We start from the raw sequence: 144,179 nt of genomic DNA, 5'->3' as shown, positions 1-144,179 counted from the left end.
GTTTTGAACTTTTTATATAATTCATTATATAATATCACGCCTGCTCCTGAAAGAAACAAATTTCCAATCACCAAGAATCACTACAAAAATCAAATTCAGGCAATCATTATTACATAACATTTTGGTCAGCTGCTCGTATATGACGTCACAAACTAAAACTTCAAATTCGAATGACTTTTTATTAAAAAAAAACAGAAAAAGATATATATATAATGGATTTTCTTCAAGCCTTCACCGATCTTTTTTGTTATTCTTTCTTATTTTGCCAACAAACTTTTCGTCATTGTGAACTTCTAATTTGGATCAAATTTTCTCATTTCCCCCCCATTTTCTCCACTTTTTTAGTAGGCCTTCTCAGGGGCGGATCCAGGAATTTCGAAAGGGAGGGGGGGGGGGGGGGGGGAGACACGTGTGCATGAGCAACATATTTACAATGAAAATATTGACTATGACTCACAAAATGGGGGGGGGGGGACGGACCCCTGGATCCTCCACTTGGCCTACTTGAAATAAAGAAACCCCACATTTATCAAATCTCCCCCCCCCCCATTATCTGCTTGAACTTAAAATTAAGAAAAAGAGTTAAATTTCGACCGAGGTTTTTTTGGGGGGCGGGTGCAGGGGGTAAGCTTTAATGCTTTGAGCTTGATCTTTACAAAGAAGGATATGTATCTTATTAAGCCTAGATAATGTGAGCTTGAAGCTGAAATTTGTTTAGAAATTGTCCAGAAAATTGGCACTGTTTGAAGAATGAGCATTCATGCATTTTTGTCACCACATTACAATCGGCCAGCACAACCTCGTGATGCATACTCGATCGATCCAGAATCTGGAATCAGAGCATGCGCCCCCTTTTCTGTAGCTGTCGCGGGAGCCGGAGTTGTCTGTCTCGGCCGCGCCGATCGTAGGACAGGCAAGAAGAGTAAGACGGTTTTTCTGTACTAATGGTGGTGATCAATCCCGACCATGAACTCGATCTTCCATCCTAATCTAGTTTGGTAGATATCCTGGACTGTCTTATGGGGAAACGGTTTACATGGTTTTACTGGTCAAAGTGGACACAGAGGCCCGTTGAAGAGAGAGCAGGCTAGATCTACTGTGGTGTGGAGGAATACCCTTGTTTAGTGCGAGTTGGCCGGTGTCTTTTCATGGACCGAGCATTATCGTGGCATGATTAGTATGTAAATAAAATTATAAGTTAAAATCCTTTACTATTGAAAGTATAATAATTCCTGATTCCATTTTCGATGTAGGCCTAATTGACCTATATATAGTTTGAGCCGCATACCAAGTGGGCCAAATGACACAATGTCATTTTTAATGTTAATATTAATTCACAAATAATGTGTTTTGTGTGATGGCCTTTTTCTGGGCCTGGTGGTGATTCCTCGTCTGTCTGATGAGTGGTGATGAGGATGTATTGAAAGGGTTGCATGAGTGTGCATTGTGCAGTACCGTTTATTACACATTTTTAAGCTTTTAAATGTTTTTTTTTCTGGTGATAGGCTACACTGGTGTAGAGAGCTGCATCTGTCAATACAAGCAATGAAAGATTAATGGTGGTGGTGGTGATGATGATAATGAGGATGATGAATTATATTGTTGATGGTGGTGATGATTAATATGATGATGATGGTGATGGTGGTGTTCATAATGATGAGCGTTATGATGATTAATATGACGACGATTGAAAATGCATGATGATGATGACGATGATGGACCAGTGTTGATGATCTTGATGAAGATTTATGGTGTTGAGTGATGTTGAATTGTTGATGAAAAGGATGTTGGTGTTGACTGAAAGTGATGTTGATGTTGATGAAGATCTGGATGATAGTGGTGATGATGATGATGATGAAGAGGAAGATATGCTACATAAAATCTAATTAATCCATTTCAGATCAATGTTATAAAACATTTTTTCTTTCCCGTTCATCTTGCCATCATTTCTTTGTGAGTAGGCCTAAAAGTATTAATGCAATACTTCACTTTAATATGTTTAATTTTCTTTGTTTTACTATTGGCCTCTGTTTCCTCTCAAGAGCTAGAAAATAAACCAGAAGTAGTAATTTTAGCAATTTGGGAATGCCATTTTCTATTGTAACTGGGAAAATAAAACTCTTTGACAGCTAGCACTTGACAGAAAGTCAGAAACAAACATGAAGTATGAGTCCCAGTTTCTAAATAAGTGAAAATTTAAGTAAGTACGTAAACAATAAGGGAATTTTTTTTCTGAAACAAGCGTTGAATGGGATTTATATGCCAATGGACCCAAACACTTGACTTGAGTGTGGTATTGATTACATCTGATTTTATTTTTTTATTTATAACCAATATATCTTGGTCCCTGAAATAGATTTAGCCAGACCTAGCCTTTGGAGACCACCATGTAAAGGGGGCCAACAAAAGACACAGATGCTGATTAACTTTTTTGTCATCGTAGATGTTCTGGGAGATTCTCACTCTTTCCGTTGACAGAGCGGAGACTTCTTGAATTACTGTCTTGGCTTGTGTTACAATACCTTTCAAGGTGTAGGCCTAGACCCTGCTTGTTTTTGTGGCCATGTACATGCAGGCCTACCTTTGTGGATGATGAGGAGAAGATGATGATGATGATGATGATGATACCACCGCCACCACCATCATCTTCCTCATCATCATGGTGGTGATAATTATGATGAGATGATGATGACGATGATGATGATGAGGATGGTGATAATGAGGATAATGATAATGGGGATGATGAGGATGGTGATGATAATGAGGATGATGATAATGAGGACAATGGTGATGATGATGATGCTGCTGCTGATGATGTAGACTACACCATTAATTGTATCACTTTAGTAGCGACTTTTTGATCATTTTTTACCATCAAATTATATCATTAGAAAAAAGCTTTGTCACTGCATGAGTAGGTCCATTGTCATTTAGATCAAAGGGCTAAATCAACCCAATTTACAATAATTCCAACTTCAAACTCAAATTTGCCTGAATCAAAATACCCTCCAAAGCGGCATGTAGGGTTCAAGCCCTTGAAATTAGATAGACCACATGCCATAAATGTACATACATGTACATTTATGTAGATTAATTTTTTAGGCCATTTTATTGATCAGGATTATTGCAGTGATGGTTCTTGAAACCGAAACATGATCTTGTTTAAAAATTGTGCTACAAGATGTGTGAGTACATGTATGAAATGTCTTGTGTGTGGTCAATGGGTCAACAGACATTATTGTCTTTGCAGCCTTGTGTTATAATATAGGAATAGAGTTCTGTTTGCTAGTGGAGGACCCATCATAAAAAAGTGATAAAAGGCTGGTCATGTGAGAAGTTTATAGTTGGTGATATCTGCCAGACAGGTGCAGGGTTATTTGTAGAAGATTTATACTATCCCTGGTTTGTATTTGGCACATTACTGACACATTGACAGTCATTCAGTGCAGCTGAGAAGCCCAATAGAGCTAGCTGTTTGATAATACCCTAGTCTAATACCCCTTTCATAAACCCATCCTCCAATTAGCCGCCTAAGAGTAATGCGGATAATTCAATAAAAATTGCGTTCACAAACTCCGAAAATAATCCGCACTATTTTTACGAGCGCCCGTCCCGAAAAAGGCGGATAATCGTCATGACAACTGCACACGCCCCCTCCGATGTGGTTGTGTTGGAAAAGGGTGACCTTGTGACCGCACCATGGCAATTATCCGCATTATTTGGAAATGCGTTCATAAAGTCAAAATCTGGTCCCGATGCCGCTAGAATGCGGATAATTGCAGCATCAAAATAATGCGGATAACTCTGGTCCTCCTCCGATTTTACGACCAAATTATGCTGCTATTAGCCGCATAATTGGGTTTATGAAAGGGGTATCAAGTTATTCCTTGATTTCAGATGCCAGATCAAATGTCAGAATAAAACATACAGGCCTCAGCCCTACATGTACATATACTACATATATATGAATATTTATTTGATTTTTGTCGCTGGGAGCATTTTTTTTAATTAAAAAAAGTATGTCAGTTCAGAGGGATTGGTCCCGTTTGTCACAAGGAAGCCTGGTGTGTTTTCAAGACCATTCTTTTTCAAAGGGTAAAATGGGAGGAATTTAATTTTGTGCCTTTTTTTTTACTTTTAATTTATTTTTATTTGATTAGATTTGTTTTCTTCTGCATTCATGTCTTTCATATAATGCATTTTCCATTATGATAATAGCATGATAGGCTAACTGTTTTTGGCATTAATCATAGAGATTAGAATGGATTAAAAGGATACGATGAGGGGGGGGGGTATGTGTAAAGCAGTTAGAGACGTCGTTTCGATGTATAATTGCTATATAAAAGAATATTATTATTAATGATAAAAATTGGATCAGGACACAGGTTCACTGAATGCAATCAGTTCAAGACAATAAATAAAAAGAAATGCAATGATGTCTGTACCTGGTCCTAACTGCTGTCGACCTGAGTTGAACTTTAGGCAGTGCATTGACTCTCCAATACAATACACAATGCAAGCACTTCTATTTTGTGTTATTACCCCATTCTGGTCCTAAGTTATAATTATTTCACAGCTTATGAAATCATTTTAGCTCTTAAGAACTGTGTATACAAAAGGGCAATTATCTCCAATTTGTCCAGTAATCCCCTCACAGAGTTCCTATATTTTTCCAGATTATTATCAGGGGCAATGCAATTCACTCCAGTACTCCACTACAATTCAGGCCGTTGAGGCTTTGCAGATTTTGCCTGTGGCTATTTTACAAGTTTTTCAAATTGTTTATTGTAGGAAAGAAGTTTGATTTTATGTTTTATTCCCACTTTGAGTCATCATAAACACTTTAATTTTCTTTACCATTAGAGGTGTTCTGTTGGAAGCCTCATACTACACGGGCTTTGGCAGAGTAGGCCTACATTAGTGGTAACCAAAGAGCTTTGTACAAGGGCTCACGGGCCTAATTCATTTCCCATAGACTCGTGTGTTAAAGTGGCACTTAAAAAGAATTCATAAAAAATAAGGAGGAAATTCGAGGGTTGAATGTTTACTACCAGTGGATAGGATAAATGTCTGACATTCCATATCTGACCAGAAAAGGGTACCTCGACCGGCTCATTTTAAAAATAAATCCACATTTATGAAGACTACACCTGCCGGGACAAAATTCATCACTTGAGAGAGTAAAATGACCCTAATTCTTCCGCCAGTAAAAATATAGTTCCATAATGGTGATATATCTTTCCAATTTGGAAAAAGTAAGTTCAGTAGGTACCCTCCCTGGAATCAGTGTTAGATTGTCAGTCATATTCATTCATTTTTGTCAATCAGCAATATCAAATTTAAAAATTGAGCAATAGGTGGTTTCAAACCGCCTTGATCACAAGAATCCCCGTTAAATTACGAGAACTTTTTTAGGCTGAAAAATACCCATTAACACACCGCCCTGAAACATACCCTTCGGGATAAGTTCCTGAAGTTACGAGCATGCGCAGTATGGTCTGATAAGCAGCAAGGCGCGAAATTCAAAATCACTAGCCCAGCAGCTGCAACCCATGCACGGCGCCGCACCCAACGACACGCTGGGCTAAAAGTTCCCGTAATTTGCTTTCAGACCGCCAAAATACCCACGACCTTGGAAAAATCCCCGCGAAAGTTCTCGTAATTTCGCCAAGTACCTACTATTTATCGGGTATTTTCTTTCGGGGATATTACGCGTAGTTTGCTTTCAGACCGCCAAAATACCTGGTATTTTCTGATCGGGGTAAATTTCCCGATCAGAGAATACCTGGAACTGGCGAACTTCGAGGCGGTCTGAAACCACCTAATGGGTTGGCTCGAATGAATTTCTATGGCCTGCCAGTTGTGATTAGGCCCGTGCGACCACAAGATTGTTATCAGTGGGTTATGAGTTTGGTTGAAATCAACAGAATTTATTGAATTTTCTTTATTTTTTTATTTAATACATGTATGTAGTTAATTCTTATAACCTGAAAATAAAATAAAGAATAGAAAGAAAACATGCACTACGCAATTTACACATTTACAGTGTACCTTTACATAGCCATATCATTACCCACCCCTTTTCAAGGAAACAAGGCTTTAATTGTATTTAAAATTTATTTGGAGGAAATACTTCTGCCTTTTTAATAAGCAGCATATACTTGTGAATAGATGTTCATTAACCAAAATCAACCAATAAAAAGCAGCACAACCAAAAGGTAAACAGAAGAGTGTAAACAATACCACATAGACTTTGGTCATAGTTTTGTTTCTGTAGTCTTGTTTATAAAAAAAATGTAAACAAAATTTTAGAAACATTCTTTGAAGATGAGAATGCATTCTTTAGATTTAATTTTACAAATAAATTAGGAAAATAAGTCAGTGATTGAAGGATATTATGCCTGCTCTATGATTTATACTTTCTCAATGTTGTTTGTTGCATTGCCAATGGGAGGATCCCCATAGCATTAGTGATCGCAATATTGAAATGCTCATAACTTTCACGTTATTGGTCTGATTTTTCTCAAACTTTCATTGATTTGTTTCTTTTATTTTTCTGTTTCCACAAAAGCCCACTTGTTCCAAAGGTTTCATTTCCCTTTTAAGGACATTTTTTTAAGGAAAATCTTTGGAAAATTTCAACATGATGTGAAAATACATGGAACTCTTCTTTTTTATGGATTTATATACAATAACTGATGAATAGAATTTGAAAAATACACAGCTATAATTGTAATATTTGAAAACAAATTGAAAGCAGTTGGCTAAACATCAAAATAAAGGCCAATAACCAGCTCTTCCATATCAGAAACTACATGTACAGTATTTGTGACAGTTATCAAAAACTTCCTTTGTTTATACCACAGCTCTCTTAAATCTTAAAAATGTTTTTATACCTGGCCTGTACATACACTTAATGTATATTTTTATAAGTTTTTGTCCCACTGCATTGTACTTCTAGCCCAGGTGAGGAGTTTTCTGAAAGGCCTTGTTATGAAGGCCATTTGGCCTGCTCAATGCCCATAGTCCAGTTTGATTGTGACCATGGCCATTGACCAGTCAACATTGCCTCCTGAAATTATTTCATCAAATTAAAATTGAGTTCACAAAGGGTCAGTCCATTGGAGATTAAAGGCTCTCAAACCTGGCCATTCAATACAGCGTCTGGTTCTTTTACCCCCCCAATCCGCCATTCAGAAATCCCCAGAAATGAAAACGTTTTCTTCTCCTGTATAAACCAATCTTGTTTTGCCATCAGGCAAAATCCTGCTTTCAACAGCTGCCAGACAACAAACTTCCTTCGCCGATGGTATAAGAAACAAATTTGTGAATTATATTTACAGGAAAAGGTTTTGATTCAAGACCCGGTTCCTGATGGTTATTTTAATATTTTGAATCTTGGGGCGGTATTTTTCTAATGATGTGGGTAGAAAGGTGGGGACAGAGCCGCTGTATTTTATAATCCATGTTTTGTGATGATGAATTCGTCTTCGTAAGACCCCAGGCCGGAGGAAGTTTGAGTAGATTTCTTTGAAAAAGTGCCCAAGGAAAAGATTGAAAGATAAGTCAATAGTTACGATTGTAATTAAAATGTTTGGGATTGAACTTTACTCCATGTTCTAACAAGTTTATGGTGTCTTTAAAAGGTGTAGTGAAGGAATTATTATTATGCCAATGATCCATGGAAAGGAGGGATGGAGATCCACAGAGAAAGTTCATGTTTATTTGATACATACTCATAACAAAGTTTTGGGAAAAGAATGTTTTAAAAGCATGTAGAAGATTGGGTTTTTTTTTTTTTTTGGGGGGGGGGGGGGGTTTAATAGTGATCTAGGCTAGTTTCAAGTATCAAAATTTATTGATCGAAATCTACACATATTGGATCATTTTCAATTTTACAAAACAAGGCCATGATAGTGGAAAATCAGATAGTTGTGATCAAAGGTTAGTGAACCCCACTCACAAATGCACTCCTTCATACTGAGTGCTGATGCTGAACATCACTGCAATGTTCAGAGAGCCCAGAGAAACAAACTTTATTGAATGTAATATTTTATCACCTGACTTCAACATGGCAGAACTTGAACACTATTCTGGTGGGGTTCACATTTTAGCACCACTGTACATGCCTGCATACATATAGATATATTTTTTCAGTGTTGCCCCCTATCAACTTGGCTAAAAAGAACCATGTTTGCAGTAATGTTTACTTTTTTATCTTTAACGTTTGGTCAACATGTGTATTACCATCTTACAGGGCATGGGTTTTCTTGTGTAAGTAAATATTGGCCAAATTGGTATCATTTCAAGTGTTTGTTCAGCCAATAAGTCAAACAGGACACTCCAAACATTACATGAGGTGGTTTCAGACCGCCTCGAAGTTCGCCAGTTCCAGGTATTCTCTGATTGGGAAATTTACCCCGATCAGAAAATACCAGGTATTTTGGCGGTGTGAAAGCAAACTACGCGTAATATCCCCGAAAGAAAATACCCGATAAATAGTAGGTACTTGGCGAAATTACGAGAACTTTCGCGGGGATTTTTCCAAGGTCGTGGGTATTTTGGCGGTCTGAAAGCAAATGACGGGAACTTTTAGCCCAGCGTGTCGTTGGGTGCGGCGCCGTGCATGGGTTGCTGCTGGGCTAGTGATTTTGAATTTCGCGCCTTGCTGCTTTATCAGACCATACTGCGCATGCTCGTAACTTCAGGAACTTATCCCGAAGGGTATGTTTCAGGGCGGTGTGAATGCAGGAATAATTAATGGGTATTTTTCAGCCTAAAAAAGTTCTCGTAATTTAACGGGGATTCTTGTGATCGAGGCGGTTTGAAACCACCTATGGTATCCTGAAACAGTACAGTAGTGATTACAGGAGTATGGCTTACAGCTTTCTGGGAGGGAGATTTAAAGAGCGTCGTCGAGTGGACCAGTGGATTTATAGTCTCTGGACTTTGAATTGAAATAGAGTCGTGGGTTCGAATCCCAGCCATGCCTTGGTGTAATTTTCTTCAGCAGGCAATTGATCCACATTCCGGAATGTGCTGCACTTTATTCAGCTGATGGAAGGCCTACACTTTTCAGCATTTTGAGGTTTAATTTAGCCTAAATAATTGTTTCTTTTGCATTTGCCTACACCTTGCCTATTCACTCAGTTAAAAAATGCTTTTCGTCACACTTTTGCTGTATCTTCTCTACTGTATTTAGTAGTATTAGAAAGCTGTTTACTTTCATGCGACTTCTTTATGGGGGCATCGTGGTCTAGTGGTTACAACTCTCGTCTTTCAATCTGAGGGACGCAGGTTCGATTCCAAGCCATGGCGTGTTTTCCTTCAGCAAGAAATTTACCCACATTGTGCTGCACTCAACCCAGGTGAGGTAAATGGGTACTGGCAGGAAGTACATGTAATTCCTCAAAAAGCTGTGCACACCGGAGTCGGTAGACTAGCTTAGCGGGGGTGATATAGGAGCGCCTTGAGCACCTAGCAAGGTGGATACGTGCACTATACAAATCCTATATTATTTATTATTTTATTATTTTACTTAAAAGTTTACACTGCATGCATCCATTATGGTCCATCTTGATAGACTAACATCCATGTTGATCTATTTACATTTGGATGTTTAAACCAGTGTAATTAGCCTTCAGAACAGATAGGTGACAGATAAGAGTCAAACATCACTACTGTAAATTAAAGGTAATCATTCTCATTTTGGTATTCCTTTAAGTTTAAGTTTAAGTTTAAGGCTGCAGGTATTTTTTACAAATGACAGAAAGAAAGTTGATTCTCTTAAATGTTAATCTTGATAAAAAAATTTAATACCAAGTATTTGATTTGATAAATTATGAATGCATGCATGTGTCATATAAAATTTACAATGTGCATAATTCAGTTTGGTTTTTACTATTGAGTATAAACATGTGGAACATAGATTCTGGTATTCAGGCCATATTAGAATGAAAAATAAAGAATTCAAATTTATAAAAGGTAGGAGTTCTGTCAGAAATTATTCCTCAAAATTAGCAAATGTTGAGTAAAGATTCTGACATCCATGCCTAATAATACATACAGTAGGGACATGTTGGAACAAAAATAAATAGTTGGACAGGAGTTCTGTTAGAAATTCATTTATTCTCAATTTTTAAAGAAATTTCACTCTTTATTCCAGATGATTCATATCCTTTTTCAACAAAACGTTGCAAGTTTCATTAAAGAAATCTCAGAATAATGTTCTTCATTACCTTAGATAACAGGTTGTTTGAAAAACATGCTGATAAATGATGAAGGGAAAAGTAGATGACTAAGAAATATTACAGACTTTTTTTTTTAATTGCTAATCAATCTGCTTTTGCCAGTTGCATTTAAGTTGAGATCAATCATTCCATTTTACAAGCAATAAAATGCACACACCCAGAGCAATAGTTATGAATGAATTCATATTTTAAAAGACTCATTATCAAAACAGGTCATCAAAATGCAAAGTGACATGGGTCTTGGATTTTATAGGATAATAAATTTTTGATGATTTGCGTTCGCTATTACACATAATTTCGATTGTATTGTTTGCTGTTGATCAATGCACTGGGGGAGGGGGGGGGGGTGCTCCTTACAATCTCCTTGGCATATTGCCATTGTCTATATGCAATGATTTGAAACAATCAGTTCATTAGAATGTGCAGGACCACCCATATTTTTTTTTTTTTTTTTTTTTGGGGGGGGTTAATACTGCTTAAAATCTGTAAAACAGCTGACAGATGTTGGCCTATAGATGTAGATTCTATCTTTGTCCATTTTGATGATCCAAATCCATCGGATTCAGGAATGTCAATCAAAAACAATTTGTTAGGTTATTTATGTTTTTTCTCTCGGTGTTTTTGTTCTATAATCCCCCTATTTCTCCCCTCTCACACCTGAGATCCTCCATCAAACTTCTACAATTGTATTTTATTATTATTTTTTTTTATTTAATTTTTTTATTTATTTATTTATTTTTATTTATTTATTTATTTATTCAGCACTTCAAACATTCACTTTACTATTAATATCAGAATCAATAGCATTGAATGAAATTACAAAGACTATCAAAAGTACAAGTTTTACTGTAGAAATATCAAAGCAAAGTTGTTTTAAATGTTATCATTCTGTTTTGTTTAGGAATCATCTTTTTCTTCTTTTGAGGTATATTTTAGTGACTTTTCAGGGTGTGTTTATATAGAGCCTAGCGACTGATCTTGGAACCAATCTCTGTGATTTATTGCTTTGATTATTGTGTCTATGATCAATCAACCCTGGCCTGAAAATATATCAAATAAAGCAAGATAATTTGCTGTTTGTTTGCTTTGATTAGTTTAATGTCAGGATAACATTGATATGTTTCTCTTTTTGTTTTACACTGACACCTCCAAATCTCTCTCCAACTTTTAATAAGAAAGTCCTTATGTACATGTATGGCTTTGGGCTAAAAGAAGATGAAATATGATCCTCAATACTGGCACAACATGTATGTTTTGAATACAACAGTATTTTTGTATCAGTGCGATCCCAGGCTAGCTACCCCTATGGTACAGAGTGAGATATAAACTTTTAATTGAATTAATACCTTTCCATTTTCCCCTCTCCTTACATCTGCCCTGTTTCTCCATACAGGTATTCCCTCCCTTCCTCGTCAGGTCAGAACTGTGTGTCCCAGATGAACTTGTACTTCCACAACTTTTAGAAAAGGGGAAAAAAATATTAAATCTATCTCAACTCCTCTCAATCTAAACCCACCTCCCCCAAATCAATAAATGCATTGTGTTTCTGTTTGAGAGGATTGTGGCGAAGAAGTCAAGCCTGACGTATTATTGTGTCCGTTTATCTGTCGGGGCTAGAGTCCACATCGTTGTCTTGTTTGCCTTCCTCCGTGGTGCACGCTAGCGCTGGAGTGTCCTATTGTGCTGTGCGTCTGGTTGGCTGTTTGGGTTTTGAAAGCCATTGTACTTTGGTGCTTATCTTCATGTAGCTCTGGCTAATAGTACATTGTTGAACACAGGAGGGATAGTATGATTGCAGCGGTGCTATTGTGATGGTCGGAGTCATTTTCTTGTTCCTTCCGCAAATGGACATCAATTTGGAGGACTTCATTAAAGAGGAATAAATTGATTTCAATTGCATGAGGATTTTTGGTTCCAAAGTATTATAGACCTATGGATCAAATTGAGCTTCATCTTAGGTAATTATAACTGACATATGATGAATTTGTCCATTTGTCCATTTGTTGAATGTAATTCAAGTTACACTCCACAATTATTTTGTTCTAATTTTACAAGCTCACATCCCGTTTACTATATAGGCCTGAATGTGCAGTGCTGTACAAATAAATGTTTCAAAAAATTAAAAGAGGATGAATGATTCACTTGTTCTGCGCTGAAATTATTCTGTATTTTTGCTACAATTTGCACCTGTTCAGAGAACAGCATTACAGAAAGTGAAATTAAAGTTAACATAATGATAATGATCTAATTTGCATGTTGATGTCTCATAGGCCTACACATTCACAAAACGACATTTGCCACATAGGCCTAGACATTTTGGCTAGACTGTACTGGAAACCATTTTCTTGTTGAACTATACTATGTGTTGGTGACACTTCTTGCATAGCTCCATGCTTCTTGCATGTATTCACCATAAAGAGGGTATCACCAAGGAGATTAAAGAGAAATTCCAGTAGTTGCAGTAAACACTGATTTCATGAGAAAGTCTGTAAAACCAGGCTTATATAATTGTCAGTATATCATCGAGGATCTAGATCTGGTACAGTTACATAAACTGAACTTCGTGAAATCTAGAAATCTACGCTGAAAAATGTTCAGACTGAACTTCCCCAACACAGATAAGCGCACGTGGGACAGTGTATAATTATTGCTTTGAGCGTCGGGCCCGACGCTCTACCCGAATCCTGTGCTTATTTGCTGATTTCTTCCAGAATCCTTTGGCACATGCGTTTTATTTATACAAACAGACACTTTGGTGGTCATTTCATTGGATTCTGTACGAACTAATTTTGATATCGTTACCAAAACTAGCATTTACCTTTAAAATAGATTGGTATCACTTGCATGAGTTCAGTGATTGCCAGGATTGTTTGTGTATTTTAGATCTGCATTTTGGGTGTGATAATTCTTGTCCTGTCTCCATTTTGACAAGTGCATTGATAAGTTTTCTCCTGGAACTGACAGTATGAATGAGATGAATAGGGTATGTTACTACCAGGATACTTTACCAGATTTCTACTAGTATTGTATGAATAGCAATTAAATTGCAAGGTAATTCCTGTTTCCATCTTAAAAAAAGGTTCAGATGAAGCCTGCAAAAACCACATGTTTTATATGGAGTAAAATACATGTAGTTAGGCCTACTTTAAAAGTGAAGAAGCCACTAAATCCTACCCTAGAATAAAGTGTGCAGACTAATTATATACATGTAGGCTACTACAGGTACATGGCAACATTAATACAGATCACCAGTTATTCCACCCTGTTTATATTAGTGTAAAAAATTTAAACAGTTATTTCTTTAAAGCAAAATGGGAAATAAGAGAACAATTATCCTGATGGTTATGATATCTGTGATTTGGTTTATTTGAAAATTTTATGATATCTGTTGTCTGTTGACTCTTTTTTATGTGATGAAAAATAACCAATGATAATGATTAAATACCTACTTGTATGTTTTGATAATTACAAGTACATACAAAATAATGCCATTCTATAAATCTGACCATATCATTCTTAAATATTAATCATGAATATCACTATTTTTTTTTCTTGAAATGGGAACAGAGCCTTAGAAGAACTCCTTAAGATTATACTTTTCAGCAAAAGTATCTGATGAAAACCAATTTTGATTAAAAGTGCATATCATTGTAAAAATAAAAAATAAAATAAGATGTGAATTGAACTCTGTATCTTGTATAATTTTCTTCTTGTCAGATGTCTTTGATATCCATAACATTGAGTAAATAAAAGAGCAAAATGAAATTATGATAATCATCCCATTGCCCTTGAATTTAATTCATTCCATTTTCAAAACACAATGAAAATTAATAACTGGAATGATGACCAATTGTTTCCCTTCATTAACTTCAATATTTCTACCACTTCTAATCGTGAAGTCACCCTTGAAAGAAATTGCAATGACTGAAATTCAATTTGAATGATAATGGGACGTGCCGAAAGTACACAAAACAAATATGGCAGTGGTTTTATAAATTGCCTTTGGATTTGAAAGGGTAGGAAGTATTTCAGGGTTGACAGTGATGAATGGCGGAATGACTACTATTAGCTGATTTTGTGATTTTGCCTAACCACAGAGGAATGTGGCTTTGGACATGACTTCATGGCAGTGAAGCAATAGGTGAATTATGGAAATTGTTTGGTATAACTTTGGTTATAATTATAAACCAATTACATGGAAATACTGTTGATGATGAATATTAACAAGAGATTATAGAAGTTTACAATTTACAATTACAATTTACAATTTACAATTCAATTTATTTACACTCTCAATAAAAAATGAAAAACATACATAAGGTACATAAGTAAAACATTGTGACAACATACAAAAAAACATATTTATGAGAATGAGGGGCCAACAAAAAAGAGCAGATAGCCTTATTGAGCGTTGACCCAACAACTATAAGACAAAATCAATAAATATTACAAAAAAGATATAAATGAAGTTAATGGTCATGTTGAAATGAATATCATTTTATTGATGATTTTGTAACAAAAGCAACAGCAGCAAATTTGGTCACTGTTAACAATCTGTCAAAATATTGTATTTGACATAATGATTATTTTTCAGTTTTCATTTTGGACTTTTGGAGATTGTATAGTGATCCTGATGAGATGAGGAATTGTTCATATCATGGACCTTCTAGTACATCCATGTTCAAATCGACCATTTCTTGACAATATGGATCAAGCAACTTCATAGTGATAATATTATTAAGAACAAACTACCACAAATATGAATAAAATTATTTGGAACTTGTCTTTCATATTTTTAATATTGTATGCTTTAAAGCAGATACGAACCAATAGGGCCATCTCGAGTCCTCAACTACTCATATTGGCCACGTTTCCTGACCCATAGCGCTAGTGTAGTCTAGTATTAATATAGACCCACTCATGATAACATGCTAAGTAACTACTCAATACATTTTACCACAATAATTATGTTACTACTTTTCCTCTCGAATAATTTTAGTTTCTCTATACAAATACAATTATAGGTCAATTTATTCTCTGTAGTATTATTTCAAGACTATGTATTTATAACAGACAGTCAATTGGAGACCACACACAGTTTACTCCCCCTTTAAAAGCATTATCAAGTATACCTGCTCATTAATGTAGGCCTACATGTACCTGTCTTCCTCTTCACATCTACTTGCTATATATAAAGCAGATGCATAAATAACATCCCTGTCATGTAGGGAGACATCTATATCTTGTCATGCTCGCATGATGCATAGAGCAGCAGTAGCATGGATGGATGCAAACTCCCCTAGAGGAATGCATCACTTCAGATGTTGCCATAGCGATGGCTTAAAGAAGATGTTGGGTACTGATTCTGCAGGTGATACCTGTACATGAAATATCAGAATAAGTTTAGTGTAGGTGTTTGTTGAAAGAAATCTGTGTTATTTCATTTCCATGGTTATTCTCAGATCAGCCTTATAGTTTGTCCTAATTTGCAAATCACTGTAAATGCTTCTTTTTTGTTAGTCTGCAGGCACAGACCCTGATTGTACACAAGGCATGAGTAGGCTGCAATTCAGACCCTTTACTCAAGTGAAGGGTTTGCAACTTTGCGCAGCAGACTTGTTTTTTGTTGCATTAATGCCCATTTGCCATTGTATGATAAATTCTATTCATATCCGAGACCTATTGTTCACTATTCCTGTGTATATAAAAACCTAATTGATGTACAGTATTATTATGCCATACCAATGTTATTCAAAGTCTTCCAAATTGCTGTCTCAGGCAGTGTAGCTTGAAGAAGAATTGTGAATGGGATTTTAGAAAGTTGCTATGCACTGCACACTTTACTTCTTATAAAGAAGTATGAGATGAGTTCAAGAAAAAAATTATGTATAGGAGATGGTCACCTTTCCACATTCACTATTGCCTCCCAGTTATTCTAAAGTGATAGTAATTATATACATACCAGAGTTACAAACTATGTACTTGTACATGTTTCTGTTTCCTTTTTTTCTATGGGATTATATTGTAAGGGAATATAATCTTGTTAAAATGTGAGGTAAGTGTCTAATTCTTTTCTTTTATTATATTTCTTGTGTAGGTTGTAGCCAATCCTTAGAGAACCAGTCAGAACAATAGAAGGAGACACGCTTTCATGCTCTGTCGGGTGCAGTATTGTAGTCGGGGGTATGTACGCCGGATATAACCAGGCACTTAATTATTTGGGAAGAGTGAGCTGGTTTTCAGCAAGGATAACAGCAATTGATTTAGGTAGGTGATATGGATGGATGGTCCGTGAATATAATTATTTGTTACGTCTTATGAATTTCATTATTTTATTGATGACCTATGAATATTATTGTTTGATATCCCTAACCAAGACCTCCACACCCCCTATTTCATAATTGTTTCCATTCAACCACACCCACTTCTCTCAAAACCCCAGTCATCCAACACCCATCCCTACACAGGCCCACGATCCTTTGAGTGGAAACCACTTGTAGAATAGATTACTTGTAGTTTGAATCAGTAATACAACACTCACAATAACAGTCTAGGGGTGCGTTTATCCGCCACTTTTTTACCCTATAATCATGATTCCAATCATGATTCAAATCACGATTGCGTTTAGTCGAAATTGAATATAATCATGATTAGAATCACAAACATGAACTACGAAAAAAAGGGCGTTTGGAAAGACGTTTCTGCAGAATCACGTACGAAAATGTTCGGATAAACGATATCGTGATTTGAATCATGATTATATGACGTCATTGTGTCGAGCTATTTCCGGTTCTTGCCAAGGCGCGCGCCCCACGTTGTCACATCACATGTACGTCGCCGACCTCCAATTAAGTGTCCAACGTTGACCTATACTTCCTGGGTCAAACTGCGCACTGTGATGCGCACTGGATCGGTCCGAATCCGAGGAGAAACAGCGTTGGAACGAAGGTCGTCTAAACCCTGATTCTGTAGTAATTGTGATTCATGTTTGTGATTTGAATCATGATTCCAATCATGATTCAAATCACGATTCTGGCTTGAGGTCGGATAAACGCAGCCTAGTACCAATAAAGGAACGCAACAAAGACCCAATCTACAGACCACAGGGGTCCAAACGTGATGGTGATCTGATTTTCTTCTCCCTGGGTGCTGGTTATTTGATTTTTTTTTAATGGCTATTTTTACACTACAAGCATAAACCAGTTTCCTGTATACATTTTGGCATAAACCATATAGTTTTACTTATATTTTAGATGTTATGTAAATGTTGTTTAACTAATAGCTAACTAGAGGGGAAGCGGTTACCCAAAATCATGTGAAAAGTGTGCCTTGAAGCATGGACCTACAGAGTAGTAGTGTGCCCTGTGTCAGAGTAGTAGTGTCTCCCTTTCTTTTTTTTTTCCATTTTGTGCTAAATATAAAAATGTGCTCAGTGGGAAAGTGGTGTTATTAAAAATAAAAAATTAGGCTAGATCCTTCTTTCAATTCATGTTGATTCAACAATATATTTTTATTTCGTTCAAAACAATATAGGCCTAATGTGAAAGAGGCATTTCTTGGTGCAACTGTTTTGTAAATTGAGTAGTCTCCATAAACATGCGTATGTATGGATGAGGATACCAGATTGGTACATGTACAGTATAGCAGCTTGGTGGTGTATAGTCACTCTTGTGTTCAAATTCACCGTCTCAAGTTGCAAGGACTTGTAAACATTGCTGAAAATCAAGAAATTTGAACTTGTCGTTGGGTTCAGATGAAAAAATCAGAAAATAAATTGACAAAAGTTATTGTTCATTTGCTCTGTAAGTTTGGATTGTGGACCTACAATCAAGAATTAAATGAAGTCATTGCATTCTTTATATTTTTTCTTCAAATTTTTGAAAAGTTTGAAGTGGGTTTCGATTTTTAAGAATTTAATTTAAAAAAAAGCCCTGAAAAATATAAAAATTGCAATGACTTTATTGAATTCTTGATTTGAACCGTTCCATGATCAATCCATGGCTCTGTTACGAAGTCTATTAACTGATCATATTGTATGACATTCCACTGAATGATTGTGCTTAGTGGGCAATGCAATCAAATTGAAAAAAAATGTTTTACAGAGACATGGATTTGATAAGCATCACAGAATGATTCAAATCGAGAATTCAATGAAGGCGTTGGCAATCTTTATTTTTCTCTTCAAAGTTTTTAAATATTTGAAGTGGGTTTCAATATTTATCAAACCATATCATTGTAAAACTGCTTTTGTTTAGTAGTGGAAAAAAAGGAAAGAACATAGTGGGTAAGTGAAAAAGTAATAAAAACTCAAAGTCTGAAACAGGACTTTCTATTTCATTTTGAAAATAGTACGATATCATATCAATTCATGAATTTACTTTTATGGAACAAACCACATTGAACAACATGCACTCATTACATTCTAATCATTGTATTTGGTTTCTGTTCTTATTCACAGGAATCGCTAATGTTTACTGGATTATATGATCATCGTCATAATCCAATCTGGAATCTCCTCTTTTGAACTTGGACCTTGTACATGTACACTGGAAAAGCCAATCATCCTATCATTGTGCAAATAAGTGACTTTCTTTTTGTTACTTCCAAAGTTGGACTCGAGTCGGATTTATTCAATAGACTCCTGGCGTCTACCATAATTTACAAAATCATCCCGTTGTTTGGATCCTTGGACTGGGACCGTTCTATTGGTGAGTACAAAAGAGCGCCTGCAGACCGGTTCGCTAGCAGTTCATCTATTAGTTATAATGCTCATATTCTTTGACCTAATTTTCCTTGCGGTATTTTTGGAGGTGCAGTGAAGCGTGTTTGATGTACGTATGCTAGCCTTGTTAGGTCTATATAGTGGTTGATGGATATTTTATGTGTTTGATTGAATAGGCCAGCTATCAATCATATTTTAGAGGCAATTCATTGGGGTCATTTGCTTTATGCCTGGGATTAAGATCGCGTGAAAAATTGATGAGGTGTTCTATTTCTTTTGAGAGGTGATTTGTGGGGGTTTGACCAGGCTTTTATTCATAGGATTGACTCCATTTGCTTCCATTAATAAAATTCTATAAGAGAAAATATGACGCAGAGATAAATATCTAATTTGTGATTAATACACGACATAGGATGTCATTTCCTTGTATCTTTATTGTAAACTTAGCAATATTACATCATGGAGCTATTATAGCTCCATGATTACATACAGGCCTAGGCCTTTATACGCACAGGCTCAATGCAGAAGCTCTAATATATAATCTGATTACTGTTGTCTCAGTTAAATGGATCAGTATTTTGTGTTAATGGGTTTTATGGTTTAACTGTAAGACCAATCAATGACCAAAAGACTCAGCTTTTAATCTCTTTTGAAAAATTGGTTTCAAGGATTAGTATAGACTGTATTTGAGTTATGGATGTTAAATGTAAGATTAAAGCAGGAGAGGTAGGATTAAGTTCTTTCTTTAATTTTGTGTTGGTGTTTCTATCAGGGCATAGTCTCTTCTTTATGTTAGTAACAGCTCTGGGATTTCAGCCAGGAAATAGAATACTCTGCTTGACTTGGCTATTGATTTTTTACATACCATTTTGGTTTCAACCCAGGAGAATGATTCTATTATTGATGCAGATGATGAAAAAAATTGCAGTCTGTGTTGTGGAAACTAAACATGATGGCTCAAAATTATGTAGGCCAAGGAGTTGCTAGATATGCGTTTCAAGTTGGGGTTGCCTGTTGAGAAGTGTAAACATATTTCTGGGATATTGTTTTTAAAATTATTTTGTTAACAGCTTATTATTTTCAACATTTAAATTAACTTTGATCATATTTCTAATGAAAAATATTGTTTGACACATGGCTACTTGAAAAGTTTTACTTGCAGCTTTGAAGGATATCTTCACACCTCAGATCAGTTTAGGGCTGTCTGCACCAACACCGCTCTACGAGATGCATAGGCCTAGTTTGATGTATTATCAGATGATACAGCTGTTTTTGTAGTTGAGAAAAGGCACTTTGGATGTACATACCAGGTGATTTTGGTGAACTGGAAATTTCCAGGAAATTCCCCTTGGCAAAGACATTCAATGTGTTGCAGGTTCAGGGGCAAAGTATTAATTCCAGTACTTTTACCAAATTTGGTGAAGAAACATGCTAAATATATTTTATGGCCGGTGTCTGGTGATAATGTGCGGTATAATTGATGTTTACTAACTATTAAAGTCACTTTTCATGACTTTGACTATCAGTGATTTTCCTTTATTCAAATTATGATCAATGAACTTGTTAAATTTCTATAAATGTAGTACATGAAAAAAAGAAATATTAGCTTGTTGAAATAGTTTCACATATTTTTAAATACTTTTTTTTTAATTGAATAAAAGTATTGTCGGGCTTTTATTAGCACATACATGTGCATGTGTGTAGCTTTGTGCGGGGGAAAAAATTACCCAGGGACTTGGGGGCGATTTATGATTATCCCCTGAAAATGCTCAAATGAGTCCTGGTAATTGGACTCCCCCTCAGAAAATCTCATTCACTTCAGTAGGCGGTGCTGCACCATCCCGAGTTTGCTCAATCTCGAGATTTTAGCCCGATCGGCCCACTTCGCGATTAATCTCGAGATTCAAGAAACCCCGTCTGCACCATCGCAAGAAGAGCATTCCTGCTCGAGCGAGGCAACAAGCCCGATATTACGAGCATGCGCACTTTCGGATCTTGGAGTTTCAACGGCCCGCGCTTTTGAATAACTTCCCGCGATGTGCAAGCAATGTACTCCTTTCACTAGCACTTTCGCCGAATTCAACCGGTGTTATGCAACAATCCTCTCAGCTCAGCGAGTGAAGAAGTGATGTATTCTTCGTTAAATATGATGGCGGAGTAGGAGGCAACGACAGAGAGAGAGAGAGAGGGAGAGAAGGAGGAAAGAAATGCTATTTGCTCACATTTTGCGAAGGAATAAGACAACACTGCTGTCAGTGTTGTTATTGAATATGACCATCGTCGATGATGAGCGCCTCCCCCTTTGGTCTGGTCTCTCCCAAAATCCATTCACTGGTGGGACACCATCGTTGCTTATGAACGCTATTCGCATGTATAAAGTTGACTTTCGCACGTGTTTATGTTTTGACCAAGGCGGAAGTGGAACGCGAATTGCATTATGGACTGACGTCATGAATAAATTACCCCGAGTCCAATCTCGAGTGCGTCTGCACCGACGAATTAGCGGGATAATTCGTAAAATAGCGCGCTATTTTGCAAATAAACCCGAGTTGACTTGGGATTGCAATCTCGAGATTAATCCTACGAACTAGCGCGATAATTGCGTCTGCACCGCCAACTATCTCGAGATTTTTCAGATCAGGATAATTTGCCGGATCAGAAATAGCGCGCTAATTTGAAAACTCGGGATGGTGCAGACGGCCCTAGTGAAGCTTTTCTAAAGTTGCAGATCTAATTATTGTGAAACAATGAAAAGTAGCACCCCCACCCTAGTCTGCAGGCACAGACCCTGTTTGGAACTTTGATCAACAAGTATGCCTCCACGCACAGACTAGCACATACAAAACTTGCTGTTGAGAGGGCCTTCAGTACACAAGGCATGAGTAGGCTGCACATTCAGACCCTTAACTCGAGTGAAGGGTTTGCCCAACAGCAGACTACCCCCACCCCAGAATTAAAATAATTTTGGCCTGCCTTGAGATGCCCCATCCCTGTATTGAACAATAATGAACATGTTACAGAATAGGGCCCTGTACTGTGTGAACTGGGTTTAGGGTGGAAATAATTATTGATTGGAAAGAGGGGTGAGGAAGACAAAGCAATAGGTTGGATGTTGAGACAGTATTCAATAAATGTTTGTTAAAGATATCACTTGCTTTTGATTGTATTGTAAAAGAGAAATCAATAGGTGGGAAAGTATGACACTTGAATTGTGGTCGATCGAAGACTGCGATATCATAGGGTGAAGAAAATGAGGGAGCATGACTTCAGCCCTGTGCAGTTCGAAGAAAGCAGGATGAATTGATTATTTCAGAAAGGATACAGTATGTAACATGAAATGTGTCAGACCTGTTTGTCATGGATCTTGCCTGCTATACAGTGCATGTAGTTCCCAAACATGATAAAGTTTAAAATCTTTATTAATATCATGGGGCCGTTTCATAAAGCTGTTCGTATTAAAGTTAAGAGCGACTTTAGAACGACTGGTGAACCTTTCGTATGCGTTAATACGATTTATCACAAGAAAGGATCACCAGTCGTATAGTTGCTCTTAACTTACGAACAGCTTTATGAAACACCCACCAGAGCTGGAGAGAATAGATATCTGCGTAGGCGTATAAAAAGTGAGAGGGGGATAACATCCTAAGCTGGAAGAGAGGGAGGGGATGGGAAGGGCAAAGAGTGTGAATATAAAACAAGAGGAACAACTCGAGAGAAAGATTTTGAGCATGTTGGGAGAAGGAAGTTCGTTCAGGGGAATGAGAAAATCCACATGTATTTATTCAAAGTCCAGACAGACCAAAACGGAATTTTTGTAAATTTGAATCTTGTTGAAATTTACCAGCAGGAGACTTGTAATATTGTTTTCGTCTAATTGGAAACAGACGCATTGTAAAAATGGAACTGTCTGCTACCGAAGGACCCAACCAGCAGGGTACGGTAGACCAGCCAAGTTTCTTCGGTGTTCTTTCATATGTTTTGCCATACATGAATTTTTAAATTTTCCACCGTCCTAGTTTACTGGAAACTTGAGTGGAAACTAGTTTGACATGTAATGAGAACGGGCGAAGCGGTTTTGGAAGCGATCTTCCAAACTGGTTCAGAAAACCAACTTGCGATAGTATAGTTTTGAAGATCGCTTTGCCTCGTTAAACTGGTTTTAGCGTAAGTGAGGACACAATCGTTTTTCAGGAAGCAATCTTCACACATTTCAGCAGCTATTTCATCCCATTCAGTATTGAGTTTGAATTTTCAAATCATGACCACCCCCTCAATTCTAATTTTGTTTGATTTGATATTCTATCAATGTATGATAAAAGGAGGATGGTATAGACGGGGAACTCGTGGTATAGAGGTGGGGCCTTCAAGATTGTCACAATGCAGGTATGCTTACAGGGAAAGTGGTGAGTGAGTGGGCACTGGATAGGCATCCACTGGGGTCAGAGCAGAGAGAAAGTGACACAAGGATTTAGAAGAGGATGAGAACAAGTTGATCTCGAGAAGGATTTAGCCGTGAGGACTGGATTAAAAGTGACATTTTGGGACGTGGATCATTGTATCAAACTCAGATTACCTTCTGATGACAGAACTTTTCCAACTGAAATATTTGGAGGTATTGGTTTTGGGTCAAGGTCCCAGCCTCTGAGCTCCTTGAAGACTTTTCCAAAAGAATCTGCAGATATTCTTCTTGAAGCTTTTCGAGTTTGTACTACCAGATAAGCCACCATGAAAGGCTGTATTTGTAAAACGGGGGGGGGGGGGGGGGGGGTCCTATGGCATATTTTTTTCATTACTCATCTTATATGTTCCCAGCTAATGTAAATTGTAAATACTTCAGGTTTGGATGTGAGATGGCATCGTTTTGATCACCTCATTCGAGTCCTCCCTATTACCTCAAGGTAAAATGTGAAGCAAATTTGGTACCACATTTGGCCTTTTGTGCATTTTCTTCTACTGTAAACTGGGTCTAAATCATACATAACTTTTTTTTCTGGAGTTGACAAATGGAAGATGACAGCATTCCCAGCTATAGAGTTGAGCCTGAAATCCCTTTAAAGCTTACGGTAGATTGGAAGATGAAATCAATGAAATCTTTGTCTGAAGTACCTATGAAGTACGCTGACCTATCCTACTCACAGCCGATTGAACGATAGACATTTGAATAGTGAGGATAGTACAGGTGCAATTATACATGTGTTCATAATGACTGCATTCATGTTGAGATATATCTCTCTGGCTCTTCCTGAAGTGGAGGGTACATCCAGAATTGATGGCTGCATTGGAGACATTCTCGGCTCTCCTGAAGTAAAAGCAGATGTAGATGCAACCAATATTATATTTTCATTTTTATGGCATGTGATTACATTTTACAAAACAATTTTCTTTAGGCATTGAAGTCAAAGAAAAGATACAGCCTATAGGCCTATTAATAGTGGATGCAACCATGTCATTTCTGCAGTAAATTATAAACTGTACATACTAATTATTTTTCAGGCATTGGAATAATTTTTTAGACGTATTTAACTATAAAGAGCATAGCGGATGGACGTTGTGATCAGCAAATTTAATACTTTTCTACGCATTGAGCCGAACTGGTAATAAAATAATTTAGGAATATGCCTCCTCATTGACACAGGGAGGCCTACTCAGTGAGCCGGAGTGGGTTCAAACTTCAAAGAATAAGGTCTTTTGCTTTCCTGCCACTCAAGTTCACTTTATGATATTGATCAGAAAGGTCTTTGATTTCCAAATATTAAGATTGAAGATGACATTATTTTACTCTGGCCAGTGTGAAAGACATAGTCTTTATTTGTCCTACCTGTATTCATTCATTGACCGTACAGTGGATAGTTATTCACACTTAGAGTGGATGCTATCTCACCTCTTGCTTAATTATTCATACCTGAAGCAGAAAGGTGTGAATCATATGCTGCCACACATCGTCCTCGGTTCAGATGACCCTATTTCTATTCAGGTATTCAACACGGGGCCGGGATTTCATCTTCTGTCATTTGCCTGCTGGTTCTCTTTGATCCGGTTGCAATTGTCACAGGTACTCTTCTGCTTTTAAGAAGTTAGGTGATGTCCATCTCTATGTTAGTTGAATGGCTGCATACATGTGCTGATTGACAGACTCATTCTTATTTCATCATCTGATCAATAATGTGCTTATCTAGAAAGAAACGTGATGTAAAGGTGTAAGAGTATTAGGGATTTGAGGGGATTATAGGGAATTGACAGTGTTTATTAATTCTTTTCAAAAGTTAGAGAACTGTCTCAAGGATGGCATGAAGTGTTGCGCATTTCTTGGTGCGGATGTAAGAAAAGAGTGATTCAATTGCCCGTGGTTGTTTTGAAAGCTTTGCTCTGGTGGGACAGTGTGACAGCTTTGCAACTTGTTAAAGGTCAAGTCCACCCCAGGAAAATGCTGACTTGAATAAATAGAGAAAAATCAAACTAGCATAGTGCTGAAAATTTCATCAAAATCGGATGTAAAATAAGAAAGTTATGACATTTTAAAGTTTCGCTTATTTTTCACAAAACAGTGATATGCACAACTAGTTGAGTCAGTTGATGATGTCCATCACTCACTATTTCTTTTGTTTTTTATTGTTTGAATTATACAATATTTCATTTTTTATAGATTTGACAATAAGTACCGACTTGACTGAACCATATAGTGTTAAACAATGCTAATTCCACATGTTCAGGGAGGAATTAATCGTTTTTCACTTGACAATGAGGACATAATTAGAATATTTCATATTTCATACAATAAAATACAAAAGAAATAGTGAGTGGATGACGTCATAGTCTCCTCATTTGCATACCAGCCAGGATGTGCATATAACTGTTTTGTGAAATTAAGCGAAACTTGTTATAACTTTCTTATTTTACATCCGATTTTGATGAAATTTTCAGTGTTATGCTTGTTGGATTTTTCTCTTTTTATTCAAATCAACTTTTTGTTGCGGTGGACTTGTCCTTTAATGATTATTAGAAGGGGTCTCTCATGGTATTTGCACTGGCAACAGTTATACCAAAGTAAAAAAAAAAAATGAATTTCCATCAGGTATCTTATATTTAAAGGAATAACCTGGTTCATGCAGGCAATTAAAGTGGAAAATTATCATCTGACTGGACATGAAATTTGGCCTATAGATACTGTATCTTTTTCCCTGTAAATATCATCAATAGTACCTTGAAGCCTTATAAGTTGTTATTCAAAAACACAAATGATAATCAAGGTTGTCCTACACTGCCTGAAGCTGGAAAGAAAACCAAAGCCAAGGTAAGAAGAATTAATCTGTCCATGGCCTACAACATGCACTCATTCTCATCATAACTCATTGAGATGGAATGATGCAGAAAGATGCCCTCCTCCTCATCCTAGTGAATTAATCTTGTTTACAATGATTTAGGGCTCTCTCTCTCTCTGAATGACGGGTTAACTACAGCATGAGAATCACTGTCTGTATACATTGCTATTATGAGGCCGATGCAGCCTTCAGTAACATTGCTCAGTGGACTCCCATGAATGTTGATATTCCATCAAGTTTTTAATCATGCTTTTTAGTTGAGAATGAAAATGCAAAATCAAATATTTGAATTACAGGTATGAGGACAGATCAGTGGATATTTTGATTCTGAGGGTAGACACTGCAGGCAACTAATATGAAGAGCTGAATTGGTTATGGGAAGTTATAGAGAGGGTGGTAGAAGCAGTCTTCCAGAGACAGAAAGAAAAGAAAATTAAAAGGATGAGGTATTGATCCAAGTTAAAACAAATTAAATCAATTCAAAGACAACAATTTGAATTTTCTTTCAAATTCATAATTAATCCTAGTACATTTGTACCATGAAAAAACAAATTGCCCTTTTCAATTGAAGGATGGGCAACAGCATTTGCTATGAAGGAAAGAAATCAAAAGATATCAATTTTAAAGCTCAAAGGATATTATAAGAGAGAGACTGATGGATGGGGTAGTACTGAAATTCTAGAAATAGAATAAATATGATGTAGATAGAGATTGGAGCTTCATTTGTGTGATTGGATTATCAAGGGGGGGGGGGGTGTTGGACAGACACTCGATAGAAAATGAAAAATGATTATATTTCTTGCATGGTTCTGTAGTTCTTATTCTGCATGTTTCCACCGCTTCTCATATCCAATTATACAAATCTAGAAATATACATCCTCAGGAATCTAAGGAGACACTGGATGCATATACCCAAAGGGTACAGGCAATGGATCAATGGAGAAGATTCACCACAGAAACACTTGGAAGATGTGATGAAATGTGTTTTCACACGAGATAACAAAAATTCTTATCACGATGATCAATACCCGGTAGTATAAATTTATCTGTGCCTTTTACCAATTATTTTCATCATCATTAGTTCATTACTATTCAAACAATAAAGAAAACTTGCATAATACAGTGAAAAAGCACAATTAAAACTGGGGAAGAGAAAGAGACCTTTTGAACTTTAAGTCTCTCTGATCCTCTTCCAATCATGTGACTTCATTAATAAATGGAAAGAAATAATGAGGTGAGATGATTTATTATAACTCTGTATTACCCTTATGCCAATTTAGTAAAAACAAGAATTAGAATATTTCAAGAATGGGAATAAATTTCCAATTTTCCAAATCTGCAAACCGAAAATCAACATTTTTTCTAGAGGTCAACACATCCTAGCAATTATATGGTACTCCGTCATGATTGTCATGATTGCAGAGACTTAAGAGTCATCATCAGAGCAATGGTTGGATTCAATTTGCAAATTCAATTCAATTCAGTTTATTCATTCAACCATCATCAGATACAAACAATTACACAAGATATCCTAATCTGTTTATTAACAGGACATGATACTTAATTATTAATTTTGTTTTATATGAAACCAAGGAGTTAATCCTTGATAAAACTAAATGATCACCGTGATTGCATTTTGCTCGTGTGAAAACCCTTTGGTTTGTCATAAAAACATCCAATATTGTGCTAGATAAAAAGTCCAAATTACGTTTACTTCTTCTTTTATGAATACTTTGTCTTTGGTTTATAGCCTGGAGGAAATTAATTTCTACCGGAGAAGGAAATTAATCTTCAGTCCGTTATGAGATGAACTCCCGGGTTTGTCAGGGTATTGTCAATTGATTTCTTGTAAGAATATTCTTTTTTTTTAGTGTATCTCAGATTCTCAGTTTGCACAGAATTTAAGGAGGTTGTTTGTTACAACTACATATTCATTTTTGTCTCACCTGCATAGCAGAGTGAGACTATAGGCGCCGCTTTTCCGACGGCGACGGCGGCGGCGGCGTCAACACCAAATCTTAACCTGAGGTTAAGTTTTTGAAATGACAGCATAACTTAGAAAGTATATGGACCTAGTTCATGAAACTTGGCCATAAGGTTAATCAAGTATTACTGAACATCCTGCCTGAGTTTCATGTCACATGACCAAGGTCAAAGGTCATTTAGGGTCAATGAACTTAGACCATGTTGGGGGAATCAACGTCAAAATCTTAACCTAAGGTTAAGTTTTTGAAATGTCATCATAACTTAGAAAATATATGGACCTAGTTCATGAAACTTATACATAAGGTTAATCAAGTATCACTGAACATCCTGCATGAGTTTCACGTCACATGACCAAGGTCAAAGGTCATTTAGGGTCAATGAACTTTGGCCGAATTGGGGGTATCTGTTGAATTACCATCATAACTTTGAAAGTTTATGGATCTGATTCATGAAACTTTAACATAATAGTAATCAAGTATTACTGAACATCCTGTGCAAGTTTCAGGTCACATGATCAAGGTCAAAGGTCATTTAGGGTCAATGAACTTCGGCCAAATTGGGGTATTTGTTGAATTACAGCCATAAATTTGAAAGTGTGTTGGTCTAGTTCATAAAACTTGGACATAATAGTAATCAAGTATCACTGAACATCCTGTGCGAGTTTCAGGTCACATGATCAAGGTCAAAGGTCATGTAAGGTCAAAGAACTTTGGCCACGTTGGGGGTATTTGTTGAATTGCCATCATATCTCTATAAGTGTATTGGTCTAGTTCATAAAACGTGGAAATAAGAGTAACCAAGTATCACTGAACATCTTGTGCGAGTTATAGTAGTTTTCAAAATCAGCACTGCTGCTATATTGAATCGCGTGATGCAGGTGAGACGGCCAGAGGCATTCCACTTGTTACTATGATTTATTGTCCTGTGAATTTTTTAATAAGGTGTAGGTCTATTAAGTATTCAATTTGTTTGTGTGTGTGTGTGTTTATAATGGAAATTTGGGAATGTTTGATCTGATGTAATAAATGTTATTTTGAAGCATTTCTTGAAATCTATGTTTACATGATCTGCTTTCATGTTTTTATTTGGATATTGTTCAATGTTTATTCTTTTTCAATTCATTCATCCTTTAATATGTAGTTCATGTTCCTTAAAAAAAATCATTTTTAGTGCTCTTTCAAGAGGCTTGCAGGCAGGCAAAATATATGGAGGTCTGTATATATATATATATATAGATATAATTTTACTTTCGGGGGCTGCTTTTATTAAACTTAATACTGTCTTAAAGGGATGGTCCGGGCTGAAAGTATTTATAGCTTAATAAATAGAGTAGAATTCACTGAGCATAATGCCGAAAATTTCATCAAAATCGGATAACAAATAATAAAGTTATTGAAGTTGAAAGTTTAGCCATATTTTGTGAAAACAGTCGTCATGAATATTCATTAGGTGGGCTGATGATGTCACATCCCCACTTGTTCTTTTGTATTTTATTATATGAAATTAGGTTTATTCAAATTTTTTCCTCCAAGAACTAGAAAACTTGGATTGACAAACTGATTTAGTGCATTAGATATTTATTGCTGCAACTTATTTCATTATTCACACAAGTATGAAATAATGAGAAAAATTATGATTTTATGTAACAACATAACACGGAAATCCTAATTGTAAACCATGATTAAAAAAACTGTTAGAAAGTTCTTGCAACAAACCAATTCATTTGTATTTCATTTCGGGGGCGTTGTGGTCTAGTGGTTACGACTCTCGTCTCTCAATCAGAGGGGCATGGGTTCGAATCTCAGTCTTGGCGTGTTTTCCTTGAACAGCAAGAAATTTACCTACATTGTGCTGGACTCAACCCAGGTGAGGGGAATGGGTACCCGGTAGGATTTATTCCTCAAGTTAATGCTTCAGCGCCTACATGAACATGTATATGGGGGCTCTACAGCCAAGGCAATATGATACTAAGCATCAAGCACAGTAGAGTATATATGCAAATATAGTAGCTGCGCTATATGGACCAAAAATACACTAAACATTTACCTGAAACACCTTTGCATGTACATGTACCATGAATTCGGTGTCTGTCTGTCAGACTTTTCTTCCAAACCAACCATATATCCCAGATTACAATCTGCCTAATATTATTGAATCTCAACCCTCAAGCTAGTCTCCACAGCCCACACTCATTGGATACCATCGTCTCTATCGAAGATACCTGGCGGTTATTTTCCAATGCCCAGGACTGTGGGTCGGTGGCAGCGGCTAAGTGATTGGTAATCCGGAGAGACCTGAGGCTAGCACCCATGTAGGTGGGGGTTATGTTTCTTTATCACAGTTGGATTGTACTATGGGGACCTGCATCATGTCTGCGTGTAGAATGTTGTCAAGGAATTTCTGAAAGTTTGGAGTATGTTGTAATTTGACATGTCAGCCAGCGAGGGATGTTGTGGACCAGAATAATACCCCTTTCATAAACCCAATAAAACCTATCCTCCAATTAGCCGCCTAAGAGTAATGCGGATAATTCAATAAAAATTGCGTTCACAAACTCCGAAAATTATCCGCATTATTTTTACGAGCGCCCGTCCTGAAAAAGGCGGATAATCGTCATGACAACTGGACACGCCCCCTCCGATGCGGTTGTGTTGGAAAAGGGTGACCTTGTGACTGCACCATGGCAATTATCCGCATTATTTGGAAATATGTTCATGAACTCAAAACCTTGTCCCGATGCCGCTATTATGCGGATAATAGCAGCATCAGAATAATGCGGATAACTCTTGTCCTCCTCTGATTTTACGACCAAATTATGCTGCTATTAGCCGCATAATTGGGTTTTATTGGGTTTATGAAAGGGGTATAAGCCTACATGTATATCAGGTGCTGCATCTTTGTTCTTAGGAAATGAGCATAGCAGCTTTTTACTGTCTGAATGAAATATTTGATGAATTGGGAGATATTTGTTATGTTTTTATTATGAAAAAAATGAACAATGTGATATGGAATATCATAAGCAATAGGCCTGTGCCTTTGTGGAGAAAAGTGAGGAAGGAAGTCAATTTCAATTTCAATTTATTTGCTCATAAAAATCCATGCAAAAAACATTACATATACAAAGCATCGTATTAACAAAATAGAAAAACAACAACAACAAATAGAAATAAACATTGGATTGAATATGAGAGGGACAGCAAGAAAGGAACAAGCCTTGTGATTGCTTGAAAACAAGTAAATGTGAATCTGCAAGAATATATATGTAAAACGTGAGACCTGAGAAGGAGATTAAACATGAACTCATTTACAGGAAATAAATGGAACACGAGTCAGGTCTAGGTCTACTCTGAAATTCTAGTGTAAATATTTGTGAGTCATCTGCATATATAAACTGCTTCACACCACTGTGGCAGTTGAACGAATGACCAATGAGAGAGAAGAATTGGTGAGAAAACCATATCAACCATGACACATACACATAAAGTCATCATTAATTGGTAGCTATTAAGCCTGTGAGTCACCATGCCCATTCGTCACAACAAACCAGGTTGGGGATGATTGAATTGAAATTATACACATGTATGTAAATTTGCTAATATTTCATTTTTAGTTAGTCGCAGAAGACAGACTTCAATTGTGCCTTCCTAAAAAATGAAATGTAAATGGTGAATGGTTTTATTATTATGACTTGCTTCATTGATGTTTGGTTGTTCCATAGAAAAAAAGATGCAATTTTGAGACAAACTTGAAAGCACACCCCAAAACCCTAAACTTTCGGGGATATTTTCAAAAAAAATTTTTTGTATAGAATGTGCATTATAATCATCAAGAGCAGCAGATCCTTAGACTAGCACAGGCAGTTACAAGTTGTTGAATCCAGAGTCATCTATTTCCATGGCAACAAATCATGAGGAATGATAGCTGTCCCAATGTCCCAATCTGGCCATTAATTTTATGACTTTCATGATGGTTGTGTGTAAACTATCCCAGACTGAACGCAGGGAAGTGGGAGTTCTGATAATGAATAGAGCCAGGATAATGAATTATTCATTTGTTTCAATTTGAGGGATCGCTTTGTCAATTTGCCATTTATTATAAAGAGATTGAAAATGTCAGGTTTTATTCTAGGGAGGATGTGTGTATGCTCTGTAATGACCAAGAAATATTTACAAGGAAAAATATGGGCAGGTTTTAACAGTAGGCTTTGAGATATATTTCAATCAGAGTTTACCTCCCTATTCCCTGTTTCAGTTGTCACCTGCAAGTGGGCAAAGTGATATTTTACTCCCTGGCCATCATCATCATTATCATCACCTTCATCATCACTATCATCATCTTCATCATTGTCATCATCTTCTCCCTATCATCACCATCACCCTCACTATCATTTTCCACATCATCACCAACACCATTAGTCCATTACCATCATCATCACCATAAAAACTGCCGCCACCACCGTCTACTACCACCACCATTTACATGCACCACTATCACCACCATCACCACAACCACCACTATCATCTTCACAACCACCGCCACCACCACCATCATCACCATACAGGTACTGTATATTAAACATTATTTAAATAGCGGTTACTACCATCAGGCCATTATTATCACCTCGTGATAATTTGAGGTTGTTGGGGGTCCTGGAGAAATGGAAACGGTCCGATAGGCCCATTTCTTTCCTTTCTTCATAATTGCTCAAGATTTTGACTGGCAAACCAACTCCTTGGGCAAACTATACCACACACAAGTCTGTTCACATTAGCAAGTCCCATCTATATAAAGATTTTGCTGCCCGAAAAGGCCCGCTCACACAGCCTAAATGCCAGGGGCAGTAATGCACAAATCTGCAAATAATTACACTGCCAATTGGCTGTTCAGCAATGGGTGAAAACCTCTCTTCAGGTTTTCATCATCACCACCTTAAAAGTAGCGTGTTTGAAGAGCAAACTAGTCAATATGCAATCCAAATAGATGGTACAATACGATAACAAAGATCTATTAGCCATTACAGATGCCTTCCTTGCTCATTTCTCATTTAGCCCCCCCCCTTTTTTTATTCCAAGATTGTCCCCGAAACCTGTCTTTGTGTAATTGTAAGGATATGAACGACATGATATGAATGTAGATGAGAAGGTTGGAGGGGAAAGTGCATGTTATGGGTCTGGATGCAAAAGGTTGTTGTTAATATTTGGTAGTGTAGAATTTGTCCCCTTCTTGCTCTGAACTGATGTTGAGGTTGATTGGTATGTACATATTCATTTGCAAGCATTCAGCACTTGTCATGCTTGTGCATGTTCTTCAAGTTCAAATATTGGAAGAGTAGTACATTTCTATTTGGCAAAGTTTTCAAGTATTTTGCTGAAGGTGTTGGTTGGATTTAGGTCTCTCTTGAAGTTCTGTATTCGTATCATCTGCTGTCAATGAGTCACCTCCGTAGATGTATTGTAGTATCATTGCATATCTGGCTTTGAGCACCAGTGAGATTCCCCCTCCTTTTTATATTGATTCTTGTGTTTTCCTTGAAAGATGGCTACTTTTGAAGCTTCAGTATGACTGTATGCAAGGGAGCCATGATGTATTATTAAAAGAGAAAACTAGTTGTGACTTAAAACGTAGCAAATTAAGCAAACATTACCAAGGAGGCAGGCCTTTGTGTACATGTCTAAATTCTTCCGGGGGGGGGGGGGAGTCAAATGTAGTGCTGTACACCCCAAACAAGTTTTTTTGCGGGCTTTATTTCCACATATTGGCCCCTAATTTGTAGCCAGAATATTACCCCATGGCAAAGGCTTTAGGGAAACACATACCCTATGTTTTGCTGGTCTTAGAAAAAAAAAAATACCGTAAATACGTTTGACCCCGCGATCCATGCATGTGTACAGCCATATATTTGACTGCCCCCCCCCCCCTGAAATTCTTCTCATTTTGTTTTGCTTTGTCTGTTGATAAATTCTGTGAACTTATGTTCTTTTTGACAGGTGAATTTCTATATGTAGGCCTATGTAGATAGATAGGATAGAACATGTAGGGGAAGGGGGGAGAAGAAAATGAGTGAAGTGGCATTGGACATTGATCTTTTTGTCCAATTCTTCAATTGGCAAGAAACTGCCATCAATCCTTGTGAGAGATCCCTGGTTTGATCAAACATTGATTGAATCAGAGATTGATCATCAGGTGTGATGGCAGTCTCAAGCTAACAGAAGAATCAAAGCAACTCTCTTTCCCTCCTATTGTGTTCATCAGCAGTGACTGACTACAGTTCAATGTTTGCTTGAGGTAAACTGACTTATATCTTTGCTTGAGACATGAGCAGTGCGTGTCACAAACGCAGTCATGCCTCGCATCAGAACTTGAGGATTACCAAACAGTTTGACTTTCACAGTCAGTGGAGATCATCCTTCGGGGAATAGTATGTGCACAGAGAATTGCACCTTCCTGTTCCAGGGAACCTGGGACTGAATGTATGCATGCTTGGACGTTAGGGAATAGTTTGTTTGTAACAGGTCCATAGTATGCATTCATGAAACGGTATTGTGGCATAATTATTTGTCAAAACTTCTTCTTTCTGCTTTTTGATAATTCTAAAGGCCTGGTCCCACTGGCCTACAGACACAAAACATACTCATAATGGATACAGCGGACAAGCAAAATTTCAGGGTGGCTCCATCTGTTTTCATCCGCTCCAGACAGTCGACAAAATGGGCGAACAATGAAATCACAGTGGACGGATGCTCAATGGATATAGAGCATATGAAACATGTATGTAAATAATACACAATAGATACATAATGTTTTCCCATGGATGGCAAAATTCTTTTCCGTTTTACATCCTCTCTGCATCAGTATTACATTTTAAGTACAGTGGGACCAAGCCTTAACCGATTTTGTAACCTGTTGCTTTAGGACCCAGGGGTTAGGGGCAGGTTCAGTATGGGACTGTGGGCCTCAAAAAAAATTTGAGGGAAGAGAGATTCTCATTTTATGAAATGGATAGCTGGATACCAGGGAAGGGGGGGGGGGGGCACTCAAATTATATTTTGATGGGGGTGTGCTGAAATGGGGGTCTAAGGAACTGACTACAGGGGTAAATATGGGGTCTTGGGAACTAAGAACATACCGGGTGGTGTGGAAAAACAAGGTCTACAGAACAGGATCGCAGTACTACTACATGTATACGGTGCGTGCTAGGTGCTTTGCCCCTGGACGCTAGCCATGCATGGTGCCAATGCTAGCGGCATGGTGCAGCTTACTTTGCGGTGTTCGCGCTGGACAATGTAGGCAGGGCTGGGGAACGGAGATGTTTTGTTACAGGGATCTTGTGAGTGGGGCGGCTTCTGAACGGATCTTTTGTCATTCAGAGTACATGTATCTAGGGAACTGAAAATTAAGTCTGAAAAGGGGGTCTTTAAATCGGCACATCCCTGTACCGCCAACGTACAGGTGAGTTCCCCCCCCCCCCCAGTCTGCATGCAGGCACAGACCCTGATTGAAACTTTGATCAGCAAGTGTGTCTCCACGCAAAGACTAGCACATACAAAACTTGCTGTTTGATACACAAGGCATGAGTAGGCTGCACATTCAGACCCTTAACTCGAGTGAAGGGTTCGCATAGCAGACTACCCCCCCCCCCCCCCCCCCCCCGGGAACCGTTGGTCCATGATGTTGGGTACATGTAAGATGAGAGAGTTGTGTTCTATCCAGCATCCGGTAATCTTCCATCACAATCCTACGGGATGTAATCCAGTATCTCATCTATCTCATCATATTACCTGCTGCAATGCTGAATAATGAAACCAGCGTGTCTGTAGCTCCGCATGCCATTGCTATCATCATTGTCTGTATGCCGGTCTGCACGTAAGGTGCTCTGGCTGCTGGTTGGCTGCCTTTCCAATTTAAAGTAGACGATTTCTGGATGACAGTTCCCAAACAATTCAAACATTATACATGTTCCAGGAGTTGTCAGATTAGTATTCATTTTATTTCAGTCATCATCAATCTTCAATAAACTCCATTGATTTATTTTGTAGACAGGAGTCCTGAGGATTTCTCAAAGATCAGTTCATAGTTATACTTCTACTGGCTGTGCCAAGATTTGTGAATAGTAAACATTGTATTAAATAGAGCAGACAATACCTGTATAGGTTCCTAGCTCAAGTAGTCTATTAAATAAGCCTATATAGTAAACAAACAAAGTAGAGGTCACTTGAAGATATACAGAGCTGCAATGCAGGTGTTTATTAAATGTGGGCAAAGGGGGCCAGACAAGAAAATAAAAGCTCAAGTACTTCAGTTAAAGATCAAAGGAGGATTAGGGGTAATGAATGCTGAATAGAGGGGTAAGGAGAGCCCCTTTGATGGGTTTAGGGGGTTTTGTGGTCATTGTGGGGGTGACAAAGATTGGGAGCAAATCAATAGGAATTATTTACTTCTTGGGACAAAACATGAGGGTTTATTGGTTGAGGAGTGTATTGTGTTTTGGGTGGTTATGTGCTTAGCAGGGTATTTCGTCTTTGATCTTTTGCAAAATGCAGCTCCTGTTTATGTACGTTTTTCTTGGATGGGGTGGATGTGTAGGAGGGGATAGGCCATATGCATGTAAGAAAAGCTTCATTATGTTCTCTGTCATCAGAAGAGAGGTATCACCATAGCACATATTGGCCTACATTTATCAGACCAAGGAGGTGATATCTCCTTGATCAGACAAGATAAAGGTCTTCTACCAGATTGATGCATACAGTTTGACAGCATCCTTCATGTTTTTGTCAAAATATCCTTGGATTACATTGGATTTTTTTCATTTCTTAGAATGCTGCAGGTGAATATATATTTCAAGGTACTCTTAACTATCATTCACCTGTAATCTGTATGTTTTATTCATTACCCTAATTTCTTTGGTTTTGCACTAGACTTAAATTCTCATTTGAGTGTGTTCGAATTAGAAGTTATCATGGTATTGTAAATTTGAAAAGTATAGAGCCTACATATAATATTCAGTTTATGTAGAAGTTGTTCCGCCTCAATCCTGTACAAATTTCACTTTGAGATCGTTATTTTTAGTGCTTGGTATAAAGTGTTCCCACTTTGTAACTGCTGTACTAGTGATTGATAGGCCTACCTTTTTTGCCAAATATTATTTGGCAGTTTTATGACGTGTTCAGGTCATGACAATCATGTCATTAAATATAGTATTTGTATCAGTTTTTTTGGGGGAAATCGCATGCATGCTGTAATATAAAGTGTTTATACATGTATTTCCCCTTTGAAGTGGTCCGTTCTTATTCACAAGTCCATGCGTTTTGAAGGGCATAAAACAAATCACAATGCAGAGCATTTTCAGTCAATGTGAACCCGAACAGTGCATGGTAGAGTTATGTGCACATAATATCTGCCATGAAAGATTTGTTTGACAATGATTCATGTGTCGCCATGTCTGAGCTTGGCTGGATTGAACCATTCAATAGGGAAATGAGACTGTCCAATTACCTCCTGTATAATGGAAGCAAACAAACCCAGTTCTGTCCCCGTTTAATATGATACTCACTTCAAAATAATCAGGCTTTGTAGTTTGTAGGGCTGTCACCCACATTGTGGCCAATTAGCTGGATATGATGATCTCTGAGCATATAGTGACTGCTCTAATCATTAAAGGTCAAGTCCACCCCAGTAAAATGTTGATTTGAATAAATAGAGAAAAATCAAACTAGCATAACGCTGAATATTTCATCAAAATCGGATGTAAAATAAGAAAGTTATAACATTTTAAAATTTCGCTTATTTTTTCACAAAACAGTGATATGCACAACTAGCTGAGTCAGTCGATGATGTCCATCACTCACTATTTCTTTTGTTTTTTATTGTCTGAATTATAAAATATTTCATTTTTTATAGATTTGACAATAAGGACCAACTTGACTGAACCATATAGTATTAAACAATGCTAATTCCACTTGTTCAGGGAGGAATTAATCGTTGACAATGAAGAGAAAATCAGAATATTCCATATTTCATATAATAAAATACAAAAGAAATAGTGAGTGGATGACGTCATAGTCTCCTCATTTGCATACCAGCCAGGATATGCATATAACTGTTTTGTGAAATTAAGCGAAACTTTAAAATGTCGTAACTTTCTTATTTTACATCCGATTTTGATGAAATTTTCAGTGGTATGCTTGTTGGATTTTTCTCTTTTTATTCAAATCAAGTTTTTGTTGGGGTGGACTTGTCCTTTAACAGTCTATTTTCTTTTTCAAATTCCAAAAAGAAATGTGAAAGGGACCTGGGAACGATTTTTTCAGTGGGCGTGCTGAAATCTCTCCTCAGAGGTGGGGGGGGGACAGACACAATTGAGTTTAACATAATTACACATACCACACACACACACATATATATAAATATACATATATATGACAGTCACTTCTTGGCTTTCTTCTTATAAAAGAACATAAATATATAATTAGATAATTCGAGCGCGAAGCGCGAGCTATTTTTTGTGGAAATTTCATGTATTTTGTCCTGAAAATTGAACATTTTGAGCAATGTTTGTGGTCCAAGATGCATATGTAACAAATAATAATTGTGAGCGCGAGCAGATATTTTTTTATATACGCTCTGGCCTGATCGAAAGGGACGTGTTATAAGGACTGTTTTGCAGTTACCCATGAAGACGATACATATATCAACAATCAAATAATGCGAGCGCGAAGTGCGAGCTGAAAAATTTGACATTCCGACCTAAATACTGGACATTCTAAGCACGTTTTTTAATTATGAGCAGGATAGGTATATTTACAATTGATGCGAGCGCGAAGCGCGAGCGGAAACAAAATTGAGATTTCAGACCAAAAAAACGAGAGATTTTAAGTACTTTTCTAATCATGATGAGTATAGGTATAAAACTATACAATTGATGCAAGCGCGTAGCGCGAGCGGAAATAAAAATGAGATTTCAAACCTAAAAACGAGACATCTTATGCACTTTTCTAATCATGAACAGGATAGGTATATAACTATACAATTGATGCGAGCGCAAAGCGCGAGCGGAAACAAAATTGAGATTTCAGACCTGAAAACGGGACATTCCATTCATGTTTTGTAAATCAAGAAAATGATGGGTAATTGGATATATTCTTAAATTAATAATGTGAGCGCGAAGCGCGAGCAGAAATTTTATGATATTCTGATCTGAAACTCCACACTGAATGTAAAATGGTTTGAATAGATAAAGAAAACTCAGACGAACATAAGAATAAAGATTTGATTAAAATCAGACAAGGAATCACAGTTATTGCATTTTAAAGATTAGCATTATTCCCCACTTTTGTATTTTATTATATAAAATTAGGTTTATTCAATATTTTCCTTTCAAGAACCAAAACAGTTGAATTGACAACTGATTTAGTCCATTAGATATTCTTTGCTGCAACTTATTTCATTATAAGGGAGACATATCATTCATTCTGGTATGAAAAAAATGAAACAATTTTGATTCCACAAGGAACAGCTAGGATAGTGGGGATGTGACAGCATCAGCCCACCTATTAAATATTCATGACGACATGCATATCACCATTTTCATAAAAATATTGTTAAACTTTAGAATTAAATAACTTAACTAATCGTTATCAGATTTTGATAAAATTTATTTATTTTGATAAAATGTATTTGATATAAATATTTTCAGCCCGGAGTACCCCCCCCCCCCCAAATCAAGCTGGTGAAGCTGCGTATCTGAATAAAACATGCGTGCGCGTGTTTAGATTTAGACCTATATAGTATCTGGGCATTCTAAATACATTTTTTATGATAAAAATCAATAATGCGAGCGCGAAGCGCGAGCAGAAAACATTTGATATTCCAATCTGAAAGAGGGTGAATTTAAACACTATTTCAAGTAATGTGTCAGAAAATTCTGAAGTGGGGGGGGGGGGTTCTACAAAACGTCGTTCATTTTCATTACATTTCTGTCATTTATCATACCTACCACTAGATTTCCAGGAGGTGCGCTGCCTATATATATGGAAAATAACACACGCAGCACCCCCAAATTTTGGGGTTGCTTCACCCCGAACACCCCCGCTTCCCAGCCCGTAGGGCCATGGGGCAGGGCGAAAAAAAGACTGTGAAATTTGATTTCTATTACTTGTAATTTTTGTATACAATACACGGGCGGTCGGGCGCGCGCTCACTTGATTCGACATAAAACCTGGAAGTTTCAACCACCCCAGTGTGTATCACGTATTGCGCGCGACTACGTCTGTATCGGAGTGGAGTGGCTGCCCCGCTGGAGCTTGATTGAGTCGCGTTATATAGGAGGGATGTTATTGGAATATGTGAAAGACTATATAAATGATTTGCGATTGCCTGATGTGATAATTATGTACATTATAACATATTAAAAAAAATACAGGGGGAACCTAATTTCGTGGGGGTGCTGCCTATGGAAAATAATACACGCAGCACCCCCATGATAATTTTTGGGGGTGCTTCAGCACCCCCAGCACCCCCGCTTCTCAGGTCCCTGGTCTACTTGCCTCTGACTAACAATATATAGTGTTTTCACTGTCAGATGGTCCTCCATACGATGCCTTGTATGAAGTTTACATTGAAATGGATAATAACACGAGACCCTTTTAGGATGGATAAACATTATTTAATTTTAAAAGTAATTTTCAATTCACTATAATAGTTCAGCATTTACATGTACATGTCAATCCAAATATACAAAATTGCCAATTTGGAAGGTGAAGTACTGTATGTGTAGACCTCTACCATTCCCTGTTCTTGTGTTTAGACTTGAATGCAATTCTGTCTGGGCCTAAATATATAGGCCTTGGTAGAAATGTACTTCCTCCTTTAATGACTGGTATGGTAAGCTAGTCATATCAGGGTCATGTCAACCATGAATACATATTCCATTCATATCAATCTAGATACACACCTAACCAAGCATGGCAGGCCTTTCTTATGATCCATTGAACATGGTTTGAATCGTTGGAATAACAAACGCTCCTTGTCAACCAAGCACCCATGATAAAAACGGGAGTGATTTACTCATTGACCCTGCATAGAATTGGTGATCGTCTGCTAATGGATTCTGTAAGCAGAAAGATGGAATACAGCTGATAAATGAATGATAAGGTTTAGAAAATCAATGAAGAATGAATACATATTTTTCGTGTGAAGTAGACAGAACATTTGAAAAATACCATGTATGTACTGGTAAACAATGCATATTAATACCATCATATTATGTACACTATAGTATAACTATCACATTGAACAATTTGCTAAAATTTACAATTATATACATACATGTCTATTTAATAGGCTGAAGCTATTCTGGAAGTGGATATTCAAGGCAAGATGTACACATGGTGGTTCAGTGGTAGAGTGCCTGCCTCATGAGATGGAGGTAGTGGGTTCAATCCCCGGCCAAGTTATACCAAAGACTTTCAAATTTTGGCCCTTCTGCCTTCTTGTCAGGCACTCAGAGGAGGGTAATGATAACATGTTTTGTCCATTGGAAGAACAGTTTACAGCTGAAGTCTGTACATGTAAATTCATGAATAATGTGCAAAAATTATATTAAGGCAGCATATTGTTATGATAAAGTCAAAACCGATTTTTTTTTTCATATAAGTTGCAGTAACAAAAAGAAAAAAATGAATCAAATTCAGTATCTGAAATTGATGCAATTTCCATTTCTAATTCAAAATATGATCAGAATAATGTGTTCTTGAAAACAAGTAAACAGACTGCTTTACCGAGGCTTGTCAGCAATAGCAGTTCATAAAGTCTAGTTGACACATTTTACAGGAAGTTCATTTTCAGTTTATTAATGAAGTAAAAATCTTAACTTTTTTTAAAGAAATCAATGATACCTGTATATTGACAGACCTCATATATGAGAAAACAAGTTCTGGTCAAGCATACCGAAATTGAAAGGTTTTACAAGTTATTTGATCTTTCATCATTGCAAGTCGGAGGTGTCCAATGAGGTCTATTGGTGATGGCAAAAGGAGAAGTGACAATTTGTTTTTTAGTTTGAAAGGTTATACTTGATTTACCAATACTATCAGTTTGTTTTCTGTTTATTCTTCTGTTTTGTTGAGGGACTCAATTTCTATCTATAAAAAAGCCCACCAGTCGTGCAGACATGCTTCCTCACACCTTACAAATTGTCATACTAAATTAGCCAGAAAACGACAACCTTGATGCACAATGACGAACCCTTTTAAGCGACGAAAGAATACCCGGTGATAACAACGATCATAAATTACCCCCGTGGTGCAGAGCCAATAATAAAGGAAGGAGGGGAAATAATTTGGGTTTAAGGGACCGTGAAAGATGCGACAAATGTGACGCTGGGATTCAATAATGGAATACGAGTATGGCCGATTGCGGTTGTAATATCAGGACGGTGTTGTCAATCTGTGACTATTGTTAATGAATGTTATCTTTAGTGCTGTATTGCTGTCTGTTTGGACTTATTGCTGACACACACCTGCGTGCTATTATGAATGCTGTGAAATGATGATTGTTGTTTCGCAAAGTACATGCACACCCTTTTGGGTGTTACATGTATTTTGCTCAGAGGTTGAAATGAAATGATAATTGTTTAAAATAAAGCTATTCTTCCATCAATGCACACAAATATATTTCATCCAAATGTATGAAAATATTTATCTATACAAATTTGTTTTAAAAATTGGAGCAACAATTTATTTGTTGAACTGAATGTATATCCCCGATGTATTAATGTTTACGTTTTGAGTACGCAGAAATATTTGACTGACCCCCCCAATTGCCCCAAAAAATCATTTCAATTATGTTTGTAAAAAAAAATATTCATTTTTACCAAAATGTGTTTTTTTTTATTACAGTTGGTTGCAAGTACCTGTAAAGCTGTACTTCTAATTTCTAATTCAGGCTTTTTCAAAAGTGATATCTCCACTGACGTTCATCAAAACATACAATCTCCCAAATCCCATCGCACATTTGTATTCCTAGTATTTTGTATTTTCATCGTCATATTAATCAATATAATATTATCTTGATGTTGTTTTGTGCATACAGATATTAGTGGATACTTTGAGGTCATGATGTATGTCTCAACGCCATCATAGAGGTACTCCCATTACGCAAAACAACTGGACGATACTGTAAGTATACATTGGGACTTTCATAATAATTGTACCTGTTTAGGTTATGAATAATTTTTGGGATTTCTCAACAAAATTTACTATATGTGTACTTGTATAAGAAATAAATTTTGGTTATGTTGATAAACAAAACAATCGAACTATTCTTTCTTGAATACTCAGGAGGCTACATGTATTACACACTTCAACCATCACCCTATACAAGCAAATATATGCCTGAAAATAGTATTAAAAGAAGTTTGATTACAAATTTGTAGCACCAATACTTTTATTTGAAATATATTATGTCAATGAGATTCGATTCTCACTATTTGTGTAGGTAATTAGTTCTTAATTTATTCACACAAGACAAATTATTAGAGCGATCATTGGTGCTGTACATTGTAACAAAAATTGATCATTGCAATTTCAGTTTGCTCTCGTGTGAAAACTCTCCTGATCCTTGTGTTGCTATGAAATCAATTCTCGCTACCCCAAATAGCGATTTCCCCGAGATCCGGGAAAATCCCTGTAACGCGCATTGCATTATGGGATAGCTTTTCGGTATAACAACTTCCTGTTCAGAAGTCCAATGCACTGTTTTGCCATTCAGATCAACAGTGCCGTCATGCACAACACAACTTTGCTTTCGCTCGGAAAGTTCGTGATCACAACCCTCTCTTTCACGATACAGTTTAACGGCCTTTTCTGCTTAATTAAAGGAGAATGAAACCCTTAAAACCAGCTGAATCCATATCAAAGAGAAAAATCAAAGAAACATATTGTTGAAAGTTTGAGGAAGATTGAATGAATAATAAGAAAGTTATGAGCATTCGAATATTGAGATCACTAGTGCCATGTAGATCCTCCCAACGGCAATGCGACCAAGATCTGTGATATCACACACGTACAACTCCTTCATTACTTTAGTACTTATTTCACTTATATTCTCACTTTTATATAGTCTATCACAAGGTGAGGTGTTCTCTTTATGAGATGACAAGTACAGAGGTTTCACAACATTATATCATTGATGAATCGTTTGTCATATGATTAGAATGAGCAAAAAGAGATGTTTTGGGGTATATTTTCAGTGTCAAAGTGGGAGAATTGTACGTGTGTGACATCACAGATCTTGGTCGCATTGCCAATGGGAGGATCTCCATAGCATTAGTGATCTCGACATTCAAATGCTCATAACTCTTTTATTGCTAGTCCTATTTTACTCAAAGTTTTGTTGATCTTATTCTTTGATTTTTCTGCTTTCACAAAAGCTAACTTGCTCCAAGAGTTTCATTCTCCTTTAAGTCACTAATTCTGCCCGAAGCATTCCATTGCAAGGTATTCCTCTGTCAGTTAAGATTTTTTTAAGTTCCGAAACTGATTTTTTATCCATTTTGTGGTCGACAACAAATTGAACGGAATGAATGCTGTATATATTTAGCGTCTAGTCGAATACGATCGTGATGTCAGGCCGGTCGCTAAATGCAAAATTTTAAGATATTCATTTTTTGTTTAATTTTGTTATAACCCAGGGCTCGACACTAGCGGCGGTCCGACGGTCCCAGACCGGTAAAAATCGCTGTCGGGCCAGTAGATTTTCAGAAATAGGAAGATTTACTGGTCCGACATGACCAGTAAAAAATATCATTTTCGGGCAAGTAATTTTTCCAAAAATAGCAAGATTTAAGGGTCCGACATGACCACTAATAAAATCCACTGTTGGGCCAATAACTTTTCCAGAAATGGTCAAATTCACTGCAAACTATTTCCCCCCGTTAAATTCTGTCATTCACACACAGAATACACACACTAGAGTAGCATACAGTGTCATTTAGCCAGCCACACAACCCACGTGGTAAATTCTCTACTGGCTGCGCGAACGAAGCTTGGCTAAACTCTGGCAGAAATCTCTCACAGAACTGTAAAAATTCACGGTTCATACTCATGAAAGGCTCTTATAAGTCCATATTTCCTAAAAATTGGAGTAACTCTGTCATTTGTAAGCAGTAAAAGGAGAAATTTTCACTTCTGTTTTGGTTCAAACAGATCGGGTTTCGGGTGATATCTTCTGAATACATAATAGCCCCACATATGCATTTATGTGTGTGTTGATACACTTGGTTTCTGACTTTCTTTCGTAGCTATTTTAATTTAGCCAAAAAGAAACTGATAAATTATTTGATGATAGTTTTAGCTTTGTTCCTCTGTTTTCTTCCTATCTTTCTTTTCCATCTTTCTTTGTTTCTTCCCTCTTTTCTTTCAATTTTTTTGTTACTGTCTTTCTTTTTTAATTTCCCTTTTTTCTTTAATTTGTTCTTTCTTTCCTTTTAAAAATATTTTTCTCTATTTCTTTTTTCTCTTTCTTTCTTTCTTTCTTTCTTTCTTTCTTCCTTTCTTTCTTTCTTCCTTTCTTCCTTCCTTCCTTCCTTCCTTCCTTCCTTCCTTCCTTCCTTCCTTCCTTCCTTCCTTCCTTCCTTTCTTTCTTTTTGATATTTTTCTTTCTTTAATTCTTGAGTCCATCCATCCTATATTCATCTCTTCTCTCATTCCTTTCTTTCCTTCTTTTTACCCTTTGCTTTCCTTCATTCTTTGTTACTTTCTTTGTTTCTTTCTTCCTTCCATCCATCATTTATTTACCCTTTCTTGTTGTTTTTTATTTCTTCCTTCTTCCGACCCTTTCTCTCTTTCTTACATTCATTCCTTCCTTTCTTATATATGTCTTGTTCTTTCCTTTTTCCCTTTGTTAAATCTATCCTTTTACCTTTCCTTTCTTTTTTTTGACTGCTTGCTTCCTTTCTCTCCTTTATTATTTCATTCCTTCCTTTTTTTGTCTCTCAGTCTTTCTTTTTTTCTTCCTTTCTTCCTTTCATCTATTCTTTTCTCTTTTCTTTTTTTTTTATATTGCTTGCTTCTTTCCTTCCCTCCCTTTATTTCTTTCCTTCTATCTATCATTTTACCTTTCCTTTATTTCTTCCTTAATTCCTTTCTTCTTTCTTTCAATCCTTCCTTCCTCTCTTTCTTTATTTTGTCCTTCTTTCCATCTCTCCTTTTACCCTTTCTTTTTTATTGCTTCTCCTTTCTTTCCATTACTACTTACTGGATTTGTTCTTTCTTTCTGTATTGCTTGCTTCATTTCTTTCCTTCATTTCTTTTTTTTCTTTTCTTTCTTTCTTTCTTTCTTTCTTTCTTTCTTTCTTTCTTTCTTTATTTTTGTTCCTTCTTTATTCCTTCCTTCCTTTCCTTTAGTTCTTTCTTTTTTTCCTTCCTTCACATTTATCCTTTCTTTACCTTTTCTTTTTTTCTTCCTTCCTTTCTTTTATTCTTTTCTTTCTTTCTTTCTTTCTTCGTTTCTGTCTTGCTTTCTTTTTGTCCTTCATTCCTTCATTTTATTTTGGGGGGGGGGTAACGAAAGGCTAGAAAAATAAACTTGCGCCTTTTTTTAATGTTTTCTTTATCTTTTGGGACCAGTAGGTTTTAGGTTCGGACCAGTAAAAATTTGAAAAACTGGGTATCTACTGGTCCGACATGAATAGGTTGGACCAGTAGAAAAAATGGGTTAGTGTGGAGCCCTGTTATAATAACCAAATAAAAACATGAATAAAAATTATTTTCACGTGAAATATATTTTTCATTTTTATTTATAATTCAAATGGAATCAAAACTGACCAAATTGAATAAAAAGTATTATAATCTGTACATATTACGCTGATTGGCATCGATTTCAGCGTGGTGGACAACTCAGTATCGCGAACCTCGCGCGAGCATGACTCTGAACCGGAAGTGGTGATGACGACCCGACGGAGTGAAAATTATCTCGTCTCGCGCATTATGAGGTTTTTGTTCCTATTTGGGGTAGCGAGAATTGGGCATTGTGCATCTGATTCAGCTCCAAGAATTGTAATCTAATTTAGGATATGCATGTACATGAAGGCCTATTTATTGACAAACTGACTCTTCTTTTAATACTGCAATGGGCTTACATGGACATCTGGGTTCTGTATGAACATCCTTATTTTTCATTAATTGAGTTAAAGTTGGCCCATATGTATATTCAGTTTGATTGCAGGAATATGCAAAGTTAGTACAGAAGGAAATGAAAAGTGTATAATCGACTTGTAAGATAAAGGTGAATGTTCAGATGTCAGAACGTAATTTATTATAAAGTAATTACAGCACATCAGTGGCTAGCTGCTATAGTCTCAAATTATTTTCTTAACTTAAATGCTGAAGGTGAAAAAAAACAATATCGGCACTGTACATTTGGGTTAAAATATATCAGGGCTGATGCATCCTCCCCCCCAACACCCACACTCCGTCAATAATTCTCCATAAAAGTGTAGAAATTACCATCTGAATGTTATTCCCACTTTCAGAACCATTCAGTGGCTTTGACTTTCAGAACCATTCATTTGATCAAGTCACTCTTTTATTCAAATTTGGTAATGAATAAAAAATGGGGAGGGGAGTATTACTAGACAAGCATTTCTTAGTTTCAGCACAACAATTCTGACATCAGTTCTCCTTGGCCTGTGCCCTTGAAATAAAGCATCATTATATTATTTTCAACATGAAAAATCTTTCATTATTTCTCTTATAAAAAACTGCTTCAGACTGCAGATTGTCATCATCTATACAACCAGACATCTTGCCAAGCGAGAGGGTAGAACCTTCCCATCATGCTTCCAGTGATGATCCTGGCAGCGGGTCACCTTCATTGGTTCTCATTGATCATCTTCCTCCTTGGTATCATCGGTCTTCATGGCTTGCCCACCGATCCACCTCTTATCTTCTCATATGATGACAGTAAGTACAATCGGTTACACTTCGTAATTCCGAATGTTCGTAATTCCAAAACACGTAAAATGCCTATACCTCGATGTTCGTTAATCCGAAAACGAAATAAGGTTCGTTGTTCCCAAGGTTCGTTAATCCGAAAACGAAATAAGGTTCGTTGTTCCGAAGGTTCGTTAGTCCGAAAACGAAATTAGGCTCGTTAATCATTAGATTTCGGACTAACGAACCTTCGGAATTATGAACCTCATTTCGTTTTCGAATTAACGAACCTTCGGAATTACGAACCTCATTTCGTTTTCGGACTAACGAACCTTCGGAATTACGAACCGTCGGAAATACGAACCTTCGGAATAATGAACCTTCGGAATATCCGAACCTTCGGAATAACGAAGCTTCGGAATTACGAATGTATGCAAGTACAATCAACGTGATCAATTTGTGAACGGTGGAAATGTTGGCAAGTGGCAAACTCCAAATTCTGAGATGTTGCAGGAAACTAAAGCCAATATTGGGATGGGGTCACTGCAATTGAAGAGTTGACACCATCTGCAAGAAATGCACCCAAAATACGGATCCTAGGGCAGGCCGCAATGAAACTCTTTATGCAGATTTTGTGAAGATGTCCCTGGAGGTGTTCAAGATTTGCACACTCTAAATTGGAAATTTTGTCCATATGTCCCATATTTGCAAATTACATATGTAGTCTAATACATGTAGATACATGTTTTAGGCCATCGGTATTTTTTCTTGTTTTGGCGTGTTTGACACTATTCAAGTTCCGCATCTATCCGTGAAAAACACCCTCTTTTCCATGTTTTTTTTTCTTGTGCAGCTGTAGATGCTGTCCACTGTCCAGTGGCTATGCCTTCCCGACCCCCCCCCCCCCAACCTACACCACGAGTGATTGCCAAAGCTTTCATACGTTTGGCAAACTTTTGCAGCCGAAAATGCATAGATCTGTTAGACTTTGCTATTCATGTCCTTCACAAATTATTTGGGTACCCCATCTAAACTACACTTAGCAGCCTGAAATTGCATATATGCTGAAAGGTTGGCCTTTTTCCTCAGTTAATACAAGATTTATGAATACATTGCAGATTAGTTTAAAAACAGGGGAACACAGTGTGCTTTTAAACATTTTCTTTTCTTACATATATGGGATTCTTGTTTGTGAATCTTAGCCTTTAATAAACATTTGATTTAAAACACAGTATACAGTGGTGGTCCCGGGGGGGGGGGGGGGGGGCCACTTCCATTGACGAGTGGATACCATGCGCGACCATGGGGTCTCGAAAAGCACCCTAAACACGTATTTTCCTTATTCTGAAAATGCACCCCTTAACAAGTATTGGCGTCTGAAACCCTACCCTTAACGAGTATTGGAAACGAAACGATACTCTTGGTAAGTATTCCCCGAAATGAACCCCTAAACAAGTACAGCGATATTTTATTGTTGTGTCATGGGTCCGTCGATCGGTCCTCGGTTTTGCCTTTTATACACCCCATTTGGTTTAGAACGGCCCCACCTTCCTCACCTCGCGCAAATCGGACTCTAAACACGTAGTTTTGGGGCAAAAAGGACATCCTTCATACAACGTTTTAATTTTGTTTTATCATCTCCACAAATTTAACCCTAAACACATATTTTTCCTCGCGAAATAGATACCCTTTTTTCCTTATTTTTGTGTTTTTGACACCCTTATCACGTTACGTACGTAACGTGTCCTATCTTGAAAAAGATATCCTTTTTACGTGTTTTTGGGGTCGCGCATGGTATCCACTCGTCAATGTAAGTGGCCCCCCCCCCCCCCCCTGGGTGGTGGTGCTAAAAAGTTAGTGAACCCCACCAGAAAATGAATGTATTTAAAAGTGTTCAAGTTCTGCCATCTTCAGATATTTAATTGTAAAGTCAGGTGATAAAATATTACATTCAATCAAGTTTGTTTCTCTGGGCTCGCTGGACGTTATACCGGTAGTGTTGTTGTCTGCATTTAACACTCTGCATGGCTAGTGCATTTTCTGGTGGAGCTCACTAACTTTTTAGTACCACTGTATGTATACATCTTCCTTGAATTGTGAATGATATCTTCAGGAAAAAAAATAAAAGACATCAATATCTCTCTTTGATTACAAGCGAACTTGACAAAAATCAGGACTCTTCCTTGAACTTGAGTAGAATTTAAAGCAAACTTGACTGTGGTTGGTCTGTCAATCTGGTAGGAATGTCTAGCCTTTGGCCAGCTGATGGGGATTTATATTCTAGGATTTTGTAACCAGAGTCTAAAGAGCCTACAAGTCATAAATATATGACATCCGATACCCGACTCCATGGATGCTGACCATGAAGATAGCTCGGAAATGAGCGGAGGATTGTCCATCCGAGCTGAGACGAGATATTATAGACCCGTTCACACTTTGTGTATTGAAGGATGGGGGGAGGTGACTTTAAGCTTTTGGCTTGACGAGTACGATAAAAAGATAGATTCCCCATGACTTCACCATGGATGAAGGAACAATTAGAAACCTGCGTTATAGACCAATGATTGATCATGGTTTGATCATGGACCTACTAGAGTAGTAAGTCCATGGTTTGCTGAAGGTGTTTTCTTTCTTTTCTTCCTGCTTGTTGGAACTCTCTATAAGGAGTGAACAAGTGGTCAACGGAGATGTAGTTCGCCTCTCAAAATTACTTTCTCGTTCTTTCGTGAATTTAGAAATTCATACGTAGGAGGCATTCATATACATTGTACGGGTGAGAAAAATCAAATTGGCCGTTTTATTTTTAATGAGTAGCAAAATTTGCACGAGGCATGATTTAATTTTTGCTGCATTTCTCCTTTGTAGTGTTTATAGCATTACGGTGAGGCAATGAGCACATTGCTCCACATTTCACTCATTAATATTAAGTCATTTTAGATCATATTAAAGGTAGATAGTATTTGAAATATGATGTCATTGGGCAATGGTGACATTTATTCCTCTCTCATACCTCAGACAGACTATTGAACCTGTTGTGAATGCATGCATGGAAGTATTTTAGGATTGCTAATGCAGACTTAGCAAAGAGGTAGTCACCCCATTCACACTTCACTCTTGTAATCAGGTTGAACATACATGTACAAGTATGCATCTATCTTAAAAACAGAAATGTCATTAAAAACATTGCATAATCCTGCATGGGTTTCCAAGAGCATGTTAGACATCCAAATGAGAGTGGATACAATATTTTCATTTACAAAGCAACTTGCGCAAGCTAAAACTGAAAGGCAGTACACAAAAATGTTGACTTTTATAAGTATGATTCTCTGATATCTAATTGTGGCAGAGTTTAGAATATTTAGTGATGCCCAAGTTCAAGAATATTATTGTTCGGCAAAATAAATGTTTGTAGTGTGAATGACGTCTTTGAAATCTGATATCTAAGTTGCAAGCTTCTAGCTTTGATGCGTGGTAGGTGTCCATGAATGCCTTTGAGGGACATGAGAAGCATGAACAGGTACTAACTTAGAAGTATATTGAAATCAACTTGGCTTGTATTTAAGAATTTTGGGTCCCGATTTAAACATAATTTCCATCAGCCAATGAAATATAAGGATTTCAATCAGTTTAAACTGGTGGTATTGCAAATTTGTTGCGACAGGTTAATACGGCCCCTGATGTTAACAGAGATCAAACTTACTTTAATAATAATAATATGGACCATATTGCATATTTGCATATTGTATAAAGAGTGAAAAATGGTGTGGCCTTCTCTGTTTTTTTGCGCTTGATTGCAATTTTTTATTTCATGGTTTCTTGGTGTTAAGTGAATCAGCTCCCATCCTTCACTTCGCTATTGATATCTCCCCTTGTCTCTGCAGAATAGATAATCTAAGACTTCAAACTCAATGTTCCGAATAATTTGTTCAGAAACTGGCTGTGAAATTACTGTTCCTACCACCCCCTTCTTTTCCATTTCTCCGCCAAATATATAAAATTGAAAGAAAAAGATTATGTGAGAAAGTTTTGATGTGAGGGACAAAACAGAAGAAAAGAATCAGTAATGTTTTCCTTGTGTTTGTTGGAGGCCTAAATGAGTTTCTATTGCAAAGGAAGTCAAGCAAAATTTATAGTTGTGCGTATGGATTTTTTTTTCTTTTCTAGTGTAAGTAAAGCCACCCCACTCCTACATGTACATGTACATGTATGAAGACCCTGCAGGGGATCAGGTACCCCCTTTTCTTTACGTTATGAAGTATATATAGCCTTTGCATGGTTTATATTAAAGAAAAGCTGAACAAATACATCAGATCTCTCTGGATTACCTCAGCCAGTATACTAAATCTATTCCACTATCATATCTCTCTATATATATTAGAATATCTGTCACCTAATGCATTAATGCTGAGCCTTAAAGCCGATGAGATTCAAGCAACAGCTAGACCAACTGACCGCTTCTCTTTTCTATGATTTACATTAGCCTTTCTCCTGGTGTTCTTTTCCCTGTATAAGGGTCTCTGCTTTGCATCTTCCTTATTTTAAAGTGATATTCCCGGGGGGGGGGGGGGGGAGTCAAATATATTGCTGTACACATGCATGACCAAAAAAATGTGTTTAAAGGTGTGTTTTTCAGTTTTTCAGTTTTGAACACGGGCCACGCATGCACTCATTAAGGGTATCAGAAACACAGAATTTCAAGAAAAAGGGTGGTTTTGAAAGACTGGTCAATGGTCAATCGCGGGGTCAAACGTATTTAGGGTATTTTTTTTCCAAAGCTTTTTTTTTTAAGACTAGCCAAACGTGTTTAGGGTATATGTTTTTCCCCAAGCTTTTTCCCCCGAGGTCATATTCTGGCGACAACTTGTTTAGGGGCCAAATTGTGTAAGTAAAACCCCAGGAAAAACTTGTTTAGGGGGTCATTTTGCACACAGAACACTGAGATAAAACTTGTTTAAGAGGTAGGTCTGTGGAAATAATTTGGTCACGCATGTGTACAGCAATACATTTTACTCCCCCCTGGGGTGATATTAAACACTTGCAATGCATCAGCAGCAATCTGGTTAGGGGTGGGGGATATGGCGGGAAGGTGCGTACATGTTCCCCCTTGAATTTTGTACAAGAAAGTCCATTGAAATACTTATTATTTTTTTCAAATGTGCAGCTGCCAAACACAGGTCCCTTTTCTGTTTTTTTTTTCTTTTTTCCTTTTTTCTCTTGAACTTTAGCTATTCCCTTTTCTCAGCTATCAGTCTCGGCAAAGCTTGAAGATAAATGCCAGTTGTGGTAACGATTTCAAAATGAGTTCGTACAGAATCCAATAAAATGACCACCAAAGTGTCTGTATAAATAAAAAATATGTGCCAAAGGATTCTGGAAGAAATTGTGTAATTGCTGAGAAATTAGCAAATAAGCATGGGATTCGGGTCAAGCGTCGGGCCAACATTCAAAGCAATAATAATACACTGTCCCACGTGCGCTTATCTGTATTGGTGATCTTCAGCGTGAACATTTTTCAGCATAGATTTCAAGATTTCACAAAGTTCAGTTTATGTAACTGTACCAGATCTAGATCCTCGATGATATAATGACAATAAAGCCTGGTTTTACAGACTTTATCGTGAAATCAGTGTTTAGTGCAACTACTTTCATTGTTCACACTTTCAATGTTCACACTGAAGATCACCAACACAGATAAGCGCACGTGGGACAGTGTATTATTTATCTTTAATCAAACTGTATATTGTAGTTATGATTTGTGACGTATACTGCATCTCACAGCCAAGGAGATGCAGTCCATGCATGGAAGAGCAAGATATTTATACAATTTTTTTGTTAGTGGTTGACAAGTGGTTCTACAAAAACGTCTTTCCAAATGCCAGGCATTTTTCTGTGTTTTATGTTTGTCATTTGAAAGACTTTTATTTTCACTTTTGACTATTAAAATGCAACCCTGATTCTGCGGAATTATGATTTGAATGATGATTCGGATCATGATTCTATGGTAAAAAAAGCGGAGCACAAATGCACCCTAGGTAACATTATGACACAGGATTATGAAATGTGATACCCCTTTCATAAACCTATCCTCCAATTAGCCGCCTAATAGTAATGCGGATAATTCAATAAAAATTGCGTTCACAAACTCCGATAATTATCCGCATTATATTTACGAGCGCCCGTCCTGAAAAAGGCGGATAATCGTCATGACAACTGGACACGCCCCCTCCGATGCGGTTGTGTTGGAAAAGGGTGACCTTGTGACCGCACCATGGCAATTATCCGCATTATTTGGAAATACGTTCATAATCTCAAAATCTTGTCCCGATGCTGCTATTATGCGGATAATTGCAGCATCAAAATAATGCGGTTAACTCTGGTCCTCCTCCGATTTTACGACCAAATTATGCTGCTATTAGCCGCATAATTGGGTTTATGAAAGGGGTATGAGAAGAGAATAAAAACCATCTCAAGATCTGTCCTCTCCTACCTTCATTCATCACCTCTGGCTTTCAGTAAACAACAGAGGAATGCCAGGTAGAATTCTCTTGAACTCAATGATGACTGCTTTCAAGATTCATAGATCTATGCATGCATACCTGCACATGTTGATATTTTCATTCATTTGATTTGTATTAAAGCTAAATGAAAGTAGTTGCAGTAAAACACTGATTTCGTGAGAAAATCTGTAAAACTAAGGTTAAGTATTACTATATCATCGTGGATCTAGATCTGGTACATGCAGTTACATAAACTGAATTTTGTGAAATCATAAAATCTAAGCTGAAAAACGATCACACTGAAGATCGCCAACACAGATAGGCACACGTGGGACAGTGTATTATTATTGCTGGAATAAAGACCCGACGGAAGTGCCCAAATCCGCGCTTATTTTGCTTATTTCTCAGCAATTACACAATTTCTTCCAGAATCCTTTGGCACATATTTTTTATTCACACACTTGGGTGGTCATTATATTGGATTCTGTAAAAAGTCATTTTGAGATAATTACCACAACTGGCATTTATCTTTAAAATTGAAAAATTGGAAAGGAGAAATATATGATATATGTAGACAAAATGGCTAGGGTAGTGCCATGCCAGGAAATGAATCCTTGACTTTCAATACAATACAATATATTGTCAGGCACCTTTTACCACTAGACACCTGAAATCTTCTTCTTGCTTTCTCCTAATAAAATTTGGGCTTCACAAATCTGAATTAAGCAAACTTAGACACCGTTCTCATACTTTCTAAAACTGGTTTACTGCAAATCGGTTCAGGAAACCAGTTTGGAAGATCGCTTTGCTAGCGTTCCCATTTGATCACCCAAAAGGGGTATTTAAAACCACTTCACATAAAGCGGTCTTGTTGCTATGGGAACACTCTCAGTGGGGTGACATGTTTTGCGTAAAATTTGAAACTGCAGCGTATATACATGTATCCACATACAGTGTGTGGAGTAGCGCGCTCGAAATGTGCAAACATCGCTTTCCGAAGAACGGTTGTGTCCTCACGCTAAAACCAGGTTAACAAGGCAAAGCAATCTTCAAAACTACATCACGAAATGGTTTTTCTGAACCGGTTTGGAACATCGCTTTCAATACCGCTTCGACCGTTTTCATTACACGTCAAACAAAAACTAGTTTCCAATAAAATAGTTTTAGGACGGTAGTGAGAACGATGTCAAAGTCTGGAATGTCCGAAGTTTGAATTCAAGTTCATAGACAAGAGTCGATATTACCTAATAAAAGGACAACAATTGAGTTTATGAGCAAAATTACTCTTTACATACTTATATGCCCACTCATGTGAACTGAATGTGGTTCGAGCAGGGACTTGTAATTCTGTAATAGTAGCGTAGTAGGGACATGGTAGTAGTAGGATCCATGCTCTTCAGAACTTTGTGAGCTTTGCCCTGCTGCCAAGGAGACCCCAAGATCTTAAGACATCAAGGTCAAGACATTGGCTCTATTTCACACTCTGTTAGACACCAGATGGTGTGATCTAACATGACCGTTATCTGTCATCGCTGGATTTACGAATCTTCCAGGTTAAAATGCAATTTATAGATCCTCCACCTCATCCTCTCATCTCCCTCGCCCAGCTCTGCCAGCTTGTTTGGAATGACCCAACCTCTATCAAAATATCACAAATGTCTGATGGAAATTCCTTCGCCATGCTCAGTCGTCACACCTGGAAAGACGAAGTTGGCCTACACTGGAAATTTGTCATTTAGGATACTATATATTTGTGTTTACAATCATCACTTGATTGCTTGTACTATTTTACAGGGCCCTTGAAAGAATCGTCTTTTAATTGATGAAGGCAGCACAGCATATTTAAAAAGATCAAGTCAGCTAGATTTTATTCATAAGATTTTTTATGAGGAGGATTAATAAAGTCATACTTCTATGTTCTATGTCTTGTTATGTCACCCCCCCCCCAAAAAAAAAAAAACATAAATGACATTAATGAAGTCCAACAATATTTCAAACAAAAATTGACACTTTTGTTGTAAATCTAAAAATTGAAAAGAGAACAGTATGAGTTTTAATCGGAAGCATTTAGGCCTGGGCATACACGTATACTTCTCTATTTGACTTGAAATTACAATATTTGTCTTGTCTACCATTTCTCACTTCACATACATGTCTTAAACAAACATGGACTTCGCTATCAAGATATGTATGTTTATCTGCATTCCACATACATGTAGGCACATCTCTCCCTCTCTGTCTCTCTCAGCGAATGTTGACAAATTCTTTCTAAATTTGGGGATGATTGATGCGGGTAATGTAATGTTCACGGACCATTTCTTCAACTTTGACCCCTAACCTCACTCATAAACCCCAGAATCACCCTCCTCATTTACATATAAATGGTTCAGGGATGTGTTCATATTGGAACTAAATCTTTCAAACATCTCACGTTTTGGTCTGACTCTCGTCTATCAGTCAGAGGGACGTGAGTTCGAATCCCAGCCATGGCATGTTTTCCTTCAGCAAGAAATTTATCTTCATTTTGCCTCACTCAATCCAGGTGAGGTGAACGGGTACAGGATTTAATTCCTTGAATGCATGAGTGCTCCTGCAGTAGCTCGAGCTAAAGCTGGGGTAATAATGGTTGCACTTTGAATATTTTCCTTTGGCGAAAAAGGGCTATAGATATTAATCAAGCTATTGTTGAAATAATTGTAATAGTCATAAAATTTATTATTATTATTATGTATCATTATTGTTATCATCATTGTAATTATTATTAATATTTTTATGAAGTGAATCTGAAAGTGGAATGTAAGAATGCTATTAACTGAGAGAATGTCTAATATGTAGGCCTTCAGCCAGGCATATATTTCAAGGAATAACGAGCTCATATCTAGGCTGAACAATGGTTAATTGTAGTTCTCAATGCCACATGAGAACTTGATTACAAAATGATACAACTATTGGCCTTCTCCGTGTTATGACCCAATAACTTGGTGTAATTTAGACCTCATTTGGACAATGATATTAGAATTTCCTTGGGATTGTATTAATCAGACTGTTGATTTAAGATATTGATTAACAATACTTTAAGATGTGAGTGGGATTATTATTTTGGGAGAATAATGATTGTGGTTTGCAGAGGGATATTCTGAAGCTTAAGGTGGCTAGATGTACACAGAAGTAGAACATGTACATGTAGGCATCTAAAGTCTATACATTGTATATTGATTTATTCATTTTTCAGACATACTAGTGTACACAAGTATGGTATAAAAGAAGAGATGTTTAATGAGTAAACCACAAATTCCTTTATGACAAATGGAAGGGTAGTTCCTACCACTTGTCATGATCTTATTACTTTATTGCTAATAATGTAAATTCAGTGATCACATTTTTCAGTTGACCACTAATCTCTTTTATTACATGTCTGACAGTCTAGGGCCGTCTGCACCATCCCGAGTTTTCAACTTAGCACGCTATTTCTGATCCGGCAAATTATCCCGATCTGAACAATCTCGAGATTATTTGCAATGGAGACGCAATTATCGCGCTAGTTCGTAGGATTAATCTCGAGATTGCAATCTCAAGTCAACTTGGGATTATTTGGAAAATAGCGCGCTATTTTACGAATTATCGCACTAGTTTGTAGGTGCAGACGCACTTGGGATTATTTATTGACGGCGTCAGACCATAATGCATCGATACCTCGCTTGAGCAGGAATCGCTCTTCTTGCGATGGTGGAGACGGGGTTTCTTGAATCTCGAGATTAATTGCGAAGAGGGCCGATCAGGCTAAAATCTCGAGATTGGGCAAACTCGGGATGGTGCAGCACCGCCTTCTGAGTCTTTTTTTTTCCAGTGATGAAGATTACACTGTTGTCATACTCTTTTAAAAATCTGATAGTTTGAGTCTAATCTCCGTTTTCCAGAGGGCTAACTATAGACCTCGATCTTTAATTTACACTGTGTATAAAAGATAAATTTACTTTGAAGGAAATATCATACTCGTATGTAGGCTTCATGACATGCAAATCCAAAATTAAGAATACAATTGAACCATTATTACACAGTACATAGGCCTTTCTCCATGGATGTAGGTCCGAGATGTATAAAACACAGTGTGTACAGTAGTAAAGTGATTCCTTTTTAGGTAATTTTCTCTTGATATTTGATACTTTCCCCCAATAAATATATATGCTAGTCACTTTGTGAATTGATATATGTGAAGGAGTAGAATGGCAACCACAAGAGTTGAATTTCAAAGTTAATCTTTATATAATAAACCCTATGGACATGCTTCAATGGAATCAAAGTACAGGGAGTATGAGAGAGGTTCACATGAAACTTTTATTGTTTGTAAAGTAACATATGAACCAGTCTTGTATACCACCAACTCAACTACTCAAATCTGGGTCCCATAACACAAAGCTTAGCAATGATCTTAGACACATTTTTCTACGATTGATTGCATTGACTACAATGTACAATCTATCGTGAAAATCAAGCGTAGGATCAATCGCTAACCTTTGTGTTACGGGTCCCAAGCCAGGTTCCTATCCCGGGAGGGGGGGGGGGGCACTCAGTATATAATGCATAGTGGGTATGTGCCGCGGAGGGGACCCCCATTTTTACACTCAAATTTCCGTTCCAAGGCATAGCACATACCTACTACTTTTTTGGTCGAGTGCCCCCCCCCCCCCCCCCGGGGTTCCTATCCCATAATCCAACATTCTTACCAGAGTAGTCTCGTAACATAGGCCCACTGAATTGATAACACACATCAATTCACTAAGTACTCAATGCATTCATACCATGGTAATGGTGTTGCCTAGTATAGCAAGGGAAGTACTTTTCCTCTCAAAATACTGAAGTTTATAGATAAAAATTAAATTAGGCTAATTCTCTTTATTATTAATAGTTATCTCAAAAGGAATATTTCAATCAAGACTGCATGTAGGCCTAGCTACATGTATTTATAACACACTTATTGTTGGTCGGTTCGCTCCATCTGCAAACTTAAATTTGCTCTCAAATTTAGAGTCACATAAAGACAATGTAACAAAGTGTTCGATATTAAAAATGACACCGGAAAATAACCCATTGAATGCTAAATCCCTGTGGGGGGGTACTCACATATATTGGTGGTACGCGGGGACGTGCCGCTTTGATGATCCCCTTTTTCGGACCTAATTTTCAGTTCTCTAGATACTCCGAATGACAAAAGTTCAGTTCATAGGCCGCCCAGCCCCACTTGCAAGACCCCCGTTAAGAGACATCTCAGTTCCCCAGCCCTGCCAAAATTGTCGAACGCGAGCACCGCATATGTGAGGATGCACGTACGGCTTCTCAACTCCCTACCTAATAACTAGTAGCCACTCCATGCATGGCTAGCGCATGTACAGCGCTACACCTACAGTGCCGCTATCCCGTTCCGTAGACCCTGTTTTTTACACACCACGGTATTAGTTTTCAAGACTCCATACTTTACCCTTTTAGTCAGTTCCTTAGACCCCCATTTCAGAGTTTTGTGAGGCACACCCCCAGCAAAAAATATTTGAGTGCCCCCCCCCCCCCCCCCCCCCCCCCCCGGGCTGAATCCTGTATTTCCCGGACTCCCTAGGCAGTGCTGCACCAGCCCAAGTTTGCTCAATCTCAAGATTTTAGCCCGATCTGCCCTCTTCGCGATTTATCTTGAGATTTAAGAAACCCCGTCTGCACCATCGCTAGAAGATCGATTCGTGCTCGAGCGAGGCATCGCTGTATTATGGTGGAACGCTGTGAATAAATAATCTCGAGTTGAATTTGGATTGCAATTTTGAGATTAATCCAGCGAATTAGCCAGATAATTGCGTCTCCATTACAAATAATCTCGAGATTCAGATTGGGATAATTTGGCGGATCAGAAATAGCGCGCTAATTTGAAAACTCTGGCTGGTGCAGATGGCCCTATAGAGAGACTACAGTTGGGTTCCTAGAGGTTGTTCTAATGGATTAACTTCAGAACTAATTGTAAGCTTAAACTTGACAGTGTCGTATGAACGTCGCCAGAAAGAGAGATGAATGGATTGAAGTATAAAAGAAGAAATTGATGTTACTTGAGGGAGAATGGGTTTTCTATTGAGACTTGATGGTGAGAGTGACCCATTGGAGAGGCTACTGACTTACCGTTTATTGACCTCAATTGAAAGGGGATACAGGGAAAATTCAAGATCATCAGGGAGCAATTGTGGAATTTCATTAGATGAGATATTGCATGGTCAATGTGAGGTCAATAAATATTTTGTTAGATAAGTGACTGAAATAAATCTTTTTCGAACTTTTGTGATAATGAAGATTTTATCAACTTTTCAAATTTTGATGCATACATGTATGTTCACTTTAATTGTTGCTCTGAACATTCTCTTTATTTTATTTATTTTTTAAATATTGTAATTCATCAAAAGGGGAAAGGACAATTCCTCTGTTATTTGCCAAAATCTTCCAGAAAGTTCTCTTTCTGATCACTTAAACTTGGTTGAGTTTATGTGATCAGAAGAACATCATCTTTCTGTCAATAATTTATCGTTTAGATATTTGGATTGTTTTATATTCCTTTACCTGAATTATTTTGGGAGTTAAACTAGTTTTTCTATTATCTTGCTTAATTTGCTTTGAAGATAGTATCATACTTCCACTCTCTGATAGAGTACCTTGGTAGCTGTCATATTCTACATGCAAAGGTGTGACCATGATCATTACAAATTTCACATAATTGTGGTGGTTTTTTGCAATGTTGTGAACATAAAACAACTATTGCTTTCACATTATATGTACATGTATTATGAAGTACTTCTTTGGCATTTGATAGTTAATGTATTCTTTTGTTTTCTTGTTTATCTTTTTGCCACAGCCACACCTTTCCCAGATGCCATCAAGTGTTTTACCTGTGATAGTAGAAAGACTAATGAGGAGTGTAATGACAGGGCTTATGATGCCTTCTGTCCACAAGGTTGGTTTTGTAGGCTTTCTTTGAAAAAAAAATAGTTTCAATAATGATGAAAATGATGATACAATAATTACTAAGGAAGTTAAGTCACAGTTGAAAAATGAAAATCCATATTTTATTGTTAGAAATAGAATCTGAAATAGAAATACTCTGACAATTCATTTCGCCCAAATGATCGTGAGCCCGGCATCCACTGCGCAATGCCAGATCTATCGACGTTGTTCTAGACCAAACAGGGTAGCAGCAACTCCCATCTTTTAACATCTTTTAGTCTGACGCAGCCGGGGCTTGAACTCTTTACCTTCTGCTTGTGAGATGAATGCTCTACCAATTGAGCCTACACACCAGTGTATCTTACTGCTTTTAAGCTTTCGACTTTTTTGAAGGGGGGAGGAGTGTGGGGATAGGACCTTGTGTTTTATTTCTTTCAATGGATCTCGTAAACAGGCCTTTTCTACTTGTAGGTCTACTGCATGCAATTTTTCTTGAAATAAGTATTAAAAGAACATTTCAAGCAAGATCAATTTGTCATAAGAACTACAAATACAACTATTCACCGTATGATGCATGTACATGTACACGAATTAAGAGTATGTTCTCTCTTTCCTCTTTGCTATGCATTGAGCATTATCTGTAGATGGTTTTATTTACTTTCAAAGCTCATATTAGTTTTATACAGACTGTCTGAAATTGATTTTGTGAAAATATGGAGGTTACTGACGTATTTGAACTTACTGAAACATTTAAACTTACTTACTTCAGTTTTGATGTGCTTACATAATAAGTGCAATGATGTACTACTCAACACTTGCAGAGAGCACATGGCAAATGAGCATTTCATGAAACAAATAGTCAGTTATTGTTACTGATGCTTTTGATCTCAACCAACCAGATACAAGTATTTCAGTAGCTTGTAACAAATATTGAAATTCACTGATTTAAGTAAATGCTCCCCTGATTTTAATACTCTTCAGAATACTATTACCTGTAGAAGTTTACAGATTATTTCAATATTTTCTTTTAAAAGTTATTAATTTCCATTTTTTTTGGACAGGTACAAAGTACTGTTACACCTCGCATCATCTCAACAGTCTATCCGGTGAAAGTGTCATGATCACTAAACTGTGTGCTACTAACGGAGAATGCACTCCAAATGTTGTGGGTTGTTTTGATTTATCCTCTCAACAATTTGATACAAAGGTACATGTAAGTCTATTTGGTTGTTTGATAAAGTGAATGCATCACAGACGCTCATTGCCATGAGTCGCTTACTCTTCGTAGTGGATCATAAACTTTTTCCTACATGTAGGTAGCAAGTTCCACAATTGAGAATAGAAAAATTGATGAAACGTTCAACTGAAAAATGAATCCCAAATGGAAGAAGGATAACTATAAGTAAGTAGAACTAAAAGTGAGATCCCAGGAAGAATGAAATGTTTAATTGAGGTTTGTGATTACTTTGAACAAGAAACACTGCAATTAAAGCATTGGAATGAGCATTCACAGCTCTTCAGGATTAATGCACAGGTGTACAATGAGAGCAGGACTTGTGAGGATGTACATGTATTAATAAGGAATGCACAAATACTAGACACAGTTTGCATCCATGACATTGAATTGATAGATAATTGATGTGGCATATTCAAGCGGAACCCACCTTATGAAAGGTTGATCGGAGCCTTTACAAAATGTTGAAAAAATGCATGGAAAATCTGAGATTTATGTACTTTTCTTGAAGAGATATGAATATGAACTAAAGAGATTTAATTGGAACAATTAAATTTTAATACCTCAAAGTGCATTTATGAAGAGAAGCTCTCGGTTTGGTGGGTGGTAATGCTTTTATTTTCTAAGAGAGTAACAACTATAACATTGTTGTGTAAGATAGTGAATTTAATTATTGTCTTTTTTTTTCTGATCAGAAATGTATTTCTTGCTGTGAGGGCTCGAAGTGCAACGAGGCCGTTCCCACGAACTCAAGCACAGCTGTTTTTACAACGATCACGCCGTACAGCCACGGAACGTTATTACAATCGTCAAGACCGTTCACATTGCTGTGTTTAGTCTTATCAACGGTGTTAGTCAGAGGATGGTTATGGAGCATCTAGCACTTTGAATGAGTTCAGACTTTCTCTTTGTGTGAACACAATATCGTTCATTTGAACGTTTCAGTCTCTACTTGTGATATGTGGTGTACATTTAGCTGAAGTGAGAACAGTCCCCAACCAAGTGGAGTAGTACTATATGCAATGCCAGGATAAAGCTTGTTAGGGATATGGATACAAGTTTTGCAGCAGATTAAAAGACACAGCCTCGAGGAAAGTGATGAAATCAGACAGTATGTCAAACTTTTTAAGTTTTTGCTCCATATGTTCACCTTTTCCTAGGACAAACCCACCGAGAAGCAACCATTATGAAGACTTTTTTCCCACCATGGATGATCTTCATTTACCCCAAACAGACTTATTAACAGTTTGGTCGCAAGATGTTTGGATGGTGACATCATTTCTTGGACCACTCTAGCACGTACAGTACATGCACTTGTTCATGTATACATGTACATCATACTAATAGCAGTTTTAAAGCACTTTGCTAAATAGCTTGATATCCAAGAACAACATCAGCATTTATGGGCTGACAAGCTAGTCGCCAAGTCCGACAACTTTCCCTGGTTTTGATTGGCTGAGAAGCACAGGTACCAGACTGTTACTATGGTAACTGTTGGATAATGACCTCTTGTCAGTGCTGACAACTTTCATGAAATTGTCCTTGGATCCTTAGCAGACCTCGGCCTCGTTTCACAATGACTTAATATTATAATGACAAATGCACAATTGCTGTAGCAAATTTACTATCAACCAATAAGATAGGATTTCAGTAGCTGTTGACTGTTATTGCAAATTTGTTATTATAACAAGTTTTATAAAATGGGCCTCGGAATTACATGTAGTTGATCCTTTGGCTGCTGATATTTTTTCTCTCTTTAATATCGGTTTGGAAACATCTACATGTAGTCATTTTATTATGAACGTGGGCATAGTAGTCTAGGTAGATGTATATATTTTTTTTCAGTGAAACAAGAGTGCAAGAATATATATTCTGTGAATATGTACATATGAGGATAACTTATAGAGATCTTTTATCTTGTTTTATATGTACATTATGATGTCTATAGTGTACAGTACACTGGCAAGAATATTTGATGAATATTCAAAGAATAAAGATTTGTCTACAGTGTATTGATGGCATAATTATGTTAAATGATAAATGCAGAAAATGAATGTTACCGGAATGTGTAGATGATAAAGTGCATTAGAAATTGCTCTCATAATCTTTTTTGCATACATCAGTGTGCAGGTTTTCATGTAAATTATCTTTGGTAATGATACATGTATAAATGGCATGCTTAGGGATGTGTTACAGAGAGTTACATGTACATGTACATGTAAGTCAGACTAAAAAGCACACTTAAATTTCCATTTGCATGCGATACATATGGCATCTGCTTATTGGTCAGAATCAAGCTCATGGGATGTGCACTACTGCATATTGATCAATCAGATTATAGGTAAAATATCATGTGCGAATTGGCACAAATGTGCATTTATATTATGTATGACTTTTTGTCAGACTTCACAACTCTTTGTGGAACGATCCCCCACCCACCACCCTTTCCCCCTTCCCCCTTTCAGATTATGATGCAATGTCCCTAGAACCTTTGAAACATAATGTAATATTGGCCTGGTTCCTAAAATTTAGAAAAAGGCCAATAATACATTTATTTCAGTGGTTCAGTGGGTCTAATTATGTATTCATGAGGTCATACATATCTTGGGGCCCCATGGACCGATTCCCCACAAAATTTGGATTGTAGGGGTTTTTCATCATGCTCGGCCAAAATATGGTATCAAAAATGGTAAAATACAAAAATAGAAAATTGATGTCACGCTGTGAACAGGGCTCTGTAAATGTATTTTCTTTATGCTTGCCCATTCTCTCTGGGCTGCTTTGCCTAGAATATGTCATGATTTAGAGAGAGACCTTTGAGGCTGCGGTTCCTAATGATTCGGTTCGCTTTTTGCCTCCCAGGCACAGGCGACGCCAAACAAATGATAATAATTGCCCCGAGCATATCCCACTTGCTTTATTTTCCAGTATTGAAAAGTAATGATAATTTGAATAAAATTTTGCAACATTAATATGAGTTGGCCATGCTATTTATGCTATGAGCAGTACATTAATTGAATAATTCATTTCTAATTTATTCTCAAAAAAAAAAGCTTGCCCTTTCATATTTTTTATTTCCCCAAGTAGGCAAGTGTCCGTAAATCCCTATCTGAACGTTTGTTTTGTTTGAAAGCTGTACTACATTCTAGCATGCTTGTTCATGTAATGTTGGCCTATGCAGTATGATAAATCAATATGAATGCTATAAGCCTGTTCACGGTTGTAAACTTCGCACGAGCAGAAAAAGGTCATTTGAGATAAACCATGAAGGTGGCTTTCAAATTCACTGACATAGGCATTTGTGATTTGATGATTATTCATGTATTCCTTTCAAAATATTCATTTTATCACATCCAAGCTGAAGAGTAATAAATAGAACCTTCATAATCACTGGTATTTGACAGTAGCCTATAAAACAATAGTCGAATGTGCCAAAGGCAGACAATAAAGCAGATTTCCAAACTTTATCCCTGATGTACTATTCTAGTCACCTGGTCTATACAATGCCTTTTGTTCTTAGAATTTGAATACTCTACCGGTAAAGCTTACGCAACATCTACATTTGAAAATGATAGTACTTATCCTAATGAAAAATCACAAAGGTCATTTGAGAAAAGTTGATCATGAGCTAACCGTGAACTGGCTTATTGATAACAATTATTGTATTTTAATTCCTGTAATTGCTCAATGACAGGGTATTTTTCATAAGTTTTTTTTCTTGCCATTTTTTATTTTTTATGTGTACAACATGTAGTTAGAGCATCAATGACTTTTTAATCTTTTTTTATTTAAAGACTTGGCCAGAAGTAAAATTAAAATTGACAGATTAATATCAATCAAACTATTCCACAGAATTCAATGAGATGTATGTGTGACTTGTGTTTCTGTATAAAACCAAGCAGTTGTACGTCCGTGGTTTAAATCTTCTTCATGCATTTCCCTTCATTCTTTTATTCCTTTTCCTTCTTCATTCTCATTTCCTCCATGTTTGCGCCTTATATCTCTATTCTTCATCCCCCCCCCTCGATCTCTCTTCACTTATATCTCATAGTCCTCTGTTTACTCTTGTCATTTTTTTACAATTTGTGATGGTTATTACTGTAATGTATATACAGTTATGCTCAAAAGTAAGTGAACCCCACCACACTTCATCATGCCGTGTTGAATGAAGACAACACTACAATATTCGGCAAGTCCACAGAAACAAAGTACCGGTATATTGAATATAATATTTTATCCCTGGACTTCACAATTATAAACCTAAACATGGCAGACCCTGAACACTTTAAATTATGTTCTGGCGGGGCTCACTAGCTTTTGAGTACCACTGTATCTCCTATTTATCGTGCAAACATACTGGCCCAAATTCACAAAGGTGGTTTTGAAAACCCACTGTTGAGTCCATGGTTTATGCAGATTTCCTGTATAAATTACGCTTAATATACCGCGTATCGGGCGCGTTTATAAAAAATGTCCAATAAGGATGCACGCTTTTGTCACAGTGCGCCAAATTGACGCCTGTTGCCATGGTTAAGTACGCTATTTTAAACATGAGTCCACTGTTTTGAATTACGGAGTCCATTCTTCAAACAGTGGACTAATGAATAAAATAGCGTGGATAACCACGGCAACAGGCGTCAATTTGGTGCACTGTGACAAAAGCCCGCATCAGCATTGGACATTTTTTTAATATACGCGGTAAATAAGCATTATTTATACAATCATGGGTTTTCAAAACCACCTTTGTGAATTCGGGCCACTAAGATGGATGAAGCCATTCATTTGTTTACTTACCAGGTAGTAGTTATCTCTGAAATTCATACTCTGAAAACCTTCATAAGTTATTCTTAAGTAGGATTTTTTTTTATTCTTGATAACAAGCTGAATAAAGAATGAAATTCATCATGGTGTTTCTCCTTCAAGAATACAGTATTATGCATATGAAAGGCAAAATAATTTATTCTAAACAGTCATTGATAACACGTGTACATTTACATAATGAATCATTGAAATTGTTATATCTATTCTCTAATAAGTTCAGAACATTTCATTTGAATGCATAGGAAAGATCTTATCCCATGATTTACATGAATCACATGGAATATACACAATATTTGTTAGCCGTGTTTAATGTGGATTGCAAACATACAAAAATGTTAGCCTGTCCTCTATAATCTTGAAATAATTGGTTATAAGCAGAAAGGCAGATCTATACACAATTACATGTAAGGTCTTATGACACATGATCATAAAGACGAATAAACCATTTATTTGTCAACAGCGATAGTAGCGAGGTACCACGAGCTTTCCTTGTTTTAATAGAAAATTATTAATAGTACTGATAGGCTTCAAGATTAATACACTCTTTTCTCAACTCATTGATGTGTTTAAATGTCCATAATTATCTAATAAAATCTATGTTTAACTATTACATGCAATTTGTTCCGTACACAGCTGTACAAAAGATGTAATAAATAACTATGTTCCTATTTTGTACATACACACAGGAAATAAAGACTGTCAAAGAAATCTGGTTATTAAAGCTGGTTGTCTACTTTGAAATAATGGCTGTATTGGATGAATGGAAGCTGGTAGAAAGTAGAGAAAGATATACTTTGAAGAGGAAGACTGGAGAGAGGGGGGGGGGTAGCATGGAGAAAAGGACTGGAGGGAAGGGAAGAAAAGGGAATGGAGAGGGGTAAGATGGGAAGGAAGGAGAGAAAGAGTGAGAGAATGTGGTGATAGAAGAGGAAGAGTTGGACGGGAGAGAGAGGGAAAAGAGTGGAGGAGGGAAAGAGTGGCGGAAGAGGTGAAAGGGGTAGTGGGGAGAGAGGGGTAGTGGGGAGGGAGGGGAAATGGGGGCGGGTTAGAAGGGAAGAAAGGAGGGGAGATGGAGAAAGAAGATGAGAGGAAAAGGAAAGAAGAGCAGAGGAATAGTTGCAAGGGGGAGTGGAGAGGGGAAGGAGGGAAGGTGTGAGAGAATATGGTGATAGAAGAGGGAGAGAATATGGAAAGAGTGGTGGAGGGGTGGAAAGAAAGGTTGAGAGAAGATGGTGAGAGAAAAGGGAAAGAAGAGTGGTGAAAGGGTGTTGTTGTTTTTATTTCCTTTTGAAAATGGAGATCAAAGAGCATAATTTAAAAACACAAAATAGTTATATAGATTCATAAGCAAATATGAAAATTTAAATTTATATGGCACAAAACTTAAATTTACAAAGTTTAAAACAAAGTGAATGGCAGCATAATTTTGATAACCCATTAGCTACAACATCTGCATCTCCAATATAGTTATAGGAGTTACATGAAATGCAACATAATATATGAAACATGAAACCTTTCTAATCTAATATAAAAATCAATATCATATGATTGCACATAATCTACAAAATAGAAAATGTAATTTAATGTATGTTGAGAATAATCTACAAATTCATGATCATTGGAAGGCATTTTTCAGTTATAAGGTACCTTAACAAAACTTTGTGTTGTGGCTTTCAACAGGAATCCCTCAATGATATTAAAGCTTCTTTCTCAACAGCTTTCCTTCATTCCACTCTCTCAGATGAAATGTGTGGATTAGTGATGAAAAGATGCCAAAAGACAGTGTTCTGAATTTTGTTACAGTGCCTTAGGTAAAATACATAACGTACATGCCTGGAAAATAGAAACTAAAGATATTGTAAAGGACTATTAATGGACTTAATTTCAGTTTCAGTATCTGTTTGACTTTTTCTAAAACAGATGAGGCAACTCAGAGAATTCAATTTATTTTGCTCTGAAATTGTAAGCACACACTTTTTTCAAGGGAAAACGTATATCAAGAAATTTTCAACATTCATGTCTCAAAAATATTTTTTTTACATAAAACCCCCATATCTTTAGAATAACGTCAGCTGCAAGAAAGAATCTCCATTATAGCCATTCATTATAATTGTATAAAAAGAAAAGAAATAAAAGATCATGATACTTCCTTCTCACTTGATGACAGTTTGATGCTTGAACAGTGCAAGAATCAAAGTAAAAGCAAAGAATTTAATTGAATGGTAGGAAATAAAGATGAAAGAAACATTTCAACTATTCTTTTCTGGGACAAATTGTTGGCTCTGAAAACTTTTCTTGGCTTGGATTGGCTGAGCACAGGTGTCTGACTGTTACTAGTAAACTGCAACTTATCAGTGAGGGCTTCTTAAAATGTACCCCTGGTATGATATTTGCACATGTTCCTCTGTCAACTTGATACATAAATGAGCGATGTGCAAGAAATGCCAGTCTTATATGCAGCAGCTTGGCAATTCCATACGATAATCAACCTTTCTGTACATCTGACCCCCACCCCTTTCACTCTTACTTCACGCCATGTAATTATGAAATACTCAACCACGATAAGAACATTACAACATTCTACGTGAAACAGTAAAAAAAAAAAAATCTTTTTAGGAAGGTCTGACATACAGGGGTTGAATATTCATATTTTGATGGAATTACTTAGCTAACTCTCATCAGGTGGATCCTCACAAAATTAGATTTAGAGACAATATGTGTGTATAATAAAGGTTTGACAGATGTGTATCAATCAGATATGACTATTTACATCCAGGTCTGACCTTATCATCATCATCCAGAATCCGGGCTGAAGTTCATACATGTAGGTCAAATAATCCTATTTCTATCACAAGGTCACTACTATCAATCAAGGTTTTATCTTTGTTCTTATTGGAGATGAACGACTTTCATTGGACAAGACGATGATATCATAAAGAAAAACGTTGGTTCCTGACCCGGGCTGAAGTTCATAGGTCGTATAATCCTATTTCTCTCACAATGTCGCTATTATCAATCATGTTTCTATCCTAGGTCTTATTGGAGATGAACAACTTTCATCGGACAGGACGATGATATCGTAAGGAAGAACGGTGACTCCTGACCTGGGCTAAAGGTCGTAGGTCGTATGTTGTAGACCCCACTAGGAATGTCTTCTAACTCCAGTATTGTGAATCCATTCCTGAAAGGTGTAAAAAGACAATGAAATGAATCCTTAAAGGTAAATTCCAGTTCTGGTAACGATCTCAAAATGACTTTACAGAATCTACATGTAATATAATGACCACCCAAGTGTCTGTTTGTATGAATAAAAAATATGTGCCAAAGGATTCTGGAAGAAATTGTGTAATTGCTGAGAAATAAGCAAAATAAGCGCGGATTCGATCACTTCCGTCGGGTCTTTATTCCAGCAATAATAATACACTGTCCCACGTGTGCCTATCTGTGTTGGCGGTCTTCAGTGTGATCGTATTTCAGCTTAGATTTTATGATTTCACAAAGTTAAGTTTATGTAACTGTACCAGATCTAGATCAACGATGATATAGTCATACTTAAAGGACAATGAAACTCTTGGAGCAAGTTAGCTTTTGTGAAAGCAGAAAAATCAAAGAATAAGATCAACAAAAGTTTGAGTAAAATAGGACTAGCAATAGAAGAGATATGAGCATTTGAATGTCGAGATCACTAATGCTATGGAGATCCTCCCATTGGCAATGCGACCAAGATCTATGATGTCACAGATGAACAACTCTCCCCTTTTGGACACTGAAAATATACCCCAAAACATATCTTTTTGCTCATTCTAATCATATGACAAACGATTCATCAATGATATAATGTTGTGAAACCTCTGTACTTGTCCTCTCATAAAAAGAACACATCACCTTGTGATAGACTCTATAAAAGTGAGAATATAAGTGAAATAAGTACTAAAGTAATGAGGAAGTTGTACGTGTGTGACATCACAGATCTTGGTCGCATTGCCAATGGGAGGATCTACATGGCATTAGTGATCTCAATATTCAAATGCTCATAACTTTCTTATTATTCATTCAATCTTCCTCAAACTTTCAACAATATGTTTCTTTGATTTTTCTCTTTGATATGGATTCAGCTGGTTTCAAGGGTTTCATTCTCCTTTAAGCTTGGTTTTACAGACTTTCTCACGAAATTAGTGTTTTACTGCAGCTACTGTAATTTAGCTTTAATTGCATCATGGAAGTCCACACAAGTTTTTCTAATGCTTTTAACTTGTTGCGATGTAATGTTGAGGTACATGTATTTGACGAAAAGAACATACACCTCTCTCACTCGGAATATGAAACATGTGTAATAAATGAAGAAGAAAAACATTACAGGTACAAACTAGAGCAATATCAGTTGTGTCCAGGCTGGTAAATAATTTCACTACCAGGGTCCAATAACTTAGCAAGGAATTGTACATGTACACATGATTTTCATGATTAATTTACTTTTCTGGTCAATCAATGAAACGCAAAAATTAGTTCTTGCTAAAGCTGCAGACTCACGGCCACTTACGGTAGCTGCAGATGGTTACGGAATTTCATCCGTAACTTTGAGATTTTCAAAACTCCTGTTGCATATCTGCATGCATGCGGATCATGCCAATTATGTTACAGATTAATACGGATGCGTATGAATGGTACGGACCCTTGCGGATGCTTATTTATCCATAATAGCCATATGAGTGTAGCGTAAGGGTTATTCAACTGTTTTCCAGAATGGTCTGTAGCATCATTGTTTTTCTATGCTATCCTTGGAATGCTGCGCACGTAACCGCAGCTCTCCTAGAGCCAGGGTAATTATTGTTGCATTTATAAAGCAATCAGAGACTTTTCATCATAAAGGAAGTTTTAAGAACAATAATTAAGTCCATGCAAGTGCAAGTATTTTTTATTAAGTGTTTGTAATATATGAGAGAGTCCTTACCGGTAGTCTCCACTCATCTTCTTCTCAAATCGTGTGCCGCCTTTCCCTTCTGAGGAGACACAGATAACCTCAAAACCTACATGGTAATTCCTAAGGATCATAAGAAATGGTAAAGAATTGAATAAGGAAGCTTATCATCAAGGCATTTCTGCCATCACATCATTATCATTAAAATTATTTTGACAGCAGGGAGTTTTGTCCCAGCATCGTCATCATCACTTTTGTCGTTTTCATTGACATTGCTATCATCGTCATCATTAGAAATAAAAATATTTGTTTATATTCTAACAGTGGTCTAAAGTTGTGGTTAAACTATGGAAAGCCAATTGTGAAATAAATGTCTCATGGTACAGGTGCAATAGGTCTGCTCAAATGACACTCAAATAATACCTGTAAAATGTAGCTAAAAACTGTTTGCTTCAACATTAAAACATGATGAAAGAACACAGTAAACGATATAGTGTTAACAAAGTTTTGAGATTTTCAGCTTCTTGTAATTTAAGCCCACAGTAATGGTTAAAGTTAAACAAGACATTCCTCAATGACTTACTTCCCTTGTAAAAAAGTACCATACAGTACCATGGTATACTATGGTAATACCATAGTATACCATGGTACTGTATGGTACTTTTTTTACAAGGGTTTGATCCTTTTTAGGTCTATAAGCAATGAGTTTCCTCTGGTGCGATCTTGAAAAAATATTTGGTAGACTGTATTGTTGGTGAATATATTCACAGCCCCCTCCCTGTTGCCCCCCCCCCCACCCATTTGATCACCATCCCTTTTGCATTCTCCTGAAAAAAAAACCCCACTCCACCCTCTATGACTTACTTTGGTCCTTTTAGGTCTATAAGCAATGAGTTTCCTCTGGTATGATCTTGAAGGCATACTTGATAGACTGGATTGTTGACGTATGACTCTCTGTTATTAGCACATCCTCCTGCTGTCTTGCCCTTCCATTCACCAGTGATCTGTTATAACAAGAATATTTACAAACCAATATACAGTGTATGTTCATGTTTCAGTATTACTGTGTATGGTCACTATAATTTGATACAGTTGTAGCCACAAATAATTCAAATGTGAAATTCTAACATTTTTAATCTGTACGTTTTTACTCTCTGTGTTTCCACAAAGTTATTCCAATCATATATATATATATTACTGTTGTCATGTACTTTGATACAATTGTTTGTTATAAAGGTCTTTTACTATGGGGGCCAGGGGACATAAAATAACCTACATGTATTAAGTTGCTCTTCCAGGCCCTCAACAGAAATATGAAATGTTTAGTTTGATGTCCTTCAATTTGAATTCTTCTGTATGTGAATATTTGTATTATTGATAAATATATTTTATGTGTCTTATGAAATGTGAGCAATAAGAAGATTCATACGAAACTTTTGTTTTGTGGAAGACAATTAATAAATTAAATTCAATTCACATTCCCTTAACATGTTGTTGCTAATATTTTGAACAACTTAAACATTGAAGTAACTTTAAGGGAAAGATTGTTAACTGTTAATTTGACATTTTCATTACATATAAAATATTCTTTTCATCCCATTGCAGTATTAATACTGGTCATGACTTCAACATTAACTTAACCCTTTCATTTTCTTACCATGTGTATAATACAAAAGTGAAACAATAAAGTAATCATTGGGACATCTCAGTTTATTGTAACCGAGTTATGTTGCACACTAGGCACATAAATGGTCTCTGGTCTCTGTAATTTCACATAATTAACTGAATCTAGCATAGTGCTCCTTTTAGAACATGTTTGGTAATGGTAATGGTTTATTTAAAACATTCAGTAGCAGCCAAAGGCTGAATTGCAGAATCCTTTTACAAATAATAATATAAACATGATAGTAAGTCACATAATTACACAATTCTTAACCCTCAATCACCCGGGGTATTTTGATTCTTGTCATTCCCGGGGGGGGGGCCATTATGGCCCCCCCTTAAGGACGTTCCACAGTTAAAGTGAAATCCATGTCATTTTCACCAAACTTTGCACATAGATACTTTAGAACCTTAATATTCGAAATATGCAAAAATCAACATAGGTCCATGTGCTTGATTTTTTGCTATAGAGCTTCAAAGTTCACCCAAATTGATGTTCTTAAGAATTGCGCATTCAAAAGAATTTGGCATTTTTAGACCGCCCAAGATTACTGCAATGAGTTTAAACATCTATTACTCAGTCAAAATACATGAAAAAGTCATCAAATTTCGCAAGAGAGTTAATAATTGTATCGGTAAAATGGAGAATCTATTTATAATGCTATTTGTTTGCAATTTTAAGTTTAACAGCACTGTCAGTTCTTAAAAATGGCGTAAAAGATAACAAAATCCCAATCTAAAAAATGTGAAATTTCAGTAACAAACTACAAAAGTGCAATAAATGCTGCACTTTATTCAAAATCCATGTCATTTTCACCAAAATTTGCAGAGTTGTAGAGGAAGGTATACCTTAGAGGTACAAACATTAAAAAATAGGGGTTCATGTGCTTGTTTTTAAACTATCAGCATTTTTATTAGAGCAAATGTGCTTTTTAAAACACCAAAAATGCGCCGAATGCTTTGTATCTATATGAAGAAAAAATCAAAACCACTCTACCGTTTGTTCAAACTCGGGGTAACTTTATTCGTGAATCTTGGCAGCACTGCAGAGTAAAGTATTTTAAAATTGTAGATAATTTTTTTTTAATGGTCCATGGAATAATTCAATTTTTTAGCTTCATGAAATAACGCATCGGATCAGCAGTTATAGTGCAGAAGATGGGAAAAATCAGCTCATACCCGCAGCTAATTAATCACCTGTTCATCCATTGTGACGTCTGCGCGCAGAGTATAAACTATGCGCAGATCATAATGCGCACAAACATAACTGTGGAACGTCCTTAAGATCTCGGCCGCTGATCGCTCGAGCGACGCAAAAATTTGCATGCTGGTTGTGTGCGATGTAATCTACAAGGCTGTATGGTAAAATTTTCCAAAATAATGAGATTTTATTTTATATGAATTAATTATGCTAATTTATGCATAAATCATACTTTTTGCTCTAATTCACTAAATAAAGCTCCTAGAATGCTAATTTTTGGTTAAAATATTCTTTGTAGAATTCTTAACAATCGCAATTAAAAAAAACTTCGGTTTGGAAATCAATTTCTTATGTATTTTATTGTTTTATGAATTTCTTATGTATTTCATTGTTTTTTTTACTTTTTGTTTTTTATTGTTTTTTCAATGGAAATCGTTCCAGACTTAATTCTGATCATAAGCAAGGCAAAATTAATTAAATTCAATCAGTAAAAGTAGAAATAATGATACATTTATGAATTTTGGCTAAATACACAATTTGCATTGGATTTGTACATGAAATCACGTTTATGAGCAATTTTGGGTCTGACATGCACTTACATAATGTTGCGTAATGTCGTAACCGCGTATCCGGGCGTCACAAATTTGGTCTCAAAATTTGCACGAGACTTGAAAGTAAAAAGTCAGTGAGCGGCGAGGTCAAAAAATTTTGCGCAGCGGATATATCGCGAAAATTGTCGAGGGGGGGGGCCATTATGGCCCCCCCCCCGGGAGAATTAGGGTTAACAAATCAAAATAGTTATACGATCCCTATTAACAATCTTGCCTAGATAAATAGTATGTAATATATCATGCATTATTTGAAGAAGAAAAGTATACACACTTAAAAAGACAATTCATTTAAAACACACACGCCATGTCCATCAACTTAAACTACGAAACAGGCATTAGAGCAAGAACAGTTTGATTGAGGAGAAGTGAAAAAAGGAGAGGGAGCAGAGATAGAACAGGAAAATAAGATATGAAAGAGAAAGAGGGAGCAAAAGAGGGGAGGAAAGTTGAGTTGAAAGTTGGGAAGATAGGAAATTAACTAGAAGAGGTAGAAATAAGAAGTTTTAAGGCTGCAAAGTTAAAATGTTATGTACCTAACTCCATGAAAAAATATCTAATAAATAAAATAAATAAAAATTCTCTCAAAAGTAACATTTCATCAAATTTTTGTTCAAATCATTACAATCATATCCAAAAGTTCATTCATATGCAAGCACAAATGTAAAAAGAATTTGTTTAAACTTATTTAATTTTATAATAACATAATGGGAGTACATGTAAAGCATAGTCAAATATCTAAATAACAAGTCTCTAATATGACTTACATTCTTAGTGTGCTTGTAAGGATCCACAATCTTTGATAGTTTGAATTCACATGTTCCATATGCCTGTGAATTAACAAGAAAGAAAGAAAAATAAGCAACACACTGAAGTAACATCATAACTTATATTTTTCTTATATCTCAATAGTAAGTGGCTGAATCAAAATTATCTGAGCTTGAATAGCTAATCACGTAGACCTGAGTTGCAAAAAACCCACAAAACTGCATTTATTTTTATGTACAACTTAATTTTCTTATCTATATGATTTATGCAATATTTTTGTTCATAACAGCTTGAGATCCAATCCAGGGTTAAATCTTTGGTTCCAATCTGTACCCCTGAAACCCATAAAGTCATATGTTTCCATGTTTGATGTGTATAAAAAGAGCAGGTTTATGCTCATCTTCATTTAAGTTTGCTCGATATGAAAATTCAAAATTTCAGGAAAAACATGATCAAGTTGCATCTCCAGAGCTGCCAACATTGGGATGATAGAATCCAGAAGATTTCGCTGAGGTATGATTTTGTGAGGGAGCGCGCGGCGAAATGTCCCACGGACGGGAGTTTTGGGTAGCTCTGAAATCTGTTGAATAAATATTCTTGAATTAAGCTTACATCCCAAAAAGTGGTATCTGGGAAATAATCTGTGTAATCTTATACTAAGTGTATAATAGTGACTGATGTAATTCTTCTTAATTGTGAGACTTCAAAGGTAAAAGAAAGTAGTTGCAGCAAATAATTATTTCATGAAAAAGTATTTAAAATCAAGGTTAATTGTCACAATATTATCATACATCTACATGTAGATCTGGCATATTAATGCAAACTTATCTTTGTGAAATCATGAAATCTTGGCTCAAAACAGATAATTCTTATGATCACGAACACAAAAAAGCATATGTGGGACAGTGTATTAAAATTGCTTGGAAAAATACCTGACATTTGATGGAATTCCAAGCTTATTTTGCTCAATTCTCAGCAATCACATATTTTCTTCCAGAGCCATTTGGCACATATTTTTTTATTTATACATATGAACACTTGGGTGGTAACTTTATTGAATTCTGTTCAAACTCATTTCGAGATCGTTACCAAAACTGGTATTATCTTTAATGGTATAGATTGATGAACTCTTATCATTCATTATCATCTTACTTACTCTGAGTGTATAGTGAATGGAATTATTCTTCTCAAACTGTGAGACTATGATGGTATAGATCGATGAACTCTTATCATTCACTATCATCTTACTTACTCTGAGTGTATAGTGAATGGAATTATTCTTCTCAAACTGTGAGACTATGATGGTATAGATCGATGAACTCTTATCATTCACTATCATCTTACTTACTCTGAGTGTATAGTGAATGGAATTATTCTTCTCAAACTGTGAGACTATGATGGTATAGATTGATGAACTCTTATCATTCACTATCATCTTACTTACTCTGAGTGTATAGTGAATGGAATTATTCTTCTCAAACTGTGAGACTATGATGGTATAGATCGATGAACTCTTATCATTCACTATCATCTTGCACAGATAATGAGGGCTGTTGATTCGGGTTCCATCCATGAATGGTCCTGGATCATCTGGTTTGTGGATAGAACAGAGGAAAACATTTCAAGCACGCAACTCCACATAACAAATGTGAGACTCTTTACCTTGCATCTTGCATTTTCTCTGCGATTTTTGAGGAATATTTGTCAACTTCAAGCTGTGTGTATTAAACATTGAATGTGTCTGATAAAGTCAGAAAATGCTGTTTGAATATTGTACATTTTAAAAGTTAGAGTTAAAAAAAAACCTATTTCAATGGCTTTTGCACAAGCTTGAATTGCAAAGGTACACATAATTTCATTTAACATAAAGAACAGCTCTATTGTCAATTGTAGTCTTCCGAAAACCCATGTATTTAAAGAGACATTTTTAATTTAATGCATCCCCTCTCCAAATTTTATTGTGAATGCCTCTAAGAAAAAAATAACTTGTGGGAGGTCAACTACAATTGACTCAAAAAGAATCATTTCAGAAAGAAGGGTTGGTTTAAATCCACCATTGTATAAAATGGTGTAAGAAAAAAATGAAATTGAATTGAGTATATGGGGCCACTACATGTTTGTGTGATGCAACAAATGTTCAATTATGTTAATTGTCTTATTTACTCTAAAACAAATCAATTTCCCTTGTTAGAATGATATTCTCATATAGTTGTATGTACCTTACACACACAAATCTCTGTGGTGCAATCATAACTATAAATATTTCCACATGAAATATCAAAACATTGTTTTTGAAGTTACACATACAGATCTAAACAGTTCAAAGGTGACAATATAAAATCATAACAGTTTTTGAAGCTTGAACAAATAATATCTAATCAAAAACTGCCTTGACACTTATTGAAAATTACATGATCTCTGACTGTAAATGATAAATTTTCTGCCTGAACTTACTTGGGTAGTAGACCTTCTTCCCTCCTTTGTAGACCAGAAGAGTGATGAACTCTTTGTTGTCTGCAAAGTCATCCTGAATTAGCAAAATAATGTGATGCATAAATTAATTTTAACGTAAATTGAAAGAGAGGGAGGGGGGGTACTTTATAAAACAAAGTTAAGGTAAAGAGACAAACACATGGAAACACAGAAATGAATGCCTTGTAATCATCAATATGTCTTGAATATGTGGTCTAAACCCACAATGGTCTTATATGTACAGTGTAAATGCCTTCCATTTATTATGTTTGATTCAGCACGTAAATTAACAAAGATTCCAAATAATGAATGTTTGATTTTATCAAAGAGGGCAAAATTAAAGCAACATGTACATGTAGTAACTAAGGTTTCATCGTTAGTAAGCCCACCTGCGTAAATTACTTATATTAACAATGGACTCATTAAATTAGAACAAAGCTGCTATAACTCAAAACTAAAATTCACTATTGACGGATGCATACCTTATCCGTAATATGCCTTGTGAGAAGAATCCACATAGCACCAAGACCTTTGACCTCCAAACGATATTGCGGATTATTACCAATATTGATGTTGTCTTTCTTAGGGCCTTCTGCTGCTGACCACATGCTGAGGAACGAAAGATAAAAAAGACTTAAATGAAAAAACATGCATCTGTACTATTATGAGGTGATATTGAATAAAAAATCCAAGTTAAAAAATTAAAAATATTAGTTTTCATAAAGTGGCTTTTGTATATCCAGAAATCTGCTGAACATCCAATCCCAGATTATCAAGTAAGTGAACACAGACGTAAAACAACTACAACAAATAATAACCATACAACAAATAATAACTATACAAATAAGTCTTGAGCATTGATAACTATAAGCTCCTTTTACCTGAATCTTCAAACTGAAAAATAACTGGTGTGCTTGAGTGATAGCTAAACTCGCAGCGTAAATGTATATCACATAAGATCCATAGTTATCATTTTTACCTTTGTTCTTATTCACCTGACAAAGGCCTGTATCCTAAACCCTGGTGCAATACAAACCATGATAGGTAGCCAAACTTGAAACAATCTCTACAACTGGAAGATCAATTTTCAATCAGGTACAGCATTCAAATGATTACTGAACTGTCTGAAAATAATAACTATAAAAAAATTTCCTTCACCATTACAGTAAATAAAAGAAGCATATAGTATAGCAGATTTTTGACAATATTAGTTTCCAATTCTCTATCCCAGACTAAGACTACGGTTTACTTTACATTGAAACAGAATGCAGAACATGGGCCAAGGAGTTTGGTATAACGATCTGAAGTTCACTCACCCATGCATGATATAGGTATGTGGAAAGAGGGAGGGATTCCAGTTCATATAAATCACATCAAAGAAGTTACATAACGAAGCAAGGTCTATCCAAAATACGCCTGTGGAAAGAAAGAAAACTTCAGATAAAATTGGCAAAGGAGATGTATCACTTGAGAAACTGACAGAGGTCTTGAAGAAAATTAGTGACTGGTCAACACCCACTTTGTCTACTTTCCATTTAGTCTCATTCTTATGGTGGCTCTGAAGTACGGTAGATCAGAGGCGTCGATCCTGGGGGGCAGAGGGGGCGATCGCTCCACCAATGAAAATATTGGGGAGGCAAACAAATCGTTTTGCCCCCCCCCCCCCAATAATTTCGCATGTGCAAAAATAAAATAAGATTGTAATGTTACACAGAAATCAGCAAGCGAGATTGAGATACCAACTTGTTCTTTATTTAAAATCGTGCTCAAAATGTCCGCTTTTCAGATTGGAATATAAATATTTTCAGCACGCGCTTCGCGCTCGCATCATTTCTGTAGCAAAAACCCATACTTTTCATGATTAAATAGGTGAATAGAATGTCCTGTTTTCAGTTCTAAACCTCAAAAGAACTCCCGCTTCGATTTGCAATAATCTTTTGTTGGATATATATCTTGTTTTTTTATTAAAAACGTCCAATAAACTATTTTTTTTTTTTTATATCGAAATATCAAAATTTTCAGCTTGCGCTTTGCGCTCGCATCTAATGTTCTTTTAGATACCCATCTTAATCATTGGTACCAAAAATGCTTAGAATATCAAGCTTTCAGTTCAGAAATTTCAGCTCGCTCTCGGCACTTGCATTATCTGTGTAGTGAGATACATGTATCTATCCTCCTCATGAGTTACTACAAACAGTCGGGCAAACAGTCCGAAACAAGTACCTTTTTCCTGTTTTCATGTCAGTATACTAAAAAATTTTAGCTCACGCTTCGCGCTCGCATAATTTGTTGGTGATATATATAATATAGGCCTATGTATGTGTGTGTGTAGGGGTGTGTGTGATCGAGCGCCATTGGAACGTTGATTCATGATTTTGCCCCCCCATCTGAAAAATGGATTGACGCCCCTGCGGTAGATCACACACGACTAATATTGCTTAGCTTGCAATGAAAATCATAAACTTCATGACTGAAATTGCAAAGTTTGTAACAAAAATTGCAAACTTCAAGACTGAAGTCTTGTGTGATCGACCGTACTTCAGCGTCTCCATACATTCTAGTTTGCTTACTAACCATTTGGTCTAATTGCCATCTAGTCTATTTCCAATTTTGTCTAATTTTGATTTAGGTCATACCCATAACATCTAACATCTACTTGGTGAGATGAACCGACAAAAAATACAAATAACAAGTAGTTGAAGTGGAAGTTAAACATCTGGGGCACTAGACTTAATGGCAATTAGACTAAGTAGGTATCAGATCTAGTCGAGTGTAGACCAAACTACAAAAAGACCAAACTGGTTACGCCCATGTGGTATAAGACTATTTGAGATGTAGACCAACTTCTTGGAGACCATGTGAATATAACCAAATATAAAGTGCTGCACAAGTGCTACAGTACTTGCAGCAGTTACCTTAGAAGATTTACAACCTTATGAATGTTTTCCATGTTTTCTTTATTACGTTTATTAACTTCACATTAACTTCATATTCAAAATGAAGTGTCAGAGCACTGATGTCCTGTGTCAAGACATTAATCTATGTGGCTGTTCTCACTACGTTCCTAAAACTAGTTTACTGCAAACTAGTTTAGTGGCAACTAGTTTAACGCGTAGTGAGAACGGTCAAAGCGATCTTGGAAGCGATCTTCCAAACCAGTTTGGAAAACCACCTCGCGATGTAGTTTCAAGATCGCTTTGCCTCGTTAAACTGGTTTTATCGTGAGGACACAACCGTTCTTCGGGAAGCGATCTTCGCACATTTTGAGTGCGCTACTCCACACGACAGGTGTAGAATGCCTATGCTGCGGTTTTGAATTTTGCGCAAAACGTGTCACCCCACTAAGAGCGTTTCCATAGCAACAAGAGCTCTTTACGTGAAGTGATTTTGAAAACCACTTTCGTGTGATCGAGTGGGAACGCTAGCAAAGCGATCTTCCAAAGTGGTTTCCTGAATCGGTTTCCAGTAAACTAGTTTTAGAAAGCGTAATGAGAACGGCCTCTATATTTGTCACATGTGATCCCAGTTGGGTAAAAGGGTAGGCCTGCTTGGCAGGAACTAATTCCTTGAAATTCTTGTGCTCTATACAGTGCGTCCCACAAAAAACGAAACCGAGATTTATCGATGATTTATCATAACTTAATCACAAATACAATAGATAAATGACCTACCATTGTAAAGCTTAGAATCTCCTCTTTCATCTGAAATTACTTAGATTATTTCTCCTTCACGCATGAGTGAGCAAAAACAATTTGAAGAGGGGATACCAAAAAGTCATTTGGCGGGCTGTATCTGGGTTTCAAAAAGAAAACCACATTTCTAAAAAGTTCAATATCTGCTCTTTAATTTGATACCTCAATTACAGAAAATGGTCAAGAAATAAGAAAGTTCTGGTTATTTTGCTCACTCATGCGTAAATGAGGAATAATCTAAGTAATATCAGATGAAAGAGGAGATTCCAAGCTTTACATAGGTAGGTCATTTGTCTATTGTATTTGTGATTAAGTTATGATAAATCATCGCTAAATCTCGGTTTCGTTTTTTCTGGGACGCACTGTATAATCAGGTTTATATTGAATGTCCTTTCAAGCCACACAGTTTATAAAGTGACATGCGCTTTATAAGAACAGAATCATGCTAACCATTATCAAACTCCTGTGCATTCTTAGGGTCAAAGTTAAGTGCTTTCTGAAGTTCAGGAGTCCAGTTCGTTGTGTCTGCTTCTGAGAATCTTCCTTTCCATCTAAGATGACTCCATGGATTCTTGAGTTGAAGAAGCTTCTTACCCTGTCAAGGATATCAAATAAATAAAAAAAATCTGAATTTTTCTGTTAATCATAAATATAAAAAATGCTAATTTTTGGTCTCTTCATTCTTTTATGAAAAAAGAATTCCTATCAAATTGCAGTTTTTTTTTTTTTAATACCCTAAGTATTCTCGATATTGTGTTTAGTATTGTATTTTCAATGGAAATCATTGGCGCTCATTATTCTGATCATGAACAGCATGAAATCAATGACTGTGCAAGACTTGATATAAGAAATAATAAAACATAGTACAAACCATCTCAGGTTAAATATTACCAAAACAAATGTCGAGGGGGGGGGGATAATAAGAGCCCCAAGAGTATGCTTGAATGGCCATTCACAGTGCTAAAGCTGCAAGGATGTTGAAATTATCCTTCAATGTTTGAATAAGTTCTCAATCAAAGTATTTAGATTATCTTCCAATCGATAAAGCTGTAATAATTCTAAGTACGTGAAGACCTTACTTGTATCTCTCTTATGTCTAGCATTGCGTATGCATGAGTAGGGACAAGTCCTGCCCGATCGGCCTCTGCCTCAGGTAACATCCCTGTTGCAACCGTAGCGAGAACGTCCCCTCTGTGGAAGCGCTCATAGAGCTTCTTGAACACCTTGTCAGCATCAAAGTCAGGAGAGTTTGTCCTAATGGCCACTCTCTCAGGGATCCAACCAGTCAGAGCATGAAGGTCAATGTTCTGATGAAAAGATAAAAGGGGCAACAGATCATACTGAATCAGGAAATAGATATTGGTACATTCAAACTCATGCATGCATCATTTCCTTGACAAGTCTACGTGCCATTCTGTTTCCAAAGGCATGCAGTGTACTTCTCCTATGCCACAGGTTATGGCAACTACTTTAAAATTGGAGGGTAGATAGGGGGTAAAGATGATATAAAGAAATCAAATCAAATCAAATGATTTAACTTGTTGAGCTTGAATTGATAGATAACAAGACAAAAACTAGTTGGTGTCTCAGAAAGCTTTACGCTGCAGTCACATTTCCCCTACGGCCGCCGTACCGCGAGCCAAAAACAGCCGTTTAATCTAATTTTATTCAAACCACCCATATGTAGCTGGGACAAAAAATGTTAAAGCAGCTGTTTTCGACTTGCCGTATGGTGACTGTAGGGGAATTGTGACTGCAGCGTTATGCACGACTAAAAAACATTCTTCTTAGATGCTGTACTCAAGAACATACCATCAGAAAGTGTCCTCAGTCATGCACATTTGTAACTTACAAACAAATGTATGAAAAAACCCACAAGGGTCCCGTTGCATCAAAGTTACTATTATGGTAACTTTGCCATCCAATAAACTACCATGGTAACAGTGCTAAGCAGCCAATCAGAATCAAGGATTCCACGAAAGATACCATTGGATAGATGTCTACGGGTTGGCCTACCACAAGGTATTTTTCTTTTTGGCCATTTCCCTCATTTTCTTTAATTTGTTTGATGAAGAATTGTTATTTATACATTGTTCTTCACTGTCTATTTCATGTATATTGTAGTTTTGTCTGATCTCTTGAGGAGAAATAAATGAAAATGAAACTGATAGCAAAGTTTAACAGGGCCCAGAGAGTCAACTTTGAACCCGACAATTCATTCACTATTTGAAGAACTTACTGAGTTAGAGCCTGGGAAATCATATCCTCCCATGACCTTCATGTAAGCCTTCTCCAGCAGCGATACCCAGAATTCATTGCGGTTGGAAGAGAATGAACACAAGAGGTCGCCATGCTTGTCCGCAGGAAGATAGTCATCAATGATCACCTATACAGTAAAAGTAGATATAAAGTCATTATTAATATTCATAAATGTTTCACAAGGAGATAAGGGAACTGCATGGAAGCAGGTAATTGTTGAGATGAGCTGTAACTCTAGATTATGGCAAAACGCATTGATGGGTTCTAAATAAGCTTTTTCGGTATTGATATTTTCAATACCGGTATTACTAATTGCTTCAATACCGGTATACCGACTAATACCGGTGTAAATTCCCAATTCATTGTGCAAACAGTGTCCAATGTTTGTTTAGCCCTGATATGGCCTCGGATAAAGAGTGGATGCTTGCGGTCAGCTGAGGAATGCTCAGCATGGTCCGTTCTCATTGACAGAAACTTTCTCAAACATATTTTCATAGATTAAAAAAAATTAAAAATGACGAAGTTGAGACTTGTCTTGAGCCTTGCAAGTCACCACTAACCTTAGATTTTCAAATGGAAATAATCATGATTTGTTTATTAAAGAGAGATTAGAAAATGAGAAATTATCGTATTTCAAGTCCCAACTATTATAAAGACCTGAGCAAAAAGTTATACGATCATGCTCTCTCCCGGCCCCACCGAGACGGCGAGAGAGAGTTACCTGTGCACGTGCGCGAAATTATCTCAGCAAGCACGTGGTACAATTTATTAATCCTATCTCCATGCTGAAATGAATTAGATGTAGTCAAGTTACCAAATGCTATACCGCACCTACTCACTGCTATTTTGCTAAACGTGTGTACATGCCCCAAGTTCCAAGCACCAAATTCCCTGCTGAAACAGTCAAGGAGATTTGCGTGATTTTCCCTTCACCGATTTGGCCCCACTCATTCACATTTAGATACGCCCCTTTTTTTACCACTCACATCAACACGTGTTCGTCGAAGGTTCAAAGTTTGTCGACCTCAAATTTTGACATCTCGTAAATAACTTTTCTTATGTCCATTGTGTTGAACCCCCCCCCCCCCTCTTAGCTAACTCCCTTCAGGCCATGTTTTCTCCCTCTTGTGAATCTCCACAGTAAAAACCTCCCCCTTGACTTCTTATCCCGCGGCCGCCTCTTTCTCACTCTTTTTTCTTGATTTTGTTTTTCTTTATCTCCCAGCCCCTTAATTCCTCACTCTCTCTTTCCCATCGGCCCATCCTCTCCCCGTCACCACCCCTCTCTTACCACAAACAATCAACATCCTCCTCTTCTCCGAGTCTCGATCTTCCCCCCTTTTTTCTAATTCTGTCTTTTGCCCCCCCCCCCCCAAGTCCTGGTCATCAATACTTTTTCATTTTAATAATGTCAATTCTATCTTTCACACATGCCAAAATTGAGTTGATCATCTTATCACGCCACCAGTCCATCATAAATTTAAATTAAAATCAATCCAATAGTTTATTTCATTTTATTCATGACCGCACATGCACAAAAAGGATACATCACCCATCACAAATCACACAAATATTCCAGCCATTTTCTTCCATTCACGATCACTTCACAGATCATTTTCAAAATAAACCAAGAGGGATGGCGTAACATTTTGTTTCCATGTTTTTTATTTATTTGTTATTATTTTTTATATTTATGTATGTATTATTTATTATTTGGGGGGGGGTGTCAAACGACTTTTGTAGCAGGCTGCATAAAAGTAAACTTGTCATAATTGAAACAAGTTAAGAGCAGTCCGAGAAAAAAAACTTTCACTAAGAAAAAAAAAGTGTTAATCCATGTGGTTTGTCTGTCGATGCCCAGCACCCCCTCCCTCCCCCCCCCCCAAAAAAAAAAAGTTAAGAGCAGTCCGAGAAAAAAAAACTTGCATAAAGAAAAAAACAAGTGTTAATCCCTGTGGTTTGTCAGTCAACGCCCCAAGGTTGATACTTCGTTGAAGACACCACGTGGTCAAAAGGCAGGCTGGGGAGTGTTTCAAAAAGAGTTTTGTCGGTGATTTTGTTTGTTTATAGAGGGATGTTACAAGCTATGACAAACCCTCGCATGTGATTGGAGGAAAGCAAATCTGTTGTTGAAACCACTGAAAAATCTTCATGAAATGCTCCCCATCTCGATCGGCTTCGTTTGTTTTCTGTAGCTGTGTGCACAAGTGCATGCAGCCGATATGCACCCCATGTAGGCCTAGCTACGTAGCGGTGGGGCCGAGGCCTTATGCAGCGGCTAGCGGAGCTCAGACATTAGTTCAGGGGCGATGTATTCATTTCGAGGTTAGATTATCGGATTCTGATTTCATTAAATACGTTGAGAGAGCCAAACAACTTATTGTTTTGGCTTAATTTTACTGTAAAAATACCCATAGAGGACAATACAGAAGAAAATACCGGTATGATATTTTCAACTTTTGGTATGACGGTATTTCGGTATTGAAATTTTAACGGCGGTATCCATACCGGTATGCCGTTCATACCGAACGGTATTACTAATACCGGTATACCGAAAAAGCTTAGTTCTAAACCACAAAAAAATGGATTCATAACATTCCATTTGCTGTGGTGATTTTCTGAAGCCCCATACCAGTTTTCAATTTATATATTGGTGAAATTGCCATATACATCATACATTTGTTTTTAGTTAAAAATTGGACGCAGAACAAGTTACTCAGATTTAGCACTATGCCCATCTCATAATTTGGGTACCAGAGTCGATCAAAGGAAAATTGGATTCTTACAAAAATTCAATATTTGAGTACGGTATGATCATTTGAGCACATTTCAACGTCCTGTCATGTAATCCGTAATTTACAATTTTCGATATTAGGTACTTGGCTTGTGAGTTGTTTTACTTTTTTTTTTGGGGGGGGGGGGGGTTTTGCAGTTGAAGATTACAAAAAAAGTGTTGTTCGCTCATGAAACGCATTAAAAATTTGACCATTGATAGGAAGCGAACAGTTCCAGAGATACGATGATCTGATGCTTGAGTTTTTTAGTATTCGTGCATTCTACTTTTCTAACCAGCTGGTTAACAGATGCAGATTAGTGCATAACTTATTGGGTGTGTCGAATATTGGGTACAAAGGAAAGCAGCTTGACATCACTCTTTCCTAAACAAACTCCCTAGTGATAGCTTCTTTGTTTAACGCTATCGAACCTTCATTTCCCTAAAGGAAATTTTTGAAAATGGTGATCTGTGAAGAAATTCTCTGTAGATGCTCTTGCCAAAATTTATCCGACAATAGCACATTTGGGTTGAATATTTGTGTATAGTCCCACAAATGCAGAGCATATAACTCACAGCAAGATAGAGTGGATTGGGACAATCACTTTCAGAGTTTCTTCCTTAAATCAATTTAAAAACATAACCAGTTCCTGTCGTTGAAACTATTGACTTACAAAGATTTTCAGAATAATTTGTGCAATCCATTTTTTTGGGGGTGGTTATGTTTTTATTGGAAACTAAAAAACAAGGTTACACTACAACAATATAGGTTTCTTAAAGGACAAGTCCACCCCAACAAAAAGCTCATTTGAATAGAAAGAGAACAAGTGGAATGCCTCTGGCCGTCTCACCTGCATCACGCGATTCAATATAGCAGCAGTGCTGATTTTGAAAACTACTATAACTCGCACAAGATGTTCAGTGATACTTGGTTACTCTTATTTCCACGTTTTATGAACTAGACCAATACACTTATAGAGATATGATGGCAATTCAACAAATACCCCCAACGTGGCCAATGTTCTTTGACCTTACATGACCTTTGACCTTGATCATGTGACCTGAAACTCGCACAGGATGTTCAGTGATACTTGATTACTATTATGTCCAAGTTTTATGAACTAGACCAACACACTTTCAAATTTATGGCTGTAATTCAACAAATACCCCAATTTGGCCAAAGTTCATTGACCCTAAATGACCTTTGACCTTGATCATGTGACCTGAAACTTGCACAGGATGTTCAGTAATACTTGATTACTATTATGTCCAAGTTTCATGAATCAGATCCATAAACTTTCAAAGTTATGATGGTAATTCAACAGATACCCCCAATTCGGCCAAAGTTCATTGACCCTAAATGACCTTTGACCTTGGTCATGTGACGTGAAACTCATGCAGGATGTTCAGTGATACTTGATTAACCTTATGTATAAGTTTCATGAACTAGGTCCATATATTTTCTAAGTTATGATGACATTTCAAAAACTTAACCTTAGGTTAAGATTTTGATGTTGATTCCCCCAACATGGTCTAAGTTCATTGACCCTAAATGACCTTTGACCTTGGTCATGTGACATGAAACTCAGGCAGGATGTTCAGTAATACTTTATTAACCTTATGGCCAAGTTTCATGAACTAGGTCCATATACTTTCTAAGTTATGCTGTCATTTCAAAAACTTAACCTCAGGTTAAGATTTGGTGTTGACGCCGCCGTCGCCGCCGCCGCCGCCGCCGCCGTCGCCGTCGGAAAAGCGGCGCCTATAGTCTCACTCTGCTATGCAGGTGAGACAAAAATCAAACAAGCATAACACTGAAAATGTCATCAAAATCGGATATAAAATAAGAAAGTTATAATATTTTAAAGTTTCGCCTAATTTCTCAAAACAGTTATATGCACATCCTGTTCGGTATGCAAATGAGGGGACCGATGACATCACCCATCACTATTTCTTTTGTATTTATTATATGAAATATTTTGATTTTCTTGTCATTGTCATGTGAAACAAAGTTTCATTCCTCCCTGAACACATGGAATTCCATTATTTTAACATTTTGTGGTTCAAGCAAGGGTGTCCTAATTGTCAAATTCGTGAAAATTGAAATATTGTATAATTCAAACAATAAAAAACAAAAGAAATAGTGAGTGAGTGACATCATCAACTTTCTAATTTGCATGTCACTGAGTTGAGCATAGAACTGTTTTGTGAAAAATAAGCGAAACTTTAAAATGTCATAACTTTCTTATTTTACATCCGATTTTGATGAAGTTTTCGGCGTTATTCATGTGTGATTTTTCTCTATTTATTTAAATCAACTTTTTTCTGTGGTGGACTTGACCTTTAAGTATCCATGGATTTCTGTACCTTTCTCTTGACACCATTGATCCACAGAATAGCCATATACTTCCCACATGGATTGTAGATTGGTTTGTTACTCCGGTCTTGGGGGTATATAATGCTGTAACACAAAGCAAGAGATACGGGTGGAACAAAAATTCTCATCGGTGACATGAAATACAGGTCTATTCTCATTGAAAGAAACATTGATATTAATTGACATACATGTAGCAATTGCCACAAACGTCTTAACACGATTGTAGATTGGTTTAGTACCCTAATAATACAGGTAAAGTAAAACTGCCACAAAGGGGAACGAGGCATCATTTAATACTAAAAAGACTGGAAGGCTTTTCCATGATAAATCTGTAATATGCAATTTGTTACACAAAATTTGCATTGTAAGCGGTTCCCAAACTCGGTATTACAGATATGATCATTGAAATATGTAAGGGAGAGTGTGAATATGTGTGTAAGACAGGGGGAAAGAGGTGGAGAATGAGAGAAAGAAAGAGAGAAGTTGACAAAAAAAACTTACTTTGTAAGTAGATGTTTCTTGAACCTTCGTTCATAATTGGCTGATATCGCTAATGATGCAAGGAATGAACAGTCCTGAACAATCGTCTGTAAAAGAAATTTTATAAATTTACTTTATACTCATAACTGATCCAGTAAACTGATTAAAGATAATTTACCAGTTTCCTTAGTACATTTGATGAGTTGTGGATAATAACCGATTCATTTGTGTATCAAATTTTCCAAATGCATATATGATACTATTAAACCCACTTGATATTCCAATGACAAGAGATCAACATCTCTGCATACTTCCTGTATAAGAGAAATCAATTTTGTTATTTTCTTACCAAGGATAATACGTTGTGTCGGTGCAAGAACACGCTTAACCCTATCTAAACTGGGCTATTTAAGACCAACATATACTGGGGGGGTCAATTTGAAACCCCCCCCCAGATCTTGGCCGTTGATTGCGCGAAGAGCCAGATGTAAACTACAAGAATGTATAGTAAAATTTTCAAGAAATTAATTGCTTATATTTTTCATTAATGAATTATGCAAATAAGCGTATGAAATTTGCCCTAATTTTGTTTTTTTGTTTATGTTTTTGCCTTTAACTCAATTTATATAGCTAGTAGAATGCTTATTTTTGGTAAACGTATAGATTTGTACATTTCCAACAAAAATCAACAAAAAATTGCTGAAAAATAATTTATTTCCTATGTATCTTATTGTTTTTTTAATTCTTATGTAGTTCTCTGTTTTTCCAAACCTTTGTTTTTTTCGATGAAATTTGTCAGGGACCCTTTTGCAATCATAAATAACATAAAATAAATCCATCTAAAACAACAAAAGTAAAAATAATCATACATTTATGATATTTGGTTGAAAAACACAATTTGCATTGACTTTGTACACATAATCACGTTTTTGAGCAATTTTAGGACCGACATGCGCTTACATAATATTGTGTAATTTCGGAACCGCATACCCGGGCGTCACAAATTTGGTCTCAAAAGATGCGCAAGACTTGTAAGAAAATAGTCAGCGAGCGGCGTGGGAAAAAAATTTGTCGAGGGGGGGTCAAATTGACCCCCCAGTTTATCAAGGTTTAACACCACACTTTTGTGCATTGCATGCATGCAAAAACGCCCTTGCATAAGGGCATTGCGTAAGGGTGTTTCTACACTAATGGGGTGCGCAAAAAAAAAATCTAACAGCGTTCTTTCATCAACACGACAGATAGTACCGAGGAGATTAGAAAATCAGAGGACAAACTGACAAATGATAAGGACAAACTTCCATTTGCCATTTACACAATTATATTATAAAGGAATTTGTAAATTTCTCCAAGAAGTACCTTGACCCTTTGGCTGGTAAATCAAAGGACAACACTGAGGGTATATCATTACACTCAACATGGGTGATCTAGATGGCTAGCTCTTAGGATTTAGGAATTCACAAACCCTTGAACTCAAAATTTGAATTTCAATTTAACTTTTACTTGAAAAGTTTCTTGCACTTGAATGTTGTATCTTACCTGTCTGACACTGAAGCTTGATACGGCGTAGATTAGTTTAGGATCACTGCAAATATCAGATGGACGCACCCACTTCCCTAACCTATCCTTCTGTTTAGTGCACAAGACAAGCTTGCCGTCTTTATCCCTATGTTAGAATATATGCACATACATGTTAATAAGCAAAACCTACACAAGCAAACATTGAGAAAAAAATAATGGGGTGCTACAAGAAAATTGTAACTGATTGCAAGTCCATTTTAGGTCTAAAATCATTAGAAAGTCATGCATTTCAATGAAAATTTGCAATGCATTGATGGTCTGCTTGTTGCCTCAACAAGTATGAATTGATTGGATTTAGTCAAAATGATATATCACTTGTAAATTTGGATAAAAAAATTTGCCACTGATTGCTAAAATCTTCTTGCAACACCCTTCAGACAATCATTTAATTACAAACACACAAAAAATAACTTATATTATTAACAAAATCTGGACAAGTCTCATGGGAAATGCAGTCCACTTGTTGATAGGGATATATAAAAAAAGCATCAAGGTAACATTTTGTCAACCTTTGCCTTGCACCGAGAGGTGGTTTGAGGTGAAGGTGAAAGACAAGAAGATAATGAAGGAGCAAGTGGAGGAGAGTAACAAGCGTTGGTTGAGGGTGGGGTGGGGGATGCACTGAATTGTGCTATGTGAAAGGAGGGGGTAACGAAAAAAGAAATGATGTAAAGTGAATCTTGCCATCCACAATCAGCAAGGAGACAATCAGATTTGAAACTATGGACGGCTTGTCAGGAGAAATATCATTCTTTGGAGAGCTGTGCGTTACAAAAGGAAAGGATAAAAAAAGATATTCCTTTCAGAGATATCAGTAGACCTAAATATGTGACCTGCCACTCTAGAACCCACAAAAAGTTGCCGAAAATAAAATTGAGATTTTTATTGAGCATTCTGAGAAAAGGGCATACCAAGCTTGAAAATGATGTATAGCTTGCCAAAACTGATCAACGTAAAAGTTCACACAAGTTTTTTATTAAATATCAGAGGAAATTCAGTGACAGATTAAAAAAAAATTAGGTTTGAAATTTGTGGTTCACTCAAGCATGAGATTGCAATCTCAGTGAAGCTTCAAAGTAGTCCAGGGGTCCGTAACACAAAGCTTAGCAATGATTGCATATTTTTCTACGATTGATTGCATTGACTACAATGTAGAATCAATTGTGAAAATCAAGCATACAATTGATAATTAAGCTTTGAGTTACGGGACCCAGAAGTCTTTTGAACTTAACTTCAAATTTTGACAGTATGGAGGAGAAGAATTACTCTTTCAGATCAGCTAATATGTCCTAACTCTCACATTTTGAAGACCAAATTTCTGTTTAAGCTAACTACAGAGAACCTTCCCTGATGACCTACTGTATTGTCGGTTTCGAGGTGATAAATCACATGGTTCCATTGAACCTCTACCATTAGTGATTTATGTCACAACTGGCTTTCCATAGTTAAACCACAACTTTAAACCTGAGTTTAAGTTAAACCGGACTTCAGAATACGGGCCTATATGTTAGATGGAATTGTTGCAGGAGTAAATGTCGTGTCACAAAATCACATACCTTGAGAGCTCCAAATGAGAATGTAAAAGAGAACTTACGTAAAGGGCACAGGGTAGGCAAATCTCTCCTTGAGGTCTGCTTGAGACATGAATGGCAAATATGACCGTCCATTGATTTCAGAGGTTTTTCTGTGAAATAGAGACAAATAATTTTTTTCTTTGAGGACATGTAAACAAACACAAGAGAGCATATCAGAATCAGTGATGTAGTTAGAGCCATTACTTCGGAGTCACAAAGCTGCTGGAGTAGACTGTACACGTGACTTGGCCTTGACTACACCCCTGACCACAATATACAAGACAATAATGGTATCTACATGACTATCGATATCTATTAAAAACAAGTTTCAGTTCTACATTTCAGGGTAAAAAATCTAATAATATTGGGTGTCAACCATTTTTTCCCCTTTTATTATCAATTTCAAAGCTGAACTCAAAAGAAATCAAGGTTAATTCCTAGCAAATACATAGCTCTAAATTTAAAGTTCTTCACAGTCTGAAAGTTTGAAAGATGACATTGCATAAGAAAGGAAGGCTCAACCTGATTAAATTCCAAGTTTGTTCTGCTTATTAATCAGCAAATAAGCATTTTATACAATAATCATTTTGGAACATCTTTTTATTTTGAATAAGAACGACCGAGTTATCTTTTGTTCTATTCCAACTCTTCTTTTTTCCCCACCAAGAAATCATGAACTCTATCTACCTGAGAACAGCGATTTCCTCTGGAGTGTATTTACCACCACCTCCTCCTCCACTGCTACCTCCACTGCCACCACCACCACCACCCCTACCAGATGTAGTGGAACTGCCCGCAGATCCACTTGTACTCCTGCCTCTTCCATTCTCCTTAGGGGTGTTTTTACCCGTAGCAGAGGAGGGTGTCTCATTGTCTAGACTGGGAAGGTCATTGGGTATTTCTGGGAGGTTTAGAACGGGATTATCGTTTGGTAGATTCTGGTTCTTGGTAGGAAGCTTGTCCTTCGGAGGGGATGGAAGACTGTTGGTGACGGAAGTCTTCTTCAACGCCTCTGCTCTAAGATTTGAAATTAAAGAGAAAATATATTCAAATTATTCTACTACTTCCCTGAATGAGCAATAGACCTGAGTAAATAAAATAAATATCTAGGATTTGTATAGCGCACGTATCCACCGTATTAGTTGCTCAAGGCACTCCTATATTACCAGGTATATGAAAGGCAAGCATCAATGTCTTCTAATCTAATTCTAAGTTCTTGAAATTTGAAATCTATAAGATAGCACAGTTCACAAACTGCTTATTATCTACATGTAAACAGTTTGTTAATGAAACATAATATGAACTTGAAAAAAATTATTCATTAAATTTATGTAATGATTTATTTATTGGTATATGACCAGTGGCACAGTATACTGAATGGGAAAATTAACAATTCATGAATAACAATATAATTACAAAGCAAATCATCAAAAACATAATTTCAGTACTGTATCATAACATAAAATCTACTTATATATTCCATGGTATTGAAGTGATAGGGAAAGAGGGATAAGCAGAGTGGAGGGGGGGGGGGGCATGAGAGAGGAGGTGGTACTGGAAAATAGAATGAGAAAATTGAGTGAGATAGAAAGAAAAAGAGAAAATGGCGAAGGAGGGTGAGGCGGGTGATATGAAGAACATGAACAAGAACAAAGGCCCCTCTCTATTCTGAAGTCCAGTTTAAATTAGGTCATGGACTGTATGGTAAAATCATCCCTAGTCAAATCTGTCAACATTTTGTTTACATTGTATGTTCCTTGAATAAACTGTTGTTAACCCATTCATTGAATAGTGAATAAACTATAGTTATTGTTCCCAGACGTTTATAAATGAATTGAGCACCAGATATGCAGACAGATCAAACCTCAACTGTTAGAAATTAGTGTTAGTTAAACCACAGCTGTAGACATGGATTTAAACAAAAATTGGACTTCAGAATAAGGGACAACATAGAGTTTTGTACATTGCTATTAAACCTAATTGTGAAATTCAAATAAATATCAACATACATGTATGTGACCAAGCACACCAAAACCCACAAAAACTGGTAGTGTGTGATTTTCAGGAGGAGGACATCAAAAGTGTGTTTGGTCAGAAGGGTGAAATTAAAGTTTCTAGTATTTTTTTGTAAGAGTATACATTTTTCTATTGACTTCAGAAAAAGGATGTTCCAAACAAATCCAAAATGGTTGTTTTGATAGTTTCAATCAGACCTAGATTGATATTCTGACGTTTTGAATTATTTTGCCATTTGTTCTTCTTCCTGAAAACCAAAGTATTTCCCTTATTTTCATATAGATCTCCAATTAATGTTAAAAAAAATGGATGTGCTTAATTAGCGAGACAAAGTTGGAGCCAATCTATTAATGACCCCTTCTAAGATAATTTGAATGAGTTCTAATCCACTTTTTACCATCTTGCACAATATTGTGAGGGTAAGTGTGCTTTAACAGATGTGTCAACTTTAATCCCTCTTTTCTCAAAAGTAACTTTCTGTGGAAGTCAATAGTTTTCCTTTTTTAATAAAGGGTAGGAACATCCAATCAGTGCTGTTATCATTCAAAAATTTCTCTGTCGATATATCGGTAAAAATATCTTACCGATATCGAGAACTATCAACAAAAGAACATTTTATTGATAGGCCAGTTCGAGGTACATGTAAAATTGAATGCGCCACGACAGTTAAGACAAGGCCACATCCCATCCACGTCGGTGCTGTAGCTTTTAGGCTCTCAAAAGTAACACTCTATGGTAGTCAGAATGAATAAAGGTTAGGAAAATCCAATACATAGCATCTTAAAATGACAATTTCTCTTATCACTCAAAAATCATTTATGGTGACTTTTTGTGGGTTTTGTCATGCCTGGTCACATATTGCAAACAACATTCTCTCTTTTTTCAAATATTATTTACCTGTCAAGGGCCTGCTTAGCTAGTCTATTTAGCTTGGTCTTCTGTTCTGGACTACTTGTTTTACTCTAAAATAGTATAAAGAAAATAGCATTAACACATTAATATCTTTAGTTCTTGTGCACAAATGCAAAATGGAGGATTTAATGGCAAACACAAAATGAAGCTGGGAGAAATGAAAAAAAAATAGATTGAAATCTTACATTTTGGTATTACTTTCAATCCAATCTATCCTGTATTTGGTACAGCACATTTTTCCTGCAGCGTTGTTACAAAGAGAATTTGTCAACATAACTATCAGGACTTAAAGTAGATGATTTTCTAGTCATAAAGAAATATACTAATTTGAATGAAGGAACATTGTTTTTGTGATTGGCAGCTGTGTTTCTTATGGGGGAACAGTATGCAGGCCAGTCCCTAACTGAAACTTTGATTAACAAGTGGGTCTTCACACAAGACTAGCACAAACACAACTGTAGTTTAGATTTAATACTGAGTAAGCAATTACACAAGTCATTGGCAGGGACCTAGGCTGCATATTCAGACCACTTTAACTCAAGTGAAATGTTTTGCCAGCAGACTAGGGAAGGGGGGGGGGGTCAACTTACAGCTTTGATGCAGAGCTCAGCAGCATTTAGATAGAGCTCTACTGCCTCCTCATCTCCTCCTTCTTCTTCTAACTGAAACGCCTGATAAATCAAAAAGCTAGCTCTCTCTGCTTCCTCGCTAACTCTAGCTTGAACACTGGCTGCACCGACATGACTGCTACCTGCTGTCTTGTTGACTGAAATGGACAATGAATTCATCACTTTATGTTAAACATATCAATCAATACACAACTTTAACCAGGCAATGCAATGAAGGAGTTTGCTGTACTGTCTTGAGAATTCATTCAATCATTTTTTTTAAATCTCCAAGTTAAAAGCTAGGATAACAAAAAAAGTAATAAAACAGGGTGTTATCAAGATATATGAATCAATAATAAAGATACTACCTAAACAAACATGGATGCTTTGTAGTAATTTTCAAGGTGACAGAAAAATAGCCCCTGAAAAAATAATTAATGTCTACCCTGAATCAACCCATGCTTTACATCATACATTTAGGAAAAATGGTGAGACGATGATACCATCTGTTTCTAAAACTGCCTGTTTTGTGCAAAGATTAGAAATATTGAGTGTATGACATCATCTGCTCACTCATACATGTACATGTAGGCAATATTACATTTTGTAATGTTTTTTTTCAATTAAATGAAACTTTGAAATGTCACTTGTACTTTCTTGCATCCAATTTTTTATGTTTGTTTTATTCATTCTCCATTTACTCTGAGTCTGAGACGCCCCGTTCGGGGTTACACGCTCTAGCATAGTAAAAAAAAAAAATCGAAAGTGATTTTTCAAGGTGAGTCTGCATGATAGCATTACCATTTGACTTAGAAAAACAGTGAGAAAAAAAAACCGGAAAAGAATGTTCTTGCACAAAGGATTTCACGTAAAAAAATCTGGAAAAAAATTATTTAAAAAATCAGAATTCCGAGTTTAGTCGCCGGGAGAATACCATGCCTGTCTTACCTATATCTTTCAATGCCTTCACTCTGTCAGCATACTCTGCATATTTTTCTGATAGATTCTTGGTTGGGTTCGCAAGGTGAGCATTGTACATCGCTTGAATAGCCTCCTGGTTGAACAAAAAAAAAAGGAGTACTAAAATACATGTAGACACTGCATTCTTATTTTTTTTCTTTTCATACACAAATAAACAATACAAGACCAGTCAAATTTGTACATTTCATATTTCAGAGCAAGAAGTATTGTCACCTTGTTGAGGTTTTACATGAATGTATGATCCAGATTGACTAGATTTATTCATACTCTTACTGAGGCTAGATTCACAGAACAGGAACTTGATAGATCAAATGCATGGTTCATGTCATAGGCCTAGGGCAAGGCCTACCTCCAGGGGCCCGTTTCTCAACACCTGGGGCGGTATTCTGAAAACGTTCTTATCTTAATTTTGTTCTTATCTACGTCACGTTCTCAAATTGGTATTCTGAAAACGTTCTTATCTTTTTCTTATCTTTTGTTCTTATCTTTTTCTTATCTTGCTTTCCATCCTATGCTGAGCGCGTAAATTTGTTACACGCGCATAATACAAAAGCGCGCTGAAAAGATAAGAACAAAATAAAGAGAAGTGGTATTTTGAAAACGTTCTTATCTTTTACAATATTTATGATAATATTTAAGATAGCTAGAGGCTTATCACATCTCACGATGTTCGCGTTCTTTCTTGCTAAAAAAAGATGGCCACTGGTAATAACATGTATTCTTTCCATCCTTTTTTTTATCCACCCTTTATTTTGTTTTTCACCTTTTTTTCTATCCTTTTGTCTTCCTTTATCTATTTTCACTTTTTCTTCCTTTCTTTTATTCTTCATTTATATCTTTTGCTTTATTCTTTTGAATTTTTCACTCTCTTCCTTATTCTTATTTTACTTTGTTTCATTTATTCTTCATCTTTCTTCCTTTTTTATTTTCCCTTTTCGTTCTTTTTCTTTCTTTCTTTGAATTAACCTTTCTTTCGATTTCTTTCTTTAGTCTTTATTTTTGCTTTAATTTCTCTTTCATTGTTTCATTTTCCTGTTTTCTCTCTTCCTTCACCTTCTACATTTTTTTATTCCTTCTTTTCTCTTTCTGTTTTTTCTTTCACTCGTTTTTTCTGTTTTTTCAGTTCTTTATTCCTTCATTTTATCCTTTTAATCTTTTTTTGGTCCTTTTTCGTTTTTTTCCTTTAAGTTTCTTTGTTTCCTTTTCTTCATTTAAATTCTTTTTGCTTGCTTACCGGTACTTTCGTTTACTCTTTCATTATTTTCTGCTTTGTTCCTTTCATTTTTTTAAATTTCTGCTTCATTCTGACCCTTTTCTGTCTCCTTTCTTACCTACTTACTTTCTTTCTTCTTGTTTTATTCTTTATTCGTACCTGCTTTATTTACTTTTTTTTCTGTACTTACTTTCTTTCTTCCTTCCTTCCTTCCTTCCTTCCTTCCTCCCACCCTCCCTCCCTTTCTTTCTTTCTTTCTTTCCTTATTGTGCACGTGTCTCCAAATAATAATCAATCATTGCGTATAAAATGCCTATTTCGCGCAATGCGCCAGAAACAGTGTTCGCGCAGTGCCCATGATATTCTCTTGACATAAGGAACGCTTCTATTGGTTAAACTGACAATATAGAGTGCATTTTGATTGGTAATATCCTAAATAATGGGCGTGTTAAAGATAAGAAAGAGGCAGTCCTTACAAGTTACAGAGATAAGAACGCGTTAAGAAGACTTTCAGAATACCGATTTGCAATGATTTTAGCGTCTTCTTATCTCAATGAGATAAGATAAAAGATAAGAACAAAGATAAGAAAATTTTCAGAATACCACCCCTGGACAAGTTTATAATCATATCTTTATCCACCAACCACGGAGTTAGTTCCAATCTTAAACCCGTTTCATGAAAGGCTTCCTAAGTAAAATATCTTAATATCGATACTATCGGCAAAAAGAGCAGACAAGACGTAGCCTTAGGCTTAGTCATACAAAAGCATAATTTTTAAAAAGCAAAATTATGATAAAATTACTGCAATTATTGTGATAAATTGGGAAATACGTCTAATCAAAATAATAACAGCTAGGCAAAATATGCATCATACATACTTAAACCATGAAGACTGGGGCATTCAATTCCTGAGAAAATGAAATAATTCATTTCATGACTAAAAATCACATGTGTGGACATTGAGATGGGTACCCCTGGGCGGAACATAAAATTTAAACAGCTTTCAGAAGTGATCCATATTTTTAGGTTTCCTTTGTAGAATCCTGATAACTTACAGTTACATTATTTATGATTCCAAACATCATAAATTGTTTAAATCCCTAGATACCGAAACATACAATTTGACAAATTTTATGCATAGATTAGAGATAGCATTTATCAAAATGTTGATAAGGGTCTGACAACAACAAATATAAGTCCAGTTATGGATAACATGACGTGGCAGAATCTTTATTGATTCAATTATCTAACTACTTCAAACTGAATGGTTTTGTGCGGTGTTTTAACTTTTACCAACAGTTTTATCAGTTTCTGCGCTATAGTATGGCAGTGTGTCCAAACTTCGCGCGTGTCCATACTTCGCGGACGGTCATTATCTAAAAAACTAGCCAATATCCTTTAAATCTGACGTAATCAACGTGAAAAGCGACCTAAAATTACCCTTTGGTGTAAGTTTCTTTAGGATGAGTTCAGTATTCATGAAAATATTGGCAAAAGATCGGCAAATTTGTCACCGTTAGCGCTTGTTTTGAAGAAATCTGATATTTTCAACAAGCATCACGATATCACCATTTTGCAAGCAGAAATCATCAAAAATGTGAGTTAAATGTGGTACTAACCGATTCTATAGCATTTTGCCATCGATCTGATATAAATATTTCACTTTTTGAGCTTGAGTTTTTCTTTAAATGTCCACAAAAACTTTGGTCCGCGAAGTTAGGTCACACTTTTTCTGAACGGTTTTCCAGCACAGCGCGCATTCGCCGATCGGAATAGAATTTTGAGATCGCGATACCGGCAAATCCCCTTGACCTACTTTACATTTTCGTCCATGATTTTATAGTTTACGATCTTGCCGTCAATGTGGTTACTATTTCTTGAATTGGTTTTGTATAAATTAGGAATATTTTGTGAAAATATTTAAGCCTGATGAATATTTTTGAAAAGTGCGCGAAGTTTGGACACCCCATCATATAGTATACAATTATAATTGAATGACTATCCCACTTGTTTTGGCACGTTAACCCCCTAAATTAGCCTAATGCCAATGGCAGCTGCACGATCGCGAGTCGTCTGTGTACGACTACGAGTGCGAGTACGAGGTCGAGGAGAAATAAAAATAAATATTTTTTAATATTTTTTTTAACTCTTCGAAAAACAGACAGCTGCCGGCTGGCAGCTGTCTAGTGTCTAGCCTAGCCTAGGCACGGCCATACTTACCACATAATAAAATATAGCAGTTCTGTATTCGCCCAAGCTATCCTGTTCCGTAGCTTTCAATGCAAAGTCATATGCATCTCGGAGAAGCTCTTCATCCCTTCCTCGGCCACCCCCGCTCCCCCCGCCACCGCCTCCGCCGGAGCTCGAGGCCGGGTTTAAGTCCACCACCACGTATCCTCCGAAGTCGTCAGTCATTTGGCTGCCAAAACTGCCGCTTGCTCCCGAATCGTCCGGATATAGACGATTGTAACTAGACCAAAACATTCAGAGCTATCGAAGTATTAATTTCAACTCAAATGAATGTACAAGGAATATGGCATAACAAACTATTAAGATCTAATCATCTATGTACGGAAGTGGACAAAATTTTCTACCATGGGAATCGCCATCTTACGTCTTGACAACTGTAGATGGCGGTTGTCGGGAATTCCCCCATATTCTAGCCGTGCCTAATCATGTACTGTATATCGCAGAGCTCTGTGATCATGGAGGTAATCAAGACGAAGACGTAATGATGGCGATTCCCCATGGCAGAAAACTTTGTCCACTTCCGTACATAGATCTAAATACTGTAGTTTGTTATGCCATATTGCTTGTACATTCATTTGAGTTGAAAGTTATACTTCGATAGCTCTGAATATTTTTCTTTTTAATCTTTCATGTATTTTGTCCTGAAAATTAAACATTCTAAGCAATGTTTGTGATCCTGAACATTTTTAATAAATGTTCTATAGCACGATCGAAAAGGGACTTGTTAAAGGTCAAGTCCACCCCAGAAAAAAATGTTGATTTAAATAAATAGAGAAAAATCAACCGAGCATAACACTGAAAATTTCATCAAAATCGGATGTAAATTAAGAAAGTTATGATATTTTAAAGTTTCAGCTTATTTTTCACAAAACGGTGATATATGGGGATATATAATTATGCACAACTCAGTGACATGCAAATGAGACAGTCGATGATGGCCCTCACTCCCAGTATTTCTTTTGTATTTTATTGTTTGAATTATACAATATTCAATTTTTTACAGATTTGACAATAATGACCAACTTGACTGAACCATATAGTATTAAACAATGCTAATTCCACATGTTCAAGAGAAATTAATTGTTGTCTCACTTGACATTGAGGAGAAAAACAGAATATTTCATATTTCATATAATAAAATACAAAAGAAATGGTGAGTGAGTGATGTCATCAGTCTCCTCATTTGCATACCGACAAAGATGTGAATATAATTGTTTTGTGAAATTGAGCGAAACTTTAAAATGTCATAACTTTCTTGTTTAATAATGCGAGCGTGAAGCGCGAGCAGACAATTATTGATATTCTGATCTGAAACTGGATAATTTAAATAAAGAACATGCAGGCTATCTCGCATGTTTTAGATATAGACCTAGAACCTGGGCATTCTGAATACATTTTTTTTTTTATCTTGAAGATCAATAATGCAAGCAGGAGCTGAAAACATTTGATATTACGATCTGAAAAAGGTCCATTTAAACACTAGTACTGTGCCGTAGGAAAATTGTGAAGTGAATGTGGATCACACCTAAGATATGAATTTCATCGAACAGGCAATTCGAGCTCGAAGCGCGAGCGAAAAATTTATTTAGTAATATGAAAGATTTTTATTTCTTGGTAAAAATTTCCCCCAACATTATTTTATTCAAGCTTCTTCCTTTTATTTTCCTCTTCTTTTTTCTTCTGTCCTTCTTTTTCTTTTTTTTCCAATTTTTTTTCAGGGGGGGGGGGGCACCTGGGGGGAAACCAAATCTCAGGGGGGGCACGTTACACCACAATGCCTCAACTGCTCATTAATTTCTATGTTAATTTTCATGTATTTCTCTAGTAGACTCCAACCCCAAGCACGTTCTGATCTGGAGATTCTCCCGACTGGATCACCTATAGCAAACTGTAGATTCCGACTTGATGTGCGCGAAGCGCGAAGTCCTTAGCGGCCGGGGTTCTAGATGCTTTCTCGTGCTATCTCAGGCCAATTTTCAATATGATAGCACTATACGTTAACAATAATTCGAAGAATCAAATCATACATTTTGGCTTAATAAAATTTATTTTCATAAAATCATTACTCATACATGCATGCACGCATTCATTCGTAATTCTGACGCTTCGTTATTCCGAAGGTTCGAATATTCCGAAGGTTCGTTATTCCGAAGGTTCATAATTCCGAAGGTTCGTAATTTCGAAGTTTCGTTAGTCCAAAAACGAAATAAGGTTCGTAATTTCGAAATTTCGTTAGTCCGAAAACGAAATAAGGTTCGTAATTCCGAAGGTTCGTTAGTCCGAAATGTGGTTCGTAATTTCGAAGGTTAATTCGTTAGTCCGAAAACGAAATGAGGTTCGTTAGTCCGAAAGCAAAATGCGGTTCGTAGTTCCGAAGGTTTGAAAACAAAATGAGGTTCGTTAATCTAAAAATAAAATAGGTGTGGCTGCAGTGAGGTCGACAAACAAAAGACAAGCGTAACAAAGGCCTCTACAGGATTTCGTTGTTTTAATATGTCAATTCGATATCAAATGCGTACAATCAATCCAATCGAATTGGTCTTAAATCTATTAGTGCTTTTAATCCGTTGATTGTTTTAATCCAATTCGTCCTTTTAATCCAGTTTGAACCAATTAGTACGTTCAATCCGTTGATTAGTTAATCCTTTTGAACCAATTAGTTCCTTTAATCCGTGAAAACTCTTTGCTTGCTTTCTCGAGTAAATTAAATGTCTTCTGAGCCAGGATGTTTCTGATTTTGAAGGGCAAAATCCTGGTCCCTCACACAACCCAATGTCCAAAAATCAAATGCACTGTCATGGTGCTATGTAAGTGTACTCATTGACTAAGGGAGTGCTAGATACAAATGTGTTAATCAGGTAGTTCAATAGTGAAAGTATATATACAAAAAGTGCTAAATCACTTCTGCGCTAATTTTGGTGTGCTTATTTATAATTTAGATGTACTTTCATCACATGGCTCCTTTAAATTAAACATTAATTTACCCCAAGAAAACATCCGCAATGAATAAATCTAAATTTAAATACTTTATAGATTACATACATGTATACTTCTTAAAGATAGTTTTACGCTACTAGACTAAGTACACATGAACGTTTCCTCGAAAATTTTCACTAATCACATTTCCTGGCTGTATAATCATACCGTCAACCATAAGATGATACTATATACAAATGATAAGAAACTCAAACTACATCTTTCAAAACATGATAAAGAAACATCGATATCGCAAATGTCATATTTGAATTCTAACAGCAATTTACGAACGTAAATCCAATTCAAAGGTATCGTAGTACTTTAAAGGCTTTCAATGTAAAACAACAACAAAAATTACTTTTCTCCTGCATTTCACCTTTTCCCTTTTTTGGGGGGTATATAGATAAAAACATTAAGTTCACACAATCTCAACCTTCAGAAATTTGACCATTTCAGGAAATCGATAAGTATTCATAATCAAGAAACAAGTCATTTTAGGTAAATTATGAACTTAACCTCAAACTAGTCCATTCCCTCTATTTTCATGGAATAGTAATATCTAAACCAAGAAAAAGGGCTTCTGCCAAAAAGGAAGATAAGCGTCGTTTTAAATTTTATAGTCTTAACTTCAGACATCATATATATATGTAAAGATTCTGACCTCGATGCATGTGAGATACGTGTATATACGATAATTTGTATCAATAACAAATATAATAAAAACGAATTATATAGTATACCATATTCAACTTGAATTCAGTCAAAACTTATGTTTTAGATAATTCAACACTATTCCTTGGAAGATTTCAACATTCACGCTCGCAACACCTCCCAAGGATGCCCTTTAACAATACTTGACCCCCAAAACGGGTTTAGAACATCAGCTTTGATTTTTTTCCAAACCGCTCGCTCGTTACACTCTCTCGCGAAAATTAAAGCCTAAATAATTATGTATCTTATCATAATCAGAAATCACTTTAAAAGCTTTGCTCTACTTTATTCTACTTTTCTCCGCCGCCTTTAATTCTTTTTTCCTCCCCATCCTCATAACAATTATTGTGAACAGTAACGAAGTTTCTCTCCCCCCCCCCTCCCCCCACCACGCTTACCCTTCCGGTTTTCCCGGCTTCGCCACCGATTATTTCATTTTTCGGATTAACGAACCTTTGGAATAACGAATCTTCTGAATTACTAAGTGTAATGAAATCGAAGCATCTACAAAACCACTTGCGATATGTTTATACATTTACGAGACGCACTACATAACTTTATATCGCGGGGTGGGATATGAAAATATGAGTTTTTGACAAGGTGTTTGGGCGGGAGAGAGATAATTTTAAGCGGGAGAAAATACATCTTAACAGGGGAACACAGAGCCTGAGCGGGAGATATTCACTTTTTCTTCATATTTTGTAATATAATCCAGCCTTGTTTATCTTTTACTTGGGAGAATATGTAAAAAAATATATTTAACAAGGATTTACATTTAATTTCTATAAGAAAGATAATATGATGACTTGTGTATTATATATATTTTGAACTTCTACAAGAAAGATATGATTTGTATATTTTATATATATATTGAACTTTGTATTTTTGCATTAATTTGTCTTATTTATTGAAAGAACCTTTAATAACAAGCTTTGCTTTTCAGAAGGTTTCTATTTCATTTCATAATGTTATATTATATTTTGCTTTACTTTGTAACCTTGTTGAAATTTTGGAATGAAATAAATTCGTTATCAATCAATCAATCAATTAAATCTGGAGCGGGAGAACGGAATTTTGCGAAAATGGGCTTTCGGCGGGAGATCTCCCACCGAAAGCGGGAGAGTTGGAGTCTAATGCCAGAATTGTCTAAGGGATTCAAACAAATAGATTATTCTACAATAATCATTTAAAGGGGTCCATACTCTACGAGCATTTGCTTTTTAGTGGATCCCTCCATTTTCACAGATCTTGAATGTTCATGATAATTTGCTTTTATATATTATTTTAATTTGTTTTACTTATGGAAAATACATTACATTGTGCCTATCTCAATTAATGTTGTTTGTATTAGTTTTATTTGTCATTGTAAGTACATACGACCATTTCAATTTGTTCTGTTGAAAATACAATAAAACAATTGAATTGCAAATAAAAACGAAATTGGGTTCGCAACTTTTCATCGCATTTGTGATGGATATTATATAGGCTTTGCATTGGATGTTTCAAAATGGTTCCATGGCTTTTCAAATCAATTTAAAAAAGGAACAAAATGTGTCTAATTTCATTGATAATGACTGAGTTGACTCAATAAGCCAGTTCACGGTTAGTTCATGACCCGGGGGGGCCACTTACATTGACGAGTGGATACCATGCGCGACCAAAAAAACACGTAAAAAGGATGTCCTTTTCACGATAGGGCACGTTACGTACGTAACGTGATAAGGGTGTCAAAAACACAAAAATAATGAAAAAAGGGTATCTATTTCGCTATAGGACAATTACGTGTTTAGGGTCGAATTTGCGGGGATGATAAAACAAAATTAAAATGTTTTATAAAGGATGTCCTTTTTGCCCCAACACTTCGTGTTTAGAGTCCAATTTTCGCGAGATGTAGAAGATGGGGTCGTACTAAACCAAAATAGGTAAAGCCGACGACCGAAAGACCCGTAACAATAAAACATTCCTGTACTTGTTTAGGGGTTCATTTCAGGGAATATTTGCCAAGAGTATCGTTTTGTTTCCAATACTTGTTAAGGGTAGGGTTTCACACGCCAATACTTGTTAAGGGGTGCATTTTCAGAATATGGAAATTACGTGTTTAGGGTGCTTTTCGAGACCCCATGGTCGCGCATGGTATCCACTCGTGAATGGAACTGGCCCCCCCGGGGTTCATGATCAACTTTTCTCAAATGACCTTTGTGATTTTTCATTAGGATAAGCACTATCATTTTCAAATGTAGATGTTGCGTAAGCTTTACCGGTAGAGTATTCAAATTCTAAGAACAAAAGGCATTGTATATAGACCAGGTGACTAGAATAGTACATCAGCGATAAAGTTTGGAAATCTGTTTTATTGTCTGCCTTTGGCACATTTGACTATTGTTTGTTTACTGTCAAATACCAGTGATTATGAAGGCTCTATTTATTACTCTTCAGCTTGGATGTGATAAAATGAATATTTTGAAAGGAATACAAGTCATGGTTATCATCAAATCACAAATGCCTATATGTCAGTGAATTTGAAAGCCACCTTCATGGTTCATCTCAAATGACCTTTTTTCTGCTCGTGCGCAGTTTACAACCGTGAACAGGCTTGTTGAGCATTCCTAAAGAGCGATAACATACCTTTTCTTTTTATAGTACCCCAGGCCGATACGGGTTGAGCATGTTGAGTGAACTTGAATATAGTTTCGTGATAATCAATGCCGTGAGGATATGCCAGGCATGTGCTTCATTTGACTTTTACTTTCCGATTTTAGACAAAAGATTCCTGACTAACTACGGACTTCACTGACCATTTACAAAAGGAAATTATGCTACTGCAATTTTGTTGCCCCTGGCGCATCTATAGTCGGATAACATGCAGGAGCAGACGCATTGCTAACTTTTACTGGCGAAAGCAGAAATAAATGTGGCAATATTTCTTGATAATAATTTGAAATTACTCGACTGCAGGCATGTTCCCGCAACTACACATAACCTCGCAAATAGATGCCCATATACTAATCTTCATTTTTTTTTGGGGGGGGGTAATGTGGGAGTGTGCGCAAATCTATAAAATATTTATTTAAATAATTGTCAAATTCTGAAGGATTTTCGCAATTTGGAACTCTTATCAACCAATATTTCAACTTCAGGAGAAATTAAGCTTTTGAGATATACTAGATTAGCCAAAGAATAAATCTAATCCGCCCCTGTTTATTGAACTGATATGGAATCGGTCATAGACAAAATTAAGGCCTTGCAACTCCATTTTGAAGCATAAAAAAGAAAAGAAGAAAAGTCATCAGCATTTTCATTTGTCTGTTTACCCCCCTCCCCTAAATAAAAGCTGACAATGAAAGAAAAATGTGAATGCATCAGCGGTGTATTAAAGGACAAGTCCACCCCAACAAAAAGTTGATTTAAAATAAAAGAGAAAAATCCAACAAGCATAACACTGAAAATTTCATCAAAATCGGATGTAAAATAAGAAAGTTATGACATTTTAAAGTTTCGCTTAATTTCACAAAACAGTTATATGCACATCCTGATCGGTATGCAAATGAGGAAACTGATGACGTCATCCACTCACTATTTCTTTTGTATTTTATTATATGAAATATTCTAATTTTCTCCTCTTTGTCAAGTGAAACAACGATTAATTCCTCCATGACCATGTGGAATTAGCATTGTTTAATACTATATGGTTCAGTCAAGTTGGTCCTTATTGTCAAATCTGTAAAAAATGAAATATTGTATATTTCAAACAAAAGAATACAAAAGAAATAGTGAGTGAGGGACATCATCGATTGTCTCATTAGCGTGTCACTGAGGTGTGCATATCACTGTTTTATGAAAAATAAGCGAAACTTTAAAATGTCATAATTTTCTTATTTTACATCCGATTTTGATGAAATTTTCAGCATGATGCTAGTTTGATTTTTCTCTATTTATTCAAATCAAGATATTTCTGGGGTGGACTTGACCTTTAATGAGCCAACATCTTTAAGGGGGAGGGGGCATGCACACAGCAGCATATGGGCAAAATCTATATTTTAAAAATCTGTGAGCGAGAAAACATTGTGAACTTTTCAATATAGAATCTAAATTTGTGATTGATTTTGATATATTTAGAAAGTATCATATTTTATCATCTTTCCTTCCAGTTTCTTTAGGCCCTTATTTATCTTTTTTTTTCTTGGTCGTAACAAAATCGTAATCCACGCCTCACGTACAAGCCCCTCCATCTGTTCGCCAATGGAGATGTTTTTTTTTATTTTTAGAGAATATTTCAGAAGAAAAATAACCTCTAAATTATGTGCTAATTGTGACAAGTTATGGGAGGTCCATTATGCTAGATCCCATAATAATGAAAAAAACAAAACAAAAACAAAGGAATAAAAAAGATTTAACTCTGCTTCCAGGGGCGGATCCAGGATTTTCCAAGGGGGCACATTTTCCCGAGGAAAATTTGACAAGCAAAAAAAAGAAGGTTTTATCACGCAAAATTGAAGGTCATTTCGTCCACGAAAATTTTACAAGCAAAAAAAAAGTCCTCACCTGTGCATGAACGACATATTCCCATTGAAAATGCTGAAACTTTCACTAACCTTGTGTAATAACGGCATATTTTCATTAAAGATATTGACTATGGCTCTCAAAGGGGGGGGGGGGGTTCGGGCTGGATTTGCCCCCCCCCCCCCCCATCATGGATCCGCCCTGTATGCTTCAGAGAGAGATGCTCTGCATCACTGAGACAGTAGTCCTGCCATAGATCCTTTCATATTGGTCCTATACCATGTATACGGATAGTACGGTACTCGTACTCGAGCTCTACTTTAAAATTTGCATGCATGCCCTCTACGTTAATTGATGCCACAATTTGCTTGCATGGATATGGCTAGCTAGGTTTAGCTTCGTGGCCCGATGTGCGAAATCGAGAACGAGAGAGAAGAAGGCCATCACAAAACTTCATTTTCCAGGTATGTAAACGAATTTTCTACCAAGGTTTTAAAGGTATATTAAACGAGTGTGTGTCTGCCGCAACAATGAGCATGATGAGCTTGACTGATGTTCATGATGTGTTAAAGCACGGCATGATGACTTGCGCTTGATGGAGATGCCGATGCGGTGCCGATGATGATGATAAGCGATGAAGTTTGATGCGAAGTATTGTTTTGAGGTGGGCATACAATCTACCTAACTGGGGGATTCACCCCTGTACGATTCGATGGTCTGTATCACGGTATCGTGTCATTCGTGTTGAACAAGTGTGCAGAAGATTTGCGTGTATAGATTATGATAATGGCATCTTGTGCCGGCTGTGTAATTTTGCGGCTATTCCATGCTTTTGGGAACTGGGGCCCGTTTCTCAACACCGTCATAAGTCTAACTTCTTGACTAACTCGGAGATAGTGAGCTACTTGTCCGCTAACCGTTTCACGAAGCCCTCTTTACCAAGATCGGGTACAACAACCTCACTAAATATTTATGACACCTCCGAACCTGTCATAACTTCTTTCTTAAAGGACAAGTCCACCCCAACAGAAAATTGATTTGAATAAAAAGAGAAAAATCCAATAAGCATAACACTGAAAATTTCATCAAAATCGGATGTAAAATAAGAAAGTTATGACATTTTAAAGTTTCGCTTAATTTGACAATTTGACAGTTATAATATGCACATCCTGGTCGGTATGCAAATGAGGAGACTGATGATGTCATCCACTCACTATTTCTTTTGTATTTTATTATATGAAATATGAAATATTCAAATTTTCTCCTCATTGTCAAGTGAAAAAGTTATTAATTCCTCCCTGAACATGTGGAATTAGCATTGTTTAATAGTATATGGTTCAGTCAAGTCGGTCCCTCTGGTGAAATCTGTAAAAATTGAAATATTGTATAATTCAAACAATAAAAAAACAAAAGAAATAGTGAGTGATGGACATCATCGACTGACTCATTTGCATGTCACTGAGTTGTGCATATCACTGTTTTGTGAAAAAATAAGCCAAACTTTAAAATGCCATAACTTTCTTATTTTACATCCGATTTTGATGAAATTTTCAGCGTTATGCTAGTTTGATTTTTCTCTATTTATTCAAATCAACATTTTGCTAGGGTGGACTTGACCTTTAATGACGTAGTGGCATCATTCACATGGGTAGACTATGACAAGCAAAAGTGCCTAGATATTTGAAAATAATAATCTTACGTAATCAATCATAGAGGTTGAAATTACATCACAAAACAAGTGGGATAATAATGCATTCAATGATAATTCTAATAAAAAGAAACTATAAAAACTGATGGTAAAACGCCACAAAACCATTCAGTTTGAAATAGTAAAATGACTTAATCGATAAAGATTCTACCACGTCAGGCCATCCATAACTGGACTCGTATTTGTCGTTTTCAGACCCCTATTAACATTTGGATAAATTCTATCTCTAATTTATGCATAGAATTTGTCAAATCATATGTTTCAGTTTCAAAGATTTATTTTTGTTTTTGTTACACTATGTTTTGATGATGTTTGGAATGGTAGAAGGGCGTATAATTGTCATCATTTTACAAAGAAAACCGTTATGGTTTACTTTTGCAAACTATTAAAATTCGATGTCCCGGGGGTACCCATCTCAACGTCCACATGTGATTTTCTAGTCACGAAATGATTTATTCATAATTTAATTTTCTCAGCAATTGAATGCTCCAATATTCATGGTCTAAGTATGTATGATGCATAATTTACATGTGCTATTATCTTGAAAAGATGTATTTCCCAATTCATCACAATATTTGCAATTTTGTCATAATTTTTCTTTTTGAAAATTATGCTAGTTTGTGACTAAGGCTACGTCTCGTCTGCTCTTTTTACCGATAGTATCGATATCAAGGTATTCTAGTTAGGAAGCCTTTCGAGAAACAGGTTTAGTAAGATTGGAACTATCTCCGTGGTTGGTGGATAAAGATAAGACTAACTTGTCCATGTGTTGAGAAACGGGCCCCTGGTGACCAAATCGAGTTAGTGTCTGCAGCAAATATTTATTTATCTATCATCTATGTCATATTTAAATATTATCTATCATCATGATCATGTCTATACCATATATATGTAAATATTTATTTCATGTACCGTAAGTAACGGTCTATTAAAGGGATTGTTTAACTTTGTGAGCAGCTGATTTAAAAAATTCTCAAACTGAGACAAAACATGTGTATGAGTGCATGAATTTGTCCTAAAAAACCCTGAAACAAACCACAATATAGAATGAAAAACTCTAATTTAGATACAAGTAGCAATTTATTAGCTTGATTATGAGAACCGTCTAGTAGACAGGTTAAGCTTATGACCAGTTTACTCCAATTCAAAAAGTCTGTTGGCTATTTTGACTGCCTTCTGTTGTGTGTATCTCCTATTTAAACACACACGCTATTAGCTGCACTGAACATTCAGTGTATACCTAGTACACACTGTATGTAGGCCATGCTGTGTTCATCTAGAGTTCGTGTGTTGTGGTGGTATCACAGGCCTAAATCATTCCCCATAGACTCGTGTGTTAAATTGGCACTTTAAAAAATTCATAAAAAATAAGGGTGAAATTCGGGGGTCGAATGTTTACTACCAGTGGATAGGATATATATCTGGCAATCCATATCTGACCAGAAAAGGGTCCCTCGACCGGCTCATTTTAAAAATAAATTGGCGTGTTTGAAGACACCGTCGGGGGGAGCAGATTCATCACCTCAAACAGCAAAATAGCCCTAATCCTTCCGCCAGTCAAAATATAGTCCAAAATTGGTGATATTTCTTCCCAATTTGGGAAAAGGAAGTTCAATAATTACCAAAAATAGAATCAGTGTTAGATGGATAATCATATGCATACACTTTGTTAATCAGCCATATCAAAATAAAAAAAATAGCAATGGGTTGGGTCGAATGAATATCTATGACCTGCCTCTAGTGATTAGGCCCGTGTAACCTGTATTGTATGGCACATGAAGGTTTCTTTTTAATTTACCTTCCTGGCTTTTCTTTAACATCTGTACACTCACTTTATCACAAAGAAATGCATGAAATATACAGATGTGTTATGTAATGACCAATTTTAATGTTACTCCTAATGTCTAGTGCCCTATGGATTTACACACATCCTACCTGCCTATATGTAGCTCAACAATGGATGCAATGTAGGGCCCAAATCCTATAATGCAAATTGTAGATATGAATAGTGTGCATATCTGGATTCAAGATTTGCCCACAATATAAGTACCAGATTCACATGAGTTAAATTAGATAACAATAAAAAGAAATGAGAATCAACATACAAGCATACTATACATTCACATCTTCCTATGACAAGGGCCCAAGCCAAGGGATGTAAGAGAGAGAGACAGGGAGAGAGGGGGGTTAGATGGCTTGTATTCTAAATGGATGGGGGCTAGTCTGGCTAGAAGTCAGTAAAAGTTGAACAAGATAGCAGTAGCACTCATTCTCAGCCCCCCCCCCCCCAAACATACTAACTATGCTTTTCTCTACCCCCCCCCCCTCCCTATTGAATCCACCGCTCTTCAGCCAAATTCTAAAGTTTTCTCTTCTCCTTCCCTTCCCCATGAACCAATTTCACAAGTGCAATTGATGCAAGGCCTATCTTGTGATGGGTGCTATACACGATTTACATCAGCGCTCGTCGGTATACGAAAACACACGACAACATGAATCACAGAGACAAACACACAGCCTACACGGCCTAGCCTAGGTACACAAACACAGAGTTACTAATCACAATTTGTTACCTGTTATACCCCTATGTAGCCTTGTATATAGCCATGAAGTTCAGTTTTTGGACCTCTTGATGATTGAAACATGTATACTAGTGAAAGCAATCTGCTACTGAAGAGTTTGGGCAGGTATTTCATCCACTAGGGAATTCTCCTTGTAATAGGCTATGGTCAAGGTGTACAGGTATCACAGGCCTAAATCATTCCCCATAGACTCGTGTGTTAAATTGGCACTTTAAAAAATTCATAAAAAATAAGGGTGAAATTCGGGGGTCGAATGTTTACTACCAGTGGATAGGATATATATCTGGCAATCCATATCTGACCAGAAAAGGGTCCCTCGACCGGCTCATTTTAAAAATAAATTGGCGTGTTTGAAGACACCGTCGGGGGGAGCAGATTCATCACCTCAAACAGCAAAATAGCCCTAATCCTTCCGCCAGTCAAAATATAGTCCAAAATTGGTGATATTTCTTCCCAATTTGGGAAAAGGAAGTTCAATAATTACCAAAAATAGAATCAGTGTTAGATGGATAATCATATGCATACACTTTGTTAATCAGCCATATCAAAATAAAAAAAATAGCAATGGGTTGGGTCGAATGAATATCTATGACCTGCCTCTAGTGATTAGGCCCGTGTAACCTGTATTGTATGGCACATGAAGGTTTCTTTTTAATTTACCTTCCTGGCTTTTCTTTAACATCTGTACACTCACTTTATCACAAAGAAATGCATGAAATATACAGATGTGTTATGTAATGACCAATTTTAATGTTACTCCTAATGTCTAGTGCCCTATGGATTTACACACATCCTACCTGCCTATATGTAGCTCAACAATGGATGCAATGTAGGGCCCAAATCCTATAATGCAAATTGTAGATATGAATAGTGTGCATATCTGGATTCAAGATTTGCCCACAATATAAGTACCAGATTCACATGAGTTAAATTAGATAACAATAAAAAGAAATGAGAATCAACATACAAGCATACTATACATTCACATCTTCCTATGACAAGGGCCCAAGCCAAGGGATGTAAGAGAGAGAGACAGGGAGAGAGGGGGGTTAGATGGCTTGTATTCTAAATGGATGGGGGCTAGTCTGGCTAGAAGTCAGTAAAAGTTGAACAAGATAGCAGTAGCACTCATTCTCAGCCCCCCCCCCCAAACATACTAACTATGCTTTTCTCTACCCCCCCCCCCTCCCTATTGAATCCACCGCTCTTCAGCCAAATTCTAAAGTTTTCTCTTCTCCTTCCCTTCCCCATGAACCAATTTCACAAGTGCAATTGATGCAAGGCCTATCTTGTGATGGGTGCTATACACGATTTACATCAGCGCTCGTCGGTATACGAAAACACACGACAACATGAATCACAGAGACAAACACACAGCCTACACGGCCTAGCCTAGGTACACAAACACAGAGTTACTAATCACAATTTGTTACCTGTTATACCCCTATGTAGCCTTGTATATAGCCATGAAGTTCAGTTTTTGGACCTCTTGATGATTGAAACATGTATACTAGTGAAAGCAATCTGCTACTGAAGAGTTTGGGCAGGTATTTCATCCACTAGGGAATTCTCCTTGTAATAGGCTATGGTCAAGGTGTACAGGTATCACAGGCCTAAATCATTCCCCATAGACTCGTGTGTTAAATTGGCACTTTAAAAAATTCATAAAAAATAAGGGTGAAATTCGGGGGTCGAATGTTTACTACCAGTGGATAGGATATATATCTGGCAATCCATATCTGACCAGAAAAGGGTCCCTCGACCGGCTCATTTTAAAAATAAATTGGCGTGTTTGAAGACACCGTCGGGGGGAGCAGATTCATCACCTCAAACAGCAAAATAGCCCTAATCCTTCCGCCAGTCAAAATATAGTCCAAAATTGGTGATATTTCTTCCCAATTTGGGAAAAGGAAGTTCAATAATTACCAAAAATAGAATCAGTGTTAGATGGATAATCATATGCATACACTTTGTTAATCAGCCATATCAAAATAAAAAAAATAGCAATGGGTTGGGTCGAATGAATATCTATGACCTGCCTCTAGTGATTAGGCCCGTGTAACCTGGTGCACAGGTTCAATGTATACGAATAGTCATTGAAACCAACTCCCAATTGATCCTGTGGATATAATACTTTGAAACTTTTGGGATGGTATTTTTACACTATAAGCCTAATGTTAGGCCCATTTTCAAGAGCCAAAATGAGAATTTTTTAAATCAGAACAAAGTGAAATGATCACTTTAACCGCACCTTCTTCTCGGTGGGATAGAAGCAAAAGTCGGGGGTGCGGTTTATCCACGGTGACGGGTCTGAGCCAGCCCGTCGTAACCCCTCTGCCAGTTCACAACACATCGAGTGGCTGGGCGTAGCCGCCCAGGGCAATGTCGTTTAGAGGGGTGTGAGCTGCGGGTAATGTCTGAGAAGCGATTATAACAAACGCACCCACCTTCATGACACTAATTTCGACTTTATTCTCGGTTCAAAGCAGCGAAGTTCCCTGGCTAAGTTCAAAGAGAAGCCAAGCATACTCGGTAATATTTTGTCATAGCTGAGCGAGCGCGAGAGTTGAGTTAGCTGAGCTAGCTTGCGTTGTATATATTGTGGTTATAGTGCGACTTAAGCTGGCGCTATTCATTTTAACCCTCGATCCACTCGCCTCCAAAGTCCCGCTTCGCGCCAGCTTATTTTTTCTTTCCCGTTTGCTTTTCATAAGATACCATGTACACCACGCTACGAGAGAGACGGCACAAAGCCGTCAAAACAACTGTAAAAAATGCAAATTTCTTTGTTTCTTGAACCTTCCTGTAATCCCATATCCAAAATTCATGCTAAGACATCGAATGCTAGACAAATTCTGAAAGTGATTGTGAGTTTGTGATGCAAGAAATGTGAATGTTTCTTCCTCCTATGGCGGGAAAGACACAGATCATTATTTGATTTGATGTACTGGTACCGTATCGTAGTTTGCAATGTACAAGAACGGCAGTGCTGTGTGTGTGTACACTGTGACTGTGAGGTGAGTGAGTGTGTAAGTGGCCAATATTGTTGGGACCTTTCTTTCTTGCAAACATTTGTAGATGAATTGATCAAGAACAGCAGATTTCCGCATACCGGTAATCTCTTTGGATACTTTGAAATCTTTAACTTAGTTTTTGTTTCTTCGTACCTCAAATATAATGTGAGGATTTTTTTTTTTTTTTTTTGTCCAAAGTTGGGGGTGCGGTTAATCCACGGGTGCAGTTTATAGTCCGTTACTTACGGTATCTATGTCACATGTCATAATAATATAGACAGCTGGCAGCCGTCTGTTTCGAGAAGTTTTTTAACATTAAATTTTTTTTTTTTTTTTCGTACACAGACGGCTCGCTATCGTGCAGCCACCATTAGGGGGTTAACAATGCAAAATCCCGCGACGGGGCTCATTAATTTTTGTCTTTATTTCATAAAAATTATAACAGGAACTATACCAAAATAAAGATTATTATTCCGTTTTGGCCTGAAATACACCAAAACGGGGAAAAATAAACTTAAAAGGGGAAAAAATAGTGACTTACTTCGGCTGTCGCGCAACTTCACTTCCCTGTTTTATCCAAACTTAATTCATAAACATATGGCCATTGAGTCCCCTGTACAGTCGAGCTAGAACTTCGGTCTCTGTATTTTGGTGAGTGGAGCCAACGGAGTTCAGCGGAACAACCAACATAACAGAGACCGAAGCTTTTGGTCTAATTGTCATACTGCTAAGTGTATGGCTGTGTATCCTATTACCGGACACCTTTATTTCAGTGCTAGAGGAAATACAATCAAGAAAAATTTGCACCTTGCTATTCCAAATATGAAAATTATGAATATGATAAAATTATTTTATATTTACCATTTACCATTTTCTTTGCATCGCACTTGTCGCATACCCAACCACAAAAAACAGTTATTTTCGTGTGTGACAAATTACATCATGATTCCGGACGCGCGCCGGACGGGTAACGATATTCTTCATTATAATGATGTAAGAAAGTTTTTGTTCGCTTTTTTCATATCGAATCTGAGCAGATGTTGGTAATAAATTCGTGTTTGATAACAAATTTCATTTTTCCTTGTTAGCTGCATGTTCCATGGCACTTTCCAATACTATGCTCGTGAATTCGTATCGTGATGCTCATCAAGTTCTATCGATGCGTTGTCGATCGTCGACGGCTCTAATCACGGTAAACCTCGGGCACGGGGGTACCTTGATAACTACTAGTAGCCGTCGACGATCACCGACCGACATACACCACACCTCATGATTCGATCAAAGGAGCGTACGAGATTGAAATTCAGCATATCAGGCCCATATTTCCATCAGAAAATATATCAATTGTTAATGCAAAACTATATGTTGTATGATATTTTAAGCATTTTCTGTCATTTTAGAGATAAATAAGGTAAAAATTTGATTTTTTTGCTTTGTTTTTCCAATCTTGTTCTATGTATTGCTCTGTGAAGTTGAATTGCGAAAGTCTTACCGTACGAAATTGTTTTCGTACGTAGTAATATACACGTCCGGAATCATGATAGTGTCTGGTAATACAATACGTGACTATATTTGTATAGACATGATAGATCTATTCATTTATATCTTTGTAATGATTTCTTTTACTGTTTTAGTGTTAAATTGACTTGAGTTGAAATGAAAATAAACCAAAGTGAACTGAACTTAAATAGAATTTGTACTTCTTTTTACCACGATATGTAAAGAAATTTCACCTCAGCGATTTTCAAAAGAATTGATGCGGAAGGCTTTGTTTATGATGCGAAGCTCTGACCTCACACAACTTGAACTGGTAACCTCTTTCCTCATGCGATATTTTTTCGGGCTCAGGTTGCCATGGCATGGATGGACAAGTCTAGCCTTAAGGACTCCATGATGATATTTTTTAATATTTTGACATATACTTCTTCATCATGGAGCCTTGAACCGCCTCCCATATATGTGTAAGAGACACATCATAACAAAGATGGATTTTTTCCTAGGAAATCCATCTTTGAAGATAGAAATCATGTAAATGTTTGTGATTTTACTTATTTTTACACCTTCATACGCCTAATCGTATGAAGGTCCCAAAAATTGGTTAAAGGTCAAGTCCACCTCAGAAAAATGTTAATTTAAATCAATAGAGAAAAATCAGACAAGCATAATGCTGAAAATTTCATCAAAATTGGATGTAAAATAAGAAAGTTATGACATCTTAAAGTTTCGCTTATTTTTCAGAAAATAGTTATAAGCACATTTAATCTCATGCAAATGAGAGAATTGATGATGTCCCTCACTCACTAATTCTTTTGTTTTTTATTGATTGAATTATACAATATTTCAATTTTTACAGATTTGACAGTAAGGACCAACTTAACTGAACCATAAAATGTTAAACAATTGTAATTCCACATGTTTGGGGAGAAAGGAAAATATGTTTCATAGGAAAAAGAGGAGAACATTAGAATATTTAATATTTCATATAATAAATTACAATAGAAATAGTGGTTGAGTGATGTCATCAGTTCCTTATTTGCATACTGACCCGGGTGTGCATATACCGGTAATTATTTTGTGAAATTAAGCGAAACTTTTAATTGTCATTTATTATAACTTTCTTATTTTACATCCAATTTTGATGACATTTTCAATGTTATTCTTGTTGGATTTTTTTCTTTATATTCAAATCAAATTTTATTGGGTTGGACTTGTCCTTTCATAAAAAGATGAAAAATTGAAGGTGTCTTACCAGACCGATCTTGTGTAGATCCCTCGATCCGTTTGTCAACAAAGCAAATACAATAGGCCTGACCCTTGAACCGCTTCGTTATGACGTACCTTCGATTAGCGCTGTTACAAAATGCCGTTTTGAAGAACAATTTATAGATAAAAATTATTATTTAACAAATATTAAAATTTAATACGTGATTATCAAGAAATACCCGAGTACTTTGCAAGATTAATTCATGGGAAACATCCTCACGCTCTTACTGGTTATTTCCAGTACTTCACCCAGGCCTCTACAATTTTTTTTTCGTCACTTGGTGGGCAAGTGATGAAAAAATTTGCTTGCCCGATAGAAAAAACTGCTTGCCCTATTTGTTTTATAATTTTTTTTACTATGACGGCGCTACTCTTATTTTTAAAGGTCATACAAAATAACAATTGAGAATCATGTACAGTATAAAAGAACACACATTTAAAAAGTTTTTTTCAGCAACGTAGGCCTGAGTCATTACCTTTATTTTGATTTTTTTTTCGCTACTTATAAATGGGGCTTAATTTAAGGTTTAAAAAACAACCTTCATCAAAAGTTGCTAAAATTTCATATTTTGCATAGAAAAAAAATCCACGAAATGGTTATCTGTTCGCCATATTTCCTTAGAATTGTTTTGATTTGGTTGAAAACTATAAAGAAAGCCAGTGAAAAATATTCAGCCCTTTATTGACTCTGAAAAAGATCGTCTTATGATGTTTAAAAAAAAAAAAAAAAAAATCAAAAGTGGAGTGGCTAAAATTTCACATTTTGCATCTCTAAATCCATGAAATTGTCATTTATTTTCCATAATTCCTTGAATTTGAAAAAAAATTAGTTGGAAACTATCAAGAAAAATTAATAATATTCACCTCTCTCTTGTCTTTCCTTCATCATTTTATGATGTTACACTCGGTCAATATTTTTTTTATTGTAGTCCCGCATGTAGACTTTCATGGGTTTTTTTCATAGTGTTGCAGCATTGAAGGTTGATCGTATCGTTTGATCGTTTTACACTTGGTCAACGTGAAAGTCTACATGTGGGACCACAATAATAAAAAACATTTACCGAGTGTAACATCATCATAAATCAGAGTAAAGAAAGAGAGTCAAGAAAGAGCTGAATATTCTTCATTTTTTCAACAGTTTCCAACTAAATAAAAAAAAATTCAAGGTAATATGAAAAATATATGGCCATTTCATGGATTTTTGCAAAATAAGAAATTTTAGCCACTTTTGGTGTTTTTTTTTTTTTTTGGTGTGCATATTTCGGCAAATTGCTCAAGTAGCGCATGCGCAGTCATTGCACACATAGAACGTAAGATGCGATGGCACGGTTTTCCGAACGTGGTACCTGGCGATAAATGATTGGTAATTGGCGCTGATTTTACATCAGTTTCTACTGTTTTTTTACTGGTTTGACATAATCTGAGAGATAGTTGTGATTATCCAAAAGATATTGAAATTTAGAGGGTCTACTGATATTTTATTTCCAAAACAACCACTTGCCCGATCGGGCAATTGACTTTAAGAAATGCTTGCCCGCACATCATTTTCACTTGCCCCGGGCAAGCGGGTTTCACCCATGATTATGGAACAGGACAGATGGAAAATAATAGTCTAGTACTTCCGAGAGTGCATACAGAACAAGGGAAAAGGTCAAAGGGGATCAGAAATCTGGAATGTTATCAGAAAACATCAAATGTAAGACATCAGTTGATTCCTTTAAAAAATCACTGAAGAAGAAAATAATGCAAGAATAAAATGAAAATGACTAAAATGTTTCTATCCGTAACAAAACCAAGGTTTTCAAAATCCCATATTGTATTGATTCAAAAGTGAAAATTAAATCACATTAGTTTAATAAGGTGTAATCTACATGCAAAAGTTAACAGAAAGTTATAATATGATTTGAACAGAGAGAGAACAATAAAAACATAACACTGAAAATTTCATCAAAATCGGACAAGGATTTTATGACATTTTTTAAAGAATCGTACTATTTTGGTGAAACAATTCTATGCATGTCTTCATGAATATTCAATGAGCGAATGATGATCATCCCCACTTGTTATTTTGTATTTTATTATATATGAAGTCATATTAATTCAAAATTTATCCTCCAGGAACTAAAAAAATTGGATTGACAACTGATTTAGTGCATTACATGTAGATATTCATTGCTGCAACTTATTTCATTATAAGGAAGAAATATCATTCACACATGTATGAAAATATGAAATGATTATGATTTCATATCATAAAAAAAAGGAAAGTGGAGATACATGTATGACATCATCAGCTGACCTAATCAGTATGACGATGTGCATATTGCTATTAAAGCTTTATAATTCAATAACTTTGTTATTTGCTATTGTGATGGAATTTTCAGCATTTGGTCAGGAAATTTTAATACTTTATTTAATTATATTTATTCTGGAGTATCCCCTTGAAAGGGGAAGTTCACCCTGACAAAAAATTTATTGTAAAAATAGCAGATAAAAGAATCAAAAATATTGCGGAAGGTTTGAGAAAAATCCATCAAAGAATTAATAAAGTTTATATTAGAATTCTAATCATGTGATTTGAGACGTTATATGCAAGCAGCATTCCTAGTATTTCCTACATTGCGAATGGCAAAAAAATCAACGAAATGTCATTCCTCATAAAATTTGAAAAGGTTTTTACTGTACCTTTTTGATATCGATAGACAAATGGGCAATTCCAAGCAAATGTGGACATTTTCAAAAAATTTATATTGGCTCTATTTCAAATCTGGATCAAATTTTTCTATTAAAACTCATATGGGATTTCATAAATACAAAAGGGGAACATAGTTAGCCACAATTTTTTTTTCTTACGCATCTCCTTGTAGGAGAATCCAAACCATACAAAAAATTCCATACATGGGACTACATACATATTGTTTTTGTCTCCTGCGAAGCAGAGTGAGACTATAGGCGCCACTTTTCTGACAGCGGCGGCGGTGGCGTCAACACCAAATCTTAACCGAAGGTTAATTTTTTGAAATGACAGCATAACAAGAAAGTATATGGACCTAGTTCATCAAACTTGGCCATAAGGTTAATCAAGTATTGCTGAACATCCTGCCTGAGTTTCAGGTCACATGACCAAGGTCAAAGGTCATTTAGGATCAATGAACTTAGACCTTGTTGGGAGAATCAACTTCAAAATCTTAACCTAAGGTTAAGTTCTTGAAATGTCATCATAACTTAAAAAAATATGTGGACCTAGTTCATGAAACTTGGACATAAGGTTAATCAAGTATTACTAAACATCCTGTTTCAAGTCACATGACCAAGGTCAAAGGTCATTTAGGGTCAATGAACTTTGGCCAAGTTGGGGGTATCTTTTGAATTAGCATCATAACTTTGAACTTTTATGGATCTGATTCTTGAAACTTAAACATAAGAGTAATCAAGTATCACTGAACATCCTGTGAGAGTTTCAGGTCACATGATCAAGGTCAAAGGTCATTTAAGGTCAACAAACTTTGGCCAAGTTGCGGTTATTTGTTGAATTACCATCATAACTTTAAAAGTTTATGGATCAGAATCATGAAACTCGGACATAAGAGTAATCAAGTATCATTGAACATCCTGTGCCAGTTTCAGGTCACATGACCAAAGTCAAAGGTCATAAAGGTGAATGAACTTTGGCCAAGTTGGGGTTATTTGTTGAATTACCATCATAACTTTGAAAGTTTATTGGTCTAGTTCATAAAACTTGGATGTAAGAGTAATCAAGTATCACTGAACATCCTGTGCGAGTTTCAGGTCACATGACCAAGGTCAAAGGTCAATGAACTTTGGCCATGTTGGGGGTATCTGTTGAATTACCTTCATAACTTTGAAAGTGTATGGATCTGAATCATGAAACTTGGACATAAGAGTAATCAAGTTATCCTGTGTGAGTTTCAGGTCACATGATCAAGGTCAAAGGTCATTTAAGGTCAACAAACTTTGGCCAAGTTGGGGGTATTTGTTGAATAACCATCAAAACTTTAAAAGTTTATAGATCTGATTTATGAAAATTACACAGTATAAGAGTAATCAAGTATCACTGAACATCTCATTCGAGTTTTAGGTCACATGACCAAAGTCAAAGTTCATTTAAGGTCATTGAACTTTGGCCATTTTGGAGGTAATTATTAGTTTTTTTTTGCTGTCATAACTTTCAAAGTTTATAGACATAGTTTATAAAATGTGGATATAGGGGTAATCGAGTATCACGTACAAGTTTTACATGTAGGTCGCATGATCAAGGTCAAATGTCATTTATTGTCAATGAACATAGTATTGTATCATTATATAAATGGTGTTTGAATAATTATCTAATAGTAGTTTTCAAAGTCAGCACTGCTGCTATTGAATCGCACGATGCAGGTGAGACCGCCAGAGGCATTCCACTTGTTTTACTTAATTTCAATTTAACAGAAAACTTTTGTTTTTTTGTAAAATTTTCTTTTGGATAATCTGAAGGTCATTTTTACATCATATCAAAAGAAAATTTAAAAATATAAGACCATTTTACGTTGCCTGTGTGTGAATATTTCAGATGTCACTCCGTAACCGTCACTCTGTATTAAACCAGGTATGGGTTTAGGTGTAATTAATGAAGAAATACACCAAATGTTTAATGTAATGCAGTATATTAAAGCTAGAACAACATAGAATCCAATCAATAACTCAACATTGTGATAGCCATTTAAAGTTCACAGAGTTTGAGCAATATGTTTTCTCCTCAAATGTGCATGTCCATTTGTCACTCCGTAACCATGTTTATGTATTCATGTCTAATTAATTCAGTGGATTAAATAACAAATGTCATTATTTTGAAAAGTGGGTTTCAGCAACTACTGTCAGGTACCATTTCTTTGCAAATAACTATTTGAATATGGGTGATATCTTTGTTTGAATGCTAGAAACTTGTTTCTGAACGTTACCTTGGAACTGCCCAAATCATTTCACATCTGATCATGAAGAGAAAACAAAAAAGTCATCAGGAACCCTTTCTTCAGGGTGAACTTTTACTTTAAGAACAAAGTCAAAACTGAGTATTTTCTGGTCTCACACAAACTACCTACAAATTAAAACCAATCAGTGAATGAATATTTTGAATATTACGTGACTGTTCTTCGGTTTTAGATTTAGCCCTACTGTCTGCCAGAATAAACCCAAGAATGGCATGGTCACATCATTGTAAAAAAAAGAGGCTGGTTTTAGCCTCTGATTTCCCATTTGTACATGTATACCAACCCAAAATGCATACGTGTATGTTCGGTAGCTTTGACTTGCCTAGTCTACAGTACAGTTTACTGAGTGCTGCAGTATTATGGATGTAATTGGGATATATGTTTGTCATTCAGGATGATGAACAGTTTGGAAACCTTCTTATGAATTTGTTCCAGATGAACTCTCTGTCACCTCCAGAGAATTATGAAAAGTGGATATGTGCTTTGTGTGGTCTGATGTGCATGGGTGGTGTTGGGTATTATTGGATATCCAGGCCTCTCTGAATTATAACCCCCACACAGCGATTGTTCCCGTTGGACTATTTATATTTCCTTGATTGTACTACCATGCTTGCACTTGAATCAACTCAATCTATTCTCAGATCATCCAATTGACCTGCCACCTTGATTGTACATTAAACTTGATGCATTCTCTTTTTGCCCCCTTTTTTCCCTGCCCCCCACCCCCCCCCCTGCTACTTTGCCCTTCTCTATACCTGCAGAACTACTATACCATCTCTCAGGCTATTCTCCTTGTCTCAGCCATTCAGTTTTAATTACATCTCCCAATTTTCTCACCTGTCTTCCCCTCTCATTGTACATGTACATTTGCATTGTGAACCTGATGCCCCGTTTTAATAGACAGTGCCCGGTAGAGGGCGGGTAGAAAAAGGGGGTGGAATTCCATGAGTGGGAGCCTCTGTGCTCCGTCTCAACAGACATCCTACCCTGGTAAAGGTTTCCATGGTATGGATCCCCCTAAAGAGAGAGAGAGACGGATAAGACAGAGTGAGAAGCAAATGAAAGAAAAGGGGAGAAAGAAAAATAAAGAAGAAGAGAAGGGGGAAGGAAGAGGAAAAACAGGGAAAAGGTGAAGGAAAATATAGGAAGGGGAGAGGGGAAAGAAAAGGAAGGAAAACAGAGAAAGAGAAGAAAAAAGTGAAAAGAAAAGAAAGGGAGAGAGGAAAGAAAAGAAAATAATGTAGAAGGAGAGAGGACAGAAAAGAAGGAAAGAGAGAGAAAAATAAAGTAGAAGGGAGAGAAGGAAAAGGGTAGAGAGGGAATAAGAGGGAAAGGAGAGGGGAGAGAAGAAATGGGAGAAAAGAAGAACGGAAAGAAAATGAAAAGTGAAAGGGGGTGAAAAGGAAGTAGAGAAAGAGAAAGGAAAGATGGTATAGAAAAAGGAAGGGAAGAGAAACAAGAAGGAATTACGAGAAGAGGATAGGAGAATGAAAACAAGGAAAGGGAGAGAAGAAATAAAAAAGGAAAGAGAAAAGGAAAATGAGAAAGGAAAGAAAAGTAGGGGAAATGAGATAGAGAGAGAGGAGAGAAAAGGAAGGGGGAAAGAGAGAAGGAAAGAAAATGCTGAAAAGAGAAGGGAAAGAAAAGAAGAAAGGAATGAGAGAGGGGAGAAGAACGTGTGTCCGGGTGTTGGCGGGATGGAGTTGTTTTTCTACCCCACTTCCACGCTAGTCGAAGCAGGCCGAAATTTTGAAAAATCCTTCCCGACACAGTCCTACTTTTACCTCACTGGGAGCGTCTTAATAGGTAGGGATGATTTTCACCCTGCCTTTGTCGGGGCTTGTGTCTCCCCCTTCTGACTTTCATTTTTGCATATTTCTCCCTGCCCTTCCTGGGCCCCCTCTTTGCCAATTTCTCCACTCCCTTGTTTGACCCCCCCTCTCTCTCTCTTCCTCTCCCTTAGTCCATCTTTTTTGCTGTCATTGCTTTTGAGCTCTGTATCTCTGGCTCTCATACCCGATTCTCTATCAGCCCGGAGTTTGCTCCATTTCAGAATTCTAGCCCGAGCGGCCCTATTCATGATCATATTAAAGAGAGATTTAAGAAGCTCTACCCAACTAGGAGGGTTGGGGGACCTAACTTGAGTGTGCGTAATATAGATAAAATAAAATTGTATCTACCATGGATATATTATCCCAAACCAAACACGCTGCATCTTCACCTGTATTAAAATCATGAAATAGCTTGAAATTTTGACTTGGATTCGCAATATCTAAATCATTCCAATGAAATATCTTGATAATAATAACTTGTATCTATCCCCGAATAATCTGGATATTGTTCTGATCACGATCATTTGCCAGATCTGAAATACAGTAGCAGGATAATATGAAAACACTGGCTGCCCAGTAGAAATGGATCTACAATGTATTGCCCTTCACCTTCCACTCTAATCTCTCTCAATCCTCTCCTCCTTTTCTCTCTAAATTCTTCCAGGATCACACGCAGCCAAATCTGTGATGACTTGTGAAAGGGTGTCATGGTCAGTGGCGTCTTGATGACTGATTAGGCCAACCGAGGAACGTGGGTGTGTGTTGCTTCCAAGTGTAATACCATTTGACCCGATGAAGGCATTGACCCCAGCCATTTCATCATAAAGGAAGGAAGGAGAATTAATGCCAGATCAACTGTCCATCCGTTAGCAGCCAGCCAATTGCAGGCAAGTTCATCGACTTGGCATGCTGCTACTGTTTTAGTATTAATGTCATTTTAAAAGGAGAGACACTATCTCGTTATCATCATTGGGAAGCCTAGGCTACGGTAGTTAAAAAAAATACAGTGATGGCTAGTCATCTGTTTATTTTTCCAAGGTACGCACACACTTTATAATGGGCTTGAACTCTCCCTACTCATTGTATGTATCCATCTTCTGTAAGATTTGAACATTTTGAAAATTATACTTAGTGAGGATTCTGTACCAGTGTCTTCCAAATTTGGTTGGTGTTCTGCATCGTTCAGCTAGGCTCTTCTGATTCTGTCTTTGTTTTTTTTATTTGGTAGAAAAAAAGTTTCATCAGAGGATCCAGTAGAAGTTGCTGAACTCTGTAATAATATCAACCTGAATGAGAAACCCAGATGCTGCTATAAATTAACCTTTGCCCAATGTGATTCTTGCAACCATTGCTGAATACCACTCTTACATGTAGCTCAGCTCATTGTGGCTTTTATTTTTCTTTGAGTCGCTCTCGCTCAAAAGCTTTATAGTCCAAAAGCCCCTTTGGCCATCCATGAAGGCAATCTAGATATGAATTCATCTCTTCTATTGTGCTGAATCTGTTTGGAATTTCTTCCTTACAGATTTCAAAGGTTACAGCCATCGCTTTGCTAATGTTGATTCACCATCATGTGTTGCCTAATCTACTATGCTGCAGCCATCCTTGTCTTTGCCATCATAGCCAGACTGATTGAAAGGCATCTAAGGAAACCTTATGTGGACAAACTAACAGAAAGGCAAGTACTCTCTTAATATTATTTTCACATTTGGCTTTTCTTACCAAGTTGAATGTTAAAGTGATTGGTTAACATTGGTTTGACTTTTAAAAAATCTGAGCTAGAAGGTCACACTTGTCACCTGTGTCTGTGATATGTTACAAAAATGAAGCCCCAAAAAAATTGCGTTCGAAAATAATTATTTAGTGCTTCAAAAATTGAAATATAAAGTGACCGAAAACACCATCTTAATTTCATCCCATACACTTATGTGTACTATTTAGGCGTCTATAAGACGCCTATTTACAAAATCGGGGTTTGCCTTGTAGTTTTAGCTTTTCATTCTCAATAATGGTTGTTTTCAGGTTTTATTAGTTCTAATACATGCACTTGTACACATGTTTCATCTTGGTTTGATAATTTTTTAAATCGGCTGCTCACAAAGTTAAACAATACCTTTAATCTGTTGCTGACAGAAACTTGGGTCAATATAAAGCTTATAAGAGTAATACAGAATTCTGCTGGATGTGGATTGATTTATAATCCTTTCAGAAAGGTTTAGAGTAAAATAACAATGAGACAGCGCAAATTTGGTTATTTCTATCTCATTTAATATATATCTAGGTTTAGAATCAGGAAAATTTGTTTAACTATTATGTAATAAAGCCATGGAAGAAGGGGGGGGGGGGGGTAGGAGTATACATGTAGCATGGTTCATATCTTCCCCGCATTTAGCATGGATTACAGGTGCATGTCATGATGGTGTGGGGGGGGGGGTACTGTTCTATTTATGGAAAATGAATGGGGTCAATCACGGGATGAACCTGTCACTTTGGATTAAGCTTCATAATGAACAACTCTACATACGCGGGTTCCAGAATGCTAAAATCAGAGGCCTACTCACTGTTTAGTGCGTCCCACAAAAAAGAAAACCTGTTTTCAGAGATAGATTTCACAATCATTACTTTCTTTTTACTATGAATTTGATGCTTACATGTATGTTAGAAGTGGAATCTCATCTTTAATTTGAGACCAACATCCTAGCAAATCATTCACGCATGGCAGGTTATAAACAATGAATATTGAGGCCTATCAGTAATGATTTGTGCAGAAACTCATGTGTTAATCCGAATCCACACTCATTTCAGGGATCAGCGAGAGAAACTTAAAAAGGAATACAAAGAAATGCTAATGAGTCAATCGTCAAAAGCACGGCTGTGGTATCACGAATCAATATTCTCCAATTTTTCTGCGCAAACTGATTTTGACGTTATAATTTCAAACTCGTCTTTCTCATTAATGCGTGAAGTGTTTGTCACATATTAGGTATCAAAATGTAGACGAATAGTTGAATTATACGATGATGTAAATGAGATATCATAATTAATTTGCCTTTGAAGGAAAAATATGTGGGAATCCCAGTTTCCTTTTTTCTGGGACACACTTTATAGCAGGCTTGACTGGACAGTCTTTACACCTTTTTTGCAGTCTAACACCTGTTTTGCTTCATTAAACTAAGAGAATGAAACATGAGGAACAATAATAGCTTCTATAAAAACATACATCAAAGAATATTTTAATGCTAAAATTGTAAAGCTACAGTGTACGTTGCCGTTGATTGTTGCTTTTCTTGCTTTCAAGCCAACTACATGTAATATCTCCAGCAATGTGAAAATCCAATGAAATTCTAACTTGACTTTGAGTGAGGCTGACATTGAGAGTGCTGTATAATTTTATTTCCTTCGATTTTTGGAATAATTTGTAATGTCTCCTTGTAAGTATCCTCTCCCGGCCTCCCTCAGAGATGCTACAAATATCGCAAAGTGAAAATTATTGAATATCCTCCGAAAATAAGAGCCTAAAATTGAATTATTTAATCAGACTGTCTGGGAGCATGTTTTCCCAGCTTTCTTTCCCCTTCCCTAAATGTCGTTCACTGTTTTCTATGCCTTAGTGTGTAATTTACCATAATAATCAGTTGACCCATGATGGAATGTGTATTGTACATTAGAAATACTGAAGTTAATGTACATGTCTGGCTTCCTATAGAACAGTACTATGTAGAGTCTGAGGTTTGGCCTTGGTTATTGTGTAACTTCTTCATCTTCACAATGAACAAGGGTACAGAGTTATTGAGAGAATACAATTGAATTATTGATATGGTGTGTAGTCAAACATGATGAAGAGTTCAGTATCCTAACTTTATACTCTGTATGTACAAGTATGTACACTATAGGCCTATATTACTTGGGGGGGGGGGAGGCACTCAAATAATATTTTGAAATGGTGGTCTAAGGTGGTCTAACTCTGTGGTCTAAATGGTGGTCTAACTCTGAAATGGTGGTCTAAGGAACCGACGACAAGGGTAAAATACGGGGCCTTGGGAACTGAAAATATTCCTGGTGGTGTGAAAAACGGTGTTCGGAGCTGGAACCCGCAACTGTACTACTATAAGTATACGGTGGTGCGCGCTAGCGCTGTGCATGCATGGCACCGTGGTATACTGAAGAGGAAATATGAAGCCGTGCATGCACATGCAAGCTTTGCGATGCCCACGCTGGACAATTTAGTCAGGGTTTGGAACTGAGATGTTCCGGGTCTTGAGAGGGGGGCACGCGGTTTCTGAACGGAACTTTTGTGATTCGGAGTATCTAGGGAACTGAAAATTAGGTCTGAAAAAGGGGGTCATCAAAGCAGCACGTCCCTGTACCACCAGGATATTACTCTATTTAAAAAAAGAAGAAGAAAACTTCCAAGTACATGTACATTATGTTGCTATAGCAGCTTGCCTTGGTGCTTCATAAACCATTGACACTCATCGAACAAGAGTTTTGTTTTGTTGCAAATTTCATTCAAAAATTTAAGAGGCAATAAACATTCCAGATGTATGAAATTCATGATTTTTGCTATTTTTATAAAACAGTTTTTGTTTATAGCACATTACATCACATTACGATTTGTGCTTTTAAAAGATATTTAATATCAAACCCACTTTAGCCCAGAGCTCTCAATACAGTGCACAACTATTTCAAAGTAAACTGCAACAACACGTGGCTATAAAGGCTAAAAAGATTAAGATTTTAATTAACGTGAGAAGCTCTTGCTGGGATACTGTTTTATGAGTTATTTTGTAGTCTAGTGCATGACAAGTACCTTGTACATGTAGGGCCTACATGGTGTGATATTTGCTGTGACACAAGAACTGTGTATTATGTACATTGTATGTACGCTGTTTACTGCGTATCAACATTTGAAGAAGTAGATCATACGTTTCATCATAATACAAAAGCCATTCAAAATCATTGTATTTTAAATAGTTGACACGGTGAATGACCGGTGTTAAAAACATTTTCTGCTCCATGGAAATCCCTATTAAAGCGTTGCTTTTGCTTGGATAACAAAGATTTAAACATACTTTTTATTGGGCCATAATTCATGGTCCAACGATTCTCAGGGTGTGTTTATGCTTCCATTGCGAGGACAGAATCAGCGTTTTCAAACGTCGATCCAAAACGCTGATCGTAAACGTGGTTCTGGGAGTGCTGTTTATGCTTAACTTTTCAGAGGCGAAATCACGATCTCCAGCTGGCTTCGCATCGTAATTTTCGTTGAGCAGGAAAGCGAGGTCAAATTGGGCGCGCCCTTTTTCGAAAGTTTTTTTTTTAAAGTGTTAGTATGGGGAAGGTACGTCGACTATGATATAAACATCGAATAATTTCCGATATTTTAGTCATTGCATGGAGCTTCTTGATATAGCCATATAATTTCCACCATGGTGAGGATAATAGTAAGAAAAAATAAAGAATATTAAGTACACAAAATAATAAAATATCTATTTGTTTATGCTGTACTGGGGTAACTGGCGATGTCTCCTCATTATAACTCATGTTCCAGGGTTTTTTTTTTGTTGTAAATCCCTCAACATTCATCGTGATGACAAATTGGAAGAGTAATCCCGGGAGAGTAATACTAGTAATAGTACTACACATGCAAAACAAGGGAGATGAGAGGTAATTCCGTGGAGGTCAACATGCGACCATGGAGCAATGCGACTGTATTTGCCCGCGGATTTTCATCTCACCGGAAGCATGTACCAAATGACGTCGTTTAAACACGTTTACGATCGTGGTTCTGTTTATACTTCCCCAGAAAGCCTGATTCTGGTCAAACGACGTTTACAAATGCACCTTTTTGTGAGTTTACGATCGGCGTTTTGAAACAGCGTTTAAATGAAAGTAAGCATGTGTTTTGGACTAATCACGTTTGGAAACGCTGATTCTGGCCTGAAAAGTGGAAGCATAAACACGGCCTCAGTTTACTGATCGATGTACATACATGTATGTTGAGTGACGGTGTTTATAATGATGGTAATAACCTTTTGATAATGTGATTGATGTACAAAAATAACTTTTCAATAAACCTCAATGGCAAATTAAATTTTGAATAGCTCAATGAAATTTGAGATGATGCAGTCATCTTGATGTATTGAGTTGCATTCCAACACTTTATTATTTTAGGGATTCTAATGAATTTGATATTTGAGTTTAGATGTAGGCTTAGGGATTTAATGACACGAATTGATTTCACTTTGATATTGAAGCAATGAAAAGGTTCTAGTGATCATGGATGTATTTGTGTAGCACTTTGCAGTCAGACTGAATGATTATACAGTAGCCCAGTATTTTTAACTCTGCTTATATTTGAAGTAAATGGTGCAGAACTTGGAGAATGATTAAAGAAGATGACCTGAAATCAATATTTTGCGTGGACAAATCAAACTGTACAAAGCCCAATGTGGTACATTTTTACATAAATGTAAATGTACATTTAAAGAATGTACTACATGTGCTCTGTAATTATAAATTATCCAAAGTTATCATTGTTTTCCTTGAGTGTTACAACATGGCTGCAATCATGTTGTGTTTTCATAAAATCTGTTTTTCTCTAAAAAAATTATATTAAAAAAAAATAGGATACATAGTCTGATTTTGTGAGTCAATCGGAGCATCCTTCTTTAAAAGCAGCTGAGAGATCACAGATAATGAATCCTGTCAATTTGCCCTTGAGCGGTTTATGAGATGTCATTGAACTTGTATCTGAGACTACCCTGGGTATTTTACAGAATTAAGAGCTTTTGAATAGATCTGCTTTCATTGTAAAATAACTAAATATCTATTTCATTGTTCACAAAACATCAAGTAGAGTTCAATGGACTATGTTTTGAATTGTGAGGAATGATGCACAATTTGTGCGTGCAACCAAGCATCAGATTGTTACGAAGTTTATCCCAGGTTAGAAAGCTGCAAGTATCAAATATTGTTGTTGTTTTTTCGTTTTGTAGGTTAACAAATACATTAGGAGGAGAAGGAGGAGAGAAGAGGGAGGAAGAGGAGGAGAGGGAGATGTTGATGCGGAGAAGAATGCAAATGAGAAGGAGGTTTAGAAAGGGAAAGAGGAGGTGGGGAGAAGAAATGAACATGTTCAAGGATCATATGTTTTTTATGCTTCACCTATAAAGGTTTTCAGCAGAGATGTTCTGGAAATATGCTATGACATTTATGTAGATCATTTTAGAATTTTCCAAAATGATAGTAATTATCTTTGAACTCTGAATTTTAATTTCCAGATATGTTCTTATAACCGGTTGTGATAGTGGCTTCGGCAAGCTTCTTGTGAAGCAGTTGGATGTCAAGGGTGTCCACGTCTTTGCTGCATGCCTGAACGCTAAAGGAGCTGAAGAGATCGACAAAGAGACGTCTGAACGCACGAAGGCACTGGTTCTAGATGTTACAAAACATGATCATATAGAAGCAGCATTGGAAGAAGTTAAAAGATCATTACCCAGCAATACAGGTATGGGACTCACATGGGTAACTTATATTTCCACACTTCTCTCTTTTAAAGGACAAGTCCACCCCAACAAAACTTGATTTTGAATAAAACAAGAAAAATCAAACAAGCACAATGCTGAAAATGTCATCAAAATCGAATGCAAAATAAGAAAGTTATATCTCTTTAAAGTTTCGCTTATTTTTCACAAAACATTTATATGCACATCCTGGTGGGTATGCAAATGAGGGGACTGATGACGTCATCCACTCACTATTTCTTTTGTATTTTACTGTATGAAAATTTAATAATCTAATTTACTCATCATTGTCCTGTTAAAGTTTTATTCTCCCTGAACATGGAATCATTGTTTTAAGATTTTGTGGTTCAGTCAATTTGGTTCTTGTTGCCAAATTTGTAAAAATTGAAATATTGTATAATGCAAACAATAAGAAACAAAAGAAATAGTGAGTGAGAGACATCATTGACTCTGTCATTTGCATATTCTTGAGTTGTGCAAATGACTGTTTTGTGAAAAATAAGCGAAACTTTATTAAAGTGCCATAACTTTCTTATTTTGCATCCAACTTTGATGAACTTTTCAGCGTTGTGCTCGTTTGAGTTTTGTCTATTGATTCATATCTACATTTTTCTGGGGTGAACTTGACCTTCAACAAGAAATGATAGGTTTTTAAACATTTTCATTTACTTCTGTTTAATACATGTAAATGCAGCAAATAAAAAACTTGCTTTTTGTAGATTACTCTGAACTGCACATTAAAGCAGATTGTTATCCAGCTGACCTGTTGTAAAAGAAAATTGACTACTATGGTTGTTGATTTTGGGTATTCAATGTTCAAGTACCCTTGCTATATATTTTTTTGGCTGGCACCATGGTACCCAATAACAATACCTCCTGTGAACCGCCGTGAATTATTTAAACTCAAAACAAGTGGGAACTAGTCAGAAGACTTGACCATTGTCTTTGCTCAGTAGTTAATGGATAAATAAGGGATATGTGTAAATAGCTACTGCTGTATGGAACACGTGTAGAGTGCATCACCCAGTTTAATGTATTATATTAATTCCTCCCACACAATAGTTTAAAAGCTTTTGGGGTGTTCAAAACAATTTCAGGAACTTTGTGGTTTTGAAGCAACACAAGTGCATTGATTTCTAATTTATATGTACATGTAGGCTATGGTTGTTGACATTGATAATTGAAATATATTTACACTCAAAGTCTGCCATTGATTGCCACCCAGTAGTCTTGTTTATTGGTAGCCATGTACTTTGTACTTTTATCTGTAATTGTATATTTGTTCTAAAGTCTATCTGTCTCAGCATTTGTCATATTTCCCAAAAAGTAAACCATTTTCAAAGTTTCTCAACATGAAATATTTAATTCAAGTTTGACTGGATAGTTGTAGGGGATTTCCATTAAGAGTTTAAGAACAGAATGATATATTTTGGTTGGTCAGACATTTCTGGTCAGGTTGATTTAAAAGTTAGAGTTTGACTGGCTAACGAAATTGTTGAGGATTTTAAAGCCACAGTGAAACCCGGGATCACCATGCAGTCTATAAACTCGACGTTCAGGCTCGCTTGAGAAAAACAAAATGCCTAATTCAAAAAGTTGTATTTCATTTTTTTTTATTGGGGGGGGGGGGAGTTGTCAAAATCAGGGGCCATTTTTCTGTAGAATTTAAGAATTGCTTTGGGTTACAAAAATATGATATATTCCTGAATATTTAAAATATTTTTTAACAAAGTCAGAGCCACGTAATAAGTCATGACTTTTTGCATGACTCCTGCATCGTGTCTTCTCTTTCCCAATGTCCCATACCCACATAGTCAAACCAGAGGTGCAGTGAAACCCTCATACACACAATTGTGGTTCAGGCTCCTCAAGTCCTCATTATGTTTCATCTTGTGGGTCATGGGTTCAAACCCAAGCCATGGACTGATTTCCTTCAGCAAGAAATTAATCCATGATGTGCTGCACTTAAACCAGGTGAGGTTAGTGGGTACCTGGCAAGAATTTATTCCTTGAAACTTGGCGCGCATAGAAGCTGCTCTGTGAAAGCCAGGATAATTACGCTGAATTACCGTATAGCTACCCTATAAAGAGAGTGTTTGAAAGCATGATATAAGTATGATTATTATCTCATTTTGCTTTGAACAGGTCTTTGGGGTTTAGTAAACAATGCAGGTATATCAGTAGCATGTGGCCTTCAAGAGTGGCACACGAGAGATGACTATCAGAGAGTTCTTGATGTGAACATCCTGGGACTGATGGATATGACAGTGACATTCTTACCACTGATCAGGAAAGCTAAAGGAAGGATTGTCAACGTGGCTAGTATGGAAGGAAGATTTGCTCTACCTAGTGGTGCCTATGCAGTCTCTAAGTTTGGTGTGGAGGCATTCTCAGATTCAGTCAGGTATGTCTTGTGCAGGCCGGTTACTCTGGTCCTTAAAGGTCTAAAGCCTGCCGCACACTTACAACAATAACGATGTTACATGTAATTAATAAGAAGATAAATCGTAGTGCAATAATAAACTGCCTCTGTCATTAATGGGCCTTTTAGCCAGATAAGGATTCAGTTTGTTCACCTGTTAATTGCAATCTTTATAAGAGTATAAACCACTTTAACCACAAGGCTATGTTTTAGGATGTGTGTAGGATGTATGTAGGATGGTATAATGACAATTTTAGGACAGGAATTACAATATCACTGAAATATCTGGCGAAAAATTCATTATTTTGGGAAAAAACAAACCTTGAGAGGCGAGACAATTCAATTCAAGTCACTATTTCCTTTAGATGAAGATTAGTGTCGATCCGACAAAGTAATAGATTAACATTTAAAAAAGCAGTTTTATTATAAAATGGAGCATAATTATGGAAATTGAAATAAGGGGAATCTAGAACTATAAAAAAACCAATGCTTGTACAGTGTGGAGTGTGTGGACCCCCTTGAATTAGATTATTTATTCATTTTTTCCCCCAATTATACATGTATATTCCTTTGATACTTGTTTTGTGTCAAATCTTAATTGATTTTCCAATACAAGCTATTTTTAATGATGACTTGTCAATCATATTATATTCTATACATTATTTTCACCATTTTTCCTGTGTCCTGTGGAACTCTGCGTAGGTGATTGGGACCTATTTTGTTATATGAAAGAAAATCATATGATTTTTTTTTAATAGAAATTTAGCATTTATCTATTTAACATACAAAATAAACTTCCAGCGCTGCTCTGACTATAACTCTTCTCAATCGCTCCAATATATACCTTATACCAGGCTAGCAACAAAGTTTCCCCCCAAATAAAGATTCTTTGTCCCTTATGAATTTAAAGGTCAAGTCCACCCCAGCAAAATGTAGATTTGAATAAATGGAGAAAAATCAAAGTAGCATAACACTGAAAATTTCATCAAAATCGGATGTAAAATAAGAAAGTTATGGCATTTTAAAGTTTTGCTTATTTTTCACAAAACAATGATATGCACAACTCAGTGACATGCAAATCAGTCAGTCGATGATGTCCATCACTCACTATTTCTTTTGTTTTTTATTGTTTGAATTATACATTATTTCATTTTTTACAGATATGACCATAGGGACCGACTTGACTGAATCATATAGTTTTAACTCTTTAAGAGCCATTGGCAGCTATTTGTGCCCTTAGGCCTCTAATGCCATTGGCACGTATACGTGCCCAAGTAACTTTTTTTTGTTTAACCAATTTTACAGCCAGAAAATCAACACCATGTTCTGTGTTTTTTATGTTGTTATACTGTCAAAGAATTCACAATTCATTTTATCATATAAAAAATAGTGGTTTACGTAGACATTTTTTAAGTAAAATTTTATTTTTGCATCATTATTTTGAAGAGTTGATTTCGGATATTGCCGCGATCTGAATCAAGATTTCCCCTATAGACACGTGTGGTATAACGGTTGTGTGTAGCAATACACGTATTTCTATGGGCAGAGCAAAGGCGAATGTGCGAGGGCATTCAGCTCGGAATTGACCAATGACAGAGCGGTACGATGTTCCTCACCCAACACTACTCGCCCATTCGCTATTGTCACATGAATATTCATGAGCTATCGATTGGGTCTTTTGCAGGCCGGTATGGTAGTATTCTTGTGTCAAGGCTGATGATGTCACATCTCCACTTGTTCTTTTGCATTTTATTATATGAAATTAGGTTTATTCAATCTTTTTTTCCTCCAAGCACTAGAAAAATTGAATTGACAACTGATTTAATGCATTAGATATTTATTTCATTATAAGGGAGACATATTATTCACACAAGTATGAAATAATGAAATAATTATGATTTTATGTAATAACATAAGAAAACGGAAAGTGGGGATGTGACATCACCAGCCCACCTAATGAATATCCATGCCGACTCTTTTTTCACAAAATATTACTAAATTTTAAATTTTAATAACTTTATAATTTGTTATCCGATTTTGATGAAATTTTCTGCATTTTGCTCAGTGAATTCTACTCTATGTATAAAGATATGAATATGTTCCTTTAATCCCTTTAATGTTATTGCAGTCAGAGTCATCATCATTATGAATATTATTCAAAAATAATTGTTGTGATCATATCAATTGCATTTCTTCTGCAGCCAAATTCTCTCTTCATAAACTTAAGATCTGGTAAATAATGGGTCATATTCGTTTGTCTTTTTATAACCCAAACCATTTTTAAAGAAATGATTGACATTGTTATGCTTATCAGTATCATATTCAAACTTCTCACAAAGATATGAATCATTCAATATTCTCCTCGAATAAAATAGGAAGAAGCAAAAAATGTGATAATTAAAACTGCCGATAATAACGCTTTATTCCTCTAAAGATTTATCTCTTTTTTCAAAGTGGATGTTTTTCCTTTACTAAATCCAACCATTGGTAATAGAAAATGTAAACGGAGTATGTACAGCAATATCAGATGATAGGTGGGTAGGGTTTTTTAAATTATTATTATGGTTGTTATTTTTTTTGTGTGTAACTAACTTGTGTTTATGTGATTTGCAATCACCTAATAATCTTTTGTAAATTTTGTGATTTATTTCAATTTGTATAATAAAAACAGAATAAACAAAAATAAAAAAAGATGTTTTGAGGAAAAGAAAGAAAGGGATAGGGCGGGACAGCTGACAGTAACATTAACAAAACCGATCAGACCGACCTGTTAGTTGCTGCATTGACTTCACTATCAAGGAGACTTTAAAGGAGAATGAAACCCTTGAAACCAGCTGAATCCATATCAAAGAAAAAAATCAAAGAAACATATTGTTGAAAGTTTGAGGAAGATTCAATGAATAATAAGAAAGTTATGAGCATTTGAATATTGAGATCACTAGTGCCATGTAGATCCTCCCATCGGCAATGCGACCAAAATCTGTGATATCACACACGTACAACTCCCTCATTACTTTAGTACTTATTTCACGTATATTCTCACTTTTATAGAGTCTATCACAAGGTGAGGTGTTCTCTTTATGAGATGACAAGTACAGAGGTTTCACAACATTATATCATTGATGAATCGTTTGTCATATGATTAGAATGAGCAAAAAGATATGTTTTGGGGTATATTTTCAGTGTCCAAATGGGAGAGTTGTACGTGTGTGACATCACAGATCTTGGTCGCATTGCCGATGGGAGGATATCCATAGCATTAGTGATCTCGACATTCAAATGCTCATAACTCTTTTATTGCTAGTCCTATTTTACTCAAAGTTTTGTTGATCTTATTCTTTGATTTTTCTGCTTTCACAAAAGCTAACTTGCTCCAAGAGTTTCATTCTCCTTTAAAACGACTTTAGAGAGTAGAAATGAAGATGATGACGATAACGGGTTGAATATTAAATTTCTTAAGGCTTGGTCACACCGCCCGAGCGTTGCTGGAGCGGTCGTGGAGCGGTAGGGAGAGAGGGTCGAATTTCGCTCACAAAATTGGGGAATCGAAAACAAAAATCGAAAAAAAAAAAAAAAAAAAAAAATCAAAATCGAAAATGGTGAACAGTAGCGAGCGGTGATGATTTTTTCTCTCCGCTCCAACAACGCTCGGGCTGTGTAACCAGGCCTTTATATATTGTACATCATGTTATCTGAACAAATTATTCTTTTTTTTACTACGGATAGTGCTACGAGCTGGGGAGACCCTGGGTGGATGCTGGATTTTTATGTAGGAGGGGGGGGGGGGTGCTAATTGTTTTCTTTTTACCTGGGTCACCCACAAAAAAGTAAAATGTAAAAGGAAATAAATATCGGAACCTTTGAAAGTATTGAATAGTCAAATCAAAAGACGTGCGTGAGCACCGATTTCTAAGAACATCCTGTGCTAAATTGCTCTCATAGATAATAGGTCAGGAGGGAGCGCGGATTAGAGATTCCTCGTGAAAGAGAGTCTGGGCATCTATTGTTCATGACTTGGTGGCATGAACAAAAGAATGTAGTCGCGGAGAATGTTAACAGGTGGGTACATTGGTCAGACCAGTAATACAGAACAAATAGGCCTATTTTCTTTTTTGAAAATTTGTATTGATTTTTTGTTTGTAACTGATCTGCATTTCCTCTTCTTTGATTCACGAAAAATAAACGTTTTTTTTTCTTGCTTTTTTGTACTTTGCCAAGAACGCCCATATCATTTTGTGGGATTTTATACCCCAAACTTGTTAGTAGTGAATCTGTCCGATCTCTCTTTATCTATATTTTGATATATCATCTTTAAATTTATATTTTGTCTCCTTCTGACTGGCAATAACTTTGTTTGTTACACTACAAATAAAAAAAAAAACACAGGGTCTTATTTTGAAGACTACACGAATGAAAATTTACAGTTGGCCACACTTTGAAGATACAGGGTTCTGATATATTATTGTGTGTGTTCGCGTGGGGATCACAGCTGTTCTGTGATTGGTCATTTGATCGAAGACGATGCCCTTTTTTGGAAAAGAACGCTTTCAATTGTGTGTGTATTCTTCAGAGGAAGCAACTTAAATAGCCAAAATAGTATTTCATTCAAAAGAGCATTATTTTTTGTTATTTCTGTTCGTTCAATTTCATCAATATCTATGTCATTTAAAAGGGTAAACATTGAACTTTTATTTTATCTTCTTAATTTCTTGGTATCTCTACAATTCATCAGGTTACTTGCTCTTTGAAATGTTAATGAAATTATAATTTCTAGGTTTTACTTATTGAAAAAAAAACAATGTAAAATATTACATTTTTTCTCATTTTTTTAAAAAGCGAATAAGAAAGATAATAACACGATCATAAAGTCCATGAACAATGCACGATTTCATGTGTAGAAGGTTTCATTATACAATGTACGGGTAAAGAGTTATGACCGTTTTAAAATCAGTCTCTGCTTACGTTTCGGTCAATTTAGGATTCCCTCGAATACCCCTGGCAGTCAAGGGGTATTCGTACTGGCACAGTAAGAGTTAAGCAATGCTACATTTAATATGACATGTTCAGAGAGGAATCAATCACTGTTTCATATGACAATGAGTAGAAAATTAGAATATTTCATATTTCATATAATAAAATACAAAAGAAATAGTGAGTGGATGACGTCATCAGTCTCCTCATTTGCATACCAGCCAGGATGTGCATATAACTGTTTTGTGAAATTAAGTGAAACTTTAAAATGTCATAACTTTCTTATTTTACATCCGATTTTGATGAAATTTTCAGTGTTATGTTTGTTGGATTTTTCTCTTTTTATTCAATCAATTTTTTGATGGGGTGGACTTGTCCTTTAAAGGGGAAGGTGATGACATTCTATTTTGTGTGTGAATACTGTACATAATCTTTCTGCATTGATCTTTCTTTGATCTGCTTGTACACTTCTATATTAAAGATAAATTCCAGTTGTGGGGACGATCTCAAAATGACTTTTTACAGAATTTAATATAATGATCACCAAAGTGTCTGTTTGTATGAATAAAAAATATGTGCCAAAGGATTCTGGAAGAAATTGTGTAATTGCTGAAAAATAAGCAAAATAAGCGCGGATTCTGTCACTTCAGTCGGGTCTTTATTCCAGCAATAATAATACACTGTCCCACGTGTGCCTATCTGTGTTGGCGATCTTCAGTGTGATCGTTTTTCAGCTTAGATATTATGATACACAAAGTTTAGTTTATGTATAAACTGTACCAGATCTAGATCCACGATGATATTGTAATACTTAACCTTGGTTTTACAGACTTTCTCACGAAATCCGTATTTTACTGCAACTACTGTTATTTAGCTTTAATACCTACATGTAACTGTCTCTTTGTACCTTCTTCCTTGATGAGAGAAGCTAAAATGTTTCACTATGGCATCAACGTAGCTATTATAGAACCTGGATTCTTGATTAAATATATCCTTGTATCATTCATTTATCTCGTTTAGGAGAGAAGCCAAAATGTTTCACTATGGCATCAACGTAGCTATTATAGAACCAGGATTCTTCAGGACTCTGATATCAAGTAAAAACAACTTCACAAATAATCTAGACAAGGCCTGGGAAAGACTCAAACCGGAGAGAAAAGAAGAATACATCGAAGAGGGCTTCCAAATGTGTGAGTACTTTTTAAAAGCCAAAATAACTTTGGTAGAATAAAGTGTAGTGGCTGGTGAATTTTTGTTCAGTCATTAACTCTTTTTTTTTTAAAGTTTGTATTTTTTTATATAATGCCTACTCATTGTGAAGTATGTATATATTTATTTTTTATTAAAACGATGGACATTCAACCCTAAATCTCCCGGGGTATTTTGATTCTTGTCATCCCGGGGGAGGGGGGGGGGCATTATGGCCCCCCCTTAAGATCTCAGCTGCGGATTGTGCGATCACAACGAAAATTTGCATGATGGTAGAGAATGACGTAATCTACGCAGTTGCATTAGTAAATTTCACTGAATTCATATATTTTTATTTTATATGAATTAATTATGCAAATTTATTCATGAAATCATACTTTTTGCTCTGATTCACTAAATAAAGCTCCTAGAATGCTATTTTTTGGTGAAAATATTCTTTATAGCATTCCTAACAATTGTGAATGAAAAAAATTCTGGTACCAAGACCGATTTCTTATGTATTTCTTTGTTTTTTTACTTTTAGTTTTTGTATTTTTTTTTCGATGGAAATCGTTCCAGACTTAATTCTGATCATAAACAGGCAAAATTAATTAAGTTTAATCAGTAAAAGTAGAAATAATGATACATAAATTCTGACTAATACACAATCTGCATTGGATTTGTACATGAAATCACGTTTATGAGCAATTTGGGGTCTGACATGCACTAACATAATGTTGTGTAATGTCGTAACCGCGTACCCGGGCGTCACAAATTTGGTCTCAAAATTTGCGCGAGACTTGAAAGTAAAAAGTCAGTGAGCGGCGAGGTCAACAAATTTTGCGCAGCAAACATTTCGAGAAAATTGTAGAGGGGGGGGGGCATTATGGCCCCCCCCAGGGAGAATTAGGGTTAAGCACTTATCTTAC

General features: G+C 36.4%; 3 protein-coding genes and 1 long non-coding RNA gene across 7 annotated transcripts in view; 3 read left to right on the top strand and 1 right to left on the bottom strand.

Annotated features, from left to right (window-relative positions):
• Positions 1 to 12,010: 12,010 nt before the first annotated feature.
• LOC129274835 (uncharacterized) lies at positions 12,011 to 20,561 on the top strand. The gene is made up of 3 exons (XR_008585945.2): positions 12,011 to 12,208; positions 16,348 to 16,517; positions 18,709 to 20,561. It is a non-coding gene; the product is annotated as an uncharacterized LOC129274835 (long non-coding RNA).
• Positions 20,562 to 36,696: 16,135 nt separating this feature from the next.
• LOC129274766 (ly6/PLAUR domain-containing protein 6-like) lies at positions 36,697 to 68,431 on the top strand. 3 transcript variants are annotated; one of them, XM_064108542.1, is made up of 6 exons: positions 36,697 to 37,101; positions 43,365 to 43,450; positions 48,043 to 48,235; positions 61,580 to 61,678; positions 62,730 to 62,875; positions 63,598 to 68,431. In XM_064108542.1, exons 3-6 carry the CDS (start codon positions 48,109 to 48,111, stop codon positions 63,781 to 63,783), a joined length of 558 nt encoding a protein of 185 aa, XP_063964612.1. In that variant the 5' UTR covers positions 36,697 to 37,101; positions 43,365 to 43,450; positions 48,043 to 48,108; the 3' UTR covers positions 63,784 to 68,431. The 3 variants fall into 3 exon arrangements, with proteins under 3 accessions (XP_063964612.1, XP_063964611.1, XP_063964613.1); XM_064108541.1 differs by having other exon boundaries at positions 36,827 to 37,101; positions 62,730 to 62,881; positions 63,598 to 66,746; XM_064108543.1 differs by having other exon boundaries at positions 36,865 to 37,119.
• Positions 67,758 to 102,503, bottom strand: LOC129274842 (calpain-7-like). Its single transcript, XM_064108539.1, has 20 exons — positions 102,040 to 102,503; positions 98,573 to 98,678; positions 97,607 to 97,782; positions 97,002 to 97,066; positions 94,776 to 95,105; positions 94,109 to 94,198; positions 92,473 to 92,599; positions 90,955 to 91,040; positions 90,444 to 90,537; positions 85,284 to 85,430; positions 84,124 to 84,351; positions 83,495 to 83,639; positions 80,669 to 80,768; positions 79,835 to 79,961; positions 79,335 to 79,407; positions 78,325 to 78,470; positions 76,880 to 76,942; positions 73,506 to 73,645; positions 72,675 to 72,764; positions 67,758 to 70,904 (listed from the first exon to the last, which is right to left on the bottom strand). The coding sequence occupies exons 1-20, from the start codon at positions 102,301 to 102,303 to the stop codon at positions 70,760 to 70,762; spliced, it is 2,742 nt and encodes a 913-aa protein (XP_063964609.1). The 5' UTR covers positions 102,304 to 102,503; the 3' UTR covers positions 67,758 to 70,759.
• A 25,294-nt stretch (positions 102,504 to 127,797) lies between these two features.
• The window catches only part of LOC129274844 (retinol dehydrogenase 7-like), a 19,597-nt gene continuing 3,215 nt past the window's right edge, over positions 127,798 to 144,179 (top strand). The window contains exons 1-5 of one of the 2 annotated variants that reach the window (XM_064108121.1): positions 127,798 to 128,030; positions 128,669 to 128,821; positions 134,427 to 134,653; positions 136,815 to 137,073; positions 143,083 to 143,252. In XM_064108121.1, coding sequence (XP_063964191.1) covers positions 128,715 to 128,821; positions 134,427 to 134,653; positions 136,815 to 137,073; positions 143,083 to 143,252 — 763 coding nt within the window. In that variant the 5' untranslated portion in view covers positions 127,798 to 128,030; positions 128,669 to 128,714. Of the gene's footprint in view, positions 128,182 to 128,668; positions 128,822 to 134,426; positions 134,654 to 136,814; positions 137,074 to 143,082; positions 143,253 to 144,179 lie in introns of both variants that reach the window. The other variant, XM_064108122.1, reaches the window with a different exon arrangement.

The sequence above is a fragment of the Lytechinus pictus genome, chromosome 13 (genome assembly GCF_037042905.1).
Source record: "Lytechinus pictus isolate F3 Inbred chromosome 13, Lp3.0, whole genome shotgun sequence".
NCBI classification, from domain to species: Eukaryota; Metazoa; Echinodermata; class Echinoidea; order Temnopleuroida; family Toxopneustidae; genus Lytechinus; species Lytechinus pictus.
This window is presented reverse-complemented; position numbering and strand designations above follow the sequence as displayed.

What these genes read in the sequence shown, in the direction of transcription:
- LOC129274766 (XM_064108541.1), top strand. Translation starts at nt 48,109, where the DNA reads ATGCTTCCAGTGATGATCCTGGCAGCGGGTCACCTTCATTGGTTCTCA. An exon ending in TGATGCCTTCTGTCCACAAG is followed by an intron (nt 61,679 to 62,729) that starts GTTGGTTTTGTA and finishes TTTTTTGGACAG; the next exon opens with GTACAAAGTACTGTTACACC. An exon ending in AATTTGATACAAAGGTACAT is followed by an intron (nt 62,882 to 63,597) that starts GTAAGTCTATTT and finishes TTTTCTGATCAG; the next exon opens with AAATGTATTTCTTGCTGTGA.
- LOC129274842 (XM_064108539.1), bottom strand. Translation starts at nt 102,303, where the DNA reads ATGTTTTGGTCTAGTTACAATCGTCTATATCCGGACGATTCGGGAGCA. An exon ending in CTTACAAGCACACTAAGAAT is followed by an intron (nt 73,646 to 76,879) that starts GTAAGTCATATT and finishes TTGTTATAACAG; the next exon opens with ATCACTGGTGAATGGAAGGG. An exon ending in AAGATGAGTGGAGACTACCG is followed by an intron (nt 70,905 to 72,674) that starts GTAAGGACTCTC and finishes TACACCTTTCAG; the next exon opens with GAATGGATTCACAATACTGG.